The sequence below is a fragment of the Plodia interpunctella genome, chromosome 17, assembly GCF_027563975.2.
Source record: "Plodia interpunctella isolate USDA-ARS_2022_Savannah chromosome 17, ilPloInte3.2, whole genome shotgun sequence".
Lineage (NCBI taxonomy): Eukaryota > Metazoa > Arthropoda > Insecta > Lepidoptera > Pyralidae > Plodia > Plodia interpunctella.
Genome location: NC_071310.1, coordinates 895,950 through 1,010,206, shown reverse-complemented (window position 1 = coordinate 1,010,206; position 114,257 = coordinate 895,950). Strand labels below are relative to the sequence as shown.

At 34.5% G+C, this 114,257-nt stretch overlaps 1 protein-coding gene across 3 annotated transcripts; it reads left to right on the top strand.

The window, feature by feature from the left end:
• The first annotated feature begins 8,147 nt into the window (after positions 1-8,147).
• LOC128676851 (nephrin-like) lies at positions 8,148-112,909 on the top strand. Of its 3 annotated transcripts, none has more exons than XM_053757248.1 (17): positions 8,148-8,320; positions 30,049-30,333; positions 68,478-68,601; positions 91,422-91,630; positions 95,061-95,174; positions 95,727-95,912; positions 96,594-96,742; positions 97,322-97,466; positions 103,568-103,704; positions 105,827-105,986; positions 106,434-106,591; positions 107,001-107,094; positions 107,653-107,816; positions 108,613-108,805; positions 109,018-109,192; positions 109,892-110,070; positions 110,718-112,909. In XM_053757248.1, the coding sequence occupies exons 2-17, from the start codon at positions 30,246-30,248 to the stop codon at positions 110,813-110,815; spliced, it is 2,373 nt and encodes a 790-aa protein (XP_053613223.1). In that variant the 5' UTR covers positions 8,148-8,320; positions 30,049-30,245; the 3' UTR covers positions 110,816-112,909. The 3 variants fall into 3 exon arrangements, with proteins under 3 accessions (XP_053613223.1, XP_053613222.1, XP_053613224.1); XM_053757247.1 differs by having other exon boundaries at positions 8,149-8,320; positions 106,938-107,094; XM_053757249.1 differs by lacking the exons at positions 8,148-8,320; positions 30,049-30,333; positions 68,478-68,601 and adding an exon at positions 68,859-68,930 and having other exon boundaries at positions 106,938-107,094.
• Positions 112,910-114,257: the final 1,348 nt, after the last annotated feature.

Genomic DNA, 114,257 nt, shown 5'->3' with positions numbered 1-114,257 from the left:
ATGTATAGTACTGGCATGCCCTATCGGAATGTAACGTCACAGTATAGTTATGGTGCCATACGAACGCTCCATATCCTCAAAAATCATACGAGGCAATTAAGGAACATATAGCTTAGAGGGTTGATGTCATGCAGGCGGCCAAGGCGGCCAGACGACTGTAATCACAGTTTTTACTTTAAATTTTTTAAGGTGATTGTAAAGAATGGACGCGGGTGATTAAGACGATGGTTCGTGTTAAATTCCTTTCTTAATCTATATTACAACTCATATAATCTTACACGCTTCTTATTTTTTTTTTACTACTACACTACATTATTTTTTACGCTGACCCCGAGCTTCGCGGCGTCACAGCCCCGAACGCAACCGGACCGGCGGAGCCAAGAGAAAAAAAATGGTTGCCTGTAAAGTCGGTTTTACGGGCGAAGATTTTACGTGACAACGTCTTTTTACGCGCGCGGCAGACCGATCATAGTTGAGTGGGAGAGAGACGCAAGGCATTCGGCGGGCCTCTCTCTCGTTCGGTGACTCATCGTAACGTTACCGGGCGTTACACTTTTTCATAAGTGACTTCCAGCCGCAACCTAATTTAAGACGTTGTCACGTCAAAAATATTCGATACATGTATTGCAGTTGATTTAGTTTTATATATAGTGTTAATTTTTTGATGAATAAATAAACTTGAACTCTAAAAATTGCAATATTTTTACACTACGCTCTTGTACTAAGTCTGCAAAAAAAAAAAAACAGATTAAAAAGACACGTACGCCTTTGACACGCCAGCCGGCCAGGTTCGGGCCTTCACGGCTCGAATGTATGAAATTTGGGCGCGAATTACCGCGTTTTACCTTTTTCCAGTGTGAATAAGGACTTAATAAGCTTGAAGAGAGGTTGGGTTGCTTTAGAATAATTTTTAGCTTTTTTTATAATGAGACCGTACTTTTTAACAGGTTTGTAACTTAAGATACCTGGAGGACATGTTTCCAGATGCTTAGTGAGAATCAAAGGTTTATAAGTCACTAGTTTTTTCCCGCGCCTTCGCCCGTTATTTTACCGGGATAAAAGGTATGTCCTTCTCTATACTTCAAACTTGTATGCTAAATTTCAAGAAGATTCGTTGAGATTGGTCCGAAGACATATACAATCAATTTTATTTCAGCACTACCGCTCCCGTGGGAATTTTGAGATAAAATATAGCCTATAGCAATCTTGGATAATGTACCTTTCTAATGCTGAAAGAATTTTTGAAATCGCTTCGGTAGTTTCGGAGATTACCCGCCTCAAACAAACTCACAAACGCTTACCTCTTTATAATAATAATAGTATACAGTATAATGTTTAGATTAATATATATTAAGAACATAACACCTAGCATTTAAGTCACAGCTCACAGGGACTATTAGTAAATAATTATCTATGGCTGAGGCAAAATCTGAGATCTTGTCCGTGTCAATTCTGCTAACGATCAATTAAAATCGCGTCTCAATATTTTCTAGATACATGATGAAATAAGATCGACTATTGGACAACAATTAAGACGAGATTATGACTTAACTTAGCAGAATAGACTTAAATCGAGAGCTTGTTTGCAAAATCCGTGCTAATTGATGTGGTTCTATAACATGACTTTGTGTATACTATATAGTATATTATCTAAGAATCGTGCGGCCGCAACGATAAACGCTTGTGTGTTCGATATTTCATAACAAGATTTTATTAAGGTCTTATAGCTGCTAAGTATAAGGTTTATTTTTATTTTATTATAAGTGTGAGCTTATTTACCATATTTATATGAGTTTATTTACCTCTGTCTCGCCATAATTCTGTGATACAATATAATTTTTTCGTTAAATTTATGTATTACAAGATTAATTTTCCGTTATGAAAGGACTCCGTACTCCTATCAACATGTTTGCAAAATTTCAAAAAGTTTGATTGAGTAGATAGAGCGTGAAGAGGTAACAAACAAACTAACTTTGGCATTTATAATGTTAGCTAAGATAACTATAATCTATACATATATACGACTATCTATATACATAAAAGCGAAAAACATTCACTCGCTCACCGCGGCGGTATTTATCCTAATAGAGGCAAATTTTTTTTTTTATTTTTGTCTGTCTGTATGTTTGTTAGCGCATCACGCAAAAACGACTGCATATAATTTTTGTGGTTACTATTGCATATCAGATGGTCTAACTTAAAATTTGGTAAATGTTTCATCACGATATATAACTTAGTTCTATAGACAAAAATATGTTATGAACGGACGCACGATGCAAAAGGCGTCATCCATAAAACATTACTGAACGAAACTCTTCTCTTGTGGACTTCTATTTTCCTGGTAGTTCTGCCGATAAGAACCTAAAGAGAGGTCTTATTAAATCTCAAATTAATTTTCAAGAATTGAAATGGAGACTCAAAGAATATAGTTCACCAACCGGCTGGAATTTATCAGACTTCATTATTTCATAGAAATCCAATTTATGGAAACCACAGTTGCAATTTCAAATTAAAATACCCACCACCATCTATGAATAGTTAAAAGATATTAAACTTCAATAGTCATTGTGGAATATTGAAATGAAAACTCTTTTTTTTAATATTCACAAATTAAATCTCGGTTTAACGTAAATTACATTATTAATAATTAACACGTTCGATAAGATTAAGACATTTGTAATATTATACATTGCATACAATTTTTTTTTAGTTATTGCGTAAAAGGGGTTGTATAAAAATTAAAAAGTTTCAGTAGATTAAATTAATTTATTAAATGCAGTAATAATTAGAAAATAGACTAACTCATAAAAATACAACAATTTTGATTATAAGAACAATAATATTAATTACATCAGTTATTTCTATTTTTAGAACGATGAATAAAACGTAGGAACGTCTGGAGCCGTTCCTGGGTGCAACACCAGGTCATGATTATCATAATAATGCATTGTCATCCAAGCTAAACGTGTGTACAAAATTTCAGCTCAATCGCTTGAAGATAGATATCTTCTTCAAAGTTGAGTTGCAAGATTCCACCCGATACACAGGGACAGACATAGTGAATAACAAACACAAATTCAAATCATTTATTCAGAAATTAGACCTTCACAGGCACTTTTTCTCGTCAATTTTTATATTTATAGTTATTTCTCACAAGCTACAAATTACTGGCATTTCGGAACGACCACAGCTGAGACGAAATGCCGAAACTTAAATTTGAACAGTGTTGGTCCCTATCATGTCAGATCCGGCTTACCATTATTGTTTCTTACAATGTTTTTTTTTTCTAATAATATATAAAAGTACATAATGACATAATGTACATAGTCAAAAGGTATATCAAAACAGGTTATCCGAGTGCTGATTATATATATATATATATATATATATATTCATGTAATTCATAAATATATTTTCATGTAAGTTAATTGTGTTTCACATCATATTATATATATATATATATATATATATAATATGATGTGAAACACAATTAACTTACATGAAAATATATGAGAAACGAGATGACCAGTTCTCTCTGTACAAATCATTACAACTACAACAAACACAAGTAGTAGTTGTAATGATTTGTACAATGAGTAGTACAAATGGGATCTATTGGTGTGAATGCTAAATGTGAATTTCCAAACATTTCTAAAGCTATATTATTCTTCATCAGATATATAATGAAACGTCTTGAAACCTGGAAACGTATGAATAATAGTAGTTCAGAGCGTCAGACATCCAGAATAACTTAATACCTTGCGCTGGCAAGATCCTCACTGATGTTGTTAAGATACACGGGAGCCAAATTGTGCGAACTTAATTTTATTTAAAAAAAAACTATTGAGACGCGATTGTGTTTAACTAGTTGCATCCCGGGGCTTCGCTCCCGTAGGAATTTTGATATAAAAAGTATCATATGCGTTATTCTAGTTTATATTCTACCCGTGTACTAAAATTCATAACAGTCCAGTAGATTTTGCGTGAAAGAGTAACAAACATACATACACATATTACTCTCAAACTCTTGCATTTATAATATTAGAAGGATGTAAGATAGATTAACTCTTTATTGCTCCATTTACAGCAGAATCATACAATTATAGTAGGTATATAAATATAAATTATAGCAGAGGCGGGCTTATCGAAAAAACAATTCCTTCAAGTGAATATTTGGGTGAAAAATGAAGTTTAGAAGAATTGACAACTTGTCATGTCTTCTATTTTACACAATTCCCACATTTGAAACACACCTTACCAAGGATAGTAGGGTGTGTTTCGTAGATGTAGGTATTGTTTGATTTTTATAGAAAGTAGGGACTTTACACTAGCAATTCATATTTAAAGGAAATAAAATAATTTCTTCCAATGAAGCAAGATTTTTGTCTCACAAATAATTCGTCGTCGAGGTTACTTAATTCAAAACACCTTTTACGAGTTTTAATTTGATAAGCAAGCATAATGATTTGATTGTTAGTAAGAAATATATAGTGTAAATATATTATGTTGGTTAGTTCGTTCGACAAATTGTTCGAAGCAATATTCGTCCGTACACACCCATTGAAATATCTCGAGAACTATAATATCAAACGAAATATAAGATTAATGCACAATGACACAGGTTTGTATGCCTGCCGAAGTGCTGGGTGACTGTTACACTTACCTATATGTTATCCGTAGTCACACTTACAGGTCAGTGAACCGCTTCGCAAGTTACTTGGCTGCACTTGTGTATGTTATATGACGAATAGTTGCATAAGTTGATGTGGTGTTGAATGTATATATGGTGTTGAATATATATATATATATATATATATATACATTCAACAGCACACTGTACACTGAAAATATATAAGTCCCGGCTTCGCTTGGGTAAAACTATAAGACATCAACAATATATATATATATCACGATGACGATGACGCACGATGCAAAAAGCGTGTCATCCATAAAACATTACTGAATGAAACTCTTGTGGACTTCTATTTTCTATACATAATATATATATATATATATATATATATATTACAGTTTTATGTATTACAGTTTTACCAGATATACATAAAGGGCAAATGGCTTCAAATAAAGTATTTATGGTCAGCCGTAGAGTGCACGATCAGAGTTTTGGGGTATAAAAAGTTTAGAAGTCGTAATGTGGGGTCACCATTGATGGCGATCTTATATTCTCGCATCTGCTGCAGTTATAAGAAGAAAAACCCTATAAAAATCGGGTCATTCACTATATGACCACGTTATTTACTATACGGGGCAGACTATAAGTATGGCCAAGTCACAGATTTACATTGTTTCTAAATTTAGTAAATCATTCGTAAAATATTAACCTTTAAAGTACCAATTTTTGGAAGAGTCAAGCGTTTACCAACGGAACGGTTGTTGTTAGGGATCAAATAAATATATTAATATAAATGTATTCGATATAACTAAATTAGAAGGAAAACTATCACACCTTAGTTGGCTTTATATGTTTCTGATTAATAGTCGATCAACTGTATTCTACAATAAAACTTCAAACTCGCTCAGTGAATCCGACTCGCACTTGTTTGGTTGTTGTAGTAAACTACGGAATTCTACACTGTGCATGGTCCGACACACACTTGATCGGTTACATCTTAAAAACAAGAAAATATATAGTGATGTGCTATTTTGGAGTCAAAAAGCGTTTACTTACAAAAATATATAGTAAATTGCATAATCAATAAAATTAATCGACATTTAATTATTTGTACCTATTTGGTTATTTAAATAGGTACCTATATATATTTTATTTTTACCTAGTCAAGTAGCTAATTAAGGCAACTAAAAACAACAAACAAAACTATGTACTTCCCGTTCCAACAACCTATTTTCAAATATTGTCATTTAAAACGTGTATTGGCAAATCGAGCCGTGAACAAATCTATAGAAATTTACTAAGCGTTGTCTATATTATAATGTGAGTCGAAGAATTTTAAATATACCAATGTAGAAGTGTCTCTTCATAGTCTTATTTCCTCATGGCCGAGGGACGTGGTCATTACGTGGAAAGAAACACACATAGGTAACAACTTTCTTAGGACTATCAATGGTGTGGTTTGCCATTTGCTTTATCCATTTCATAAACAAGTTTCAACCAGCATGTATGTTTTCTCACGATGTTTTCCTTTACCTGAAGACATTTACCTTTCATGAGACAGATTGGTGTACATGTGCCACGAGTAGGATTTGAACCTGGGAGATTTCGATCCACTGGCGGGCGTCTTAAACATTACACCACCTCGGCAAACTCGAATGTACACACACATTTGAAACGAATGTTTTACAGGTTTGACTTGTCCTTCAGTTTGTGCCAAATTTTGCAAGTTAAATTTAACCCACTTTCTAGCGTCCGGTTGCTCATTAAATAAATAAATATATTAGGACAAATCACACAGATTTAGCTAGCCCAAAGTAAGTTCGAGACTTGTGTTATGGGATACTAACTCAACGATACTATATTTTTATAACAAATACATATATAGATAAACATCAAAGACCCGGGCCAATCAGAAAAAGATCATTTTCCATCATGACCTGACCGGGGATCGAACCCGGGACTTCTCGGTTCAGAGGCAAGCACTTTACCACTGCGCCACCGAGGTCGTCAAAGCATTAATAAGCACGATAAGCAAGACCCTATTTTATAGACCGGGATCGGCTCCTAAGGAAGGAACTCATCAACGATTGTCTGCACGGTCATGATTATTTGAGACATTAATTTGATGACTCTGATGACAATAAAAGCAGCTGGAGACATTTCTATTTATACATAGTTATTCTAAATTCTATGATATTCTAGTACTTACTTTTTAGTTTGAAATTTGCATATGAAAGAATATACTTGCCTTGTGGAGAAGTAAGCAAATCGATTCTTTTGATATAGATGTAAGCTAAATAGAACTCTATGTCATTAAGATTGGGTTCATAATTGTCTTCGTTTTGCACAATCCTGTGACATGTGTTGACATTGTGTCTCTTTAAATATTTTTGTTAATACACACGATGGAAACTAACTGAAATTGTGATCGCGTTTATAAACACATTTGTCTGTGACATTGTGATTTGACTCAATGGGATCCGCCACTGCACACATACGGGTGAGAAAACTTATGAATTTATCAGCCAGAAGAATTTAACTAATTTCTTAATAAGAAGTAGAAGAAAATTACATAAAAATCAGAGTATAAGATTTTAGTATACAATTAGACTTGTTCGGTATACATTTGATTGGACTTTATACAATAACTAGCGGCCCGTCCCGGCTTCGCTCGAGTAAAAACATAATAAATTATAAACTTAAACCTTCAACAGTAATCACTCTATCTATTGCTAAAAACCGCACCAAAATACGTGCAGTAGTTTTTGAGTTTTTTCGCGAACAGACAGACAAACAGTAGCGGTAGAGGACTTTGTTTTATAACTGTCTGTCTGTTCGCTATAAACTCAAAAAATATTGCACGTATATTTAATAGGATACTTGAAACGACTGAATGAAAAAAACATTGTATGAAAATTTTATCTTAGTACACCACAGATCAGGGTAAAATTTTCCCGCAAACCGCATTAGATCCATATGGTGGATCATGGCACATTTTCCTTATCCATTCACAGGGAAGGCTAGTGCCCCAGCAGTGGGGGATAAACGAGATGATGATGAAGTAATTTTAATTACCATAAAGCAGTTCTCGATCCACGACGCCGCTACCGGTTTGACCATTTGAGTGTGCATGACATACTCGATCTCCATAATCTAACATAATAGATACCTATGTTACTTTCAGACACTTGAAGATCACAAATCACGTATATGTTTTACAAGTAAATGTCAAAATATATGTAATAAACATTTCAAGAAAATATATAATTGACCTGGGTATTGGATGTTTATCTACATAATATAGTATCGTTGAGTTAGTATCCCATAACATAAGTCTCGAACTCACCTTGGGGCGAACTCAATTTAGTTTATTTATTTATCTCGTCCTAAATACTAACGTTTACGTAAAACTATAGTTACGGTCTAGGTCGCCACACGCTCTGCTGATGAAGTGGCGACTAACTACTGACTAAATATGCAATTTATTTATAGTGTCAACGCGCCTGTGTGGATTAGGATGTTAGTCCAGAAATGCGAGCTGCGCGCGCGCCCGTCTCGGACGGTTGTTCCTAATTTGAAACAGTTCAGAATTCGAAAATGTAGTCGATGTTTTCAATGTGTTTGTTTGTGTGCGTTTAAAGCTGTTTTTGTGATTAAGTGTAGGTTTTGGATGAATACTATGGACAGGTTCGTATATTTCCTTTGATTTTGTTCATCAAAATTGTGCTTTCCAAATCGTCCTTTAAAGAAAATAGATTTGACTAATCATAGAGACAAGCTTTAAAGATATCTCAAGAATATTCATTTATCGATTTCAAGTATAATAATTTAATGTTTTGAAAAATGGACAAACTGCACTTTTGCTATAGATTTTGGTAGGTGAATCAGCTCATCAATATATGTTATATTTGTACTAAACGGATTTCGATGAAATTTGGTACCCGTGTAGACAGGTTGTTATTTATTTAATATTCAATACTACAAAGTTAAGTCTTAGGGAATTAGGGGACACATCTCACAGCTGATACATGGACATAAATATTTGTAATTTTTGTTTCTAGTTTAACTAAAAAACTACTACTACTACGATTTTGGTAAAATTATAGGCACGTAAAAAAAATAAAATAGCGGCCCAAAGCCGCGGTGGTTTCCGTATGCTGACCTCCAAACTTCAATACGAAGATAGCACCCCATGATGATGACAGGCACGTAGAGACGGACGAAAACTTTGTGGGTAACATAGGCTATTATAGTTTTTTTTTAATGGTTTTACCTGAGCGAAGCAGAGTCGGGTCACTAGTGAGTTATAAAATCAAATTAGTCTAAAATTGTGTTTATAATGTATTTCTTTTTTTACTTTAAAAAAAAAAATGTCGACTCGGCAGATTGTTAGTTATTTAAGACTTAAATTGGCACTTAATTAACATCTTCATCTTCATTATTAAAGTTTTTCACAACGAGCTAACTTGGACTTGGCCATATTAGAGATTTTCTAACTTACATTTAATTAATATATATTAAGTTTTTACCTCAAACTTAGTTTAAAAACTTGATAATATTTGAAGCGTTAGAAGTTAGTAAATTAAGTGATAATCTAGTGCTTTTTAAAGATTAAAGAACGTATTATATATGAATATTATTTTATTCGATGGATATATATTTTTTACTGATATAAATTGTACTGTAATATTTCTGAAATAATTGTGTCGTAATTTAATTATAAAAGAAAAATATACCAACGTCTAAATATGTTTTCTTTTAAATTTTCTATAATGTCTTCTCCAAATAAATCCTAAACAATATTATAAATGCGAAAGTAAGTTTATTTGTTTGTTGCCTCTTCAGGCTTTATTTACTCAAATTTGAACTTTTCCATACATGTAGTTTGTGATGTGGAGAACGACATAGGGTCACACCTTTCACCCTGGAAAAATAATTAACGCAGTCGACGTCGCGGGCAAAAGGCCAGTAAAACATAATTGTAACACTGTGTGTGTCTATGTGTTACACAATATGTGAATGTTCACGTTAGACAATAGTACCGTCAAAAGTTTCTAGTCTACAACTTGTTATGCGGACTGTACCTGAGTAGAACAAGTCAATTTTCGTCAAGGGCGGTCCCACAGTGCTGTCGGCGATACGTCACACCGATCATAACACGGCTACGGATTGATGTATTGAGAGCAGGGACCAGCACCGACAACATTTGGAAATAGACACATCAAAATTTGTTTTGTATTCATTTGGCGCGTGGTTCCGCTAGATTAGGACATTGTCATACCCATCCATTGATATTAAATGAGGCGACTAAATAATATACATACAGCTTTGGCAGCTGATAGGTACCATCTATTGGTGAAATCCGCATGAAAATCCGTGCAGTAGTTTTTAAATTTGTCGCGAACAGACAAACATAGGCGGCAGTTGAAGACTTTATGTTATAATATGTATATAAATAAATAAATATATTAGGACAAATCACACAGATTGAGCTAGCCCCAAAGTAAGTTCTAGACTTGTGTTATGGGATACTAACTCAACGATACTATATTTTATAACATATACATATGTAGATAAACATCCAAGACCCGGGTCAATCAGAAAAAGATCATTTTCCATCATGACTCGACCAGGGATCGAACCCGGGACCTCTCAATTCAGAGGCAAGCACTTTACCAGTGCGCCACCGAGGTCGTCTAATAAATATAATGGCGATTGAAAAGAATCTTATTTAGATTAGGATTCGAGCCCAAGAAATTAGTGTTGTCTTAATTACTTAAAATTTATCGTTGGAAAACCTCATGGTTTCCAACACACAAGTGGAGACCGGACAAGTCAAGGACTTGGTGGCGAGATGACTTGGACAGATTCCGAAAAGACTGGACAATTACAACAAAGGACTGGACCAAATGGAAATAATGAAGGGAGCCTGAGGTATTTGAACACTAAATAAATTAATTTAATCATTAAAAAACGAAACAAAACATATTTCAACAAAAAAGGACCAATCGTTAGAATATGAGGGTTGGGCACGACTTAAATGAAAGACATGCGGGATCTAAATTTATTATTACTCTGTGGGGGATCACATTCCTCTATCACTATGTATATTGGGTGAAATCAAAATTTGATAAAAATCGTGTTATTTTTACCTTTATGTGAATTTTTTGTGGTATATGGTGTCACTTGTTATTTGAAAGTCAATATTATATACTATAGGCATATAATAGCATTCCCAAAGAGCTGTAGTAACATTGTAGCCGAATGCAAAAAAAATGAAGGTATATAGACGTAACAGCAGGGTATATGCTCAGAAGAGAGACAAGCCGGAAGCGCAAGTTACACACTTCCGTAATGTCTGCAGCCAGAAATGATGTCACACATAAAAATTTACAACAAATTAAAGTCAACAGCGTGATCTAATCAAACCCTTCAATATAATAAATGCCAAGCTCGGGAATCGAACATTAAACCAAATGAGTCTGTAAAACGGGCATAAACTTCTGGATCTGATGCCATTTCAGCCGTAATATATACACAGGCTGTTCGTTAACGAACTGATTGAATTGTTTATTCTATTTTTAACCCGCGACGCAAAATGAGGGGTGTTAAAATTTTGACCGCTAAGTGTGTATGTCTGTTTGTCTGTGTACGTGGCACCGTAGCTCATCAACAGGTGAGCCGGTTTGGGAAGGGTTTTTTTGTTTGATAGCTAATTTTTAAGTGGTGGTAAAATCGGTTCGGCCGTTCAAAAGTTGTAGCGAAACGAATATTTAAAAACTTGTTTCAGTTCAGAGATAATAAACTTGTAGAGTGACAAAGGCCACTTTTTAACGCGGATGGAGTCGCGGGTAAAGCTAGTTTCTCAACAAATGCTTTGACTAGACTTGGAAGTACCAGCCTAAAGTATTTAACAGGCTATCGTCCGGAGAGGTTCATTAAAATTCTGATAGCTGTTTCCTATCGCAAATTGCTCTGTTCCATCAATCCTTACACCGAAATGGTCTTTAGTACAGTCAACAGCACATCAATAGCGTGGTAATAGAGGCGAGTTTGCAATAAATTTGTGTAGGCTAACTACAGTGGAGTATTATTATTACTGTATTCTATTTACAGACGGACAGGGCATTGCATGAAAAATGTTCAGTGATCAGATTAATTTTTACCTGCTTCAAACAACAAACGAAATTTAGAGAAGTCTGATTACGTACAGTTAACAGTACATCAACCAAACAAATTCATTGCAAACTCACTATTACCCATATCACTATACACTCCCACGTTATTACATTACACGATACAAACTGATAAATATAAATAAATAAATAAATAAATAAATATAAATATATTAGGACAAATCACACTGATTGAGCTAGCCTCAGTAAGTTCGACACTTTTGTTATGGGATACTAACTCAACGATACTATATTTTATAACAAATACATATATAGATAATCATAATATATTAATAAAAATGCGAACAACCTTTAACCGATAATCTAATTCGAACCTTTAACTAAATCACACAACGTACTTATAATAAAACAAATGAGTTTTTATTCGTTAATTTAAATTTTTGATAATTGAGAGTGTAGAACAAGAGGTCCGTTGCACGGTTAGACCAAAAGTGAGCCCGCGCCGTTCCTTTCGCCACGCCTACCACCGAGTAGGGACAACCGCCTACGTCAGCACGATAGATGGCGCTTGATGAACGAATTTGCCAACACACTGCATTGTTAATATGTAGTGATATATCTTTGTTTGTGGAAACAAAAAATGCATCAATTTTTATTTTTATTACATGACTTAGCTTTTGCCAACACAACATCGTATATTAATAAAAAATCCGATTCCCGTGGGAATTTCACGAAATCCCTTCTTAGTGCTCCCCTACACTGTCCCAGGAACATACATGCCAGATTTCAGCTTTCTACGCCCAGTTGTGCCCAGTTGTTTCGGCTGTGCGTTGTCTGTCAGTTAGGCAGTCACTCAGTAACGCAAGAGTTTTATATATACAAGATAGGTATTTTTTCATTATTTACTAGCTTTTGCCCGTAGCTTCGCCTGCTTTTATTACTTGCTTCTGCTGATAATTTATTTTTGACCTTATTTCGGATTCTAAGCAACATATCGCATTAAACATACCTTATCATATTTTAAACTAGACTCTCTGCTATGCAACTATGAAAACCACAACAAATTACATCCAGTAATTCTTGCGTGATGCGCGATCAAACATACAGAAAAACAGACAGACAAACTCTCTACTATGGACATAGCTATTTACAGTTTTCAAATCTCAATCGTTCACTATATACGCACCGTGGCACGTGCATCTGCCAGCTATAGGCATGCTTGCTACTTTTTAGGGTTCCGTAGCCAAATGGCGAAAACGAAACCCTTATAGTTTCGTAATGTCTGTCTGTCCGTCGTCCGTCCGTATGTCACAGCCACTTTTTTCAGATACTATAAGAACTATACTGTTAAAACTTGGTAAGTAGATGTATTCTGTGAACCACATTAAGATTTTACACAAAAATAGAAAAATAAACGATACATTTTGGGGGTACCCATACTTAGAACTGAGACTAAAAAAAAAAGAATATCAAACCCATACGTGTGGGATATCTATGGATTAGTCTTCAAAAATGATATTGAGATTTCTAATATATTTTTTTCTACACTGAATAGTTTGCGCGAGAGACACTTCTAAAGTGGTAAAATGTGTAACTTCTAAAATTAGAGAATAATAAAATTAAAAAAATATATATGATGTACATTATTATGTAAACTTCCACCGAAAATTAGATTGAACGAGATCTGGTAAGTAGTTTTGTTTTGTACGTCATAAATCGTAAACCGCAATTTATGAGTTACTTGCTGCTACGGAACCCTTCATGGGCGAGTCCGACTCGCACTTGGCCTCTTTTCTTTGCGTGTCGGCTTTTCAACGATATATTTGATTTTCTTGGACAAGTGTTGTGTCACGGTCACATCTACAAGTAACTGGCTTGTGTATTTCCACCTTTATGCAAATTTCAGCTAAAAATTAAAAGAAACAGCTCTGTCTTTCTCGTAAAGGACGAAGATGTGACATTGCGTCTGTTCTCTAGTATTCCCTAGTTAGTATCAAGTGGCTATCCAGTTAGGATCAATCCCCAATTCGGTATCGCGTGGGGGAGCACCTGCGCGGGAGTACACAGAGAGGGGAAGGGGAGGGGGGCACCTGCGCGTGCGCAAATCGTTGCTTCCTCTCGTCACCGGCGAATTCCAATCATGTGAGGTGGATTGAGGTCAGAAAATCGCAAGGTATCATACTGACTTGGTTTCGCTGGCAGTTTCACTTGTATTTGAAGATGTTTTAATACTAAAGCAATTAAAAAGTGACGACGAAGTAAAGGAGCAGTAGTGACACCTATAACATGTGCTTCCTTTTGAAGAAACTTTCGCGTGATAAATTCGTGAAAAAATCTGAATAAAATTTAAAGTTAAAAAAACAATAAAAAATAAATAATAGGTACATAATTATCAATTTATTTTCTTTCCTAATTGTACAAAATTTTAAAAATAACAGGTCTACCCTTTTGTTTTGTTAAAATTTCAGAACACATATATCCTTGGCCTAGTTAACTGAATCTATCTACTAATTCAACCGGAATTTATATTCATTCGTTAATAATTGCATGAATACGGAAGAAAAATATGATTTTACTGAAAAATCTGGTCGTACAAATTAGTATCACTTTGAGAGACAGCGTAAGAATCGTTTTAAAGCTTTACAAAAACATTTTAAAACAAAATACAGGATTACACAATTTTAGTCCAAAATGGCGGCGTAGTGTTTTTTATTGTTTATTTTTGCCACGTCATAAAAGTTAAATGTCAAGTCTATGCATTAATTTTAGCGACAGTAAGATAAGTCTTCAGTCCATTAAGTTGAAACAAAAGATTTGTTTTGCTCAGAAAATCCGGCTTAGCGATGACCGGACATCTTAACGTCCAGCGTTCATTTGTTTTGTATTTTTAAAAGAGATGCTTTTGAAAGACGACAAATTTGCCGGTACGCTGCTTTAGGATAATCTTCATATACCTAATCGTGTATGGACATTATGAATCGAATACATCAGTTTTGGAACATTTTTGAACTTACCAAAACGCTATATGTCAATTGTATCTCATTGAGATGACATCGATAATATAATTGGCTATCTCACAAAGTTTGATCGCTAATAAATCATATATCAAACTTTGTGAGATCAATATCGATATCTATCAAACTTTATATAAATCGCACTGAAAAGTTCATATCAAATTGTTTTAAATTATACATATGTTCATAAAATTTTTGACAATTCATACACCTTGGCTATTGACAGGTATTGTTTGCTTCTCCATCTCTCTTCATAATAGTATTCCTCATGGCTGAGAGTCGTTGACGTTGCGTGGAATTAAACACACATAATGATTTTCTTGGCACTATTAATGGAGTGGTTTGCCATTGCCTTCTTCATTTCACACACACAAGTTGATAACTTCACCGGAAGCAAGTGGTGGTCAATGAAAACCACTATACATGAGAAAGATTGGTATCATGCGGCACGAGTAGGATTCCAAAGTATTTGACTGTATTGTCCACGATTTATTAGTCGTCACCCTATGTCACTGGACTCGCTGTCATGTTTCAATTTATATCGAATAGAATCGATTAAACTTGCAGTTCGAATGCTATTAATTGAAGACCAGGTGCGCCTCGACGCTCCTGTAAGAATTTTTAAGAACGACATATTTGAGAATTATTTATTTTTGGAAATAAAAAGTTCAAAATTTCTATTATATAATAAGTTGCCATATTCATTATTTTTGATCATTTAGATTTTTTTACCCCCGACGCAAAAAGAGAGGTGTTATAAGATTGACCGCTAAGTGTGTCTGTCTGTTTGTCTGTGTACGTGGCACTGTAGCTCATCAACGGGTGAACCGATTTGGATGCGCTTTTTTATTTAATAGCATATTTTTGCGGTGGTTCTTAGATATTAAGTTCAGCCATTCAAAAGTTGTAGCGAAATGAATATTGAAAGACGGGTTTTTTTTTAATTTGTCTAACAAATAAACTAGTCTTAAAATGACTGTATAATGTAACACATTACCTATTATTCAATACTAATATTATAATCGCTAAGTCTGTCGGTTTGTCTCGCTTACACGGCTAAACTTTGGGCCTCGGGCCGATAAACCGGCTAAAACTTGGGCCAATTTTGATGAAATTTAGCAAGGATATAGTTAAAATGTCCCGAGATCAAATACAAGCTTCCGTGGACAAAACTGCTAGCAACAACTATATATAAATATAGTCTTCCATACGTAAGTATAAAATATCTACATCATTATACGAGCGCACAGCCATATATTGTTATTAATTTGTATGGCCTAACCTAATTGCCTCTGTTCGGGCGCAGTCGGGTAATTTAATAAAGGACAAATCGTGCACTGTTTACAAAGAGGTATATTTACCTATTGCAATATACTAGATTACAACAAAAGTATCATTTTTATAATGTCTCAACACTATTTTTCATTATATTCTAACTTTCTTATTCATAAAGAAGTTAAAGCATAACTTATAAGCTATAATATGTTTTGACACTATCGAACTTTACAATATTCACATTTATCATATAAATAAATAATAAATAAATAAATATATTAGGACGAATCACACAGATTGAGCTAGCCCCAAAGTAAGTTCGAGACTTGTGTTATGGGATACTATATTTTATAACAAATACATAAATAGATAAACATCCAAGACCCGGGGTCAATCAGAAAAAGATCATTTTCCATCATGACCTGACCGGGGTTCGAACCCGGGACCTCTCGGTTCAGTGGCAAGAACTTTACCACTGCGCCACCGAGGTCGTCAATATGGACATTATCAGAACGAAACAAAACATATTTTAACTTAAAGTATGCTTTAACTGTATGAATAAGAGGATAAATCTATCCCTAATCCTATTAGTCTACTTTTGCTTTTCCATTTCCAGAATCTACAGAACAGTTGAATGAAACTCGACAAACACTAATTGGCCAACAACAATTAATTAATCAATGAAAGAAGAAAAAGATAAAATTCTCACCACTTAATTATCTGTGACGACAATAACAACACAAGTCATGATCACGGATTGTAATAGGTCTAGTATTAGTACAGTGTTTGATGAGATTTCTAGAAATTGTCCCACCATTGTTTTCTTACAGGAAGTCGATTTACGATGAACCGATTCACAATTTAAACGATTATTAAAAATCGTTTTGATTATTAACTTTTATTGTAATGAACGGCAGACGAGCAAGCGAATGTTCGCTTGGCAGAATTTACAATTACTTTCAGACTATCTTTTGCCCGTGGCTTCGCCTGAGTAAATTTTCTACGGAAAAATTTTTCGGGACGAAAAGTACCCTGTGTCCTTCTCCACACTTCAAACTACATGTGTACAAAAAATCAAGATGATTTGTCGAGTAAATAGAGCGTGAAGAGGTATCAAACAAACTTACTTTCGCATTTATAATATTAGTTAGGATCACAAATTACACGATTAGTTTTTAAAATAATTTATTTTAATGGACGGCACACGAGCAAGCGAGAATGACTTGATGGTAAATGACCATTGCTGCCCAGAAACACCTGCAGTACTTGCGGTGTCACAGGTATCATAAATAATAATTAAATATCCGATTAATTACAATTGGAATCAACAATTGTTTTTGTATTACAAATTTATATAAAAATTAATATAGATCTGAAGATTATCGGCAATATGATATTGACATAAAATATAAAACAAATTTAAAATTATGATTTTCTATCTTATTGCATTAATTTTAAGTCACATCTATGAAGTCTTAACGTTTATTGAAGGTAAAAATGTCGTATTGCATCGGGAATATCGAATTATTAAATAATAATAAAAATATATATGGAAGAATAGATTGCACAGATTAAGATAGCCTTGTTAACATTTCAAGACTTGTGTTATTAAAGCAACGATACAATTATAATATAACATAATATAGGTACAATTTGGAATTTTATTCAGGTATGCATTGATACTATTTACATTTCACCTAAAAAAATAATAAAACTAAGTAAATAAACATACCGATAGGTTGATATATGTGGGAGCGAGAAATAAAATTAGCGAAATATGGTAATAATCGATGTTTATTTCATTAAATATAACAAAAGCATGTGTAGGTACTTGCAACAAAAAATATGTAGGTACTTGCCTATGTCACACAAAAACTCATGTTAAAATAAATCACATTTAAAAAATATTAAAGTAAAGTTGTGATACAGATATTTTACACAATTTAATCATAGATTCATAGATTTACTTGAACATAAATATAAGAATTATTATTTACCTGACACGGTGCGCAGACGAAACCAAAGTGTGTCTCGTCGGGCAGTGTACAGGGTTTTTATAGTGACGCACGTTAAACGACCGTAGTGAGGCGTCATAACAATCAACATAAAGAAACCGTTTCAATTCAAAAAAACAACAATATTAACGATTAAAAATATTTTTCTCCCACATATACATCCAAGACCTGACCGGGGTTCGAACCTGGTATCTTCAGTGTAACACTCCGACACAATGTCCATTTAGGCTACAGACAAAGATCGTCGAATTACAAGCATCATTGTTTAAATTTATATCCTATATTTATTAAGTTATTGGATTTATAATGGAGTTATAATGGTTACATAGATTCATATAAAATCAAAAACCAAAAAGGTGGGGGCCAAAAATAAATGCGAATTTAAGATGCAAAACGGCTCCAGTTGTACACGGAATTAGAATTGCATTGTAATGGCTCACGATCTTTATAACTATCTGTATAAATTACAAGATTTCTGTCACATAGTGATCTCAATGCTCAGCTATGCTAGCTTCATGTTCGCGGAATGCAGTTTTATGGCTGTTTTAACTGTTGCTTTGTCTTGAGATGGGGCCATTAATTAGGTGGTGTGTTGTAAAACGTTTAGTTAATGTTTCTCAACCTTTTTTCACTATAGAAGTCAAATAAAATTTTAAGAACCTGAAAACTAATTTCGCGAAAATAATTTTAGTATTGCAAACTTTAAAAATGTTTTAATATAATCGTTATTTTGCTTCTTATCACATAGAAGTCCAGTGTAGGATAACGTCATTTATAATTATAAACAAATAAATACATAATTAAATAACAATACAACTACAAATAGTTATGTGTTCAACATTGTGTGTAGATAATAGGGAAAAAGAAACTTGCCAACTATCTGCAGTTGAATTCAAGGAAATATTGTGTCTTCTGTCAAAGACATACTAATAGTGAAGCGAACGTCGAAGAAGCTAGTAAGATATCTAACTTAAAATGAAAGGATCACAGATATGATCACCATGGACCATTAGTTTCTCTATTTTCTAGACAAGAAAATGATAATTAAGTATTTTTATTAGAAAGAAAGAGAGCACAATTATTGAATATTGTTTTTGTGCATTTTATAGACGCTCCTTTCTAAAATTAATTTCATAGTTAAAGCTCGTCTTCCGATTCGCTCCTCGCGCAAACTGAACATTTTAGTACTACCGCAGTTTCGCAAGAATTATACACGCAATAACTTACTTTATCGCTGTTTGGTACATTATAACAATAATTTCTCAGATATTGATATTTTTTCAAATTCTCTGAAGTCTACGTAAAGCAAAGTTCGTACTAAGTTGATGTTGAAATAGGGGAAGTTTTATCTTAACCTTGTGTCTTATAATTTTTTCTTCTTTTTTCTATCTTTAACTTTGTTGAACACAGGTACAGCATGAATTTAATGTTGGTACTTATTATTGAAGTACTTCTAGTTAAGTTGTCATGATGTTTGCTAACACGTGTAATTTTCGCTTTAATATTATTATTATATACATAAATAAATATATAAATATATTAGGATAAATCACACAGATTGAGCTAGCCCCAAAGTAAGTTCGAGACTTGTGTTATGGGATACTAACTCAACGATACTATATTTTATAAATAGATACATATATAAATAAACATCCAAGACCCGGGCCAATCAGAAAAAGATCATTTTCCATCATGACCCGACCGGGGATCGAACCCGGGACCTCTCGGTTCAGTGGCAAGAACTTTACCACTGCGCCACCGAGGTCGTCATAACATAGTCGGCACTGTTTGGTGTATTATATTGTAAACTGTTTTATAACTATTTTTTCTCTTATGACTGTTTGTGCCAAAATAAATGAAAAATAAAAAATTGTCGCTAACGATTTTCTAGCTCATCTGTTTCCACATTGACGAGTTCAATGACAAAGCAATGACTGTAGTATTATTAACCTAATATAATTTAACTAATTTAGTGTGGAATTTGGTATAGCGCTAATAAATAAATAAATATATTACGACAAATCACACAGATCGAGCTAGCCCCAAAGTAAGTTCGAGACTTGTGAATACTAACTCAACGTACTATATTTTATAACAAATAAATATATAGATAAACATCCAAGACCCGGGCCAATCAGAAAAAGACCATTTTCCATCATGACCCGACCGGGGTTCGAACCCAGGACCTCTCGGTACAGAGGCAAGCACTTTACGTTGTTATAGATTTGCCATCGACACGCAAAGAAAAATACAGTTTATCTCTCATTGTAGATCGAAAATAATATACACACCTCATTTTTTAATACATATTTGAGAAAAACATATAACACCTCTTAATTTTTGATATCAGAAGTTAAACATTAAGGGCGCAATGATCTAAGTACATCACAATGTACTATCAGTAAGATAATCCGCTCCATTGGGACCAATTGACGCCGCGCGCGAGGTCGAATCTTCATAATTATGGCTGTCTTTCGCGTTGACAACGACCTTTATGTAACTGACTAGACACGCAATGTTGTAAATTAGCACGCGACGCTCACATTTCACTATATTAACTGGTATGAATAATTAGTATGGTTATTGAATTAGAAGAAGACCGCTCACATGATGGGGCATCGATTAGAGAATAACTTCGAAGGTAATTTTAAAAGGGAATGATGAGAAGGCGACTGGCAAGAAGAAGATAAAATACCACTGAAAGAATATAAGATAAGATCACGTAAGAACTTTTGTGTTCAATAAATGAGCGATTTTTTGAGTATTTTTCCTTATAAGTATTCGCGCCTCAAAAGATAACACAGAAACTAAAGTTCTGAAAAATATTTTTATTATCTCTAGATTTACGTGCCTGTCTATACAATAAGACTAGCTGCGCCCCGGGGCTTTGCTCCCATTGATATTTCTGGGATAAAATATAAAAAGATAAAAAGTACACTATGTGTTATATTCAGGTTATATTCTACACGTGTATCAAATTTCATAACAATCCCACCAGTAGATTTTGCGTGAAAGACTAATAAACATATACACACATGCATACATCCTCATAAACTTTCGCTTTTAGATTGTAGGATATCAATAGGTAATTCAATTTGTTTACATTTTATCAAAAAAAAACTTGTCGTTTGATTTTCTTTCTTGTTTTTTAAAAGCGTTTATCTTGAGTAATACGAGTATCTAATCCAGTTTAAATTAAAACAGGTCTCAACACGGCTGAGAGTTTTGTAAACATCGTCTTTTTAGTTGGACAGTGATAGCTTTATTGTGGTTAGTTAAATAGTAATTTGTCATGTTGTGGTATTCGCAAAGTCACCATTAGTTTGAGTTCCTAGAAGAACTTGCGAGACATTGATCTTACTAACTAACCATGAAATGTTCCACAAATGACACGAAGTTTGAAGTGTACATTAATTGCGTGCGTTATTTATGTAACTAGAGAAAAATATTTTGTTTTTTTTTTCTGAAACAAAGTTTTTTTTTTAATGAGATTCCTAAATCATTATAATGGATTTCAATTTATAAAGAAATTGTGATTATTCCGTTTAAGAGTTATAAATGTATAAAATAAACTGTTTCAAATTTAGTCTCAGTAATTAAGATTTCTGTGTTACAAAATAGTGTTACGGTAAGGTTGAGTTGCACCGTCAAATTCGACTTTGACTTTAACCGGCGCACCGCTTACGTTTAGTTTAGTTGGTATTTTTGTGTTATTCACAATTTTCACAATTATAAGATGGAAGCCTTACATGAAAATCCGTTTTATGCTGAAAATTGTGCTTATTACATTGTTTTTTTTTACTAAAAGCAAAATGGAACTGATATGTAGCATCAACTGTATCTCATCTAGCGTTATTTTCTACGTGAAATTTTAATGTGAACACGAGCTTGACCTGTTTAGTCAACAATTGCTAAGAAGACGGCGACATTTGCATGTGAAAAGGATTCCACGTCTTTCAAGCTATTTTCGACCGAGATTTTATTCGTAATGTTTTCATAGCTAAGTGTCAGCTAAATTGTTACTTACAAATATTCTTATTCTTTAAGTAAATATAGAAAGGAGAAGATTTTCTCGAAATACATTTTAGTGTTATTCAATATCTATGCTAGCGTTTGTGAGCTTGTATGTTTGAGGCGGGTAATCTCCGAAACTACCGAACCGATTTCAAAAATTCTTTCACCATTCGAAAGGTACATTATCCAAGATTGCTATTTTATCTCAAAATTCCCACGGGAGCGTCTATTATATTATTTTTATAGCTCATCCCTTTTTGCCATGTGTGTTTGGTCGGAGGATTGGACTGGCAGAAAAATATAGTTACCATAATACATATATAGATTTGCATTATTTCTTTATAGAGGGGGAGAATTTTATAAAAAAAAAAAAATTTTTTAATCCATTCAATAATCGATAATATTTAATATTTAACAAAATAATTAATTTTCATCTAGCTAAAAAACATAGAAAATCCAAAGTGTAATATAAAGCTTTGTCAATATTTTTCAAAATACTGAACATTTTCTGTTTCATCACAAAATTTTAATTACCTACTTTATATATATATATATATATATATATATATCGTATTTAGTTTATTTCGCAAATAATTGTTTTCCAAGAATATAAATATTTGCCTCAATGACGAATATTCGCGAATCTCATTAAAGCCTCCTAGGCACTTCATTCATAATTTGTAAATTTCGAAATTTCAAAACAAAATTGACAACAATTTTTGCTTTAAAATTTACCCAACGAAACCAAATCAAGTGAAAAACAATAGTTTTTGTAAGAGAAAGAACAAAACAACCTCAGAGACTATCATATTTTACAATATATTTCAAACTTCGTTGTTCTGTAGTTTTAAAGATCAGTTTATTTTCGTCAAATGTAACGTTTCGCCTTTTCGCCTAAGTAATGAACATAAAAGTAACAAAGTAAGACAGATATATGATGACTATATGAAGACTGGAACTCAAAATAGCTGGCTAAAAAAACCTATAATGATGACAGACATACGTCAAGGGCGTACTAAACATCACATCATTATCACTATCCACGCACTATCCAACTTTGTCATCGGCCTAAAAATGTTGGGGATAAATCTTACAAACTCAAAACACTAATAGCGCTGAAACACACGAAAATGATCTTTATTGGAATGTAATAAGGGGTGATGTAGATCCAGATGAAACATCTTACATAGTTGTGGCAACGTTTGATGTCGATTCCTTTGATCTGAGTGACATTCTGTAAACTGTATATGATTTGCTTTGCTTGGTGGCACTTTCCGAAGATATACGCACGGTTGGGATTATTATACTTCCAACTATAGAATCAATTTTTAAAGTCAGTTAGATTAATAGCGTGCGAACTGATGAGGGAGTCACGCTATTTGGAGGAGTTATGTCGGTAGGTTAAGAGAAATATGATTGATTAAAATTCTTGTGTATAGTGAAGATTGATCGTTTTGTGTAAAATAAATCAGATGATTTACATCCTTCTAATGTGAGTACAGATGTTTTCAATTAGACGCTCAAGACAAAGGAAATTGAAGTGTATTTTTGGCCTTCATATTAAATTCTTTCACTTTGAAGCAGTTTTAGTCGAGTTGTTGAAATTTCAAGTTTTTAACTTGGTATATCCTGAGCTGGATAACTCATACAAGACACATTTAACCTAATACCTAGTTCCATTGACATACGTACATAATAATATATTGCACATTATATCATAAAAAAAACATAAGGAACTTTGCAAATCAATGCTTAAAACAAATAACTTTATTGAAAGTAATCACCCTAGTAATTGAGGTTCTTTCATACCACTTAATGACAATTAGTATTATTTGTCTAAGCAATGAGTGAAGAAAACTAAAAAAAATAAGAAAAAATAAACACAGTAAAAAACTTTGAAAAAAAAAATATTCACTTAAATTGAATATTATAAATATGGGGATGAAAAAATCTCAAATTCTGGAATCTGGAAGCATGTGTGACACATCCATCCATCCATAACATATCCATTAAAATCGATGGAAATTGATCTCATTTTTATAAATAAAAAAGATCATTCACCACGTAAACCATTTAACGGATACAATTTAAAAACAGTGACAAAGTTTCATCTAATTAACGTCGAACACGTCTATTTAAAACCAAAGGGGGATTTGAAATATACTCCTTTTAATTATTAACCTTATATTCTGGGAATGGATCGCTTTCTGGCGCCGGTGCAATTAGGGCCAGTATGACAGATCTAAATGGAATGTGTCATGTGGATCAGCGATGGATATAGTGTTTTTAGAAATGCTTCCACTATAAAGTGGTTTTAATTGGCAGTACATAATTTTCATTGGAATATAGCTTTTACTTGACCAGAGGACAAAGGGATAAGGGTATGATTTTTTCATATTTGTGGTTATTTCAAGGGGTTTCTTTCAAATATATATTGCATTATTAGCACAGAAAATTAAGCTTCAATTTTATGATTTGTTCCAAGATAATTACGTAACAGAATGATATATTGTGAAAAAAATTATATATAGGTCTAGCTTAATGACTTCATTTAAAATAGAAAATTGCATTAAATACAATAAAATTGTTATGTTAGTGAAAAATATTGTAAATAAATACACAAACACGAAACATTAGACCACAACGAAAACTAACAACGTGTTAAAAACAAAAAATTAAAATATCCAAACGATCATTTCCGTCCCCACAGATAAATAATCTAATAGAACTGTCACTGTCACGATGAATACAGATGGCCGCAATAAAACAAATCACACAATAATCGTTTACGACATGACGTCTCCATCGAATTTACCCCAACGCCCTCATAATACTTAACAAAACTGTAGATATAAATTTATTGCATGGTAAATGTTGCTTGCTGGTTTTGGAGAAAATAATGACCAATTTTATGTTCACTTAATTTAGTTTTGCTCCAACTAAGTTCATAAACTTAACATCTATTCTGCTCCAACATGTCATATTGCTATAAATCTTTCTAGTTCTTAGCTTAGCTTGTGGGCCGTTGAGTGCTGTCCATTGATTTCTTATTTAACGAATATCATGTGGATTTCGTAATATATTCGTAGTCCCTGTGGACAATATATATTTAATTTTTTTCTGCACGTGTCACTAAAATTAGAAATCACTATCACATAGTGTAAAATAAAATCGCTTCCTGCTGTCTGCCTCTCTGTCCCGATCGTTACGTCTACGCAACGGATTTTGATACGGTTTTTTTAATAGATAGAGTGATTCAACAGGAATGTCTTGTATGTAACATACCTACAAGAAAGATTATTTTATGTATATTAATTTTGATCAATTAGTATCTAATTTTCTAACAATTAAACATTTTTTATTAAAATCTTTATTAAATACCACACCAAAGTGACGGAATTTAATAAAATTGACTCTATTTTAAGTACAAAAGAGCACCTTGAGTGTTGTATAGTGACAAATTATAGCGTGACCAGAACGATTAAACGTTATCTATTAGAATAAATGTAACAGTAAGTGCCTGATTGCGGCTATCCGGCGGTTTGTGCTTATCACTGTTCACCTTCCGTTTACTTGTTGATTGTTATCGAAAAATTAAAATATAACCTATCGAAGCTCTTTCTAAATTTAATCATAGTAACGTAACTCTTAAATATGAAATACATATTTATTAATTTAATATTAGGAATGTTTACATACATAATATAATATTATAGTAAGTAAGTACTTGCAGTTTATGCGATACACCAGTTAACAGCGAGCACAACATTTGCCAACAATATAATTCGCTGCCGTAGAAAAAAGTAGAAAATACAACAGTTAACGATATGGTTACATATATAAAATACATCTCTTGTTAATATCAAAAATTATAGTTACAACAAAATCTAGTACCGTCTCCCAAAGCATACGTGACGAACACAATAACCAGGCTCAAACAGCCCAGATCATATAAACAAAAATTAATATAGTATATATATATATATGCTAATGTTTGGTTTCACGCTTATCTATACAAAGCGTAATTTATGTTATTCGCAAATAGAATGTGAAATAAATTATGACTATTAATATTTCTTTATATATATATAATATTTCTTTATATATATATATAAAGAAATATTAATAGTGAAACCAAACATTAGCACTTGTCCGAATGAAACTGAAAAAAAAAAAACACATTACGTAAAGAATCGCGCGAAAAACACGCGACATGTCATAATGGCGTCGCGATTCCCACTTCTCCCCAGTTGGGTCTAATAAGGCCCTTAATCAATCACGGGGCGACTCGAGCACACTACAGTGTAAGGGCGTTTTTGTGATCGCCCCCCGCACTAGACAACTGTTGTTATTGCAATCAACTGGTGCCTCATATTTGTTTACTTTTCCAGAAATTATAAGCGTTTAATGAACAAATCTTTTTAAGTATCTTTGAGAGGATTTTTATTTCATTTTGATTCTTATTACTCGAAGCACACTTGATGAAAAGTACCTATTTATCGATAGCTAAAAGAATAATAATTCCTTTTTTAATTTTTTTTGTATTGCTACATAGTTCAACATTGTTTACATGAGTTTGTTTCGGTTTCATTCTTCTCAGCAGTGATCGTTCCGAAACGCACTAGCGTTCCGGAACGACCACTGCAATAAATAATATTCACCAAAGCTAAACTACTTAGTTTGTAGCTTTGGTGAATATTATTTATTTTAGCATTCGACTTGAAAATATGCATGTGAAGGTCTAATTTCTGAATAAATGATTTGATTAGATCTTAACTTCATTGTTGACTGTAAAATAATGCTTTAAGCATTAAGTCTACTTCTTGTATTTTATTAATTGTGTTTTGTGAAATAAAGTTTAAATAAATAAATAAAAAAAAACCAAATATTAGAGTGAGAATTGTCTGAATTCTCCTCAATGAATACAATACCATACAAATATATTTACTCAATGTGATCCCACCGCACGAAAGCGGACGGTAGGAAATGTCGCCATCTATAAATACGACGTTTACAAATACAGGATTCCTTTTATTTGGATTTGTTGCTGTGTGACGGATTTACACCTTAGGGTTCCGATAAAAATAACTCTCTCTCATCTCCGCATGTGAACGAGGTTCGGGGCTGTGACGCCCGGGGTCAGCGTAAAAAATAACCTCAAAATTGTGAAGTTTCGGTTGCATTCTTGGGAATGCTATTGTTGCCTATATGCTGCCGGGAGTATTTGATCCTATTCTAGGGCGGAACCACACGTCACATTCGATAAACATAATGTTTTGATGTTATTAACCTAGATCAAGTCTTTAAAATTAGGGCTGATTTATTATTAATTGTCATAATCAGCTTTGCAAGGTCTCTCTTATTTTCGCGTGATTTCGGTTGCATTTTGTGGCTGTGACATCGCGAAGCCCGAGATCAGGCGAGATCAGAGGGCTTAGTTTGTTTGGTATTGCCTTTCAGGTTTGGATTTCACTTCTCACCATCGAATCGATTCAAAATGAGGCGCAGCGAACCAATCACATTGCAGTGTGGTTGTCGTTGCGTCACAATGGAGCAATGTGATTGGTTCCGTCTCACTTCGAATCGACGATGGTGAGATATAAATAGCAAAGCTGCACTAAGCCCTCAGGTAACCCACTAGCCCTCTGCCCCACCCGTGGACGACAAGTCAAGTGAAATCATACATTTTGAAAAAATTATATAACTATCATTGCCATTTTTACCAACATAGTAATGACTTCACAAAATCTAGTTCTGCTAAACGCGACAGAGTAAATTAAACATTGAAATCTGCAATTGGAGTGGCTAATTCGCACACTAGTATACTATTGTTTGCCAACTCACAAAAGGACATCATTACAAAACCATGTAACTATCTTAATTAAGATAAATACTATATTTTGTGTCGGTAATTTTAATGGTTTTGAAAATTATGTCTAAAGCTTGTTTTTGTTATGCAATAATATATATTATTGTGTAGATAATTAAATTAATAATGTTTTCTGTTGCTTTTATAATTATTTGCTTAGTTAAGTACTTGCTTAGTTCGAAATATCAAATTTAAATCTTTGTAATATAACATTAATAATGTTCATCATTTCCTGGTTTCAGTAAATTTTAATCAACATTTCCATTCGACGTGCAAACGCTGACAGCCTTATTGGCATTTAACCTTAGAGGACGTATTTCCGAGACTGGCATTAGTAAACATACGTGTATTAAATAGGAGCCAGGGCTCCGAAGCTCAACGGCTAAGGAAGAAACCGGGATGACACTCAAACTAGAGAAAATCCTACGTTGACGTCTCTGGTGGCGCAGTAGTAAAGTTCTTGCCACTGAACCGAGAGGTCCCGAGTTCGATCCCCGGTCGGGTCATGATGTAAAATGATCTTTTTCTGACTGGCCCGGGTCTTGGATGTTTATCTATATATATATTTATTATAAAATATAGTATTGTTAGTCCCATAACACAATTCCCGAACTTACTTTGGGGCTAGCTCAATCTGTGTGATTTGTCCTAATATATTTATAATCCTAACTAATATTATAAATGCGAAAGTAAGTTTGTTTGTTTTTTAATTAATTTAATTATACATCAAATTACATTATTCGGTGGCGAAATCAAAGTATTTATCGTTAAAAAATTGAGACAGATTATAATATCATTTAGCATCCCTTATAGTATAAAGACGTGATACTGTTTCTGTATTATTGCGTTTCGTCTCTATTCGTAAAAAGGTATAAGGCAACTTCACACACCAGAATGACATTCTCACATTAGTTCTGGCGCTAATTAAAAACAGAGGAGTGTGTTGTTTACTCGTACAATGCTAATATTGCATTTTGCTCCAAGCTCTGTTGTAAGCCGGATAAAAAGTTACGACAAATGAAAAGCTAACGTCATAAAACAGTTGTTCTTTTTTAAAATTAAAATGTAAGCTTTAATAATAATCAACCAGTGTGCTGGTTTCTTCACGATGTTTTCCTTCACCGGAAAAGTCGCAAGTGGTGGTCGATGAAACTACTATACACGAGTCAGATTGGTATACAAACTCATGTGGCTCGAGTAGGATTCGAACCTGGGACCTTTCGATCTACAGGCGGGCGTCTTAACCATTACACCACCACCGCTTTAATGTACCTATGTTTCACAATAAATAAATGAATTATGAACTATCATGAGCGCTTAACTCATCTTGGTCACCGTATATTTCGACCTCAGCCTTTTTGAATTCGAGTAGTAGTTATAGTGTTCATTACAGTTCGGTAAATTTCATGATACACTTAAAAATTTGACATTTACAAAAATACGCAAATTTATTATGACATCCTGCATCCACAAATGATAAATAAATTTAATAAGGTAACCACCACAGTCATCCAAAACATAAAACAGAACTCATATTAAGTCCCTACCAACCAGTAACGTAGAATTGTTTTTAATTGGCGTTGGTTAAAAACGCGTTAATTGAATCACCTAATTGAGATTTCAAGGCAAAGGAAGCTCATCCGGTGTGGGAAGTGACAGTAATTACGCTTTTATAACAATTTTAGAAATAACTAGAGTCCCATCCCGGCTACGCTCGGGCAAAATCATAATCATAATATTGTTTTGAGCGATACAAGCTTTTGTAATTCCTTTTAAAAATTTAGATATTATTTCCTTTTATTGTAACTGTTATTCAATATAAATGTTAGTTCAAAAATATATACTTATATAGGTATATAGGTACCAATATCTATAAGTCGATAAAATGACTCACACAACATACAACTTTGTTTCGAGAGGTTAAAAAAATTGCGTTGAAAACACAAATTTTCTTTTAATTCCCTTGGCATCGGTCCCAGCATATTATGCTAAAACGTACGTCATAATTTCCTTCATAACCGAGTCTTATTTACAGGCTCATAAGAAGTCTTGAAGTGTTTACATAATTAAAAATAATATTATTTATTTTCAGATCTACGCTTCTGTGTCTACGAGAAATTTCACCGGAGAAAAATATGTTTGGATGGTGTCCAAGTGATATTAGAGTTATAGAAATAGATTGGTATTCTTGTACAATGTCGGTTTAGAAACCAAAATTAACATCAATGTTTCCGAACTGTGCGAGGGAGACGGGGAATGTGATTCGGACGTCGAATTTGCGTTTCGAAAATGGCGCGGGATGCGAATTTTTGTGTTCTTGTGATTGTGTTTGTGATACTGACATTGATACGATCGAGCCTCGAAAGCTTGGGTTCGCGTAAGTATTTTCAATATTTTTTAATTTATAATGATTTTAATCGATGAATTTATATTTTATAATTGGTATATGTAATGGTAGATACCTGACGGTAGAACAAGCAGTGATGCTGGCTTTACGCTGTCGTCGAAAAGTTTGCCAAACTTTGGCGGACTCGGTATATATTGCTGGTTTTTAATTACGTTCAATAGAAGCACTCATACTAACTACGTAATGTATGATATACAGCAACATAACTACGCAGACAGACGCATGTGTGGTAGTTTTCATAGACCACCATTTACTGCTTCTAAATTTAGGTACTTCGGGAATTATTCCTGTAGTACTGAGCACTGACGCCTCGAAAAAAAATATGAAAGAAAATATAAATATTTATATCGAAAAAATATTTTAGGGACCAACACTGTTTGAATGAGTTTCTTTCGGCATTTCTTCTCAGCAGTGGTCGTTCCGAAATGCTAGTAGTTTGTAGCTTTGGTAAACATCATTTAATTTAGAATATGACGTGAAAAAGTGCCTGTGAAGGCCTAATTTCTGAATAAATGATTTGATTTTGATTTTTGAAAACTTCTTTAGCGGCGTTGTGCACTTTTTGTGATGGGTAAAAAATGTTAAACGCGCGTCAGGACACGTGACCCTGATCGAAAATTCGTAAGACATCAAAAGTGCATAATTTTAATATTCTAGTTTTCACTTCTGCCGGAACTCAGCAGGAGTGCAACACTTTCTTTTTTATCGAATAAAAATTAAGATAAACAAACATAAAACGGATGAATGAAGTATCTCAATACAATTTAATCAGAAAAAATAATAGTAAATCGAGTAATCAATAAAAAAACTGATGAATCAAAGTCAAATTCAACTTTTACAATTCCTTTGGAATGTTCACTAACTCCCGAGCATATTATCATAGAATTTCAAGAAGTGTGCAAAATCAAAATCAAATCATTTATTCAGAAATTAGGCCTTCAGAGGCGCTTTTTCACGTCATGAGCCCTCAGACTACATTCACATATATATGTGAAATATATGTTAAAAATATACATGTTAAAAAATATATATTTTTTTAAATAACTTTATACAATGTACTATTTTACCAATCAAATACCCAATTACTGAAGAAATCAAATAAATATAAATAAATATATTAGGACAAATCACACAGATTGAGCTAGTCCCAAAGTAAGTTCGAGACTTGTGTTATGGGATACTAACTTAACGATACTATATTTTATAATATATACATATATAGATAAACATCCAAGACCCGGGCCAATCAGAAAAAGATCATTTTCCATCATGACCCGACCGGGGATCGAACCCGGGACCTCTCGGCTCAGAGGCAAGCACTTTACCACTGCGCCACCGAGGTCGTCAATCCCGACAAAAGTATAGATATTTTATTACCACACACTACCCATACAGTATTTATTTCAGTATTTGTCTAGAATCATAGAAAGCCGTGCACCGCGATTGGTTCACTGGCGTCACATCTCATGCGTTCAAAAAAATGTTTTCGTTCAAATGAATTTGTGCTATTGACAGGGTTCGTATGACAGGCACGTTGCACTAAAGATAGACTTAATAAAGTTATAGATATGGCAATCAATTAAGTAACTAATTTAACCGATGGTTTCAGGTTAAAATCTTAGAAATTAACGTAGAGTTTTCTAGAAATAGAGAGAGACCAATAAGGAATATATCTTCTCTGGCAAATTACAAAAATCAATCAAGGAAAACAGTAAACCGAGGAATCACGTTAAGCTGTTGCGTTGGTCTCGGTTGTATTTGAAGATATATTATTTTAAATCCTCTCATTGTAAAGAAACGTTACGTTAAAACTCATATGTTGTTAATAAAATCAAACCCGATTATATACTGGATCAAAACAAGATCGTAACAAAATACCATGTCCAATATTTGTCATATCGGTCGACAATTTTTCTAATATGATCTTCGCTGGTTCAATTTGGCCAGGATCCAGATCCAAAAAGCGGGTCATCACAAGCATGACTCCATTGATTTATAATAGGCTAGATACAGCATATGTGAGAGCAGCTACTACCTAGGCATAGTGGTTCTAACGCTTGGCGTGTGATAAGCAACTTTCAGAATGATCAGTTACAGAAAATATGAAATAGCTCGTGCTCCACCATTAAGCTTCAAAAGTCACGTTATGCTGTTGGTTTTAGCTGTTTTTTCAGTTATTTAAAACACACAGAATTGTATTTGAACGGTCGGAACTTAAACCTGAATTAATATGGTGGAAAGTATATAGCCATTATGCTCGTACTAACGAAAGTAACATTTAATGATTTGTTATATTCTTTTTACGGCAATTACTATAATTATATATTCTACAACATTTTGTTAGTTGACGCTGAGTTATTAACAAGACGTTAAACGCTTGTTTTTCAATTGTTTTTTTTAGAAATGCAGCATCTAGTTTATTATTAATCTATGGTCACCACGAGTCACATGGAAAGAGTGTTTACTACAGCTAAATTGGTGCCTTGTGTCTAGATTTGTAACTCTATGAGGTCATATGTTTTTTTGGACAATTACTATTCAGTTATTACGATGATATTGTGAAGATGTTATGATCTTACATATTTACTGCGAGCAACAGAGACAAGGCGATGGATATTTAACCACTTTATATGACATAACTTAGCATTTTTATTGTTCTCTTGAGAAAATTTGGTTGTTATATTATTGTTTGATCGGTGATTCTATAATTGTATGAGTCTTCAAAGAGGCAGCTAATCCAAATCATCGTCGTCGCCTCTCGACATCTCTATCACTTAAGGTACACCAGTCAACTTTGACGTTAACTTTAACTTGCGCACAAAAACGCAAAGTACGCTCATTTTATCAAAAGAAGCTCTCTCCAAAGAGTGTTAAAGACAGCAAGTTTTATATAACACCTTTATCAAGAATGTGTTTAAGAAAAGAGACAATAACATTTTATATCATTTTGTAACACTTTGTGTCAAAAAAACAACTTTTTCGTACATTAAGGTGTAATGTACGAAAAAGTTGATTGGTGCTACTGAGATTTAAAGTCAAAACATCAAAACGGTGTCTGCACAGTCAAAATTGCCAATGTAGCAAACAAATATACCTTATCTCACACATGAACACATATTGGGTACGGAGGTACGCTAAATTGTGACACATTTCTAGTTTCAGCAATGAACCGACACTGGTGCTATCCGCCATTGAGCTGTTATGCAAAGAACAGACTCTCAGTGGTAAGACCACAGGTAAAACTTTCTTGAGGTATGAATTTGGTGTTACAATTATGAACTTGAGATCTGAGAAAGATCTGAGAATTATGAATATTTGGATATTTAGAATGGGTTGCACAACTTTGACATCATTATCATCATCTTCGAATTGAAGTTCGGAGGTCAGCATATGGAAAACCCCGCGGCTTTGGGCCGCTATTTTCAGTTGGTTGTATCTAAGTCCGGTCCACCCTTAATATTTGAATTAGACAGGTATTTAGAAGAATACATATATTCAGGCATGTTTACTATATATTCGTAACTACATGTTTCAATAAACCAAAGACATTCAAACGCTACCATCCCTTTACATATTTATCAACTTTTTATTTTCACAACACAACGCAACGGCACAACTGATATTTTTAATTCCCTTCTGTAAATAATATAATTATAAGAACCTATACCCATGGTATAACTACTCGATTTCCACCAAGAACATGTATATAAACTCCAAACATTACATATATATTTATTTAAATTCGAACAATCGATTCTTTATTTAAATTACAAAAATCAATACCTCAATTAGCGCAAGACTTTGTCGGCTCTAGTCGCAATAAATATAACTCAATGCGAAAATCTATAGATAAGATATAGTTTATTGATAATTCTGTTCCCACTATCTGGTAGATACCCTTAGATTAGCCCATAAACAGTGAGGTTAAGTTATTAGGGGCTTCTGAATGTGGTAGGTGGATTGTTATATAAATTTGTGTCTTATAGCATTGAATATTTGATGATGTCCTGTGCTGTGTTGGGATATTTGACAGTCTACTTAGTTAGAACACCTGGGGACTGCATTAAACTATGACAGACTTTGTCATAAGTATACTATTTAAATTATACTAGTTGCTCGCCGCGAACTTTAGACCTCGCGAACATAATAATTTTTTGATGAGTTTTTATAAAATTGAGAATATTTCATAAACGACTTAACCGATTTTGATGCCCCACGAATTTAAAAATTCTATTGATAGATCCTATATACCTATTAAATTTCATCAAAATCAGACTAACGGTTCGCAAGTTATCGCGTTACAAACATACAAAAAATGTATTTTTGCCCCAAGTAGAATATTTATATGTGTGTATTTGTTACTCTTTGACGCAAAGTCTACTGAACGAATTGTTATGAAGTTTGGTACACTGGAATAACACATACTTTTAACTTTTTATACCGAAATTCCCACGACAACGAAGCCCCGGGGTACAGCTAGTAGTAAATAAAAGCTATATGTAAATATAAGCGTTAGCTAAACTTAAAAATAAACATATAAATCTATTTTGTTTTCTTGGTTCCGGCTTGCAATTGTCGTAACGCCGCGAGCCCCTAAGTAAGAAACCGCGAAGATATCAGGCTTCAACTGAGATTTTACAACTGGCCGCCTCCTTGAGAATATTCTTACTTTTAAAGCCACCTCCGAAGGATATAAACTGGTCCTGTTCAGGTCGGAACTCTGATAGTGAAGCAGTATGATGAGCACGTTAATATAAACTCAAAATCCATCAATTTTGGTCTCCTTCATGGAGGGCTCTGATCCTAAATTAATGCTTCCCGTCAATAAAAGCACACGATTGTCCAAATAAGGAGCATTTTGTGTTTCGTGATCATCATATAGAGTGCGTTATTGCTAACACTGGTGTCAGATTTTATTCAAGTCGCCTAAACGCATCTGATATGACTTTTACGACTACTTACCTCCATCTAGTGGCAGGTGGCAGGTAGTCGCGTATACACTGGGGAACTAAACTGTCAACGAGTGTGCAGGTTTCCTCACGATGTTTTCCTTCACTGGAAGCAAGTGGTGGTCTATGAAAACTACTATATTATGAGTCAGATTGGTATACAAACTCATATGGGACGAGTAGGATTCGAACCTGAGACCTTTCGATCCTCAGGTGGGGGTCTTCACCGTTACACTACCACTGTTTCCTGTTCATATTATGTGTGTCGTTTTTTTTGTAATACCTAATTGAAATAAAATGTCACCCACTGACAAGTGGGTGACATTTTCTCTTCTACAGTGTTGAAACTTTTCTATGTCGCTTCAGTTTCCATGACAATGCATTATTATGACCATAACCTTGAAACCAAGATCGGCTCAGAATGAGGGAACTCTTCAACCCACAGTTCAACGGACATGAATCGAAGCAATCAAAATCTGACTACAATAAACTTTAGCTAGTGTCGAAATCGTCTTTTCTTTAACCTATTTATTTAATAAGTATCTAGATATCATAAGTGGCGCCAAATATAATAACACTAGATGGCGCTGTGTGTATTTTAAGGTGGTGCTAAATGTTAATGCTAAAAACTTTGCAATAAAAAGACTAGATGGCTGGTGTGTGTATATTAAATGCGCTATGGATATTCTGATTCAACTGTCTCAAGGCATTTTCAATACGACGAAAAATTTGTTCCCGAGAGAAAGCGGGCGAAGTTAAACAGTTACTTGATTTTATAAGTAGTTAACTTTTAAACCTGAGGTTAGTGGCTAGTAATAGTCACGTTTCAAAGCTGCGCACAATTCACAGACAATCACAATCACTACGTCAACATTTCGTGCGCCGTCACATGCGATCTTAAACGAAAATATCCGAAGTCGAGTAGAAGTGCACTCGGATTGTCTCGGCTATGTTTCACTTATATTCAAGTGACTGTACAAGTGGATAAAGTATTTCAATTTTATTGTTATTACAGTAGAAATTCGTATTTTTCTATTAATATATCTGCCACTAGCGACCCGTCCTGCGTCCTGTTTCGTATTATTTATATTTCCTTATATAATTAAACCTTCCACAGGAATCACTCTATCTATCGGTGAAAACCGTACAAAAATCCGTCCGGTATCTTTTGAGTTTATCGCGTTCATACAGACGGACGCGACAAGCTGCTTTATATAATATGTAAGGCTTAGCTTTTGTGTGCGGCTTCGTCCGCGTTAATTTCTCATGGTAAGAATATGTTTCTGGAATAAAAATGTATCCTGAGTCCTTTTCTGTGTGCGTCTGTCTATATCTATGAAAAAAATCAGGAAGATTGGTTGGGAGTAGATAAAGGATTAATAGGTATTAAATTAAAACTTAGCACTCTCATAAATTAGTATATCCATAGTCGAAAAAAGATTTCATATTTTTTTTAACACTGTGGTTTTAATAATGTAAACTCATGTGTTTGTAAATTAAAAATTGCGGAATTCTGTAAATTAAAAACAACAAAAATTGCTGCCCAAAACTGCCCATTAAATCTGTGACATTGCTTAGAAAATCGTTGCATGTGTTTCATTTCCTATCGACATAGTGACCGATTTGGTCTGTTCGATTTCAAACCAAACTATTTCCCCCTTTAGGCACTGTTCAAATTGCCACAAAATTTCTAGCGAGCTGACACAATGACAGTTCGTTAGCTGTCTAGAAAATGGCCGTCGTGAACTGTTGGGCAATGGTCCGGCGTAAACTGGACTATTTTAATTGTCGCCCTCTATATTAAATAGACACTTTACGATACGAACTTTACTAGTAGTCCTCAGCTCGATTCTTTGACAAATATTTGTCTATTTGTTATATAATATTTGATATTTGGCACGACATCTGTCTATTTATTGGGTGCCGGCAACGCGCGTGGACACCTCTGATGTTGCAGGCGCCTATAGGCTGCGGTGATCACTTCCCATGAGGCGGGCTGCATGGCTATTTACTTGTTTATGATACGCGTGCCAATGGTCTGATAACTAGGGATGCCGGTGACCGTGCGAAGTGGAGACGACAAAGTAGGAAAATTATCCCTAGGCTTCGACGCTCAACGGCTGCGGAAGGACCCGGTTCCTTAGCGGATACGCTCAGATGAGATAGAGAGAGTTGTATAACAAAAAATCCCTCGCCTGCGCAGGCGACTGGCCGAAACCGTGACAAATAGTTTCAGTCCAAAGGCCAGATCTATCTCCGGTTGTGAGTTGACAAATTAGCGATTCGTACGGCCACAATTAGACGGGGTTTACGACCTGCATACGCTTTTAGTTTCACGGCTCACACCTGTTTCCAGTATTTGTTATTTGGTTTGCGGTTGTGCTTGAATTTTGACTCTGCGCCTTGTGTCAGGGGCTTAATCAATCGAACCCTGGTGGTAAACTAAGTTGAGGTATTGTCGTGTCTAGGCTAACGTGTCATCTATTTAGTAGACAAATATAGAATAGTTACTTGTTGCAAATATATACATGTACAAATGTATAATGCGCAAAAAAATAAAAAGATACGTGATTCACGTTTGGACTAAAAATCCAGCTGATTTCCTCTTGATACAAATTATCAATATTTTTTTTAATTCGTTGAATTTTTGAACAATATTTGAATTACATACCTAATAAAGAATCAATATAATGTGCTTTGTTATAGGTAATAAGTTATTATTTTATAAACAATCGCGTCAACCCTTCACTCTGTTACTTACTAGCAATTATATTTATTACAAAAATATTGAATAGATTTTGAACATATCTAAAATTGTAAATTTCTCCTTCCAGATAATGACTTTTTATTCTAAACTAATATTATAAATGCTAAAGTAAGTTTGTTTGTTACCTCTTCACGCTCTAACAACTCGACCAATCTTCTTGAAATTTTGCATACATGTAATTTGAAGTATGGTGAAGGACTTAGGGTAGCTTTCATCACCGAAAATTAGCGCGGGCGAAGTTGCGGGCAAAAGTTAGTTCATAATATTTCTTTATTTTTCCTGAACACTCAAGCGCGCAACTGCCGTTCAATGGATAATCTTATTTATTTTATTTATTTATTTACCAATTTATGTACACGAGCAGATAATATAAGAATGGAATAATAGTACATAGATACTGCTTATTTCTAAAGAAATCTCTTCCAGCAGACCCGAGAGAGGAAAGAGGAAGAATGGGTAAAGTGCGCGTGTGAATCTTATTCAATATTGCACGTCAATCAAAGTTGACACGTCTCATATTCCGTTAACTTTTGAGCAGCTAATCCCTACAATTCATCCCCTTTTCAATTAAAATTTTAAAATTAACCCTCTACCCGTCATAAGAGTGACATGTGGTAAAAATAGAAAAGTAACGAATTAGGTATGTGTTTCACTTCCGTTGTGTCATTTTTTGTGTCGTTAAATGGTAGCTAATATTAGAATATCAGATAGTTCATTTCAATTCACTGTACAAACTACAGAGTACATAGCGAAACAGGGCTATAATAAGTCAGAGAACTTCCATAGCGATACAGCGGGGAAATACCGCCAGTACTATGGGAACTTTTGAGCCGGGTGCTTCATGTTTGTTTGTCGCGAATATTTCAAATGTTCTATGTTGACGAAGCATGTAGCGGATATTCTTTTGTATTTTTATCGACGGCGGATTAAATTTTAAAGTGAAAATTTCTTTAGCGTCGTTGTGGACTTTTTGTAAACAAAATATACATATTAAGGTAAGGTTTTTAAGGTAAAAAAATTTAAACTCGCATCAGGACACGTGACCTGAGGGGTTAGTGCGGGTTTGCATTTCACTTCTCACCATTGAATCTGTTCGAAGTGAGACGCAGCGAACTAATCACATAGTCGTTGCGTCACAATGGAGCAATGTGATTGGTTCGCTGTGTCTCACTTCGAATCGATTCGATGGTGAGTTGTGAAATGCAAACCCGCACTTCGACAACTGATCGAAAATTCGTAAGACGTCAAAAATGCACAACGTTATTATTCAAGTTTTCACTTCCGCCGGAACTCCGGCGTTTTTTTTTTTTTGTATAATTTTTGTTTTGTTTATGAAATTATTAAGTCTCGCCTATTTCATAAATGTCACTATAATTTGTGCTAAGAATAATTTGCAATTATTATATTCAAGTTCACACTTTTCGGCCATTCGTATGAAGTTTTCTAAAAAAAAGTATAGGGAAAACCCCGAGTTTACATACAAATGTGCTTCCGTCCGTATCTGTTTCGCAGCCGGGTGTGGTTATATTCCGTCTGGCGATTCGCCAAATACTTACAGCGCTTAGTGGATATGACGAGTTTGTGGAATTTTATCTCATTGATTGATGCTGCTCTTGGATTGTCTGATTGATTCGATTACTTTGTAGCTCGCCTAGTTTGTCATTGAAAATTCAAGGGCATGGTATGTGGCGACCACGAATGTCAATAAATGGATCAAGCGTTTTTATTCTTTAATTCATTGTTGTTCTTCTTTTTATGATACAACTAGCTGCGCCCCGTGGCTTCGCTCCCGTGGGGATTTCGAGATGAAAAGTTCCCTTTGTGGTATTCCATATTCTACCCGTGTACCAAATTTCATAGGAATCCGTCCAGTAGATTTTGCGTAAAAGTGTAACAAACACCAATACACACATACATCCTCACAAACTTTTGATTTTTTGTCACGTGTCAAATGCAATACCTCTCTGACAACAATAAAAGCTTGTGTCAAAATGTCATTTTTGAAAAAAAAAAAAAACTTTAATATTTCTAAGTCTGCCAAAATCATTTCACTCTTACGATCTCAAAGCTTTGATTAGAAACTCAAGGCTTAGATTCTTCGAAGTTTTTTTTTTTTGGTGGCGCTTAGTACACAGTGGCTAATTCTGTCGTGATCTTTGGCTCCTCGCCAAGACATACATGCTGGTCCCTAAATATGATGTCGCAGTGTGCAATCCTGAATTTAGGACAGTTTTGAAGGGGGACGCCGAAATAGATTCTTCGGTTGTCGAACGCACGTGGATTTCGTATTATTGGTACTGGTGACACTTTTTAACTTTTTTATTGCAAGAAATTACAAAAAAAAAAATGTTTCTCGTGTATGATTTCTTTGTGTGTGTTCGTAGCATCAGATACACGCCTGTATCTATAAGTATAGTACTAGATGGATAGAGATTTTGTATTGCAATATATAATTCATTATAGCATATTATTGAAATATGCATACAAAAACTAAAATAGATGAAGAAAACGCACAAAAGGTGACTTCATTGCTGTAGCAAGCGATTACTTCCTGATATATGTAATTAGTATCTACTTACCAATTGAATGAGTGACTCCACACGCATCTTCACCTAAAATCGCCACAGAAGCCATAATTCAGTTAACGATATCCTATCAATACATTAAAATAGGTTGATGGGCTTAGGGTAATTAAAATTAATAGCTGACAGATGCGGGACTTACAGAATTATGTGCCATAAAAATTGCTAAGTACCTCTTTTAGCGGTGAATCATGCTTTAAGGAATATTTAATTGATTTATAGACGGAGAATTATGTCATTTTAAGGTTTTGGGAATCTTATCGTGCCTTGAAGTTAGAATTAGAGTTTACTTGTTCAGTGGTGAAAATTCCTTTCGATCACGAGGTCCTGGCTTCGGCTGATAAATGTGGAAAATTAATGGCAAATAGGCAATTTTATATTCGCTGTTTTTTTTTGATGGAGTAGAAGGACACTAATGAATCGTTGTGTTCGTTTTGTACCACGTCAAATATTGTTTTTAAATGAAATATTTATTAATTACATTTAAGTTTAGTTTAGTCCTATAAGTTTGATTTAGAAGTTTTTTTTTTATTCTCTTTCAAATTACTCCTATTTTAGTATTATAATTTAATTTCAATAATCGGATCGTGTAATTGCAATTATTTAATTGTGAGCTTCGAGGCTCCATGATAAGTATTCTTCCTCTCATCTTCGCGTGCTTTTAAAAAAAAAGCCAAAAATTTTGCAGGTTTATTACGTCGTACATCTTTGCGGCGTCATAGCCCCGAACGTAACAGGGCACATGCGGAAATAAGAGAAAGAGAGTGGGAAAACATAGAAATTGAACATAGAAGTGATATTGTATCTGCGTCTGTGTTGTTATAAGCAGTTTTACACGAGTCAATTTCCGAATCTCCCGCCACAAAATGCACACAAACCGAGCAATCGAGCCCTTCCTATAATCTTGTTATAACATTACGGTCAAAATAATTCAAAAAGGCCTGCGTATAATAAGTCTAGTCGGACGCAACATACATAAAACATAGCGCCCTTTACCGCGCGCCGAGCTCAGATCTAATAACGTACGTAGTGGTTGGCGCGTTTTCATTGTTATACACGATACGATACGATCACAATGTTGGGAAGATTCTATATCTACCCTTATCTACCCTCGACTGTACTACCAATAGTAAGGCACTACTGGTAGTATAGTCGAGGATAGAGATGTGGCGTTTCCGGCAATATTGCCACGAGCGGGAATATTGATGGCAATGTTTCTGGCAACTTTGCCCAAGCTGGGAATTTTGTGAAATATGTTTACAGTTTCAGGGTTCCCTGTAGCAGTAAATTAGGGTTAAGTTTATCAGAAAAAAGAGGGCACTCTTTTGTACTAAATAGCTAACTGCTCCAAAAAAGAATAATGCAAATTTGTATGAGATAAATTAACACCACCTGATAGTAAACTGAATTATTTATTTTTTATTTATTGACAAAAAACAAAATACAGTCACATAGTCTTATAAATGTACGTAAACTCGGAGAGGTTAGAGCGCACATCCAGTTGTTTCGATCTTATGACAACGTGAGTGCTATTTGTGGTTTTATAATATGTTATTAAATTTATCTGCGTACTTGAATACGTTTTGGAGCACAAAGATTGCACATAAGGTTGTAAGTTTCCTCACCGACTAATAACAGTTATTAGGGTAGACACTTTCAATTCCGTTTTAATTTCATTTAACAACATGAATTGGTTTACGCGTTGCACGTACGCCAGGCATTGTTTGGCGTTGAGATTAAACGGCTCGATTTTACCTATTGGCATCGCGATTGATTGCGAGAAAACACTTAATTATTAGTATTTCACTATAAGGGACATAACTATGAAATATTTTGACCATAACATGCGTAGGATTGTTTTATTAACAATTTTTCTAATGCGAGGTCGCCAGTGCTACGTAATGAAACGCCGGTTGGAGTCGTAACTGTTTATTTCCGTTTCCGGATCAGTGTTGACACATTACAAATATGAATACCTTCCCAGTTGTTTTCTATAATTTTCTTAAGAGTAACATTGGCGGACAAAAGACTGTCAGTTAATTTCCACGAGTGCCTCTCCTCCGCAAGAAAATTTCAACGAAAAACAAATTGGTCTGAAAATTTTCAATTTCGCAAGCAATATTGTATTACGTAAATAAATAAAACCCGCTCCTCAGAATTATATATAGATTATTATATAATAGTATACGTATAAGACCTTGCCAGATATTACTACTCGTCTAAAATTTTATTACTTCATGTTAACATATTTTTTCCGTATGACAATGGACCCGAACAGGCTGTAACTGTATTCCCCGCGTCTCCTTTTGATGTAACAGTGTAGACGCGACCCTTTATAACACGTCTCTTCGCGGCCTCACTAATGTGCAGACGTACTCGTGTCACAATACTTAGATATTGTTCGTGTCGTGTTGTACCAATTGCCATTAATAAGAAATTAATTTTCACAACCAAACCTTGCTTTATTTAAAATTGAAATATTTTTAGTACGATGCGTATTTTTAACCCCCGTTTAAAAAAATTAAAAATAAGTGTTATGAGTTTAACGCAGTTAGGTTTAAGCACTTAACTATAAGCACTCGCACCTACAATGTTGGCAATAATTGAAAAACAGTGTTTCTGTATGAAGGTGCACAAAGTTTCGCTGAGTTATGGCCTTTTTGCTTAACATAAAATTAAATAAATTGGTGTACTGCAACCAATTTGTTTAATTTTATGTTTTTTTTTTATTATAAGACTTGTCTGTTATTTCTTTGGTGTCTGTGGCAAATCAAATAAACGATTTATCTATCTATCTAACGTGTCTATCTGTGTATCTGTGTATTTGTCTGTGACATCGTAGCTCCCAAAACGGATAAACCGATTTTTTGTTTAGTTTTTTTGTGTCATCGATAATTTTATCCTGAGCCATGTTTCATGAAAATCAGTTCAGCCGTTCAAAAGTTGTAGCGATATGAATATTTAAAGTCGTTTTTTTTAATTTGTCTAACAAATAAACTTGTGCCCTACATAATTAACAAAAACATTTTTCAACAACACCAAAGCCCTGGGCCCAATGTGTTTCGCCTCCGCATCAAAAAACAAAATCAAATCATTTATTCAGAAATTAGACATTCACGGGCACTTTATATATATTCTATATATTCTAAATTAAATAATTTCGGAACGACCACTGCTGAGAAGAAATAAATAAATAAGTATATTAGGATCACACAGAAACACAAATCACACAGATTGAGCTAGCCCCAAAGTAAGTTCGAGACTTGTGTTTTGGGATACTAACTCAACGATACTATATTTTATAACAAATACATATATAGATAAACATCCAAGACTCGGGCCAATCAGAAAAATATCATTTTCCATCATGACCTAATCGGGGATCGAACCCAGGACCTTTCGATTCAGTGGCAAGAACCTTACCTCAAGGTCGTCATGCCGAAAGAAACTCATTCAAACAGTGTTGGTCCCTATCATGCCAAAAGGGCTTACCATTTTTTAAATATAAATCCTTAGCTATCATACAATTGCTATTACCATCCTTGATGACATCTCTTCTTCCAGGAGAAGGAAGAAGCATAGCCATACGTTTGTTTCCTACATCATTTTCTGGTTTTCGTTGACGTGGCCGTACCAGTGATGGCGGCTCTCCTGGAGTTTTATCTGGTATGTCGTATGAGGATATGAAAACTGTTACAAATTTTGGAGTTACTCATGTGGTCGAGAAGCGTGACACAACACATCAAACACAGTATTATAACATTAATGTCAACCGTTTCTTGTATCGACATGCTGCCTTTCAGTATAGATATAAATAAATATATTAGGACAAATCACACAGATTGACCTAGCCCCAAAGTAAGTTCGAGACTTGTGTTACGGGATACTAACTCAACGATACTGTATTTTATAACAAATACATATATAGATAAACATCCAAGACCCGGGCCAATCAGAAAAATATCATTTTCCATCATGACCCGACCGGGGATCGAACCCGGGACCTCTCGGTTCAGTGGCAAGCACTTTACCACTTCGCCACCGAGGTCGTCAATACCAATAAATATTAATGCAAAGTTAAATAATTTTCTTAGAATGCTATTTCAGTAGCAGTATTAGATTATTCATTTCGATTTGTCAACATCGATGCAGATGTGCCTGTTGTCACTTTGTTATATTCATTTGAATATTTGTTCATTTGTCCGTTCATTTGTAACCGTGTTTTTCATAAAATAATAGATTATAATTATGTTTCTTTTATCTATGATTATTATCAGACATACAAAAGACTGTGAGGATATATGTGTGTGAATACTTTGTACTCTAACGCAAAATCTACTAGACGGATTGTTATAAAATTTGATACACGAGTAGAATATAACCTGGAATAACACATAATTGGTACTTTTTATGCCGAAATTCTTACGAGACTCGTGGAGCAATTAGTTAATATATATTTCTCGATAAATCTATTCGAAACTACTTCGAGTGACATAAAAAATTATACTGATAGCTTATCTAGTACAATATAGTTCTCATCGATTTCGATGACGGCGAGCACATGGGAAACATTAAATTGGACAAGTGAAAGGCAACAATGGCATTCTAAAGCCGAGCGGTTATAAAATCACAGTCGAATCCCAAATACTCAGTCGTGCTTCATTGCGACGACGCAGCACGATGTCGTAGCTCTGTTGTTATCGGTTTTGACAATAACTTGCGTTTATGTGCGTCGAAACTTCATACAATTTCCTACAATATTTTACGTTAGTCGTACACGGACGTCTACGAGCTTAAAATGCAACGCACGACAACGGACGAGAGAAACCTTTGATTTCAGAGAATGGCGAGTTTAAAATACTTTTCTTGTTCCACATTGAGAGTTAGTTGTAAAACAACTATTTCCCATAATATTTGACGAGAATCACCATTTGCGTGCTCCCTATAGATGATATTCACACAATTTCACCTGAATAGTCATATTCATGGGTAAAACCAGAGACGGCATTTCACTTCCAAGTTAATGCGTAGCTACGCACAGCGTCTCGACGATTGATGTCTAACGTGAAGATTGGTAGGTTAATATATTATATGTTTTTATTTATTTTCACACTTTCTTAATATTTACTATTTAAGTACAATTTTAATTGTAATATCTAACACAGAAACTCATTTGGAGTTTCTTTCGGAATTTCTTCTCAGCAGTGGTAGTTCCGATATATTATTATATATTATATTATATTAGGACAAATCACACAGATTGAGCTAGCCCCAAAGTAAGTTCGAGACTTGTGTTATGGGATACTAACTCAACGATACTATATTTTATAACATATACATATATAGATAAACATCCAAGACCCGGGCCAATCAGAAAAAGATCATTTTCCATCATGACCCGACCGGGGATCGAACCCGGGACCTCTCGATTCAGTGGCATGAACTTTACCACTGCGCCACCGAGGTCGAGGTATGCTTGTAGTTTATAGGTTTGGTAAATATTTTCAATTTAGAATGACGTAAAAAAGTGCTTATGTAGGTCTAATTTCTGGATTTGATTTGTCAAAAAAGCTACAAAGGGAATCATTAAACTACTAAGCCGATCATTATAAACTGTTTTTTATTAAAGTAATAGGTACCTACATTGATATAATATATAGTTTATAAACATTACATATGAGTTTGTTGTGTTGATGTATTGAACACAAATGTTTTGAATTCTAATATGGTTTATTTATTTTTAAAATTAATATATCTGCATTATATCTGTTTTCATGATTAACAGTAATTAGTATTTAATTGATTACACAGTGCAGAAACAACTATTTCTAGTATTTATTTTAGCGGCATTCAAAGGTTGGATATATTAATACCAACAGATACCACACAATGTCTGAAAAGTCGCTTATTTAAACATTGTGTCTTGCCCACCGTGACTAATTAGGTGGCTGGTGACTGGCCAAGTGCCATAAAAATCTGGACCACAGGCCGAGTTGGAAATTCTCAAAAAATGGTAGGAGTTAGATCTGCAAGTCTCAGCCGCCATCTTAAACTGTTAATGGTCGAGTCGAGCAAACGTATCGTTCATATTAAGTAAATTTGCTACTATAAAATTACGCCAATTTCATATGTAGGGCATATGAAATTGGCGTTTTGTTGTACTGGCCGCTTTAATCACAAATTTCTCCTCTTTGGTTAGGAATTCCAAATTCAAATTTATACAGCTATTTACACATGTATTGGTGTTTCGTTAACCGTCATTCATTTGTTTTTTTTTCTTCCGATTTTTCTGTTTGCGTCACTCAGTTTACAAAATGGAAAACTTGAAATATATTTGGACATTGACTGTCCAAAAAATTGAAATATAACAAAAATATAAATTTAACAAGCTCATGAAGAAAACTTGTACAGAATGAGAGTCAACACATTCTAGAACTTCTTCTAGTAGGAACGTATCTACCCCATTCGACGCAAAACATCATTGTCTATGTAATTTCCTGCCTCCACTGCCCAGCTGTATCTAGTCTATGCAGATTTAGCAATCGATCATGTCGACTCATGACAATTTGTGTCATACCCTCTAAAACTTAAGGTATATAATCGTAGATCCGTGTTTAAAATGTCGTGATGAACGTAGATTTCATTTTGAACTCGCAAAGGGTGTGAAACAATTCTTGTTATAGTATGGAAATTGTGTGAATGTGTTTAAATTGATGTTGATGAGAGAATAAAGATTTGATGGCTTCTGTTGACTAACAGTCAAAGTCGGACACATAATATTTTGAGGTTAATCTCGGTTGGTTAACTTTGATATTAACTTTAATTTGTTTGCCGCGGCCTATGAGACAAAATTGTGTGCTTTGCGTTATTGTGCGCAGGTTAAAGTCAACGTCAAAATCGACTGGAGTAATCGAGCCTTTAAGTGTTGTTTTATATGAGTATGTTACAGAATAAAATAATGTTGATTTGATATTCCAAAACAGTCTCACCGTTATTTGATTGTCTTTCTTTGATACAACACCACGAAACGTCTGATACCAACATGAATATATGATCAAAATATAGTTGTTCCCTAACCAAATATACACTTGTGCGCCAAATGAAAATTAATTATCATCATAATTTGCCTTACCTTGTGTAACATTTATTCTAAACTAGTAAGGAAAGGATAACAAAAATGACTTCGTTACAAAAATCACAGGACTTTAATTTTAGAAAATTTAACAAATAATAAATAGAAGAATACCATTAAATAGGTGGGTAACAAAATATTAACACATCCCGATTGATAAAAAGGTCTTTAACAAAACACCACTTCCTTTAATCCTCCAAATCAGCCAGACATCAAGAAAACTTAGGGAAAGGGAATAGCTTTAAAGTGCGGCCGTAGGATGAAGGGGAATCCGGTACCGGAGCGTAAATCCCTATGGAAAGAAAGTAATTGCACGCTATTAATTAGCTACACGCTATTTAAAATAAAGGGATGGTAAATAGATAAGATAAATATAGGTTATTTGTTTAAATATAATATTTATCTATGAGGTTTTTCAAATAGAACTATATTTTAACAAAATAACAATTTCTAATAACAAAGAATAAAAGTAGCTCTTACCCTTTAGGGTATTTGGGGATCCTATAAATAATTACAGATCTATCTTAATAGATAAAATAGGTGATTAAAATTTATTTTAATCTTTAGACATTAGAATATAATCAACCAATATTTCAGTTTGACATACCATGACAAGATAATATCAAGAACAAAATAATAGACAAACAGAATTAAAGAGTTCCGAAATGTAAATAAAAAAATAAAACGTTAAAATATAAAAGTGTTACACTTGTCCCATCATCTGGGGTCGGCGCAAAATGTCTCTCAAATCCACTTCCAGCAACCTCACATCCTCCCTGACCCAATCCATCCATCTCTTCATCTGATCATCTGAAAATTAATTAATTATGCATAGTGATAAATTCACACTAATTACGTGACACACGCTCGTTTACATGCACGATGTGTAGGGTGTTGTCAAAGTACCATGACGGAGAATCATCCTAATTTTTTAAGAACTGCTGCATGGCCGCCGTGGATGTTGTACGAGGGACACATAGCATTCCCAAAGAGGGTTGACCACACGCGGGCGATTGTTGTAAAATCATAGCCAAATCTTCAGATCTGATGATTTGATGATATGATCTAATTTATTTTGGGGTTAACACAAATTGTGCGATTTGTAAACAAAAATAACTTTTTTTTTTATACCACCATGCAGGCATATGCCTAGCACTTGATGGCAAGTGGTTACCACAGCCTATCAACGCCTGCAACACAAGTATTCTATATAAGTTTCTTCTTAATAATCTTTTTATATAAGTTTCATTCTCCTACTTTTTCTAATTAAATGAAACAATGCGTAGAGAATAAACTTAGCATCCATTCGTTTAGTGTAAACAGACCTTTAGTCTCTGTCTGTCTGTACTTTTTGACACCACAAATGATGTCTTTTGTTTTGGCAAATTTTTGTCGACTTACATGAATATGAAGAAGGAAAACATCGTGAGGAAACCTGCACACGGGTTGATTATTATTAACTTGTGTGCAATGGCAAACCACTCCATTAATAATGCCAAGAAAGTTGTTGTGTGTGTTTCATTCTACGTAATGACCACGACCCTCAGCCATGAGGAATACGACTACGAAGAAGGATATGAATATGATTGGAATATAATTTTTTATAAATATAAATTAATAAATATTGGTTCATTTAACATCGTGCCGTTAAATTATGCATCGTATAACTTTGAAACTTTTTACAAGTACCGTAAAAATGACAAAAAGCATTCAATATCCCCGTTATTTAACTCCTGCGACTTATATGTCGCAGTGAGTTCATAAAATAAGACATTTCACGTCATATGCCGCTAGGAAATTGCGCTAGTATGAGTGGATGAGCACGGCGACACAAGTTATATAGGAGACAGATGAGTAGATGGCAAAAATAAAAGTTAATACGATTTAAGTACATAAAGAAACAAGCAGCTTGTGGTTCCGCCCTACAATAGGACCACTCACAATCCTCCCGTAGTTTTGTGTACAGGGCTATTAAAGGACAAATCATTTTCGGAGCTGGACAATAGCATTTTAAGGGCGGTTAACAGCCGCCTGTAGAGTCACAGCCTAATCTTCAAAATTAACGTTTATTTTTATGCTAATCACAGCCACGAATGCAACCGGGACACGCGAAGATGAGATAACACAAAACGACAATATATTAATGAATTTTTGCAACATTAAAAATATAAAATCTCCAATACGCACCATCTAATATACCTATGTTTCACAATAAATAAATGAATTATGAACTGTTATGAGCGCTTAACTCATCTTGGTCACCGTATATTTCGACCTCAGCCTTTTTGAATTATTCTCTGAGTGCGTATATAGTGCGACTTTACTATTTACATCTTACTCTTTTAACCAATCACAGCGCGCCATTGTGGGGTGGTTCGCAGAGCGTTTCGACCGCTGCGCTTGCGCTGTCATTACAATTTTTCAAATTTTAACAAAGTCTAGAATGAGTTTTACTATATGACTTTACATTAATTACTCTGTACTGTAGTAATTAATGTCAATTTTATGAATGATTGATTATGGAAATGATTCGTTCCTCAAGAAAGTTGACGGATTGTAATGACCGCGCAGTCGCAGCGGTAAAAGCTCTGTGAACCACCCTGTGAGGCGACGACAACCACGCCGCAATGTGATTGGTTCGCTGCGTCTCACTTCGAATCGATTCGATGGTGAGAAGTGAAATGCAAACCCGCACTTCGCCCTCTGTTGCATATTTATTTTGTCACAGCGCCGTATGGCGACGCCATTCTCTATTCCAATTTCATGATTCCCACTTGAGTAACGAGCTACTGTTATAGACAAAATAAAACTTATTCATTTGAATCGCTGAAAGAAAATGGTCTCTATTGTTCAAAAATATTGGTGTCATGTTTGTATGGCATTTTCCTGTTAAAACGGTGCCAAAATATTCAGAAATTATACTCGGTTCACAAGCAACTCTTCACGTCAAATATAAAGTTTTATACAGTAATTTTCCAAGAATATTTTTTAGTATTTTTAAAAGTCACAAATCACTCGTATTACAGTACTGGTGTACTGACCACTTTTGAGAATAGACGCCGGAAAAAGTCATGTTAAAAGATGGTTCTCAGAGCGGTTTTGATCGAGGCTGCGCTTTCATTACGATCCGTTTTCTCGAGGAAGGAATCATTTCCACAAACAATCATTCACAAAATTGACATTAGGTACCACCTACCCTACAGTAGGTAATACATACAGTTCACATCAAATATACATTTAGGAATAGACCATACAGATTGAGTTAGCTCCAAAGTAAGTTCAAAATTGTGTTATGTAACTTGTGTTATAACATATACATATATAGATAAACATCCAAGACCCAAGTCAATCTGAAAAGTATCATTTTCCATGTTGCCCTGACCGGGGATCGGACCCGGGACCAGTTTAGCAGTCCGGCATGATGATCATTAGGCCACGGAGGTCGTCATAACCTACAGATTGAATATTTTGACGATTGACGACCTCGGTGGCGCAGTGGTAAAGTTCTTGCCACTGAACCGAGAGGTCCCGGGTTCGATCCCCGGTCGGGTCATGATGGAAAATGATCTTTTTCTGATTGGCCAGAGTCTTGGATGTTTATCTATATATGTATTTGTTATAAAATATAGTATCGTTGAGTTAGTATCCCATAACACAAGTCTCGAACTTACTCTGGGGCTAGCTCAATCTGTGTGATTCGTCCTAATATATTTATTTATATTTATTTTAGAATGATTGTAAACCTAATACTTGTCTTTGTTAAAATTTTAAAAACTGAATTGACAGCGCGGCCGCAACCGGTCTTAACGCTCTGAAAACCACAACCAAGTATAGTTTGTCGATAGTTTTATAGAAAATAATATATAACAACGAATAATAATGTGCACTTTGCTCACAGATTTAAAAATGCCTATAATATGATAATTTGCCCAAAGTAATCAACACTTGGAATAATATACCTTGGTACATAGGAGATATTTACGAAAAAAATAGGAATTTAAAAAACTAGGAGAGAACAGTTTAATAAATAAATATATTAGGACAAATCACACAGATTGAGCTAGCCCCAAAGTAAGTTCGAGACTTGTGTTATGGGATACTAACTCAACGATACTATATTTTATAACAAATACACATATAGATAAACATCCAAGATCGGGGCCAATCAGAAAAAGATCATTTTTCATCATGACCCGACCGGGGATCGAACCCGGGACCTCTCGATTCAGAGGCTAGCCCTTTACCACCGCGCCACCGAGGTCGTCAAAAGGTCAATAGAAGCCAAAATAGTTAATAAATATCATTCAATCGATATCTTATACAAATAGGTCACTCGATCTCCGACAATACAACCTAGCCTCGAACCAGAAACCATAGCAATTCTCTTTCATCGACTCGTCTCATAAATGTTTCCAGCCCAAGGGTATAACTTGGACACAATTTCTCTTAATCATTGTTGTCCTTATTGAGAAAAAAATCGCTATGCAACACGACACTAGAATATTAAATGTCCACACAACAACTATACAGGACACAGAATTTGACGTCCACACGTATTTCACTTCTCATTTTACTCATATATTTACTTAGTGTTATTATAGAAGTGAAAACTTCTTTTTTGTTTTGTTAATTTTTTGTCATGGGTAAAAAATGTTAAACTCGCGTCAGGACATGTGACCTGATCGAAAATTATTAATATGTCAAAAATACACCACGTTAATATTCAAGTTTGCACTTCTGCCGGCACTAGTGCAACCCGGATTTTTTAAAATTATATTTTTCTTTATTCATATCACATACTTACACTGATCGCTATGAATAATCTTTCAGTTTATCCCGAAGGTTGACTGGTAGAGAATGCTCTTAGCATTAAGACCGCCCTCTGTACTATTTTGGTAAATAAAGTTTGAATAAATAAGTAATTGAAATAAAACTGTGTCCAGTATAATCACTTTAATAATCTACAACGCATTCATTGTCGTATCGCATCGCAACTTTATCTCAACGAGGACGTTAGATGTGTGAAGTTATGTAGAAACATTAAACTTACGTGAATCACTATATCAAATTCTCACTTGTTCATTTTCGCATGTGCATTCTGGGCATAGACGCCGCGAAGCCCAGGGTCTGACAATAAAATTTTGAAGATTTAACTATGATTTTGCAACTGGCCGCCTGCCTGCTGTTTTAACCCTCCTTGCGAATAATATTGTCGCCTATCAGCTGCGAAGCTTTTGTGTCCCTTACTCGCCTCATATGACAGCCGACTAAAGATATGGTGTGGTTCTATAATATAATAGCAAAGGAGCAAACAAATCGCACCGCAATGTGATTGGTTAGTTGCGTCTCACTGCGAATCGACCTCTGATATTTTTACATTTACAAATTGAACTTAACTATTAAGGAAATATAATTCTGATTCTATTTTTATTCATCTTATTACTCTAAGGGGTACTAAACTCGTGAAATTTAAATTCGCCTTTATAGGTCAAACTGCATAGAAAGTTCGAGATTAGCATATCTCATTCTAACTTCAGCTAGATCTGCCAAACGGACTGCGAACTTGTACGATAGTATACCTAGTATAACTACCTATACCATTATATGGGCTATTGCAGTTAAACTTATCATAAACTCGAATTTAGAATTTAGCAAGCACATTATGCGGCTAAATAATTGTATTTCTTTTCATCTAAAACACCGAGCAATATTCCAGAATTCTTATCATATACAAATCCTTCCATTGACGTCGTACGAGGCGGCTAATGGGCACACAGCCTTTACTAATGATAGCCAACAAATACATTCCCAAAGAGAATTGACGTGAAGTAGGGGGCTGATCATTAAGGCTTCAGTCGCCACATCCGTGAATGCAACATGCGAAGGTAAGACAGAACGTAGTTAATATATTCTGTAATTCATAGTGAGAACGAAGGTAGTATAATTTCCGCTTACACAGCTGTGAGCTGTGATTTTGCTTCGCTGCGTTTCGGAAACAGACGTTTGTATATATAGGAGTAGAGTTATAGTATATTCAAATGCATATTAATGTTAGTCTTCATAGAAGACTGGACGTGGTGAGAACAGGACAGATCACGTAGTAGTTTAAAATCAATTCAACAACATGTATTTATAATATGTACAAAATAAAACAACTTTTCGTTTTGTTTCACCGACGATTAACATCACTAGTCGACGGTCACATCACTTACCTATACTTTTGGTCTCTATACAATCATTCCGCGCCATCTTGTGAGTTTTACACGTTCACATAGATCGGTTTACGCTCAGTTTCAACTATTAAATGGGTTTGCGCCGGACTGTTTGCGAAGAAACTGGGTAAATACTGGGTATAAACCCATCCCTTGTGAAGCAAAACCAAGAAATAAATACTTAGTACCATAATCAGTATTTGTTCACTTATAGTTTACATAATTCTTAATAAAATATGACCGCGAAAGAGATAGAAGCGGGACGAAATTGATGGGTTCCTACGGGAGCGGCAACAGGCTGCCCACGACAGAGATTAGTGGGAAAAGGAAGGAGAGGTCTTTTTTCAAGAGTGGAAAACATCAACAGGCTAGGTAAAAAAAAATGAAAAGTTTTCGCCACTAAAAAAAGTGTAACAATGTAAAACAATCAAAATAGATTGATTTATTATCAGTAATTGCTAACCTGAAGTGTAAACAGAGGTATATGCCTACTATGAATGAATGACAATATTCATTTACTGAGATAGTATTCAAAGTTATCCTCCCGTCGATATCTTTGTTCAGCGCGCACAGATTTAAATAACTGTTCAGACCTGGCACTATAATATGTTATTTTACTATGGGTGGGTTGGCATCGAATAGAACGGCTTGGAAAGACTTGGGGAAGACTTTTGCCATGCGCATAATTTGCGTTCTGTGCAGATTAAATTTAACGTTAAAGTTGAGCTGTGAAACCTGACTAATGCAGCATAGCGATCAAAAGTGGAACTTGGCCTCTGATCTTCCTCATAGTCCATAGTCCATTTAATTCTAGATTATAAATTATCAACTAGAAGTTCCTACACGATGTTCCTTCCTCTTCCTTTCCTTCATCATCAGATTGATATTTCTTGCTGTCTTGTAGCCAGTTGTCAACTCATAATTCTTCGTATAATCGGTCCACCTCCTAAATGCGCAAAATTCGTTTGTTTGTTACCTCTTCACACTCAATCTACTCAACCAAACATTTTGAAATTTTGCATACATATTACTATATGTCAATGATATCTAGGTATATAAACTTTTAATCTCAGAAAAATATATTTCGAGCGATCCCGCTGGTAAAAGCTAGTTAAAAATAAAACTACTTCAATAAAGCAATGTGCCAATTCTATGAATTTCGAAGTCTACACCACTCGATACGATTGTTGGAGCACTTCAAGTTGTGCATTCAATTTGCATTCAACGCTGCAGTCATTTTTGCAGCGAACTGGGACTATGATGTTGTATTGATTTGTATTGTAAAACATATGGGTGACCCGCTACTAAGACAATAGTCGAGAGGAACGCGACATGCTTTCCGTGAATACATATTTACTGAATACAACTCGTAGAATAGACTTGTGGACAATCGAGCAGGCACCTCTTAAATACGCAAAATCTATACATATAATAAAATTGTATGTACACTATGTCTGTACATCTACATACATGTGATAAAACAGATATAGTCACATATATATATATATACAAGCGTTTTTTACTAATCAACGCCCAGCATAAACTATAGAAGGTATAAACTCGAAATTTGGGCAATAGCTTTAGGTTATTTTAGGGTAAAAATTGGGGGTAGAGTTTGTATGAAAAATAACGAAAATCTTTACTGATCAACTTGAAAATTGGCATAGATGCTATGCAACAAAAATAATGAAACACATATTTCAGGATTTCTTAAAATTTGACCTTTAGGGTAGTTAAATGAGAGTGAAAAGAAATAACGAATAATCCCTTTCAAAATTTCGTCAACTAAAGATATGAGTAGACAGCTCAGCGGTAAACACCATTGAATTCACGTTGTTACTGTTGGTGGTTCGAATCCTGAACTTCAATTATTTTGAATTAAATGTGATTATCTATATAGGATGATTTCTAAAAAAGTTTTATTATGGTTTACCCGAGCGAAGCCGGGACGGGCTGCTAGTTGTACATAAGAGATATTAAAGAAAAATAATTATTATCTTTATGGGATTAGACTAGTGGTGTTTTTTTTTTTTGAAATAACTGATATTCTGAAACCGAGCGGGAATTGAACCCTGTCTATCCGAGACAGTGCTCTTAACACCGAGCTATAGAGCCCATGCCAGTACGGCCGAATTATTCCATTTATATTATTAGAATTATTTAGAAAAGAAGACTGTAACTGATGACGATGATCAAGTCCCATTAAAATATATCGTAATTGCTTCACTCTGATGAAAAGTTCTATAAATAATTCTAATGGAACGTTAACTTTAGTATGAAGTAATTATTGTGTAGCTCTGTACCAAGTATTCAAGCCGTCACTGATATGGATAGCTGATTAAATTATGCAACAAAGTTAAAACTAACAGCACTTGTAAACTGTTAAATACCCCACTAAGCACTGCCGGATAGAGATCTCAACTCGCAGTGACTACCCGTTTAGAAATAGCTACAAATTAATTTGCCTAAGTTAGGATTGTTCTTCTTGTCCCCCAGGTCTTTGCTCCCTTGGGGATGAACATGAATATGTCTACTTTTTGACACAATAGGAATATTTTGTACAGGATTACTTATATACTCATTTGCCCAACACTAAATAACTAATCATAGTATTTTTTTGTAATTTAAGGACAAAATGGTGGCCAGCCGTAACTTTAAATGCCGGCGGTAAAGTCAATATTATATCTGACGGTGCAATTCAGCTTTAAAATATCAATAAAAATATATTGTTCTAATTTGTAAAAATAAATTATTACAAAAATAAGGGTTACATAAATAAGGTTTACAAAAACCACACAGAACTGTATACTATCAGGAATGGCTTTTATTAAAACTAAGTACTAAAAATAAATTTATTTATATTGTAATTCCTTTTCATTATGGGAAAAAATATTTCCTGTTCGTCCCCATTGGGGTCAAAACATGGGAACAAGATTAAAAGTATTTCCAATTCATCCCCAAATTTATTGTAGGGGGGATAAAAGGAATATTTTCCATTTGCCCCCTTGGGACAAAGACATAGGGAACAAGAGGAATAACCTCTAAGTTTCGGGATGAACCCAATTAATGAAGTGAAGTTTGGAACTGTCCACTCCGATACTGAGATCTTTGAAGTTAAGCACATTAATTGGCGGGTAAGTATTCTTATCTTCAATTACACCTCAAAATTCAGTTATCAGCTTCTTCCTCTTCGAGTGTGTTGATTGCAATCAATACACTAGTATTGCACACCGGTGTCACCGGTTTATTGAAGTCGCCTAAGAATGATATGACTACGTTTAGTCGCGAATAATCTGTGACTTCTTTACAATCTTAACTTCTTAACATTAGATATCATCATATTATTCAAGCATCTTAATCAATGGACCACAATCGCATTAATATGTTTAGAAATACACTAACCGAAACTATCAGTTTTTATCCCCGACGGTATTGCACAATAATTATTAAATACCGGTTCTTGTTTGTTCTATGAATTAATTCTTCGAAATGTAAATCGAATTACGGTTTGTATGTACGATTAAAAATATAATACACTAACTGCGCCCCGGGGCTTCGCTCCCGTGAGAATTTCGGGATAAAAAGTACCCTATGTGTCATTCCAGGTTAAATTCTACCCGTGTACAAAGTTTCATAACAATCCGTCCAGTAGATTCTGCGTGAAAGAGTAACAAACATACACATATACATCCTCACAAACTTTCGCATTTATAATATTAGTAGAAGTAGGATCATAGACAAAAGGAATATAAATAAGTAAAATCATACGATTACAACGAATCTTGAATACTAACAAGGGAATTTGAAGAAATCTCTACTCATGAAACTTGATTGTTCATACTGGCTAATAGGACTATAGGTATTGGTAGATAAAATTTAATCTGTATCTTGAAATTTCGAATAATTTACATTTTAACATGTAAATCAGAGAAAAACGATTCGAAACGAGACACAGCGAACCAATCACATTACGCCATTGTGACGCAACGACAACCACACGGCAACGTCATTAGTTCGCTGCGTCTCACTTCGAATAAATTCGATGGTGATAAGTGAAATGCTAAAGACGCACTTCGCCCACAGGTTAATATCAATGTTTAATTACAATGCAATAATTGTTTTATGTAAAATATAATAATTGTTTTGGATAACCAAAAATAGTAGATTCAAAAGTCAAAAGTGTCCAGTGATATTATGTCGACTTTGGTACCAAATAAACTTGTTTTCTTTCAAAAGCTCCTATAATTTTTCCCTGCGGACATACACGATTAGAAAATGAAGTACTTTAGTAACAAAATAACCTTACTTTCAGGGAAAAGTATAGAAATACTTTTCCCTGAAAGTGAGGTTATTTTGTTAGTAAAGCAAAGTGAAAATATCGCAAAATGGTAGCTAGAGACGATAAAATTACACTATAGAATCAAACCTCATCCGCTAAGGGTTCACTAAAATTCCAGTAAATTAATTAACCGTTCGGCCTGAAGTTCGATTTGAAACGATTTCTGTATGCAAATCGTGCGTGGATTTACCAAAGGCCGGTCTGTTGCATGGATCTAAAGTATATAGAAAAGACTCATTTTTTTCTCATAAATTTTCCATGTCGATGAGTAGGTACTAAATATCGTGTTTAATAATATAATTTTTGTATCTTTTGTATTTTGGTAATAAATATCGTGTTTAACAATATAATTTATGTAATTGAATTTGATTTAGGTAATATATGTAATTATTAAGATTTTTTTTATATGTAATTATTAAGAGACAAGCCATTTTTTTATTTATCATTTAATTTAATATATATTTTATTTTATTTATTTACTAGCGCCTCGCATAATAAATTATACACCTAAACCTTCCTCCGGAATCACACTGTCTATTGGTGAAAACCACATGAGAATCCATGCAGTAATTTTTGAGTTTATCGCGAACAGACAGACGCGCAGAGGACTTTAATTTATATTTATCTATAAGGACCTATTTGTAATGTAATTTAAAAAGTAATGATTAACACTCAGAAGCTTTTGCCACATTTAGTTAAAGAATATCTGTGACTTGCCGTAACCCGGCAAGCGAAATAGGAAAGTCTAATTTTGGGAAGTATTCGATAGGTGAATTGTTTATTTCGAATACAGATTCTGTTCCAGCTTTAGTGAATTTTATTGGCTACTAGCTTTGCCCACTTCGTATATGAGTAAAAATCCGTTTCCCGTGGGAATTTCAGGAAATCCCTTCGTAGTGCCACCCTACACTATCACAGGAACCTACACACCAAATTTCAGATTTCTACGCCCAGTAGTTTCGGTTGTGCGTTGTCTGTCACTCGTAACGCAAGAGATTTATATATATACTCGTATGAACTACAAGAAGAGTGTACTTTATAATTGCAAAAAAGAGGGAGAAGAACTCTATTTTGTTAAAGATTGCTGTTGCCTGGCAGTATCGCAATATATATACTAGCGACCCGTCTTGGCATCGCTCGTGTAAAACCAAACATTGATAAAAAAGAAGCCTATGTTACTCGTGAACGTTTCATCTTTCTCTGTGCCAAATTTACTTAAACTGGAACTAGTAGTTTTGTAGTTTATTCATTACAAAAAATAATACAATTTTTTTATCTTTGTAATATCATTGTGGAATGTAGTGAGTAAATATTCTGTTTTTTTTTCTAAGCTTTCTTATTTTAAACCTCGGTACAAATGTTTAAACATAATTAAATGATCCATTGCGAAGCCAGGTAATTTACCTATATTTAGATAATATAAAATATGAGATTGTAACTCTTTTTTTTTGCCGACAAACTGCAAATCAGTTCGACAAATATAATATTTGTTACAAACTTCAGGCCACTGAGCTAAATTGTGAAAATCACAAGCAGAAATCGTAGTCGCGACATTTCCCTTCCCAGTAGTGTCTTCTATTTTTGTACGCTATTGATTTAACGTGACCTTATATAATATAGAAAATAGGTCCAGGAAAGATCTAATGCCATAAAAACATGCTGTAGAAATCCCAAGTCTCGCAGCTCAGTTTTTCTACCGTAGAAAGTTGTGAGATCCATGTAATACCAAGTCGATTAATTTGTAGTCCCTACTTAGGGGACCTCCTGTCTTAAGTTATTACGCAAGTTATTATCATATCAATATTAAAAATCTTTTAGGTTTTAAAAAAATAGATCGACTTGGCCATCGCATGATTAGATTGTTTAGTATGTATCATACCATAAAACACCACGGGCCATCAACGAATAAAAGATTTTTAATATTGTTGTGATATTAACTTGCGTAATAACTTAAACTTTAGACAGAAGGTCCCTTAAGTAGGGACTAAATAAATTAATTGACTTGGTAACATGGATCTCACAACTTTTTACGGTAGAAACACTGAGCTGCGAGACTTGGGTTTTTCACAGCATGTTTTTTATGGCATCTCACTTCTTTTTGTACTCATAAGTCAAATTTGAAAGTAGTTCAATAAATAAGTAAAATAGTAGTAGTTCAATTTTATGCTGAACATACCCTTTCCATTATACAGGTACAATGATTCATTAGTGCAAATGTAACTGTGTAATTTCCTATATTTATATGGGATTACAAATGCAGTTGGTGTATCTAAAAAACTGGACCGAAATTCCAAAATTTTTAAGCTTTCGCTTGATTTATACACTAAACACTAATTGTATTCTAAATTTGAAGCTTGCATGTCTGCTGGAAATGTCTTAGACTTTTGATGATCGGTCAGTCAGTGAGTGAGTGAGTGACAAACTCAAGAAACTTTAACAAGTAAAAATTCTTTTACTACTGGTTCAAATTGAATGAAATTTTAATTTTACAGTGTTTATACAATACCTACTTAATTAATGAAAATGCAGATTTCCTGTTTTATTCACAACCAAGTTATTGGGGTAAATCTCCCAGATAAATTATAAACTTATTCTTGAATCACTCTTTCTGTTGAAAAAAACCCGCATCAGAATCCGTTGTTTTAAAGATCTAAGCATTATAGCGACAGACAGATACCAGAACTTTGTTATAATATTCCCTATAGTAATAGTATACTTTAATTATAATATTTGTTATAGTAATTCAGTGCACTAATTTTTTTTTGTTTTTCTGTCTGGCTGTATGTTTGTTCGAGCATCACGCAAAAACTACAAGCTATGCAACTAGATGCCGTTCATAACGATCTACTAGTCTACCTTACAATCTGACATATGTTTCATCGCGATACGTTGATTGGAACCCGAGATACAGACAATAATAAGAACACGAAATAAACCAGAGCGAAGCCGCGGCCAAAAGCTTGTACGTTAATAATGTGGTACGTTGAAAACGTTTTACCTGTAAATTATATATTTTATCTTTGAAATTCTCCGAAATTGGAATAAGTACGCGAAAATTTTTATTCCATTTTATCGAATAGAAAATTGATAAACAATTCTACGAAACGTGTTTATATAATGGCTACGTTTTGTTCATTGTTCGAAGTTTTTTCTTTTATATCAATGACATTTTATTAGAAACAGAAGAAATTTCGCAAGGTCATCATCATCATATCGAGTGTGCTATTGCTTACACTGGTGTCAGATTTTATTCAAGTCGCCTAAAGGCATCTGACATGACTTTTACGACCACTTACCACCATCTAGTGGCTGGTAGTCGCAAACACACTAGTGAACTGAACTGTCAACCAGTGCGCAGGTTTCCTCACGATGTTTTCCTTCACCGGAAGCAAGTGGTGGTTTATGAAAACTACTGTATATGAATCAGATTGGTATACAAACTCATATGGCACGAGTAAGATACGAATTTGTGACCTGTCGATCCACAGGCGGGCGTCCTAACCATTACACCACCACCGCTTGCCTAATATAAATGATGGAATAAAGAATCTATCGCTTTTATCTGAGGTTTTCTCGATTCTTCCCAACCGTTGGAACCCAGAGTCCGCTTCTTGACGTATTAATTCACTTCTGATTATTGAGTTATTTTGTTTTAATTTCTTTTATTAGCACTCCTTTTGTAAAACTAAAGATGATACTGCCAGTGAAACTAAAATATGATTTTGCGGTACTTTTTCTAATGTATGCTTGTATTGTGTATAATAATACAAATAAATAATATATCTACCTTAACAAATAGCACCACAAACTCGTCTCAAAGAAGACTTTCATTTCTGCGAAATCATCTCAACGTATGGATGCAAACGAGTATAATTTCGATTAATTGTACGGCCCTTTGTCACGCATAGACCACCGCCGTACATCAGATACGCAGTACGACATTCGCTGGATAAACATTGTTACAGCTATTAGAAGACAGGGAAACGGGTGCTCCAAGTTTTAGAGAATTAGCGTTTAAACTATTTATTGACCGAGCGAAGCGAACGAGGTTTACAAATCATTTTTGTATATATGTATGTTTGTTTGTAACGCGAGAACTTTAGAACTGTTGCTCTGATTTTAATAAAATTTAAAAGATATGTAGGATCTGTCAATAGAATTTTGAAGTTGGGGCAACAAAATCGATTAACTGGTTTTTGAAATATTCAAAATTTTGTAAAAATTTATTGTGTTCGCGAGGTCTTAGTTCGCGGCGAACAACTAGTTAATTAAATAATAGACAGCCAGCGTTTGCAACTGATTTGCATCAGGCAACGTGGTCAATTAACTTTATAAATATCTGTAGAACTGCATCAGTCAACATTAACAGTGACTTTATCCTGCGCGCCGCCGAACTTTTAGAAAGACAAAATGGCGTACTTTGCATTTTTCTGTGCAGATTAAAGTTAACGTTAAAGTTGTCAATGCAACCCACCATTGGGGTAACTATACCTGCTAAAAAAATCTAGTTTCAAAAAATTCTAGTACCAGAGGTAGTCGGAGGACCTTATCATTTTATTTATTTATTGAGTTACATCAATTACAGTGAATATATACAACGTTCAATACAAATACATTATGAGAAATTAAGTTCTAATGTAAACACCAATGACAGGTATACACTCGTTTCTTCTTCTTCGTAGTTGTATTCCTCACGGCTGAGGATCGTGGTCTTTACGTGGAACGAAACACACACAACAACTTTCTTGGCATTAGTAATGGAGTGGTTTGCCATTGCCTTTTTTGTTTATTTATTTATCATTTATTCGCACAAAATATGGCACAGAAAGATGTTAAAATTAAATAGTATCACATATTTTGCCAAACAATGGCATGCAAATGTAGGTACATAAATATCAATTAAACTCTAAAATTGTTAATTTCCAAGATTACATTATGTCAACAATAATTCACTTTATAATTTAATTTCAAATAAACACATTCTCCATGTACACAATTCTTTATACACATCGTTTATAAAGTAAACTAAACAAATTTTATCATTTGATTTGTCATTAATTCAATAAGTAAACGATTGGAATCAATATTCACGAATAGATAAAAATATATTTTGACTTGTACCACACATGTCAACCGCTCTCTCTAATTTGTATTACTGCCTATTTATGGATAAGGACAGCGTTAAAAGCATCAGATGAAAATAGCTCCCCGGGACTTAGTGAGATTTTTGCTAAGAAATGCTACGATATTTCATACTCATTATAATCAATCGTTAGCGATTCCTGTCACTCTTCAACTATCTCCATACTTAAACTCAATGTTCCATAGAAATAACACCGTATTACGAGTATATGTGACTACATATTAATGTAGGCACATATAATACGGTGTTACACCACCACCGCTTCACCTAATATTAGTTAAGACCCCCGCCTGTGGATCGATAGGTCCCAGGTTCGAATCCTACTCGTGCCACATGAGTTTGTATATCAATCTGACTCATGTATTGTTCTCATCGACCACCACTTGGTTCCGGTGAAGGAAAACATCGTGAGGAAACCTGCACCGTGCGCATAAATTCCGTTGCATAATTTTAAAGATCTAAGCATACATAGCGACTTTGTCACTATACTATTACTTACATAGTAACTTTGAAAACTGACCAGGATAAGGTAAATTGAAATACCAAGGGTATTTTCAATTACCCGAAAACAATTGGGGGATAATCAAAGGTTCGAATGTCCCTTGAGTAAAGTCTTCGTAATGTGTTGTAATGAGTGTTAGACAGGCGCTACGGCGACCATGCAATTAATAAGGACTCTATCTATATTAATAGCATTCCTAAAGAGGGTTAATGTTAGGCAGACAGTCGCCAATAATCCACAGATTAATTTACATAATTTGAAAGGTTAAAATTTAAGTCACATTCCTAAATACAACCGGGAATATAGACACGAAAAACATATGCGAAAAAAGGAAACGTTTATTTGCAATAAACATGCTTAAGTATATAAAAATTGGTATCGTCTATGTGTATGGAAAAATAAATAAATAACGAAAGGCATGCTATCCATCACAAAATATCAATAAATAGCAATCTATCCTATTATTATAAAGAAGTAAGCGTTTGTGAGTTTGTATGTTTGGTGCGGGTAATTTCAGATACTACCAAACCGATTTCAAAAATTCTTTCACAGTTACAAAGGTACATTAAGGTATATTGCTATAGGCTATATTTTATCTCAAAATTCCCACGGGAGCGAAGCCCCGGGCAACATCTAATTATATATATTTTTAAAATATATAATTATGTTTTTTATAATTATTATTTGGCACTATTATTGGTAAAAAGTCTGCTGCATAAAGCATTAATTCGGAATAAAATGCTTATAAATATATATTTTAATATCACGCATTTTATTGCTGCATATCGAAAGCGATTCGGTTTTTCAATATTATCTCGCGAATTTCGTTCACTGATTGGCTACACTTATCAACTAGTGAAATCAGATAACTTTTCGGATGTCAAAAACAAAATTTTGCATGGACCTGTATGTATGACAGTAATGTATTATGACTTCCAGGGTTTTAGAATCAAAAATAATTTAGTAGGTAGGTATCTAATACTTTAATGATACCGAAAAATAGTAAACATAGTTATTTATAAAACTGATCATTTAAAATTACAACTAAATATTGTATTTGGTTAATTAAATATTACATGTGTAAGCACATTATGCGGCCTAGTGAGGTATCACTAATAGTAAGCGTTTGCCTGGGGCCGCTACAAGGGTGGCAGCTGAACTTAAAACGGCCAAGTATTCTGTTTTATCCAACCAGTACGAGTTTGTTCCAGTTGCCGTGGAAACGGCTGGCCCATGGTGTTCGGAGGCGAAGCGCTTTGTAGGTGAGATAGGACGGCGTTTAAGGTGTCGTGGATATGACTACCGCTCCGGATGGTACCTGGTTCAAAGGCTATCAATTGCTATCCAACGAGGAAGCGCAGCTAGCGTTATGGGTACTTTTGAACCGGGTATAAGTTGGCGTGGCATTTTTGATTGACTTTGCAATTATTTATGTTTTATTATTTGTTATTTTAATAAATGAATTTGTATATTAAATATCTATAAGCACTTTTTTATGTCCAGTCAAGTAGCCAATTGATATCCAAAATATCCCTGAAAAAGATATTGTCGCCCTCGGAATCATGAGATCAAAGGTGTGAAACGTGTGAACTGAGTTACCGGGTTCACAAAAGCTTCGTCATTAAATCCAGATTTTTCCTGCAAGGTCGCTTTACACAGTCAGACAGGACGTGCTTTTGACTGTGTAAGCAGAAAACTTGAATCATTGTATTGTTGAAACGTCGTTCTTTCCGGTTGCTCTGTGTACGGTTCACTGAATTCATATTTGCGTCATACATTCTGATTTTCTGATTTAGTGATTGTGACTTTAAAAAGAAAAAATAGGTATAATGCAAAGTATGCCTCTTCGACTAAACGGCGGCGGCGCGCAGGTTAAAGTTAACGTCAAAGTTGACTGGTGCAACCCACTCTAATTTTGCGTGTAATTAAATTGTCGGTATGAGATTTAGAAATTAATAAAAGGCTTTTTTATTTATTTTATCATTTATTTATTTGATTGTAAATTTGAAAGATAATGTTACGGGTCGCGAGATGTTTAGCACCTTAAAATAGCATTGCTTTTTTGTATTCTGTACATTTTATTGTTGCAATCTGTACGTACAGTCAGCTACAAAAACAAAATGTAATAAAATCTATTCAGAAATGGTCTTCCTTACTTCTTCAATAAAGTAAATAATAAATAAATATATTAGGACAAATTGAGCTAGTCCCAAAGTAAGTTCGAGACTTGTGATATGGGATACTAACTCAACGACACCATATTTTATAACATATACATATATAGATAAACATCCAAGACCCGGGCCAATCAGAAAAAGATCATTTTCCATCATGACCCGACCGGAGATCGAACCCGGGACCTCTCGGTTCAGAGACAAGCATTTTGCCACTGCGCCACCGAGGCCGTCAATTCTTAGTGTCATTGTTGAGTCGATACTGGTATCAGATTTTATTTAAGTCACCTAAATACATGGAATTAGTAGGTACTCCGTCGGAGTACTTACTAATTCCATGCCTAAATTTACTAAGCAGTGCAGGTTTCTTGAAGAATTTTCCTTCATCGGAAGCAAGTTCCTGGCCCTGCGGTGATACAAAGTGCTATTAGTTTAAATATATACGAAGTAATATACATAATAATATATACAAGTATAAATATATACGAAGCAAAATAAATAGTTTTGCTCGATATAAAAGCACCTTTATCGAAATCGTGTACACCTCTCAGAACTGGACAACTCTAGAACGATCCTTTTCACACAACCTGAACGGGCTTTCGATGAATTCTGTTGAAAATTCTTTTATCTTTCCAACAAGATTTCGAAAATAATGAGGGCGGCACGTACAATGGAGCTCTGTCAACTTGTCACATAGGTGAGATATTATTTTTTCTAGAAACTTGAAATATCTCTTCTATTTCCACAAATTATGTCTACGAAAAAAATTGTGAAACTTTTTTTGTATGAGAACATGTTCTCAAATGAAAGACCTTAAAATTAACCTATACATTTTAAAGTACACTGTGTGCCCCGTAATAGATATAGACGAGATGTGAGACTATAAAATTATATAGGTCGAAAAACTTTAAATTCGATTACAAATTAAAGGAATTATACAAATAGTTTAATGTATGAATCCTACGTATTCACTATACATACAAATAGATATATCAACATAATATACAGGAATGAAACCCTCCCGGCGACTACCAGAAATTCTGTGGGTCAGGCGTTGGGTGCCCTCTTGCGGAAAATGAAGCAATCACAAATCTAGGATAATAAATAATGGGACTGTCCCTGGTAAACCCTTTGGCGTAGTAAATATAAAATAGAAGGTAACATTGCCATTGGCTATTCATATCTTTTTCTCACACTGTCATTCAAATTCAAATTCAAATCATTTATTCATAAATTAGACCTTCACAGGCACTTTTTCACGTCAAGTTTTATATTAAATAGTTATTTCTCATAAGCTGCTGGCATTTCGGAACGACTACTGCTGAGAAGAAATGCCGAAAGAAACTAATTTGAACAGTGTTGGTCCCTATCATGCCAGATCGGCTTACCATTATTATTTCTTATAATTTTTTTTCTAATAATATATCAAAGTATGTGTTTATGTACTTTGATATATTATTAGAAAAAAATTGACAATTATAATTTATGGTATTTTGCTTAAATATCCTACTGATATGAAAACTTACATCGTATTCTCATAAAAGATCCGTAAAAGAGTTTGAAATTACAGATTTTTAAAATTTAAATTTTTGTTAGCTTAGTTTATATTCTGGTATTATTTCCAATAGATTTAGGTAGAAGCTTATGTTTTGACTTAACCTTCTGTCTATAACTAGTTACTGAGTTATGTTTAAATGCATTAATTTAGATATTATTGCGTACTACGGGTAAAAAGACAACAACTTGCTCAAATTAATTAAAATTCGTTGATTTTTTTCACCGCATACGAATTCGTGTTAGGTTTTCTAGTAACATAATTACGTCTTACATAGGTAATTATTTTAATATTGACAAAAAATATATGTGTTGCGGTTACGCACTTCATGTTTCGGAAATTTTGCTTATTATTTGCAGGAAAAATACATAAGATTACTTTCTGTTTATAAACTTATACTGTGACATCACGGTGTGGCTTGAAAAATTAGTGGTAGAAAATTAGGATGAAATTAATTTACATTTTGAAGAGTAATGGAATTAAGATAATTTTGTTTTGAACAAATTTTGGTACTTCCGTGTCACAACAGAAAATCTTTATTTCATTCTGTAAATTAAACAAAAATTACCTAATTCCAACAAAATTTACTAAATTAGGGCATATAAATAAAATGCCACAAAATATCCTAGTCTACAAAAAAAAATTATATTTCCTGCGACTATTAAATTTTTTGTTTGTAGTAATTTCAAGTAAGAACAGTTTTAGTACAGATATTTCTGAATTTTTGTACTATATTTTAACACATATTCCTCCTTTCAGATGTGATACAAGTGTGGTCGGCGCCGGGCAGCGCGACGCAACTGCCGTGCGACCTCGCTTCGTCCGTGCGCGACGTCGCAATGACGTTGTGGTTCAAAGATGGCGATCGTATGCCTATTTACACGTGCGTTTTTATCTTTTTTTATCTCGTCTCTTTTATATTTATGTGCTGTAAAGCTAAAATATACAATGAAAGTAGAATAATGAAAATGAAAGTAAAGACGTTGCAAAAGATTGATTGAGTTAGTAAGGCAACAGCGATCGAATGCCTATTTACACGTATTTTTTATTTTATCCCGTTCCTACAATGTTCAGGATATCCGGTATAATCTAGTGATATAATATAGTGAATAAACATACAAAAGACGGATAGACACCGCTGCCGTGCGACCTCGCTGGTTCCGTGCGCGGCGTTCAAAAATCGCCATTTTTGAATTGGATGCCTATTTACACGTAAGTTTCTATTTTATACCAGATTTTCTGTAGTTTCAACTGACTTTAAACATGTAGGTGTTCAGATTGTTAGTGGACTATGTTTTGTGGTGCTGGGTTAGGTGTGTCGCTGGGAATTAAAATTGCGGGGCTTCGAGACGATGCCTTTATTTTGGCACACACAGGAAGAAGAGGGCGGATACATTACGATGTTGCCAGTAGTAAATATTAATAAAAACTAAGCTTAATGGTGCTAGTCGTAACAAACAGCTTGGTTATCAAGATAAAAAATATCCTATGAATGTCAAACACTTGACACAAACCAAATTTTTATCAATTAAACAATTACATGGATATTTATGTCCTCAATAGAACCAGTAATGAACGAATGAGCATGTAAGCCAATCAGAACACCCGCATAGCATCAGATCACCATTGTCTTGACAACTTGATCAATCACACACAATGCGCCTACGGATTGCTGGCTACGGGATATGCATACCATTTGGTGCAATATTACTGTAATTTTAGATATAGTTGGCGGTTTAATACTACAATAATCGCGGAAGAAAATTCATTAGATTTTTGCTTTGTTGTATAGTTACAGAAAAAAAAAAACAATCGAAAATAAAATGTTGCACAAATAATGACTGAAACAAATATTTGTGTTTTATGTTGTTGGTATGTGTACGTAGAAAATGGGTGTTTTTATCCCGCCTTCACTTTTGTTGATTCTCTCTCAGTATTCGCTGCAAAACTGTGCAACTGCGCAACAAAAATGCTACGGGTACGGTCATAGATAAAAGAAATGTGTATGGTATGGTACATCAAAAACGCTTCCTAATTTGACTTCTTTAATTTTTAATCCTTACTATAAATCAAAGTTCACTGCCGCGTCTGTCTGTCTGTTCGCGATAAACTCAAAAACCGATACATCAATTTTTTTCACCAATAGATATTGCGATTCCTGAGGAAGGTTTAGGTGTATAGTTTATTATGTTTTTACACGTGCGAAGCCGGGACGGGCTGTTAGTTTTTAAAACAAAAATAAAAAAAATGTTGTTTGTATCCTTTTTGTTCTTTACGACTGACTAGAAAACATCCTTACCGGGGATACATCTTAATAAGTCCAAATTTTTTAAATCAAATTTGTCTTACGAAACATGTAACTGAAAAGTTGAATACATAAAAAAAGGGATAGACTCGTAATAATAATGATATAACCTCCACAATCGAATACCTAAACGATTGTTCTCTAGCAGAAATGATCCCGTCTCTAATCAGCAAAATGTATGTCATTAAACAAATGAACGGAAAAGAAGACTAAATGCCGGTGACCATACGTGAAGGACTTCACAGGAATTTCATCGAAAAATAGTTTTATTTTGATATCATTTAGTTCTAGTAGTCAGGCCTGTTGTTTGAGGGCGCGAAGCACTGGTAGCTCTTCATTTATCTTCCAAGGATGCTTGGCGTTTTGGCATTGAGAGATTAGTTAGTTAGGGCTTCTATATGGTCGATTCAGCATAGCGGGGACTTCCCCGAGATCTGAATCCATCCACTCTACCCTGCACCATATCATTCTCGCGGCGTTATTATTATAATGTTTACCTAAAAATTAAATTTGTGATTTTGTAATGCACGTTTTCTATTAATTATCTAGTTAGATAAGTACTTAAATCCGATAGATATCTACACTACCACATTAATGAAAATCAAAGTAATCAACACATACAACTTTCTATGAATTAGATGAACTTGGATGAACTATTTTCTCAGGTAACTTGAAAATTTTGTAACTTAATACGCCACTCGCAAACAATGATAATCGAGCAAAATAATAAGCAAAAATATTAACCAAAATATATGTGGCCGTCCAAAGCAAAAGAGACCTTATGGTGCCCGGCACTTGCACCATTATTGCCGTTGTTTTGTATTCGAACAACGGCAATAAAGACCACAAGACGACAACGGCAAGAATAAGTGCCAGCCGCCATAAGGTCCCTTTTGATTTGGACGGCCACATATAATAAAATTTAAGGAAGGTAGCTGAAACAAACTTAACACTACTGAATCACAAATAATAAAGACATTCACCAACAAAAAAAAAAAGCTAAAAAAATGTCCAGCTTTTCACAATTCGTTGTCACCATACACTTGGGACTATGGGACCGCGCGCCGGAAAACACATGGTATTACATTCGCGGGCGGCGAGCAAGTTTATAGAGTATATTTACCTGATAAGTTGGGAAGAAAAGGTAGTTTTTTTTAATTTTTAATTTTATTTTTTTTCTTTACAGACCGTGAATGGTTTATTTGTAATATATTTACCCTTATTAGGTCGTAAGTTGATTGTATCACGAGGAATAAGTATAAGAACTATGAATTTTTAGTTTTGGAATTTTTATAAACAGCTGATGTTATTGGTTTCAACACAACCAAATTAAGAATACTTTCGATTAAATTTTCATTCAAATAAAAAAATCTAGATCAAAATCTATCCAAGCGATTGTTTGTTACTACGGACAGAAATACAGTACATATACAGCCATCTGCTGAAATGAAAGATTTCAAATTAATTCATTCAATAGATTAGTTCGTTCAAACAGTTCAATAACGGTTGAATATTGAAGCCATACTTGATACAATACAATACAGCGGATTCAAATCAACTTCATATCCCTAGACGATATTGGAGACGTCACAGACTATTGTCTCAGATCTGTACGTATTTGTGAAGCCAGTGTATAATCTGTCGCGAATACTGAACAGTCTATTTCAAAATGATCAATAATAATCTGACTTGAATCTGAAATGATAAGTCATTAAATGCATTAGTTTATAGGATCTTGATGTCGAGGTACAGTCAACGGCACATCAAGTACACACCCTGTATATAACAGGGTTACTGGTATCTAACTTATAACCTTCCAAAGGCGCATAAGGTATCTAAAGACAAACATCTTTTGTTCTACGACTTTTGTCTAAACGTAATAAATACAAAAATGTTCCTATTTTAGTTTTAAATGTTGTTTCTATAAAACGTTAACTCTATGTTCGATTCCGCTACATAACACCACTGTACTGTCTCGTATTGCATGGTTATTACATAGAGTTAAGATTTGTACAATCGCAAATTAGATAGTATTTTTTTATATGAAAAAAAAAAAACTACGAATCTCGAAATGTCATAGAATAAAAGTTGCTTGTTTCGATGCACCCAAGTAGTCTTTAGGAGGTTTTGCGTTTGATACCAGTAACCCTGCATATACTACCAAGTAGGTAAACATGACATGCGGTCCACTTAATAGTTAATGGTTAAATATTATTCATCGGAACTGCAGGCCTACCATCAACTTTTACAGAACGATTCCAATACAACTCAGTTCAATTTAGGCACCTAAAGTGAATCGCATTCATAATAAAAATTAAGCCGATAGTACGAATTTGCGATGCAGTTCAGTTTAGGTCGTAAAGTGGTACGCGTTAAAAGATGATGGTAAGCCCCCTGATCTCATCCTCACTAATATAATAAAGTATTATTTTAGTATTGATTATTTGTATTTTTGCATGTTTGTTTGTAATGAATAAACTCATAACTACTTAGCGAATTTTGATGAAATTTGGCACAGAGACAGACAAAACCTTCAGGAGTAATATGTGTTTTTTATATATAATAAGGTATTCGTAATAAATACGTAAAATCACTGATGACCTTATTGTAAACATATTTTAACTATCTGGACGATATCGATGCAATTGATAATTCCATTTCGTATTTTCATTCAGAACTATAGACCCGATTACCATACAATTATGGACATCGCTTCATAAAATATGAATGGCCAATTATACCCATTGAGATGAGAAATTAAGTCTATTAATGCAGGAGTGCTAACAATATAAAAGTTCGCGACGAATTGACCACCTCTTTTTTTAATTCGTTTAATAATAACTTAGCAGAAGCAAGAGTTGCGAATTTTGTGCAGAAAAATAACGGGAAAATGGTCCCGGTGCTCCAATGCGTTGTGTTTAAGAATATAAACGAGAGAACGGGTGAGAGGGCGGCCTCACTACTCCGTCACGCTACGCTGCGTCGCTCTGTCGTTTCATATAGGCTTATCATTTGACAGTTGTACCAGACAATTCTCCGTTGATCCGTTGAGGCAACGCACGCAACGGAGCAATAAAACCTCGATGTCAAAGCAGTTTCGATGTCGCGTAATTTTGTCATCATTTGAAACTTTCATACGTGTGGTTTAGTTTTGTAACCTGTAAAATAATATTTAAATTGTATGTAGATTACATAGTATATCGTATAAAAAATCTATTAATATTGTTATATATTAGCTACAACAAATTATTTTATCAATAACAATCTCCTGTTTGTAATGGATGATTAATTTCCCCATGTTGTGTTGACATTCTATAATACATCTGCAAATTGATGTAAAATTCGAAGCCTGCGTTTTCATGACACCTGATGTCTATTAATTACTCTGCATTAGAATACAGTCGATAACAAAAGTTTTTTGTCGTCAATTTAAACTTTGACAATAGATAATGAATTAAAATTTTGCTTCTGTTTGGAAAATAACAATTCAAGGGTGAGTTGCACCAATTACTTTGACGTTGAGTTTAAACTTCGCAATTTTCTGCGCAAGTTGAAGTCAACATCAAAGTTGACGGTGCAACCCACCTTAGAAATAAGGAAAAAATGGTACTAAAGTTTTGAAGATGATAGCATATCTAATTAAGCATTTGGAGTCAAGAAATGCGAAATCAGAAGGCATCGCACGTTTAGAATAGAATTGAGTTTAATTGATTAATAGTGGCTATAAACTAGAGAGAGACTAGCAAGTCTCTCTCCATAGCCTAGAGAAGAATCTCCCTTGATTGACATTTACAATTTGGACGGGAGAAGTACACCTACTTCTCCCGCCTAGATCGTGCACATTTTTAGTTCTTATCCTACGCGAGACATAATATTTTTCTTTCATTACCAGACGAATAAGTACGCTTGATATTATCATAGCACTTCTGTCACCGACATTACCCTTCGCGTGTACGATTGAGATGTTAATCTGCAAAATGTGTAATTAGTCAGCGACTGTACCGCGGCGTTTGACGCCCGTGATGGATGAAATGCAGCTACGATACAGTATACTGTGCTAACATGTACCATAAAGCATAAAAGGGCAAGTAAAATAAAATCTTGTAAAGTATAATTATTTAATGCGTACATTTTATGATGGGGAAAAAAAACTTACAAGTATGTACATTCAACAGCACATCAACCTACCCAAATTCATTGCAAACTCACCGCTATTACCACGCGATAGAGGTTCATGCAGGGTAACTTGATCTGCTGTTGAATGTACACGTATCGCAATTGACGCAAATCAATCTATCAGTTGGGTATAGGCTGGCATATTATGCTTGATACAGCTGCCTTCACATCAGACATCTGTAAATTATTTATTTTCAATGTAATGACAGAGACAACAACACTTTGGTTCTTAATAATACCTAACCTATATTTATTGACGAGTAACAATGCAAATTGATATTTTTCTGAATTCTGTTTATTTTAATTTGGATAGATTATCTTCTTCATAGTTGTATTCCTCATGGCTGTGAGGGTCGTGGTCATTACGTGGAATTAAACACACATAACAACTTTCTTGGCATTAGTAATGGAGTGGTTTGCCATTGCCTTCTCCATTTCACACACAAGTTAATAATCAACCAGTGTGCAGATTCCCTCACGATGTTTTCCTTCACCGGAAGCAAGTGGTGGTCGATGAAAACTACTATACATGAGTCAGATTGGTATACAAACTCATGTGGCACGCGTAGGATACGAACCTGGAACCTTTCGATCCACAGGCGGGCGTCTTAACCATTGCATCACCACCGCATCACTGTGAGTGTGTGTGACAAACAATAATTCAATTGAAATAATGTTGATGAATTCGCATCATACGTGTTATTGAAGTTGGAAGCTACACACAATTTGTCACCATGTATTGGCATGGCATTATAATGGATGACTTGTCTACGCCGTAAATTATTAACAACATGATTCCATTTGGTAATCCTTTTGTTCATGTTTGCATTGTTTATAGAAAACTATAAACCCTAGCATACCTTCTCTTTCGATCATATAAAAAGAGACGTGACAAGACACGAGACATAGTGCTGATATCTTTCGTCTCACTTTCGATCACTTTGTATGAGATCAGCTGGATTGGGACGATAAGTTAAGAATGAGAATCTTCATTTTACACTCCTTCATCGTTATGAAATGGGTGCCCTTTGATTGTTTCTAATTTTTCACTTCGTCAAACCTTATTGGCTTAAACATACAACGCACAATTATTATCTAGTTTAATAGATTTTTCTGCACTTTTACAATTTAGCCTGATAATCGTTAGCTACAATTTTAGACTCTCTATTGTAATACATCCTAAAATCGTTTGGAATGTATTTCATTAGACTTAACAGTAACCTAGTTCAATAGTATTTGAGACAATATTCTCATATGAAATGTTTGTATGTAATAATAATTTCGAAATGTATATACAACATGTTAAAAACTCAAGTCCGCCAGCAGAGGTGCAGGGGCGGTAGCCCCCCGCAATAAAAAAAAACATATATATATATAACAAACGTAGCTGTGTCGGTTAGGTTAGGTTAGTATTGTGAACACACCAAACTATGCCAACAAAAGTTAAGATGGTTAGGTTTGGATACGTGTCCAAAAAGTTAGGTTAGGTCGGGAAGAGCAGATACTTACTGCATGTAAGTAAAGATTACTGCACAATTAAAGATTAGGCGTTATACTTTTGTACTTAATTGATTAGTGAGAAACATAATTACACCATTAGTAATATGAATATAATAATAGAAGTAATAAATTATTTGGATTATTGAGTAATTTTTTTTTTCATTTATTTTAGCACATAACAGTCATTATACAGGATATTAACATTCAACAAACAAATTTTAAGTACAGACAAAGACATTAAGAGAAAAACAGTGCCGAATCTTATTTAAGTTATACACAGTATAAGTACGTTAACACAGAGTAGTGTTGACAAACATTACCAATTTATATAAACTAAGAATAAAAGGCGAGACATATAATCAAAGAGTATAAATATTGTATCGCTAACAATTTTTTATGGAGAAAGTTTTTAGTGGTTGCTAAAGAATTCGAAAATAGATCTAACTCGGAGAAATCACCATTGTATTTTACTGAACATCTGTGGAAAGAAATATTTCTGGTATAATTCTTGTGAAGAGGAGGCGGCACTAATATATTTAGATGACGAGAAGAACTAAGACTAATTTGGGAAGTAAATGAAGTGCGGCAAAATGTTAGGGGAATCAAAAAAGGCTATACTAAATAAGAATAATAAAAATGTACGTAAAAATTTTAAGCAAAAAGTTTGTGTACCAACCTGAATTAGTAATACAAACAATTAGGGGAACCAATAAGACCCTTCTGAAATGCTAGTAGTTTTTAGCTTTGCTAAATATTATTTAATTAAGAATATGACGTGAAGATTTACCTTGATTTTTGACAGTGATGCCAGAAAAAATCAAGCAGAAATTGTCTCTTTTTCATCTGAGCATTTTCTCGATTCCGTTTACCGCCACAGGGCTTCGTAGTCCAGATTCCGCTTTCATACCTTTTCTTCTACAATTTACCTTCCTAATCGAGCAAAAATTAACACATCTTTAAAATAAAATCCCTACAAATTTTCTAACTACAACGTTTATTTCACTGCAAAAGTTCAAGTCGAGCATTTTATTAGCGCGTTTTAAAAAAGTTCCAACTTCGGATACTAAAAATCAACACAAAAGACCGTTACTATATTTTAATCTAAAGTTACTACTGCTTTTAGTTAAGTGGCCTAGTTTACTGTCATTGTTGGTGAAGTGAGAAGTTAGTAGTTTTAATTTTACTACTATGCATATTTTTTATATATTTTATCGAATATTACTTTGCAGTTGATCGCTACGTCGACCTTTACTGCTTAACTAACTGAAATATGGCGACAGTCGCAAGGACCGTACAGCCGAAAAAGTAACAGCGCAAAGGGCTCTCAGGCGGAAACGGAAATAGGGTTAAAATCAGGGGAGCTGGTCGTAAAATCAGTCAACTGCTGGACAAAAACATCCCTAACTTTTAGCCAAAAGTATTATAGCCATTTTACTATGAGCCCACTACAGAAATGTTATTAAATATTAACATGAACAGAACCTCATTGTTTCCTTCTGCCGGCTTCGTCTGTGGAACAAATAACTGAGAGGACCTTATACTGGCCATTTCTCATGGCGACGCCTTGGACACCCTCAGTGTCCCTCAGTACAGACGGGTACAAAATCAATTTTCTTTATATTAAATAAATTTTATCCATATTATAAACAGAAAAGATTTGTATTTTCCATGTTTTTTATTGTCATATATATTGTCAACAATGTTTCAAAACGACCAAATGACCTTACAACTGCAAATTTGTGAAATCCTTTTCGGATTTATTTAAAAAATATTTTTTTTAATATTTCTTTTTTTTTAAGGCGTCATTAAATTTATTTATTAAAAATACAAATAATAATTGTATTTTTATTTGTAATTCATAAACTCATAAACTACTGAGTCGATTTTATTAGCGCAAAACCAAACCTGATGTAACTTGAAATAAATATTGTTTCGATTTTAATGAAATTTGGCACAGAGATAGACGAAACCCTCAGGTGTAAGACAGGCTTTATTAAGGTTTTACCCGAGAAAAGCCGGGGCGGGCAGCTAGTTTAAGTATAATGATACTAAAACTATGTCAATATTATCTATATTTTGCTTCAGGAAGGGAGCGAAGAATAAAACGTGGTATAGAATGCGCCATCTGCTTTGTTCATCTGGTTGATTGTAAATCTCAATCAAGGGAAAAACTGGAGATTCTTCACATAGGCGCTAGGCTACCAAATTATCGCTGTTGAATCGCTACCACCATTAATCAAACCTTACAATCTGTAAGTTAAAAATCTAATTAAATAATCTAAACATACTGGGAACGGACTGGAACGGGGTCAAACTGCCTAACTGGCTTTTTGCCGATTCGTTACTAACTGGACTGGCTAACTAATATGAACCGGCGTGGTATCACCGCGTAATTTGCTCAGGATTATACGGGAAAGTTAACTTGTAAATTGGGAGAAGTTTGTTTTTGATTCCGGGAGAGAGTTTATGTATTTTGCAGTAGTCTTTCTCAAGTATGTGTTGCAGTCATGTCTTGACAAAAGATTATTGAAAAATTATCTAATGAAAAGTCATGTACTTTTTGGTATATTAAATACATAATTTATCAAGCCATTAAAGAATTTTCATTTTATATATGCGGATATAATTCACATATCTTTAACCCACCAATAACATTATTAAAGTCATTTTTAACTAGTTTTTTTTTGTTGGAATCTATTCTATAATAAATTTAAATATCTTTTTGCACATATGTATATATGTATGCTTAGATCATTTATTAATTAATGTTGTCTTCATAAAAAAAAATATTTTCCGAAGTGATAGTTAAAGAAATTTTCTAATTAGGTAAGATGACACGATTACATATATTTTTTAGCCTTGAGTAAAGTTCTACTGTTGGAAAAAGGTCTTTCAATCCTTCTTCCACAAATCTCTATAAAGTTCAGTTCATATGAATATTTTTTATGAAATGTTTAATCAATATTTTTATACATTTTCACCGCAACTGTACCACAACATGGCTTCATTCTAGTCACGTCTGTGGAAACATTGCAATTTTTATAACATAACTGGCTCAATAAACGGAAAAATAGTGCAGGTACAATATACAAGGGTGAGTTAGTGTGAAGGGCACGTGTAATTGAATGGATGAGTTTGAAATATATCTTTACAAATTTCAAAAGAAAGTCCACTGCCCCATCTGTTTGTCTGTTCGCGATAAACTACTGTATATAAGTAATTCCTAAAGACGTTTTAAGTGAAAAATTTATTGTTTTTACCCGAGCGAAGCCGGGATGGGCCGCTTATAATATGTAATTATTTCCCAAATAGCTTGTACCTAACATATTATAGAGGTTGAACAGGCGTACAATAGACAAATAAGCGTGGCCACATATTTATTGGTCGAAAATTTGCCATATTCAATTCAATTCGAAATATTTACAGCCATATTTACTTGGACATTTTAATAAACTGTGAACACTAGGCACAGTTATTTGCGAAACAAGAAATGGAACGGATCATAATTTGATAACGCGTGCCAGTTCTCTATTACACGTAGATCATCATCATTTAAGAATGTCGTTCTTGTCGGTGAAGTTCCTTCCATCTCTTTCTATCCTCAGCCATTTTTTGACCTCTCTGTACGACATCAATCTTGCTGTCTCCTTTATTTGCTCCATATAAGCCCTTCTTGGCTTTCTTTTTCCTCTTTTCGCTTCTATTTTGCTGTGTATTTACGTGTATAATCTATTGGTGAAAACCGCACGAAAATCCGTGCAGTAGTTTTCGAGTTTATCGCGAACAGACAGACATGCAGACAGACAAACGCGATAGAGGACTTTGTTTTATAAATATAAATATATTAGGACAAATCACACAGATTGAGTTAGCCCCAAATTAAGTTCGAGACTTGTGTTATGGGATACTAACTCAACGATACTATATTTTATAACATATACATATATAGATAAACATCTAAGACCCGGGCCAATCAGAAAAAGATCATTTTCCATCATGACCCGACCGGGGATCGAACCCGGGACCTCTTGGTTCAGTGGCAAGAACTATACCACTGCGCCACCGAGGTCGTTGAGTATAAATGTAAAATCTCCAAATATAATAAATAAGGATTAAGCGTCAATACTCTCTATTAAGCGCAAATAATCAGTAGGTCTTTTGAAGGGCGTATACAGACCAAATTAAAGAATACAATAACATTAAATAATTTTCATTTACAGCCCGGGTACAACTGTTGCTTAAATAAGAACTTATAAGCTGATTTAAGTGCTTGTTAAACTGCGTCTCCTAGTTGTCTCCTTATACTGAAATGTGGTGGGTTGCCTGGCTTCCTGCCAAGCGTCTAGCGTTTACTTGCCGAGAGTTATTGCCTCAAAACTTATTAATTCTTTCGAAAATATAACATGTTCGAGAATTATGCGATATCGAAGTAATAAAACGAATATAGACTTGCGGGTAGGACTCGCGCGTAAGGGTTACGTGGACGATTCTATAAAAATGTCAAAAAAATCATGTTTGTCACATAAGAGCCTCTTAAATATTTATTTAATTCTGTTTTCTAATATGTGTTGTTATGGGAGCAATAGAAACACATCATTTACGAAAATTTCAACTGTCTAACTGTCACGATTCGTGAGATAGGTACAGCCTGGAGACAGACGGACAGATGGACAGAAAGTGAAGTTGTAATAGGATCCCGTTTGACCCTATGAGGCATAGTCGTATTCCTCATGGCTGAGGGTCGTGGTTATTGCGTGGAATGAAACACATACAACAACTTTCTTGGCATTATTAATGGAGTGGTTTGCCGTTGCGTTCTCCATTTCACACACAAGTTAATAAGATCAACCAGTGTGCAGGTTTCCTCATGATGGTTGATGAAATGTACTATACATGAGTCAGATTAGTATACAAACTCATGTGGCACGAGTACGATTCGAACCTGGGACCTTTCGATCCACAGGCGAGCATCTCAACCATTACATTGACCACCGCTTCTATTACGAAACACTAAAAAATATTTTAAATTATTTATCGTAGTACATATCAACGGAACTAAAACCCAGTTGCGTGAGTTGGTTTCCATTGAAATAAGAGTAGAGACGAAGATCGGTAAAATCGAGCCACATCTTCAGGTCTGTTCATGTTTAGTTTATCTTTTAAATCAAAATGTTGACTCACTTTTCGAGTCGTATTGAACTAACTACATAACAAAATACCTATACATATAAGAAAGTAGGTATTTACCTCGGAAAAAATGTGTTAAAAAGAATTTTTTTCTTGGAAATTTCTAAGTACGAAAATACGTGTCGTGAAGGTGTCTACTATGAAGATTTTGGTGGTCACCGTTTTCGGTTTAGTGGACTGTGACTACATTGTGTAACTAGGTATAATGCTTGGCAATAAATTAATTTGTCTAGTGTAGAATAATTTGGTTAGAGGATATTTTAGTTTTTGCTAATAAACAAATTGGTAGAAATGCACACTAGCGCCACCATGTACCACATTTATTAATAACTTTTCATTATAATTTTAGTCGGAACATGTGGGAATAATTTAATATATCTATTATTTCCAATAATACCTGTAATTTTTAACTTTTTCACATATAGCACTAGTAATTTGTAGATGAAAAAGAAAATCTATACAATTCAAAATCTGACGTGAAAAAGATGCCAGTCTAATTTCTGAACAGATACATTAACCTCGATTAGTTTTTAACCCCCGACGCAAAAAGAGGGGTTAATTTCTGAACAGATACATTAACCTCGATTAGTTTTTAACCCCCGACGCAAAAAGAGTGGTCTTATTAAATTGACCGCTAAGTGTGTCTGTCTATCTGTGTATATTTGTCACTGTAGCTCATCAACGGGTGAACCGATTTGGTTGCGTTTTATATTTATTTGATAGCTATTTTTTATGCGGTGGTTCTTAGATATGTTTGATCAAAATCGGTGCAGCCGTATGTAGCGGGAGCTAGGTGATTATGCTCGACCGCCACAAAGGGAAGATCTTCCCGCCAGGCTAGGTGTTGCGCCTGGGGAACCGCACGCGACAGACGGTGTTATGTCGGAGGTTGTATTTATGCTTCCAATCGAAAACGTACTGTCTGCGCGGTCTAGGCTTGTTAGCTTCTGGTAGTGAGTCGACCGTAGTGCCATCTGTCCGTAGAGTCGTGGATCAGTTATGTGGCATGTCATTCGTTGCGTTTGGTCGGCTTTTACATCTGCGGCGTTGTGCATGTGGCGTGGTAGATGTCGCCACACGTTCAAAAGTTGAAGCGAAATAGATATTGAATATCGGGGATTTTTTAATTTGTCTAACAAATATACTTGTAACCGTTGTAGGTACCATCGAGAGAAGCGTGGAACAGCCAATCAGTATAGATAGGACGGTGTACCTATATATTAACAGATAACAGCTGGAAGCTAGCCAGGTGTGTATGTAGCTAGCAATGTCCTATCTTTTATAATTTATCAACGCCAGATGCTGGGATTCAACGGACTTCGATAAAGAAAGATTTCGGCCTTCGTTAAAGGAAGATTTAATATGTTTTTACACGGTTATGTGTTGTCAAACGATTTTAGGTGACTTGAATGAAATCTGACACCGATGTTAGCAATAACACACACGATTGAAGAAAAACTTATATGTTTCTATTTCGTGTAGGTACTTTTTAGCATTATTGATTGAGATAATAGTGAAAACTATAAAGGTGCAATATCAACCGGTCGCCTGCCTGACATGGACCCTCCTTGGGAATGCGTACGTTCCCACACTACACACGTTCACAATACGAGATGGCCATGATACGATTTCTGTCATAATAACTATAATATATTTAGTTATTTAGCACTCAGATAAAATTCAATGAACAAAGTAAATTCTATTAAAAATAATTTTATTGAAACAACATTTTCAAAATTGAACAATGTCATAATTAAAACTCTTTTATTAGAATGTTCTCGTGACATCAAATCAAAACATAAAAATCCAGTCTAGACATAATCTTCAGTCTAGACTTTGACAACTGGAATGCTTGGCACGCGCGCAACTTTCCATTTATATTTATTTATTTTACATTACTTACTTCGTAAGAACAAAAACGTCTTTTCCATCTGGTTGCACTGTAGATACATTGATTTATTCTTACATCTCTCATATTCATTAAATAGGTCCTTCTTACCCCCAAATGGGGCTTGTAGGTAACCAATTAGCGCTCTATGGTAATAATGTAGCTAGGGCGGTAAGTAATTAAAAAAAAAACTTCACTTTTTCACAAAGTTCGCGTACATCTAACCATCATACTGGCAACAGACATCATGCATTCAGCCCAATGACCAAAGAGGTCGCTTCGCTATACAGCCTTGTCTTCGTATGAGTAGGTATAATAGTCATCAATTTTAAATATCGAACGGAGCACCTCAATTTATATATTATTAGAAAGAAAAAAAAAACATTGTAAGAAACAATAATGGTAAGCCGATCTGGCATGATAGGGACCAACACTGTTCAAATGAGTTTCTTTCGGCATTTCTTCTCAGCAGTGGTCGTTCCGCCAGTAGTTTGTAGCTTGTGAGAAATAACTATAAATATAAAGATTGACGAGAAAAAGTGCCTGTGAAGGTCTAATTTCTGAATAAATGATTTGAATTTGAATTCAATTTCTTCTTGAAAAAAAAAGTGCTTTACTTGATTCTTTAATGAAAAAAGGTGGGAATTGAAAACTTTACTTCCAATGTTGTTTGTTTTTGGGATTTTTTTACGTGCTAATTAGGAAAAAACAATTCTTGTGATGCCGTTGTTTTTTCTACTTACCTCACAATTGAGATGTAAAGCAGAGCAGTCAGCTCGGGTGTAAGCATCAATTGCACCCTCGAACTATAGGCGCCCTCCCTAAATATCTCGAGCTGCAATTGATTCCTTACAGTCCTTGGCTACTAATCTACTATTATTTATAAAAACAGCGTTTGTCCGCATCTAAGTTGAATATAAAACATTGACGTTGACACAGCATAATGACAGTTTATAAAAGGTGGAATTCTCCGAACAAAAGAATTTAAAAGGGCAACATTTCATTATTACTTCATAATAAGTTTGTTTTTACATCTGATTGCCAATTATGGAGTTCAAGCGCCCATTCGAAAGTTTAGATGATTTGCCAAATCACTTTCTTTAACTTCTAATTAGATTTTTTTGGAACACTTTTTAAGGCCCCGTACCCAATCGCTTTTGCTAGCAATGTTTAGATTTAGATTAGGTGTCTGTGGCGCGTGGCTTACGTTATCGAATATCCATATTCTGCCGTGAATGTCGCACATGGCAACTAAGGATATATAGCTCATAGGTAACAACATCATTTCTGAAGAGCATTGACGTTAGATCGTAATCCTAACTAATATTATAAATGTTTAATTTTATTTGTTATCTCTTCACGCTCTATCTACTCAACCAATCTTCTTGAAATTTATTTTAAATTTAGTTTGAAGTATGAAGAAGGATACAGGATACCTTTCATCCCTGAAAAATAACTGTTCCTGTGGGAAATATACGAGGGCGACGCCGCAGGTAAAAGCTAGTAGTTTCTAAGGTCAGACTTGAATTTTCAAAAAGAAAAAAAATAGATTTTTGTATATCTGTAACCTTTTTACTTTTTACTATACAGAAATTCATTGAACTAAGTTTTATTTTTAATTGAAAACAGATTTACTATAAACTTTGTTTTATTCATTCTCTTTGGCTGTTTTGTTTACGTGTTGTCTGTGTATTTAAAAAAAATAAATTAACTTTTTCTTAGAGAATTGTATCTATTAGTTCACGGATTTTGTACGCTTGTATGGGGTTCATGCGCCGCAATATTGTCGGTTAAAGGTTTTAACGGCTTAATTTATTAAAATGTGTGATATTACCTGGCTGAAACAAAGTGAAAAGCATTTGGGTGATAATCACTTAGCACTAATATGTGTAAAGTTCTATTTTTTGCATCAATTTTACGTGTGATAAACGCATACTAAAATAATTTTTAAAGTGGCAAATAATCACCAGACGAATTAAACACCAAATTGCACTACAAAAAAAAAATTCAAATCGATTCACGTAGCTATTTTAATATAACTATGGATGATAAAAAATCGAATTGAAATGAGGACACTCAAAAGTGCACTTTTGACGAAGCATGTTGCAGATTTCTTCATGTAAAAATTTTCACGAAACTTCTTGCGGATTTTACTGTTGTATATTAAGACGAAGCATGTAGCAACTAATTATGTAATCTTATTTTATATATTAGATTTGTTTTACAATTGTATGTACCTAATCATTATAAAAAAATAAAGTCGGGTGTAAATGTAAATAGGAATGAACCGTTAGAACTGATAAACTGTTCGAACTGGCTTGACAAACTTCAAAAGACTTCATAAATTAGTTGTGTAATGACGTAAAACAACTCTGTCTATATCTCATACAAAACGAGCCGCTTTGCATTCATAAGGCAATAACAAAAAGTTGAATTACGTAGCTGAAATATATTGTACGGTGGAGCTGGCTAGGGTTGAATGTGGTGTCCATAATTTATGGCTGATTTAGGAATTACAATGTTCTTCTATTTTTTTTCTTCTAAAACTAAACATATTTATCTAAAGGTACTTTTTCATTTCTCATGGAGTTGGCTTATTTCGTCAGTAAATACACGTACTTAGCGTAAATGGTTAAGATGACGCTAGACTAAATTATTCACAGAAGTGTTTCAAGTAAAAAGTCTATCGTTTTTTAAATAATCATAAACGCATCAAAGACATTTCCATATCATCAAACAACGACCATAAATGTGCAAATATAAATTCAATAGCTACAAAATTTATTGCACTCTCATCTTCAAGTTGTGGCGCCGTGAAGCCTAAAGCTTGTAAAACAACCTCTACTCTATCTACTCAAGCTGATTTAATTTGCTACAGTAATTTCAAAGCAGACAGACCACTTCTGTGTACATAATGTAACTTTGTTATTTACATCTCACTATCGAGTCGCAGTGACACGCAGCTAACCAATCACAGTGCACCATTCTGTCGCAACGACAACCACACCGCAATGTGATTGGTTCGCTTCGTCTCACTTCGAATCGATTCGATGATGAGAAATGAAATGCAAACCCGCACTTCGCCCAGATCTTCAACTATGGCCATACAGTTGAAATCTCGATTACTAATGATCGATGTCTGATGATGACAATTAGGTATAAAAATCCGGAAAAGTACGAACCATGGTTCCAGTAGTGATAGCAAGGATTTGGCGGCTAGCCAAGCAGCTCGCGTCAGCTCAGCATGGATGTTTCATTGCTAATGACCACCTGATCTCAGAAACCGTTGCTAATTAATCTTCTAGGATCAATTTCGTATTTAGGGTTTTAGATGGCTGATTGCAGATGTGATTATTGATTTTTTTTTTCTCGTTTTGGGTTTAGTTGGTTTCGGAATATAAATATCTAAGGACTGTATCATTTCTCATATGTCAAGATTAAAATTAATAGAATGCCGATATGTTTCCTAAAATATGGCAATTTCCGATTCTCTTTGATTTTGGGGAATAAAAAGATATGAGTTTTTTTTACGAAAATGTCATTTTTGACATTTAAAAGATCTTATTGCATTCCATGTGCAACAAAAATATCATGTCCGTACAGTATACCGTTGTTCGTTATTGAGTTCCCACGTCTGGAGCCGTCCCCAGGTACACCATCCGGTCATGCTTATCATAATAATGCATTGCCATCCAAACTTAACGTGTCTACAAATTTTTAGCTCAATCGGTCGAAGCCCAAAAGCTTAATGAGACTGTTATCTTTCCTATTAAGGTTTATAAACACTGCTTGTCTTTCAGATTTCTCTGAAATGTTGAAAACTAAAATAGTTTTAACTCGAGTTTCAACTTAAAATACTTGATAGATAGCTTGCAGGGCGACACTTCACAAAGATAACTTTATTAGCGAATTTCGTGAATTAACTGTGCTGTTTCACAGACTTATAATTACAAGAACACACATTATAATTATTATATGAAGGTGTACCTAGTTTAAGGAAAAAGAAAAGTATGAAAAAAGTTATTTCTACAACAACAAAATGAAGGCTACGAAAACTCTTGATTACTTTTCATCTTAAGACGAACTATAAATAACCGAACAAGTGCGTGTCGGGTTACAGTATAGGGTATATATCGTATATTTGATACGTTGTAGATAATGATAATTTTGACAACCTCGGTGGCGCAGTGGTAAGGTTCTTGCCACTGAACCGAGAGGTCCCGGGTTCGACCCCGGTCGGGTCATAATAGAAAATGATCTTTTTCTGATGGGCCCGGGTCTTGGATGTTTATTTATATATGTATTTATTATATAAATATAGTATCGTTGAGTTAGTATCCCATAACACAAGTCACGAACATACTTTGGGGCTAGCTCAATCTGTGTGATTCGTCTCAATATATTTTATTTATTTATGAGAAATAGGACTAAATATTTTCCATGAAGTTTATAGCTTCTACAAGCATGAGATGACGACTGCACAGCGCTATGAACAAGATTTTCACGCCTGCGCCACACGGCCGTCACTGCATTTCTGCGAGCGTTGAGACAGATCGAACATATTTATGCAGTGGACCCCTGGCGGCGATCGGCGTAAAATAATCGCAATTTGTGATTGGTTATCATCATTTCTTATACGATTCAAATGTTAATTTTGGTAATAAAAAGCCGTGTAAATCTGTCAAAATATAGTCTGATTTCTACTACAGTTCGAGTTTCATATCTGCAGTATACTCTCCAACAAGTTGTTTGAATTTTTAGTACAATTACTCGTAAACTTATAAAGCCAACTCAAGTGTGATAGTTTTCCTTCTAATTTAATTCCCTTATGTAAGAGTTCTCATGGTAGAGAGAGAAGGGAAATTATAATAAATTCTAATAAACTTATTTATCTCAGTGGCATTGTAATATTTTTGTTTGATAAAAATAAAAGAAATTCATAAATAAGATAATATTACACTAGTGAACATAGCACATATTTTGTACGCGAAAAACAACAATTTTTATTTTTTCGTGTACAAATGATGATGGTGGCGTTACTGTGCGAGTGAAAGTGCCTAAGATGTCGACTCTATAGATTTGAACTCAATCCACAGCGGTAGTACTCGGCGTCCCAAATTAAATTCTCATGCAGACCAGTTTCTTACGATTAAACAGACTGACAGTAAATCAGTTACGAATTTTAAAGATTATTTCGATCCCTCCGTTCGTGTTGCTTATTCTTTATTTAGTAATTTTGTAATTGTAATTGCTAAAGTAACTTCACCACTTTTTACAGATTTGTTATTTGTTAGTTGTTTATGTTGTACTGAAAAATTTTAACTACGAAACAAACATTGAAATTAAAAATTTCAACGTTGTTCTATATACAGAATGACAAATATTTTACCTGGTGATTAAAATTGGAAATTTTCAAAAGAATTTCAGTCCCTCCGGGATGAAATTTCCAAAAATCAGGACGTCTCTTAATCACAATCTACCTGCTCAATTTCATCCTCATCAGCTCAGTAGTTTTCGAGATATCGTGTTGAGTGAGTGAGTTTTTTCAGCTTTTATATAATAGAAATTACCGAATTTATCACAAAGCTACAAAATACTGACATAGAGTCATAATTTGTAGCAAATAAATGGCACTTGCTTTGCCTTATTATTTCAAATTCTGTGCTCAGATATTAAATGTAAATCGTGCTATCAGAATACCTAATGAAATTCATATAACCTACGTCATCTTACGTTATGAGTACAAAAACAAAGGCCCTTACGAATTGATATCGGGCTTGGATCAGCAAAAACATGATTTACATAACATTCAGAGTATTTAATAAAGTTTTTTTTTTCTTAAGATGTCTATGATTACTAAGGAATCTGTATTTAATATTGTAGTAAACAAAAAATTCCTAGAAATATTTTTCGACTTATAACAATTTTGTTGACATTTAATAATAATTTTTTACTTCATGTTAGCGTGTAGGTTTTCTGTTTAATTATGAGTTTCTTTCTCCCCGGATTCTTCAACAATAACTGAGCATCAAAGCCCAGGATCCGCTAAGCCAAACTAGTCGTGACAACGAACGAAACGAAGGATTTTATTTTTTGTTCTCCCTATATATTTATTGCTGTATATAATAGTATAAAAAGATATTCGACATTTTATGTGTTTCTTTCACTTCCTATACATTTTTTAATGGAAGTTTTTGTTATCCGTGTAGACTGTAGATACTGACAATATTTTAAAAACTAAGTATGTACTATTTAAATAATTGGCATGTGGATATCAGTTGTTTTCTTTTCAATACTTTTTTGACTAGAATAAATCCCTTTCTAGGATAAGTCCACCGTTGCACGCGTCTTTTTCACTTTGTTCAGTAAAGATATTGCGAACGAACAGGAATTCGAAATATGCAATTCACATCTATAATTATACGCATGTTGTCTGAGGGCCTACTTCTTGAAATTCTATAAAAATATACTTACGATATAATGAACATTTCAAAATGAATTGTGAAAGTTGAAATTAGATTTTGCAAAAGCCAACAATATACGTTGGAAGCTGTTACAATTATCAAAGTGAGACGTACAGTAAAAACATCTAAATTTGCATGGAGTAATAAAAATAACAGTCAAAGTCCTACCCCCATTGCAAAGATCTTCACATAAATCAGTGCCCACAAAGGGATTGTATGCATTGCAAATGAATTCTTATATTTAATTCATGGTAACAGACACAGCCAAATACACAACGCTCGAAATAGCCGAGTGACTCACACAATTTAAAACAACACTGCACATCTTGTGTGTGCTCTAGTTTGGCGATTTTGTAATACTGAAAACCTAATACTGAACACCTAATACTGAACACCTAATCGAGCATTTTCAAATAAGCGATCTGATGATATCGCCAAGACGCCTTTTTGCAAGTTTTTATATAGTTTCATTGTTTGTCTGAAATCAAATTTTGCAAGTTAATTTTCACCTACGTCCGCGTGTCCTATAGAATTGTCTCCAGATCGCCTCATTTTCCATAAAAATGTATTATTATGATAAGCATGACTAAAATGGGCACTCGTTATCAGCTCCTAACGAAGGAACTCCTCAACGGTTTTCTGCGTAGGGTCATCATTTCTTGCCACGCGTTGTATGTAGTATGCAGTTGTCTGATGACAATAAAAGCGACCCACGAAGTTGAAAGAGACATGTACGAGTAGTTTCCTTAAACAGGACATTCGGAATATCCCGCGCGAACATGATAAAAAGATTTTTACGCGCAAGAAAATGATAGTCGTACTAATTATTATAAATGCGAAAGTTTGTGGCGATGTATTTGTGTTTGTTTGTTACTCATTCAAGCGAAACCTAACGGATTGTTACGAAAACTATTATAACATTATTGGTATATAATATTACCCGCAATAAAACATAGGGCACTTTTTATCCCGAAATTCCTACGGGAGCGAAAGTCCCGGGCAAAGCTAGTGTTATAATAAACTGATCAACGCTCAAGCTGTGGCTCCACAAACGGAAGGAAGCGATGCAGTGAAAGATTCCTCCCATCTTCCGCCTTGGAAGTCGTCCAGACTCTCTGAATCAAAACGTAGATATTAGATATTTGTTTAGTTAAACTCTCTGTTTGCTTTGCTGAATGAATTTTGTGATAAGTCTTGTTTTACGTTGTTTTTTATGAGCTTACCAATCTATTGTCTTAGGTACTTCTTGAAAATATCGACGTCTTATTGAACTCCATTAATCTGATTCGCCAAGTCGACATTCTATAGTCATCAGTAGCGGGGTAGACAAAGCCTCGAAACTCCTCTAAAATAAGAAATTTAAAATCTTAAAAACCAAATATCGATAAAATTATACACCTACCACCCAATACAGATTATAATTTATAAATTAGGGTAGTCAATAGATTCTTGTCTTTGTTGAATTTTAAAGGAGGGGTAGATGAGGGGAGGAGTGGGTGGGGAGGGGAGGTGGGGGAGGATTGGGGAGGAGGTAAAAAGTAATGACGGTTATCGAAATCCTCATAAATTCACCCACCAGCAACTATGTATTGAGATAGTGATAGCTCGCCAGCTATAATTTCGAATTATAATATAATAGAATTATAATTCAGCTATAGCCTATAATTTTGCATTAGAATCTCTAACCCACCCCTTGCCCTTGATTTACTTTTGCAATCGGCGCTAGAGGAAGAAGCAATTGGCACAATTTGCGTTTACCTTTAAATACGTAACTTTATAGCTTAATGTGTCTGAGATTTACATATTTTTATTTTTTAAAGCAAAATAATAATTATGATAACTAATATGTATTATATATACATTTTGTAAAACTAGGGTTTATTATATATTTTTACAAATCTTTTCTTATTGGAAACTTAGTCAAAAATACCGTCCCGTGACGCACCTGGTGCAAATGTGCCCATAACGCTGGCGGCATTCCCTCGCTGTATTGCGAGAGAAATTCGTTGCACCAGGTACGACTAGGCGCGGGGGTCAGCACCATTATTTCTAAGGCGCTTTCCTAGCTCCCGCACAAAACCCCTTGCCTCGGCAGACCATACCCCGCTCACCTCCACCGCGAAGGGGACAAACATATTCGCGTTAGAGGAGTATATTTAATATTTATTATACATTTGTTCCAGGGTGGATTTCAGAAACGGGCCACCAGTCCATTGGGCCGTGGCCGGTGACTTCGGCAGCCGAACCCACTTCGTGCTGAACGAGTCTGACCCATCATCGGCTCACCTCGCCGTCACCAAGACCGCGAGGCAGGACGAAGGCGTATACCGATGCAGGATCGATTATGTCGACTCCCCGACTAGGAATTATCAAGTCAATCTGACTGTGATTGGTGAGTCTCTCGAACATAAACATAAACACTTCATAATGAACAATATTTAAGAATTATCTTTATGAATAAAGCATATAATATAACGAGCATTTATTTCCTATTTTAGCTATTTTTCCGGGATAAAAGGTACCCTATATCCTTTTTCACGCTTCAAACTACATGTATGCAAAATTTCAAGAAGATTAGTTTAGTAGATAGAGATTGAAGAGGTAACAAACAACTTACGCACAGTATATAGCTAATGATAACTTTCAAGATTTTATAACGGACATTTGATGGTCTAATTTAAAATATATGTCACATACATTGATCTAATTTATATACATTTTCACATTCATTAATTATATAACAGTTAATATACACTTAATAAATTCGCTGCTTATTTCGAATTAAACTTTTAAATAAGAATCCTTACAAATATATAAAATACGAACATAAAAGTATTTTTAGATGACATAATTATATTTTGCTTTTATCGCATCTTAGGGTGCATAGCACCACACACCCATTCATTAACGTTGACATTAACCTGCGCAACGCCGCCTATAAGACGTACTATGCGTTGTTGTGCGGCAGGTTAAAGTTAACGTCAAAGTTTACCGGTGCAACCAACCATTAAAGTTTCAGCGAACTTTCAAAAGGTGTCGTTACGTACTTACTGCGGGAGAATGAAAAAACTTTATTTAATAAATACTCAACTCGAAATAGTGATGTTGTAGTAGACTCACATGTCAAAGTGAAAACTTTATTCATTTCGGTGTGAAGTAACTTGAACCGTCTTTTATTTCGTCGTAACTACAACTTGAGATAAGTACAAAATAGTCTAAAGAGTCACTTGTTAAAACATGAATTCCTTTAATGGCACTGGAAATCTTAATATAGAAATTTTGATAAATGGATTTTTAGCAAAATGTTTTCGTAAAATGTTAGTAAGCATTCTCAATTTATTTTTTATACTTTTCAACATATCCTTGATAAAAATTCATAGGGAATTTCGATATAAATTTCCAAGTAAATTACTTATATCAAATTCAGTGTCAAAATAATAGCTCTGTTATTCTATTCAATAAAATATTAGAATATTAGAATGAAGCAAACCCATCTCACTGTATATCAAGTGACTGTGTATTCTCAAAAAATACGAACTGAACTACAAGATCCACGGCAAAATTGTCTATCTCTTTTCTTATCTGAACGTTGTTCCTATACTTCCTCAGCCCAACGTCCGCCCACTTTCAAACTATTCACCACTGCGCACCGGATTTTGGTAGCCTTAATAAAATTTTCAGAACATTAGCATGCATCCTTTTTACAATTGATGACCAAGCTAACATTTTTTGGGTTTGCCTCTTCTGCTAGGACCAAACCGGGGCGAAATGGCCAGACAATGTACTTGTACCCCAACTGATTTGTCAGTTACATGTATAACGTCATTAACATGACCAAATTATGTATATTTCCTACCCATCACAACTACTTATTTATGCGAACTTATCTATTATAAATGCGAAAGTTAGTGAGGATGTATGGCTATTTGTTACTCTTTCACGCAAAATCTACTAGACGGCTTGTTATGAAATTGGGTACACCTTGTAGAATATTACCTGGAATAACACATAGGGTAAATTTTATCAAGAAATTCCCACGGGAGCGTAGCCCCGGGTTGCAAATAGATATATTAAATAGAATCATATTTATTCAGTTTATATTATGTCAATGTATAAGCAATTATTACAGGGAATCCACTGGGAAATGGCTATTATAGGTGTATATTCTGTTCGCGAACTAAGTTGGATACTTTTCGTGATCCTGTGGGATAAGAGGAGGATAATATCAGAATCGGACGAAAATATGCCGATATTTAAGGAGACTGTCAAGTGCTTATTAGTTAATGTTAGAATGATTTCAGAATAATATAGAAATGTGAACGTTCTATGAATTACATGCATTAATATCTCATTATTGTTTTTGTTCTTCATCTTTATAGTCGTATTCCTCATGGCTGAGGGTCGTGGTCATTACGTGGAATTAAATACACACAACAACTTGGTATTATTAATGGAGTAGTTTGCCATTTGCCTTCTCCATTTCACACACAAGTTAATAATAATCGACCAGTGTGCAGGTTTCCTCATGATGTTTTCCTTCACCGGAAGCAAGTGGTGGTCTATGAAAACTACTATATATGAGCCAGATTTGTATACAAACTCATGTGGCACGAGTAGGATTCGAACCTGGGACCTTTCGATCCACAGGCGGGTGTCTTAACAATTACACCACCACCGCTTCATAGTTTGTTTGTTTTTGTTTCTATGGTTTTATAAATATAAGCTCTAGATAGATAGATAGATAAACTCTTTATTGCACCATTCACAAAGGAGTACAGTTACAACAAGATATTCAAACATAATGAGTGCAAAGGCGGACTTGTCGCTAATGCAATTTCTTCCAGACAACCTTTGCTTTAGCTCTATGGCAGATGCTGTGGCGGTTCAGTCGATAAGAATTTCCATCTGCGATCGGTCTAGGTTCGAATCGTACTCATGCCACATGAGTTTGTATACCTATCTGACTCATGTTTTCATTGACCACCACCTAACTTATTTCCAGTGAAGTAAAATATCGCAAGGAAACATGCATAAAATATGTAATAAATAACGTTAACTTGACGAAATATATTTATATAGCCCTTCTCCCATTGCAGCGCCCGTCGGGGTCCTTAATTGTTACAATTTAATGTAAACAAAGACCTGTATGATACATTAAGGAAGCGATAAATGATTTGATTTTGATTTGCACACTGGTTTACAGTTTATATTCACTAGTATCTATGTTGTCGTAAAAGTTATGCTAGATGCCTTTAAGTGTTTTGAATAAAATCTGACACCAGCTAACTCAAAAACTCACTCGAAAAGAAGAACTTTATAGTGTACGTAATGAAACCATGAAACTTCGGTAACGGTGGAGATATGTTTAGGCCATATTATGTTTCTTTTATCTATGGTCTAGCCTGTAAAAAAGTTGGGATATATAATCTCCAGGTCTAATTTCGCGGTGAACAACCAGTTAAATAATTTCGTGTCGGTAACCAGCTGGGATATTTTACATTAAAACTATCCAATTTATTTGTATCAAACCTCATCGAAATCTTAAGATTTTGCGTAAAAGAGTAACAAATAATATACGAGATCCATTAATTATAAACCTTCTCCGTATACTCTTGGCAGAGCAGTCGCCGTATTCCTATTGTTCTTAACTTGTCTGGAACACGACCTTGACATTTGCATTGATAAGGTTTTACAAGAGAAGTCGTAATAAATATATTTGTCCCTTTTTACCACTATAAGTTTTTTCCATGTTTCCAGGAGTTTACTGTAAATTTTATAACCAAAAAAAACATTTTTATATAAAGAACATGCATATTTTTCAGTCCCACCCGAAGCACCTCGGATATACGATTCAGATGGCAAAGAGATATTTGGCGCGATGGCCGGGCCCTTCAGGGAAGGACAAGACTTGCTGCTTTCTTGTCAAGCAGCTGGTGGTTAGTATGCCCTGCGGCCCTAAGAACATTAATGACGGATGGTAGTATTACGGGCATCTATAGTGGTCTATTTCCGATGCTTGCTTGCTTGGTTAGTTGTATACTAAATGGATTTAGGAGCGCGCAGTGAGTCTCAGAACAGACAATGACATGCAGACGTATTCCGCTTTAGACATCTGTCTGTATAGTACATACACTATTCCACGAAGCGTACCATGATAATAGATTAGATGGTAGACTGAATGTTATCAGCATACTACTGCGCATAGTTCCTGCCATAGATTGTGACTATACGTAGACTTACACGGTTGTCGTAAAAGGCGACTAAGGGACAAAAAGCAAAAGCTAGATCACGCATAAGATTTTTTTGCTCCATCAGTTAGACAAAATTATTATGCAGTGGCTTGTTACAGCTAAGAGAAATATAAAACTAGTTTCGCCTGAAAGAGATGGCTATACATCTATGCACATGCTTATATTTAAATAAAAACTCCCTAAAAAAAGGCAAAAAAATACAATTTGTGGTTAAAATAAAAGTTTTTCTCCTTCTAGGCAAGCCACCACCAGACGTCTCTTGGTACAGAGGGGACGAACAGCTGACTATCACTAAAGATGGTTCCGTATGCCAACTGCATCTGCAGAGGCTGTCGAGAGAAATGGCCAATGCGAGGCTGCAGTGCAGAGTGGAACCACCGTTACTCCAGCCTGTAGTTAGGGACGTTACTCTTAAGTTATATTGTAAGTATTTTTATTTTCAAGCATACTATAAAAAGGATTTAGTAGTTGACAGGGCGAGGACCACTCCACACTAGGCTGAAGAAGCATATCCTGTGCATCTTCAGCCTCGTAAAACCATCATTCCCAATATTTTAATGTTTACTTTTCAAGCGGACACCGGGCTTTAAATAAACAAATAAAAAATTATAAATATTAGGACAAATCACACAGATTGAGCTAGCTCCAAAGTAAGTTTGAGACTTGTGTTATGAGATACTAATTCAATAATACTATATTTTATAAGAAATACATATATAGATAAACATCCAAGACCCGGGCCAATCAGAAAAAGATCATTTTCCATCATGGCCCGACCGGGGATCACTTCACAATTTACCACTGTGCCACCGAGGTAGTCTTTGAGCCATCCCAGCCAGGAATGTAACCAAAAACACTCAGAAAACATAGAGAGTTTATTATTGTATGTATTCTTATGAATGCATTATTTAAAACAAGCCCAGAATATATTCTTGCTGCCAGCCATAAAAATGATACCGCTCTGGAATGAGATACTTATATAATCTGGTCTGCTATGAGTCTTGGAATGGTCAAATTATTTAGCCTAATTCAGCCAATTAAGTTTAATAACTTTTTGACAAATAATTATAAATTGGCCGTAAAAAAATATCATTTTGTCCATAGTAAAGCCCCAGTTGGTCAGGTTGACCGGCAAGGGGGTCATGAGGGCTGGCCATGACAGGTCCTTTGTTTGCATGACGCGAGGATCAAAACCAGCGCCGAATATAGACTGGTTTATCAACTCGCAGAAGGTTGACTCCACATTGACTGAGGTGAGTATCTTTTTATTTTTTATTCGTATAGTTTATGTACTAATGTTAGATACACAATTCATTCTGAAAATACAATCAAAAAATCATTGCATCTCGTCTCATGTCCGATCCAAAGTTCCCCATTATTAATGTTCGTTGGGGTAGAATCTTTCAGCTACATATTGAAGTTTGTTCATATGTTTAGTTTGAATGACAATGTATTATAATAATATGCATGAACTAAAAAGGCAAAGTTCAAGCTGCCGATGAGAGTATTCCTTAAAAGTTTACTGAGCACGAACATATATTTATTTCTCACGTATGGATGTCAAAAAGATCTCTCTAACGACAATAAAATAAACATTCTTGATCAAATTATATAGATTGAGTTAGATACGATAAGCTCGAGACTTATGGGTGGGATATGAACTAAACGGTACTATATATAATCCTACGTAACACCACAACCGCTTCAATCCAAAACTGAAAATATATAATTTTACTGAACTCTGTGAAGGCCAGTGAACTCAACCAGTATCATGATAGATGACACAATATACAATCATGTCACAATATACATCAACTTTACACTCCACCCAGATCGAAGTCGATGGAGAAGTCACCAAGAGCATCATGACCTGGCATGTGCGACGGGAGAACAGTGGCCAGCAGCTGGTCTGCCGGGTCTCCAACCCTTGGTTTCCCGCGTACACCCTGGAGGACTCCATGACCTTCGACGTTATGTGTAAGTACCTCATTTTTATTCCTCTGATACTTCACCATCTTTTTCTAATTTGAGCTCTTTGATTTTTTCAATGGTTTAAAGGTCAAAGAACAGTGCTCGCTTTCCTACTTTTTATTCTCTATTTACATGATTGTCTGCATTCTTTGTTGTTAGATTATTGGCAAACACATCATCGGCAATTTACAATTAGGTACTCATTGCTAGGTATAAATCTTCTTCTATACAAATCTACTCTCGTATGGGCATCAAATTCTTGAAAGAATTACTAATCCGCTTTTGCACAGAAATTCACGCGGGCAAAGCCGCGGACAATATATAGTTGACAATAAATTTGCACTTTTCATTGTCTTACAGATGACGATTCAAAATTCTCTTCTCAATACACGTCATCTTACTAGGGTGAGAGCGGTGCGGTCGTACAATTCTAGTTCTTCTCTGTTACTGATATGTTACATAAACACTTACATCCAAATTGGTCAAATAACTAGGAATATAGTTTCTAAAAAGATGCTATAAAAAGCACATAGATAAACTTAAAAGGTAGCTAAACCAGGCTAAACACCCTTTTACCGTAGTAGATAAAGCTTGTCGCGATAACTTCTGGATAAGGCTCGCCGGGGCGAGAGGACCGTAGTGTCTACACTTTCAGAATGCTTGAAAGCTCGTTTAAGTTTTAAACGGTAAACTGTGGCGTCATCTTTTCAAGTTTTGAGTTCTTAATCGGTTTTGAAAGGCGATTTGTGGATTGTGATAACATTATATTAATAACTCTATTAATGTCTCGAAGGATATTAGGGGCATTACGAATCCGACATAATTAATTAGTTTGTACCTAAGTAAATACTAATCTACAAAAGGTGAAACATTTATTTGCGATTGTATTTTATATGAATATAAGTTAACTATATGTTTATAATAGCTTTGTTGTAAAAGTGCACTTGTAAAAGTACATTATCGTCACATTTTTACCTACACTTTTTAAGATAAAACATTAAAATAAAAACAAATAACTACATAACATACTATTCCTTATATGGCATACTTCGAAATTTCAGATAACGTAATAGCTTTTATTGTCTTGTAAAATTGCAAAGTTTGCAACTTAGACGGTCATATGATTTGATCGCGTCGACGTACGATGTTGAATTATTCACAGCTAAAAGAGGCCACTATTGACCTCTCACAAACTCATATATTCATAGATCTACGACTACGTGTAGCTGAGAAAAATCTCGTCTGACGGACAACGGAATATTCGAACGATCTGTTACAGGCTTCCGTTTTTTTTCCCTTTTGATGTACGGAACTCCAAAAAATATTAATAAAAAATATTCCAAATCAGAAACAAATAGGATAACACACAAAACCGTTTTGCTTATAACGAAAATCTTAAATAAAAAATGTACGTAATAATATGCATGCCTCGCTCGCCTTAACTCGACGCCGGCGCTGAAAAGTTAAATAAGTTTGAGAAATTTCAAGAGTTACGAGATATGCAGCTATTTGCTTGGATCTAAGACAAACTTGAAATAAAACTGTTAATCTTTGCATTTTAATTGCTACTAGACAAGGAGACAGCTTCAAAATATTATGTTGTTAATCTAACTTTTCAACAATACTCACTACTAATACTTACTATAAATTAACTAATACATACTACCTATATAAATTACTAAAACTACTAATATTATAAACACGAACGTCTGTATGTTACTTTCGGCTAAAATTTACTCAAGGTTAAACGTTGCTACCACGCAAAGCTGTAGGCAACAGTTAATTTGATTATAAATGTATGTTTCTTCAGAATAAGTAGTTTGACCCCATAGCCGCCATTTAAAGTTTAGAGTGAGGTGCACCGTCAAATTTGACGTTGATTTTAACCGGCGCGCCGCTGACGTTTAGACAAAATAGCGTACTTCGTTCGTTCTTTTTTCTGCGCACGTTAAAGTAACGTCAAAGTTATCTTTGTAATCGTAATCAAAATATTTCGTAAATAGATAAGACATTTACAATAAATGCACAAACACACAACAAATATTTTTGAAAAAATTAACACATGATTAAATTATGAACACGGTGTACATGTGATAATTATTTGAATAAAACAACAAAAATACTGTCATCTTTTGAGTTAATTTTACGTCCAGTATTTTTGAGGTCTGCTTACGCTAATATAACATATGTAAAAAAACCACAAAATGTAATATAATAGTTAAAGAACTTAAAAATAACATATAGGAAGCTCAAAATTCGACTTTGAGTCTAATAGGAGCTCAGTTTAAAATGCATCTCATAACATTCGCTCCTGAATTTCATATGAAGCATTATAAAGTTTTTATATAAAGTTTTTAATTATCCAATCATTCAATGTCACGCGCAGAGTCTTATTATCTACGAGTATGCCATGTCGCGAATTGTAGGTAATTCTGTGTGACATATTATATAACTTTTGAGACAGCATTGAGTTTAACTTTTGAAGTTAATTATATCATTATATATTTGTGTAAAATGAGATATTTTATTTGTTTTCATTATTATAATAGGTACTTACTTAATTATATAGTCAAAATAACGTGATGTTTAAGTAAAAAGATCATTTTAAAAATATATTCCTGCAGTTCTCAGGCAAAATCTGGAAAATTTAAGATAAGAACGAGTATTATCAAATTTTTAATATTATTTATTTTTTACAATGACTCAAAACAAAGTTTGTATAGATAAAAAGACATACCCATTCAGCTATTACATCAGTATCACGTTATTATCCATTATGTAATAGATAGATAGCTAGCATAACGCCTATAACGACGAATCTTCAGTTTAAAACCCTTTTCCTTATAGCCTTTTACAGTCTGCAACAGCTAACACGTGTTATTCTTTCGCTCCCAGGCTAGAATGAAAGCAATTCATTTTGCAATCAGAACAAATTTTTACAATGCCTAAAAAATATAGTATTTATCACGTATTTGCCAACAGATAAAAATAAGAATCTACATATATTTTATTGACATGTTTTCATCGGTGCACTAATTAACTAAAAACCGCACGCTGCGGTTGTGTTGGTTGCTAACCACGACCTAGCTTTTGGTAATAAATTAATTTATTACAAACTAGCTACCGCACATGGCTCCAACCGCGGTATATAGTGGCCTATGTCAAACATGTGTGTGTATGTATGTATGTGTGTATGTATGTATGTATGTGTGTATGTATATATATGTGTGTTTGTTTGTTATTCGGTTGTCTATTATTATCGGTCTAGAAATATGCTCAGAAGAAGCAAAACAACAAAGTGATCACATTGTAATAACTAAACATTAACCATTTAGCGAGCAGTAGAGCAATCACGATTTAAAATTTAACAAAGCCAAAACTGAATGCTATTGGAGGAGACAAGTGAATAGTTTATTCAGCACACGAAGCACTGACAAAGTCGCACTGACCGACCGCGTTTGGACACAGACTAGGAAAATACGTATATTTAGTTAAAATAATTATTGTAATAAATTTTTTGTAAAAAAAAAACATGTTTTTGGTTTTGTGCTCAGGTAAATTGTATTAAAAAAAAAAATGTAGGATAGAAACCTACTGGATTTATTTTATCATATTATTCATGTCTTCGTCTTCATGTAGGTAATTAATTCTTGCGCTGGATTATTTTTTCATCTCTGCATGTTCCCGGTCGCGTTCGGGGTTGTTTAGCCTCGAAGCCCGGGCTCAGCGTAAAAAAAAACCCTTTGAAGATTCAACTGTGATTTTACAACCGCCTGCCTGACGTCAACACCTTCTTGGGAATGTTATCGTTCCATATCAACTGCCTAGGCTGTGTATCCTTTAGTCGCCTCGTACGACATCTACGGGTAGATATGGAGTCGTCTTATTCTAGGGCGGAACCACAAGCCACGATTGCAATGGATTAGGATTAATGTATCTAATTAATCTATATTGCATCAACTGATTCGTAATGCAAATAAATACATGTTTAATGGAGATGGGATTTCACACGAATCAATTAGCATTTCTAAGAAAATCGATGTGTGTGTTTCATTCGACGTAACGAGCGCGACCCTCAGCAATGACGAATACGTTTATGAAGCGAATTTAAAGTTGGGTTATTAAATGCTTTATGCCACGGTAAAATTTTATTTTTTATCAATAACCTTAGTAAATATATTTAAAATATAGAAATCGAGACGAAGAAACAAATTTACATGCTCGATTAGGTCATTGCATTAATAAATTATGACATTTGAATAGACTTTTCTTGTGTTACCAATTAATTTAATTATTTAATGATCATAAATTATAGATATAAATTATACATATTGGGGCTAGTTCAATATGTGTGGCTACGAAATTCTATATTTAATAACATTATTATGCATACAGGACCCAGGTCAATCTGAAAGCAGATAATGTTTCACCTTGAACATTATTCACATTCTGTGAGAGTTTACAGTCTGTGTAAAACTTCTATTGTGACATTTGAATAATTTTAGACTGTGGCGAGATGTCCCTCTGGGAGTAGGTAACAGTACAATTATTACGTGTTTGTTTGTTTTGCAACTTGTATTATTGTGTTCTGTACGTGCATAAAATAAGTTTCCTAAATTTAATACAGCGACCGCCGCTTTTTGGTCCACTTGTTTTAAATTTAACGCTTCCTGTTATTTGGGAATTTAATAAAGTTTTTATGTCACACACTAAAAGCCATCTAATAACCAGCCAAATAGTAGTTTTGTAGAAATATAGAAAATGAAGATAAAAGTTTTATTTAAAAAAATATATTACATTCTTTAAAGCCTCGTTTCGATTTTATGATATGAAGAAATATGATTATTATATGTTATATGTTATTTACTTTTTACGATTTACTTTCAATACTGATTTTTAATTGCTTCTTTCTTGTCTCTGTATACATATTAAAAATGGAATGCATGCATGGATGCGCTATTTTGTATGATGATAGACTTAAATGACATTAGAAATCAACACAAGGTTTTTTTTAATATTAGGACAAATCACACAGATTGAGCTAGCCCCAAAGTAAGTTCGAGACTTGTGTTATGGGATACTAACACAACGATACTATATTTTATAACGAATACATAAATAAACAAACATCCAAGACCCGGACCAATCAGAAAAAGATCATTTTCCATCGTGACCCGACCGGGGACCGAACCCGGGCCCTCTCGGTTCAGAGTTCAGAGGCAAGCACTTTACCACTGCGCCACCGAGGTCGTCACGACTGCTTCATAATCAATTCACACAAAGCTATGCCGATTCTGGGATGAAGCCCAAAATAGACAGAGTAATAAAGGCTCGCCCAGGAGACGAACAAAGCCAGGATTCTGAGGCGAATTACCAAAGAAAACTCCAATATAATGACTAGCTTCTGAATATTACAATTAAATTGTTTATTATTGTAAGATTGTCGTGTGGTTGCCACTTTAGAATAGGACCTCTGCATACTCATTCATGTATGTCGTGACAGCTATTAGGCAACAAAAGCGTTTCCAAAAAGGGTTGAGATCAGACATGCAGCGTCGCCCTAAAAGAGCAGTCGAATATTGAACATTTTTAAGGGGCTCATTATCAAGGCTGGACTTTGGAGCGTCACGGTCTGGAATGGAATCATTCTCGTTCAGATGATTAAGAAAGTCATTTTTAAAAACAGAAAAATAATATGTAAGTGATAGGAATAAAACTTATTTGCACTTGTACATGTGTGTCATAGTTTTCTAAAAAAGTTGGATTTGGATTAAAATGTATTCCGATTTGCCTGAAAGTTGAAGCCGTAGAGTAATAATGTCCGTTGTGGAATATGTTATAGATTTGAAGGGTCACACGTTGTAGCTTAGTTGTATTATCACTACCTGATGAAACATATTGCATAATGTTATTTGCCAGTTAGCCCTATTCAACACTTGAAACACAATTTCAAACGCTATCCGTTCAATATTCAGCAAGCGGTGAGACGGGCTCTTCGTCATCTGTTAATTTTTTCGAATCTGACGTGCTGATAAAACTTTGCGACCTTTTGACGATGCGTAATGTGAATACAATTGAAGGAATGGCAGTATTTATATTTGTTACAGATCCCCCAGTAGCCCAGATATCTCTAGTGGAGCCATCAGAACCGCGTCTTCTACGAGAAGACGAGAACGCTGTACTGTTGTGCTCGGCTGATGCAGTGCCTTCTGCTACAAACTTCACTTTCTTCAAGGGTGCTGAAGTATGTGTACACATAAATGGGATTTATGAGTTAAATAGAAGAATATTGAAGTAAAGTAGGAAAGCGGACTCGAAGCTCCAACGCAATATGGCTGCGTTGAAACTGAAAAAAATGCTCAGATGAGAATGCCTTCATTTATTAACATAGGTACAGCATTACATATTGACAGACAGCATTTGCTTCAACGAATTTACAACAATTCGGAACACACACTTTCATTTATTAAGGAATAAATAGGCAATAGAGCAATCTGTTCATTAGATAGTAAGTGGTCACTGCTTCCAAGGAACAACTATGTTCTACGCAATACTGGTTATTCATGAAACCGTAGATTTTTATTTTAAACGTTCTGGTTAAGTTTATTCAACAGTAGCCCTTATTGGCTTTTATGGATTTGTTGTTGTGAGTTGAGTGCTGTAGTTTATCCTGCTTCCCGAAACCTACTAGTAGACTTCATCTTCACTTACCATCAGACTAGGTAGAAGTTAAATGTACTCAAATCTATATTATAACAAACTTCCGGCCATACAAATGCTTTGTGATAGTTGAAAACGGAACATCATTGGGTCGTATTACCTATAAATAAATAATAATAATAAATAAATATTACGACAAATCACACAGATTGAGCTAGCCCCAAAGAGACTCTTGTGTTAAGGAATACTAACTCAACGATACCATATTGTATAAAAATACATATAAATAGATAAACATCCAAGACTCGGGCTAATCAGAAAAAGATCATTTTCCATCATGACCCGACCGGGGATCGAACCAGGGACTTCTCGGTTCAGTGGCAAGCACTTTACCACTGCGCCACCGAGGTCGTCAATAGGGTCAAATGGATCAATTTATCATTCTCGATGATATTGTTATTTGTTCATAAAAGTTCATTAATAGATTTTAAAGGTGTTAAACCTCATAAAATTGCCCTCGTAAAATTTGAATATGAATATGCATCAAAAGTCAGCCAGAGCGTAATATTGTATTTATTGCCGCCATTAATCCAAATGCTGCCTAGAATTTAAATTCCCAGGTAATATTAAGTCATTCACTTTTAATCTAAAATCAGTAAATGTTTCGTGCAAATATAATGTTTAAAGTAAAATGGCAAATTTATATGTGGCGTGGCCTGCCCACATTCCTTAATATGTTTTTAATTATAACGCCATGAAAATCAATTTGTAGTATTAAGAATAGCTTTATTTAAAAGTTTATTGCATGAGCTAAATTTTAATTATTAGATTCAATAAAATTATGACGACCTCGGTGGCGCAGTGGTAAAGTTCTTGCCACTGCACCGAGAGGACCCGGGTTCGATCCTGGGTCGGGTCATGATGGAAAATGATCTTTTTCTGATTGGCCCGGGTCTTGCATGTTTATCTATATATGTATTTGTTGTAAAATATAGTGTCATTAGTATTCCATAACACAAGTCTCGAACTTACTTTGGGGCTAGCTCAATCTGTGTGATTTGTCCTAATATATTTATTTATTTATTATTAAATATAATATGTTTGTTAAAATCAACGGACGTTCACAGAAGTTTCGTTTGAGCATTATTAATTATTAGTCTTACAAAATTGATGTTAAAAATTACCAATATAATTACTACATACATTTGAAAAATATCGGGATTTTATAAGCTCTGAATTCTGTCAAAAATATGTGCTGTTCTGGCTCTTTTACTATCATTAAATTACATGCACGTTTTTCAAAGTCAATAAAATATATAATGCAAAATTATGATCTTTATAACTAGACTTTAATGCTCACGAGCATATTATAAACTTTTCCTGCTTGAAATATAACTTTTTTTTATTTTCGGTTCTCACTACATTCCGTCTATAATAGAAACGCTTTTTACATTGTTCGCATGTTGCTTCAGATAATAATGTATCAGTGTCATCATTTTAAATCTCAGTTTCAACAAGTAGTGTTAATGCATCTACTTCTTATTCTTTAATTATTGTTTTAATAATGAAATAAATTTCATGTCTACATCATCAGCCCCAAGTAACTCAATCCTAACCTTTTGTAGCTGTCTTGGACCATGGGATGACCACCCGTTTATAGCCAGCATTACATTCTGTTATTATTTACTATTTCATATTGTCCTCAGGTCCACTTAATAAGAGATGACCCAGTCGCCGGAGTGTCAGTGGAGGGAAACAAGCTAATGATCAGAGGATTGAGGAGACATCACTCAGCGCTGTACAGATGCCGAGCAAGAAACTCTGAGGGCAGTGCCTTAAGCGAGCCCTTGACTTTGAATGTACTTTGTAAGTAACTGTATTTTCAACTTTATTATATAATCGGCACGAACCATTTTTATTTAATGTTGCTAACGTTTCAACGATCTCAAATTATATTATACTTAATGTTTAACTGTATGGGAGGTTTCAGATATTCTGATGGTTTCAATTATTGAGGTGTGTCAACAAAATTGGCTGATAAAGAATTTTGCTGATTATCTTTCAGAAAAAACAATGTAGACGTCACCACAGATGTGATAACACTCATTATTATCCCATTTTATTCCCAAAAAGTTAGTTGTAAACCCATCTGTATCGTAGTTTATCATTATTCACTCACTATATAAATGGTTTTACACTGGAATTTTCGGGATCGCATAGCAAACGATGATAAATTACCATTCCGCTCGTCGATTTGCTAAAAATAATCTTGTAATTACTCTCAAATAACTTCTAAAGAAATATTTCTTGTAGCTCGTCCAGAATGTGCATCAGGCAGTGTCATCCAGCAGCTAGCTGGTGCCCCGGGGGGTGAGGTCAGAGCTAGGTGTTCCGTCACTGCACCATCTTCTAGAGACGCTGGCCCTTTGAGGTTCTACTGGACATATAATGGGACTAAAGATGTCTTACCGGTAATTATATTATTACATATTTACCAATACTACCTTTCAATATATTTTTACAATGATCTACTTTTTTGTCTCCAATCAAGTTGGTATTCGCGTAAAAAAAAGGGACATATGTCATTTAAATCTCTCTCAATATAGAGCAATGAAAAACCATACCTATAAAATGTTTGCTTTTGGAGAATGGAATATTTTTCCATTATCTGTATTCTAAAGTTTCGTACATATGTCCTGCAAACATTTAAATTAGGGAAAATATTCCATTCTGAAGAATTTCAAAATGAATAAACAATTAAAATATGATATTTTTTAACTGATAACTCCAAGATTTCTTAAAAATGTACCACATCAGATCCCAGCTTCCAACGTGACAGTGACCGGTTCTATCAGCACAGTCATTCACGGTCTGCTACAGAGTGAGGATGACGACCTGGGCTGGCTCGCGTGCTGGGCCAGCAACGACATAGGCAACCAGCGGGAACCTTGCCTCTTCAGGATTATGCCTGCAGGTATGTTTCGATACAAATAAGCGCTGTTCTGGATACCAAGTTGCATGCAGCTCTTCACGTCGCAAAGGACCGGAACATATGGAGACGCGTTGTGAAGGAAAAGTTACTCCTTCGGGGTAGTCACGACCCTTAGCATTGAGGAAAACGACGCGAGGAGGAGGAGGATGTTTCGATGTCTCTCCAAAGTTTTAAGACTACTATATTCGCTCATTTGGGAATTTTCAGAAGTTTAAGTTGTAATTTTACCAAATTTCGTGTATATTGTATTATATATCTATATATTATTTTTCTCAATCTCTCATGCATAATTTGGAAAAAGACACTGCTAAATAGAAATGCCAAAAAAAACTTATTTAAATAGTGTTGAAAAAGGCTTGAAAAAATATAAAGAACTCGCGTACTATATTTTATCCATTCAGTAGGTACATTTAGCGTGTTTGAGTGATAAACATCCTAACACATTCCTCACATTGTCTCTATCTTCTTTTCTGATAGAATTTTAGTGAAATTTCTTCTTTATGCCATCAAATCCTTAATACACCAAGTTATTGATTTTAGCTCTTCCCGAGGCACCTTCAAACTGTGAGCTGACCAATGAAGTACTCCACTGCGAACCTGGCCACGATGGTGGTTTAACCCAGAGGTTTCTGTTAGAAGCCATAGAGGTACGGCCACGCGCCGAACATATAGAAGACAATGAAATTTCAACTATGAATGATCAGGTGAGCGCGGTGGTGTCCGTGCTATATATGCATGTGTGTATTGCGACGTGTAGTTTCTCTTTGTATTTGGACAATCCTCCCGCGAAATAAGGGACATAGGTTTGGTAGCTGATAAGCAATAGCATCCTATCGATGGTTGACGTCAGACAGGTGGCTAGTGGTAAAGTAACAGCCGAATCCTCAAACTTTTCATGGTTTAATTTTTACGCTGACTCCCAACTTCGCAGCGTCAACCGGGAATATTAGAACATGAGAGGTACATTGTAGGAACCTGGATTCATATACACCATGGTTTGAAATTATGTATTTTCCCGTTTTTATGCAACGCATGCAAATGCCTATTATTCCGATCGATATAATTCCGATTGCGTGCAAATATTTATACTTGTTTCCAGTGATATTTTTCTGCGTTTCAGTCATGCTGTGTACGAGTCGATTAGTTCTTTGAATTAATTAATATTTGCTTATTTGTTTTCGAAGAGGATACACATATAGATCGCCAGTTTAGCCATCGCCATAGCATCCAAATATATGTGTTGGCTGTTTTATTCATTCATTAATTTATTATAATCCTTATTATGGTTACTATATACATATATTATATTTGTACAGCATGACGTACAAGCAGATTTATGCATGAATCTTGTAAATACTGCGGCAGTGTGGATATTTGAAGCTGATGATAAACACTAATAATGGCTCACTCTATTAACATTGGATTTTGAATTGACACAATGTTCAAATGTTACATAATAAATATTCAATTATTCAAATAAGGCCTGCCTATTTTCATCAGGGTATAACCGGCAAAGCCCAATCAGAAGCAGTGTATCGTGTAGTCAACGACCGACCTCAGTTTGCTCTGAACACGTTATCATCAGGGAGGTATACCTTCTACGTGTACGCGGAGACTTCTAGAGGAAGATCAGCTAAGCCTGCAGCGTTATATAGCGTGGACTTCAGATCTGCGTACGATTTAGATGTGCCAGGTGAGATCGATTCCAGATTGTAGTACATTTTTGTGTCAAATTAACTTTTGTCCGCAATTTCGGGGCTGTAAAAACCACGCCATATTCCATCCAGTAGATTTTGCGTGAGGCGCGAACAAACATACAGACAGACAAACAAACGAAAAATCTAAAATTCTACTCTCGCTATCCAGTCAACCTTCGGTAAAAACTAAATTCAACTTTCTTTATAGGTTCCCTCCAAACGATGACTCCAGTACCTCCACCTCCTACTCCAAGTGACAACAGCGTGGCCTTATTGACCGGAGCAGTATTGTCTCTGATATTGCTGACGATACTGACGACATTATGTGTAGCTCTGGTTGTGATGTGCAAGAAGAAAAGGCCTAGACTAAATGCTGAGCAGACGTAAGTTTATACACAAAGGTTGTTGTATCACTACATTGTACAAAACAAAGACTCTTGCCGCAAGTACGCAATAGATTTTGATGCGGGTTTTTTTTTAATAGATAGAGTGATTCCAGAGTAAGGTTTATGTATATGTAACATGTATATTTTTGCACCCGTGCAAAGCCGGGGCGGGTTGGAATGTTTTTGATAAATTATACTTAGACGCTAGTCTAATTGTGCAGTGTGAATGACATTCTGTGGAATAGAATGGTGAGAATTGCATGAAATGAAGTTTATCGGTTGACGATTTGGGTTCTTGATGTACTGATGACCAAGTTTGTTTTCATCTACTAGTTATGTCATATCAGACTGCATTACTAATTACAAAGATGCCAATGGAGCTTAAATCAATACAAAGTTATCCATATTCAATAGAAGATACTGAAGAAGTGTTTAATCTGTGATATGTTTTTCTTCATCAACCAATATTCATTTACTGTTAAAAAGTATAGGTTTCCACATGCATATATAAGCCATACCGTTAGATATTTAGAACCCCTTGAGTTAAGTCATTGGCCTATCTTGCCAGAAGTTTTCCTATTCTGAAATAGTTTATGAAAAAATTATATTGAATTGTTTTTTTTTTTTACTTAATTTCTCATTATATTTTTAACGATTATAGCCAATACATATTCTTAAAAATAATATTATTTTCAGTGCAATAACGCGGAGAAACATCGGTGTATCCATGTACGGAGGGTCATCTTTAACATCAAGCGTAGTCCCTACGGTCGTGGTGAGGGGACACCGAGGTTCTAGAGTGCTGGCTGCAAGGTGGTCAGGAGTGCTGGACGAAGCTCCGTTAGCTGTTCTTGCACTCGATACCAGACCTCATGGTAAGTTTCTTTGATTAAACAACAGTGCTCGCATTGTACTCCGATTTGAAGGGTTGAGAGAGGGAGTGTATTCTAAAAGATACTAGGCTACAAGGTCAGTAACGTGCCACACCCCTAATATTGCAGTTGTCCATAGACTGTAGTGACCAATTCCAACCGGTCGTGTGCCCGTTTACCTATTTAATAGTAAAAAAAAAAGCTTTTTACGTTCCGTTGCTATGCAAAAGGCTCCAAAAATTTCTAAGCCGTAATTTTTCTTTATATTAATATTAGAATTAAATTTTAGTAACTAGGGACGCTAGTATACTTCGATGTAATATCGATCGTATATCCTTTCTTACATATTATAAAACAAAATCGAGAAAGTACCCGCTGGACCTCCAAAATTAGACGCAAATGCAAAAAGTGGACCTAGTTTTCAGGGTTCCATTCAACCTTCTTCAAAAAATTTTATTTTAGGTGCCCACCGGAGCTCTTTTTTTTAATTTTTCCGGGCACCAGGCAATATTAAAACTGGACCTCTAAGATTTGATCTCATTGCAATTCTCCACCGCGTCTGTTTGTCTGTAGCACTAACGGGATTGCCAATGACTCGTCTTATGTTCCTGCAAATAATTTAACATACATTGAATATGTATTTGTTCCAGATGATGTAGAATCAAGTAACAGCGAGGCAGACCAAGAGACTGAACTGACGAGTCGCGTGCGACGCGTCGATAGTATTGAAACACAAACAGATTCCTGAATATACAGAAATATTTCCTCTCTTTCTTTCTTTCTCCCTCTCTATCTCTCTTATGTGAACGTTTTTTGGGTCCTTTCTCAGCGTCAGAATTTGGAGATTTGCATTTTCCTATCTTTTCTTGTTCATTTTGCGAAATTTTCCGTATTCTTAGGTAGATATCTAAACACATTTAATGCCATGTATTTATATGTAACTATAATTTTAAATACTATGATAGATTTAAACTGGGTTACTCCAGTTAACATTGACGTTAACTTTTAAGCTGCGCGCCGCCGTTTTTTTTTTGATTAAAGAAAACGTCAAAGTTGCATTAAACTTTGACGTTTTCTTGCACCATTGTGCAACACGCTGATGACAAGAGTGTGACCTATTGTAAATTTGGGATCACTAAAATATCGCGGAAAACTATTTTCGTTTACCCCGAAAACAATTATTATTTTTATTATTTATCATTACCAATGTCATTTATTTTGATAGCCTTTTATTACTATCAAAATTCAGTGGAAAGAAAATAAAAACATTTTAAATTCTTCAATAAATACTTTTTGTAAGATTTCAATTTTTTTTTTCATGAGAAAGAAAATTTTAATTTAAGAAAAGTATGGTCTAAATTTTAGTCGTGTGGTGAAAATGTAGCTTAGCATGTAGTAGATATACCATATTTTCCAAAGATAATAGATAAGGCGCACACAATGTCACGTAAGAATTAGTAGTGATGTGTTAGTTCCAGTATTACTAAGTGATAAAATTATTATAGTAACTTTTAAATAATTTATAGGATTTGTGTACACCTGTAGGTGTATAGTGTTACAAAATACTTATATACATAAATACGAAGTAGTAAATTGGATAGATACTTGATAGCATTTAATACAAAGTAAGTTTTAAGTTAGGGTGAATTGCAACAGTCAACAATGGCATATAAACAATACTTTGCATTTTTCTGCGTCGTATTAAGTTCACGTCAAAGCTGACTGATGCAACGCACTCTTAATATTTACACTTGTAAATAGGGTGATCGTAAGGAGGTTTTTATATTCGTTATTGTGAATGCCACTGTATAGCTGAGCCGCACCCACTTGGCCTTGGCAGAAGGGGCAAATCCAAAAAATCCTGGCTTGATGTCGCCAAGGTTAATATGCGTGACAAAAGTCTTAACAACTGGGGATGCCGATGACCGTGCGAAGTGGAGCTGACAAGCGGACACTGGGCTCCGACGCTCAACGGCTGAGGTAATAAGCGAGAAAACGCTCTGATGACGGAGAGATGGTAACTTGCGATTACTTTTGAGAAGTGTTGATATTAACTTGAAACTTCGCTTATAGGATAGATTCTTAGTTAGACGGTAACAACAAGGTACTGGTTTCTTGCCACTTCGTATGTATATAAGTATTTTATAACATACTATAGACAGGATTACCTACATACCTATAATTGTATACGCTCTAATAATTTTCGTATAAAGTAGTCAGTATTACTACACTAGTAGTAATACTGACTACTTTATAGGTTTGGAATGGTTTTTTTTAGCTTTGAGTAGAAAAGAAAACTTTGTAAAAAATGTTAATTATAGAATAGATCAATAATTTACTTGTAATCATTCAATACGGGTATTACCATTATGACAGTAATTTTATATTTTAACATATGTAGACATAATATGTCTACATCTACTATTAAAATAAATCTCACCGAGTTAGCTTTGAATAAGAACAAATGATTCATGTGTGTTATTTAAAAAAAAAAACAGATTTGTTCTAGAGGTTCTGAATAGTGTACAAAATTTGAAATAAGAACTTGTAATTAAATATCCTCATAAAGTTAGGTAGTTTAGTTTCAGTATTAAAAATGTAAGAATATTAATTATTTGACCACACACATGGTAAAATATGTGGTCAAATTTTTTTCCACGTATGTCATTAGTGTTATTTACAAATATGAACCAAAGAGCAATGCAATGATATAAAACAAGTGTACAATCGACTATAATCGAGTTTTTCTTTTTTTATTTCTGTCAAATATCATTGTACGATTACAACGAAGTATATACGTTTTAGTATTACATCGTGTTCCATAAATAAACATATAAACTTATCTATGGTTTTATTTATTAACTAATGATTGCCCGGGACTTCACCCGCGGCAGAAAGTAGCTTACCTATGTCATTCTTCAGTTCTCCAACTTATTTAATTACGTGAATACATTTACAAATTGTCCGCTGCTTGATATCTACCATCTCTGATGTGTATGATTGACTCGGCTGTTAATACATTTTATCCCCTACTCTCCTTGTACGATAACCACAAGAGAGTATGGAATAGTCCTGATCTATTTCGGGAGCCAATGCGCTCTAAAATTAGGCATACATTATACATAGACATTTTTCCTTCATATCACTACAAAGTATAAAACAAAGCCGCTTCCCGCTGTCCGTATGTATGCTATCTTTGAAACTACGCAACAAATTTACACAAGGTTTGGGTATATAAATTACTAGCTTTTCCCGCGGCTTCGCCTGCGTGAACTTCCCACGGCAACTATACTATACTTCAACTTACATATGTATGCAAAATTTCATGTTGAGTAGCTATATCATTAAGAGGTAACAAACATACAAACTCACTTTAACATTTAATATTAGTTAGGATTATAGTTTTACCCGAGCGAATCTGGGATGGGCAGCTAGTATTATATGATGTACGCTACTCCAACGTTCCTTGTAATAAATATCTGGTCACATTTTTGTGAAAATATTACATTAATATTAAAAAGTTTCCTTCTGCCTATTCTTGGAGTTGGCAACTCCACCGACTGATTCTAGACCCATATTTAAAGACACCCACAAATATGTTATATTTTTTTAAATTTTCTTTTACTTGACATTTGTGATTCTGATAAAATAATTTATTTCGTAAACACAGGTATAAATAGATATTAATATTGTTTTGTATACAACCTTGCCATTAATGTTTATACCTATAGTATACTAACTGCGCCCCGGGACTTCGCTCCCGAGGGAATTTCGGGATAAAAAGTAAACCGTATGTGTTATTCCAGGTTATATTCTACCCGTGTACCAAATTTCATAACAATAGATACAGTAGATTTTGCGTGAAGGAGGAACATGAGTACAGAATGCATAGGTACACACATCCTCACACTTTTTTTTTAGATGAGATTGATTAGATGACTTTAGATATAATCGAAAAGATTATTATATGAAAAAAACAATTATTGTTAATCTATGGACATTTATCTAAATCTTATCTTATCTTAAATTAAAATATCGACAGTTAAAACTTCGATACATCATCAAAGTTAAAAATGTCTATTTTTAAAATAACCACAAAAATGCCAATAAATTAAATATACTCTGGCTGTGGAGAAATTATAAAATGGCGGGAAATTATAAAAGTAGCTAAATAAAATTTATAATAATTT

Bases quoted from the DNA above. Each gene is read 5' to 3' on its own strand.
- LOC128676851 (XM_053757247.1), top strand. From the start codon at position 30,246: ATGGCGCGGGATGCGAATTTTTGTGTTCTTGTGATTGTGTTTGTGATA. The intron at 30,334-68,477 runs GTAAGTATTTTC...TCCTCCTTTCAG, and splicing joins CCTCGAAAGCTTGGGTTCGC to ATGTGATACAAGTGTGGTCG. The intron at 106,592-106,937 runs GTAATTATATTA...GTACCACATCAG, and splicing joins GGACTAAAGATGTCTTACCG to ATCCCAGCTTCCAACGTGAC.